This window comes from Magnolia sinica, chromosome 1, assembly GCF_029962835.1.
Source record: "Magnolia sinica isolate HGM2019 chromosome 1, MsV1, whole genome shotgun sequence".
NCBI classification, from domain to species: Eukaryota; Viridiplantae; Streptophyta; class Magnoliopsida; order Magnoliales; family Magnoliaceae; genus Magnolia; species Magnolia sinica.
The window spans coordinates 13,300,589-13,444,767 of NC_080573.1; the positions used below are offsets into that span (position 1 = coordinate 13,300,589).

General features: G+C 40.8%; 2 protein-coding genes across 2 annotated transcripts; one reads left to right on the forward strand and one right to left on the reverse strand.

Moving 5' to 3' along the window:
• Positions 1-15,345: 15,345 nt before the first annotated feature.
• On the forward strand, positions 15,346-17,095 carry LOC131240412 (probable membrane metalloprotease ARASP2, chloroplastic). The gene has a single exon (XM_058238631.1). It carries the CDS (start codon positions 15,468-15,470, stop codon positions 16,812-16,814), a length of 1,347 nt encoding a protein of 448 aa, XP_058094614.1. The 5' UTR covers positions 15,346-15,467; the 3' UTR covers positions 16,815-17,095.
• Positions 17,096-23,395: 6,300 nt separating this feature from the next.
• LOC131240417 (NEDD8-activating enzyme E1 regulatory subunit AXR1-like) lies at positions 23,396-70,587 on the reverse strand. The gene is made up of 15 exons (XM_058238634.1): positions 70,425-70,587; positions 65,689-65,861; positions 65,442-65,605; positions 52,616-52,726; positions 52,398-52,477; positions 51,690-51,840; positions 51,499-51,592; positions 47,903-47,991; positions 32,935-33,008; positions 32,669-32,831; positions 27,930-28,015; positions 26,010-26,093; positions 25,300-25,480; positions 25,080-25,193; positions 23,396-23,857 (listed from the first exon to the last, which is right to left on the reverse strand). Exons 1-14 carry the CDS (start codon positions 70,460-70,462, stop codon positions 25,110-25,112), a joined length of 1,572 nt encoding a protein of 523 aa, XP_058094617.1. The 5' UTR covers positions 70,463-70,587; the 3' UTR covers positions 23,396-23,857; positions 25,080-25,109.
• Positions 70,588-144,179: the final 73,592 nt, after the last annotated feature.

The window sequence follows — 144,179 nt, forward strand, 5'->3', positions numbered from 1 at the left end:
CCGACATAGGGATGGATGTGATGAGGTTGAGCAACATCTTTCTGGGGAGGGTAACTATTCCGAATCTATGGAACTACTCTGGACTCCTCACAGAGATACCTCGAATCCACAAGGAAAATTAAAAAATATTAATAATTCTAGAAATTCGTAATAAATTGATTGATGATTGAAACTAGCTTACAAACTTCTTAAATAATGGCATGAAACCTAGGAAAAAGTTTTGAAATTAAACTATAACTAAAACTCCTAAAAATCATGATTTCTTGTAAATAATAAACTTACTTTTTATAGACGGTCATGATTTCTACTTGACATCACGGTTTTCGGCCAAAAATAGTAAGTGTCCTATTTGGCTCAATCATGCTATTCTCCTAATTATTCTAAGCACTTTTTATGTTTGACGAAACTCTTAAAGCCCAATGGATGAAGAATTATAATCAAACTAAAACTTATTATAAGTAGTTAAAATGAAAATTCGACCGATCTAATGAAATCTTGCAAATTCTGCATGGGCAAGGCAGGTTGGGTGGCTAAAGTAGCTCGTCCTACCTCAAAATCATACATGGCACCGATTACTCTTTCCGGTTCGAGAGATATGTCTGCTTTAAGGTTCTGACGGTCAGGATCACTTCCGCCTCTGATTGGGCCTTTTCTAGTCCATCTTGGCTATAAAATTGTACGCGACCCACTCTACATCAGCATCACAGCATCACAACTAAAACACCATATGTTGGCCCAACCTACTGATCTCATACTAGGGTTGGCTCGCCGCAGTTCTCTCTCTAACACTAACGGTGGATAGGAGCCGAACCAGTCTCCTTGAAATACTGGTGCCGACATAGCACACTTATGCATGAGGCTGGCTTCAGCCTGGATTTTCAACTGTTTGGGCTGGACCGACAGCCGGCCCATTGACAACCCTAATCATGAGGTGGAATTGAACATGTGCATGCGTTGCCTCAGGCCATTCCACTTATCCAGTGACCTCTACTTAAAATTTTAAAAGAAAAAAAAAAAAAAAAAACCAACGGCCTTTATTGAATACACATGATTTGATGAGTGGACCAACCTGGATTACGGTTGTGGGCATGCTACATGGAGGCCCACTTGCTCCCTAGGCCCAGAATTCTTATGCCTATACTGGGATTTATTTTCTTGCATGCTTTAGAACTTCTCCTTTCCAAGATATCTTTTGCAGTGTTATGAGAACGATGGCGGTTCGTCTACAAGTCCTTGTATAGCAGGCTTATTACGGGTTATTTAGATGCTAGAGAATTATTCACCTGCCCATGGAAGTTATTCACTTGCTTATTTGAATGCTCATCACTGTTGCTTATGTGGGGCCCACCGTATTGTGCATGTGCCATGGCCCTTTCAATGGGTACCTGGACACCTGAGCATCCAGCGGATCCAACCCAATTTTAATGGGTCATTGGTCGGATTCGGGTCTCAACTTTTGGATCCACCTGTAAAAATCGGGTCTAGTCAGGTTTACTCCGGTCCCATGTGATGGACCAAGTTAAAGTGGGTCCGATTAGTTTTAAGACTAATACACACACCCACCCACCCACACACACACACACACACACACTAATATAAACATGTATTGGTTATTATAGCATAAAAAATGAGGTTTCCTGAGCAATAGCTTGTATACACAATGTTGGGGACAAAAGATACAGAGTTCGGAGACTCGGACTTAATGCCTCGGGTCGCCAAAGGATGTGTCAGATCCGAGGCATGGTTCACTAAACCGAGACAGAAGTTAAGTCGGTTCGGACGACACATCAGCGATCCGGGCATGCATCGGGCCGATCTTCTTATCAGGTCGGCCAGCGCAAGATAAAGCCTCATCCCGAATATCTTGGGATAAGATCCCCGACCCCGAAGCTCACGGGATCGGATGAAGACTGGAGATGGGCACGATCCTATCTCCGTGATACCAGGAGAAGATCCCGCACACGATATCAGGAGGAGAATCCTCGTACGATTAAAGACTCCAGCAGCTATAAAAGAGGAACCTCCATCGTCTTGTGAGGTGGGTAAAAAATTCTTTCTCAAAACCCCTCAATACATTTAGACCCAGAATCCAGGCCTGACTTTGGCATCGGAGGGTCCCCTGCTCAAGCCAGGGTCTCCTTTGTCCTCTTTCCGTGCAGGTATACGAAGGTCTAAGAGGACGAACCAGATTTTTGCATCAACAGTTTGGCGCCGTCTGTGGGAACCGTACAAAAAAGCCATCTCATATTTCTATATTGAATTCCATGGTGATGACTAGAAGGACGGTCCCAGAAGAAGAGATTGCGATTACAGGGCCAGCGGGTCCAGTCGCGGTCCCCGCAGCCCAGAACCCACCTAACAACCGCCAACGAGGAGCGACCAGAACAAGCAACAATCAGCGGGGTCGCAACGATGGGCGGTTGGACCAGGAGGTTCAAGAAATCCGGTCTGATATGAATATGATGAAGCAGATACTTGAACGAATATATCAGCAACAAATGCAGCCACTCCCGCATCCTCAAGGGGAGACAGCGCACGTACCGACTGCGGCGGTTGATCCTCGACCTTCCGTGCCGCAGTCTTTCCGGCCGAGCCAACCCCAAGGTGAATCAGAACCATCTCCAGCGCAGTCGGCCAACGCTTCCCTGCCCCCGACCGATCTTCGACACAAGATAGAGCGAAGAAGGCGCAACCGCCCTTCCATGGAAGGCACGGCAGAGAGCAGTGAACCTTGGAAAGCCGATATTCAAAATTTTAAAAGAGAAGTGCGGGAAGAAATGGCGAAAGAGATGGCGGATATGAAGCATGGCTGGAATATGTATTCGACCAGATCCGAGGCAAAGGTGTCCCCCTTTGTGGACTCGGTAATGAAGGCTCGGTTGCCCGAGAGGTTTCGATTACCTCAAATCACTCCTTTTACCGGCAAGACCGACCCGACGGAGCATATCGAATGCTTCAGAACCTATATAGAGCTCCACGATGCCTCGGATGTAGTAATGTGTCGGGCATTTTCTCTTACATTGACCGATGTAGCTCGACTGTGGTTCAAACAGTTGAAACCAAAGTCCATCAGCTCATTCGTTGAGCTGAGCGACGCCTTCCTCACCAACTTCATCGGTGGAAAAAAGAAATTGAAGCCCCCTGCACATCTGAACAACGTAGTTCAAAAGCAGGGAGAGCTATTGAAAGATTATATCAAGCGTTTCAATTTCGAATCCCTTCAGGTTCGAAAACATTCAGAAGAAACGGCTCTCAATGCGCTCATGCAAGGAGTTAGAGATAAGCCATTCCTGGCATCTCTAGACAAAACTCCGCCCAATACTCTGGCAGAATTTATGGCACGGTCGGATAAGTATGCAAACGCCGAAGAAACGCGAATTCTGCGTGAAACTAAAACTTTGGTCAAAGAGTCGGCCAAAAAAGAAGCCGACTCGGCCGGAGGAAGGAAACGCAAGGATGATCAAGCGCATGATGAGCGAAGGTCAGGCAAACGACCAAATCGAAGATTTTCCACATATACCCCCCTAAACAAGACTCAGGAACAGGTATTGATGGAAATCAAAAGCGAAGGCTTTGTCAACTGGCCCAGTAAGCTCAGGAGTAATCCTAATCGGCGGGACAAGGATAAATACTGCCATTATCACCGTGATCACGAGCATAACACAAGTGATTGCCGTCACCTAAAGGAAGAGATCGAACGACTCATAAAGGACGGCCAACTCAAAGAACATGTGGTTAAAGCTGGGGTAGCTGAGGGACGTCCGACCGAGAGTCAGCCTATGGAAGAAATCCGGACAATTATCGGCGGTCCGCGAGGTGGGGGCGACTCAAACAATGCTCGAAGGAATCATGCGAGAAAACTTAGTCAGCCTAAGTCCGAGCTTATGATTATAGATCGGCCACCAAAGGAGAAGAAAAGGGAAAGATATTGCATTTCGTTCACAGAGGAAGATGCCCGAGGTATCTATCACCCCCACGATGACGCATTGATTGTCACCCTGACTATCGCTAACTGAAAAGTGTTCCGGATACTCGTTGATACGGGGTCATCTGCAGACGTGTTGTTTACTCAGGCGTTCGACAAAATGGGGATCGAACGATCCATGCTACGCCCAGTTCGGACCCCGTTAATCGGTTTTTCCGGAGGACAAGTACTGCCCGAAGGGATTGTCTCGTTACCAATCACTGCTGGTAGTGCCCCACATCAGATGACGATGATGGTTGAATTCTTGGTCGTCGATCAACCCTCAGTATACAACGCAATACTCGGCCGACCTTCATTGAGTCTCCTCCAGGCCGTGGTATCCACATACCATCTTTCACTGAAATTTCCGACTGAGTCGAGAGTAGGAATTGTCAAAGGAGACCAGCAAGATGCGAGGCGTTGTTACATGATAGCTGTAAAGGGAACCGCCGACAAAAGTCCGATCAACATATCAACGATCGAATCATTGGACCCTCGGGGCGAGAGTCATGAACGAGGGCAGCCGGTCGAAGATCTTATCTCAGTCCCCTTGGTCGAAACAGATGGATCCAAGACGGTACGAATTGGCTCGTCTTTACAGTCCCCCTTGAAAGAAAAGCTGATAGCTCTGCTCCGTAGGTACGCCGACGTATTTGCCTGGTGTCATGAAGATATGCCCGAGATCGACCCCTCTGTGATGACTCACCGACTCAACATCGATCCGTCATATCGACCGATCCGACAGAAGCGACGACCGCTCGGCCCTGAATGATACGCCATCATTGAAGAAGAAGTCAACAAACTCCTCCAGGCTAATTTCATAGAAGAAATACACTATCCAGAATGGGTCGCGAATGTCGTGCTTGTAAAGAAATCCAACGGGAAGTGGCGAGTCTGTATTGACTATACTGACTTAAATAAAGCCTGCCCGAAGGATAGCTTTCCGCTTCCGAGGATAGACCAGCTAGTAGATAGTACCGCCGGACATGAGCTCCTTAGCTTCATGGATGCATATTCAGGGTATAATCAAATTGCAATGCATTAAACAGATAAATTAAAAACTACCTTTGTCACTGACAAAGGCCTTTATTGTTACCGAGTGATGCCATTTGGTCTGAAGAATGCCGGCGCAACTTATCAAAGATTAGTTAACAAAATCTTTGCTCGGCTTATAGGCCGAACCATGGAAGTATACATTGACGACATGCTCGTCAAAAGTATACACGCGGCAGATCATGTGAATGATTTGGAAGAAACGTTTCTCATCCTACGGAAGTTTCGGATGAAGCTGAATCCGAGTAAATATGCTTTTGGGGTGGGCTCTGGAAAGTTCCTCGGTTTCTTGGTTAGTTAGCGAGGAATAGAGGCAAACCCTGAGAAGATAAAGGCTTTGATTGATATGGAATCCCCTAAAACCATTAAGGACATCCAAAGGTTGACTGGACGAGTCGCAGCACTTAATCGTTTCCTATCCAGAGCCACGGATAAATGTCTCCCTTTCTTCAAACAATTGAAAGGAAGACAAACAATGGGTTGGACGGAAGAATGTGAAGCGGCATTCCAACAATTAAAATCATATCTCGGTTCTCCACCTCTCTTATCAAAACCCGAATCAGGGGAGTCCCTGCTCCTTTACCTAGCAGTATCCGAGGCAGCGGTTAGCTCGGCTTTGATACGAGAATCCGAAGGAAAGCAACTGCCGGTTTATTACGTAAGCAAAGCGTTATTGCCAGCAGAAACGAGATACCCAAGCTTGGAAAAAGTGGCATTGGCTTTAATAACTTCCTCTCGCTGACTCAGGCCGTATTTCCATGCCCATACCATCATCGTGATGACCGATCTTCCGCTTCGCCAGACCAAAGAAGCTTCCGGCCGACTCACGAAGTGGGCTATCGAACTGAGTGAGTTTGACATTCAATACAGACCGAAGGTAGCAATCAAAGGGCAAGCCGTAGCTGATTTTATTGCCGAAGGAACACCACCAACCGAACTCCCGGTCAACGATATGCCAAAGGATGTTGCAGTTCCAACAACAACCGCTCCCCCGACCCTACCCTGCCCTATTCCCTGGAAACTGTTTGTCGACGGTTCTTCCAACTCGAAGGCAAGTGGGGCTGGGGTTGTGCTGGAAACCCCCGATCATACCTATATACAGTATGCCTTACGACTTGGATTCCAAGCGTCGAACAATACAGCAGAATATGAAGCATTGTTACTCGGCCTCCGACTCGCCGCTAGCATGGGAGTCACGCACCTAAGTGTTTTCAGCGATTCTCAGTTGGTTGTTAATCAAGTTACCGGTGTATACCAGACACGGAAAGACCAATTGAGAGCATACATGGAGAAAGCGAAAGAACTTATCAATGGATTTCAACTCTGTCGTGTCACTCGGATCCCTCGTACAGAAAACGGCAAAGCCAATTTATTAGCAAAGCTCGCCTCCGCCGATGAAGATGATATACCCAGGTCCGTCCCTGTCGAATACGTCGATAAGCCGAGTATAAATGAACCAATTAGCGAGGCCGTCAATACAATCGACTCGGAACCATCCTGGATCGATCCAATCCGCCAATACCTTGACGAGGGAAAGCTGCCTGAAGATCGTGCCGAGGCTCGACGAGTTAAGATCCGAGCCTCCGTTACACCATACTCAACGGAACCCTCTATAAGAAAGGTTACTACGCTCCGTTGCTGCGGTGCCTCAAACCCAGTGAGGCGAACTACGTGTTACGTGAAATCTATGAAGGAATCTGCGGAAACCACTCTGGAGGGCGATCTCTCGCCCACAAGGTCCTACGACAGGGATATTACTGGCCCACTATCCAACACGACGCTCGCAAGCTCGTCCAAAAATGCGACAAATGTCAACGGTTCGCGGCAATTCCGAGGCAAGCCCCCGAGGCACTGACGCCGATGACTGGTCCCTGGCCCTTCGCACAGTGGGGTGTCGACCTCATAGGTCCACTCCCTATGGAAAAAGGTCAGACCAAGTTTGCTGTGGTAGCAGTGGATTATTTCACGAAGTGGGCCGAGGCAGAGCCATTAGCTAAAATAACCGAGCAAAAGATCACCGAGTTTGTATGAAAAAACATTACCTGCCGATTCGGAGTACCCCGTACCATTATTACAGACAATGGACGACAATTTGATAATAGGAGCTTTCGCGAGATGTGCGACAACCTCGGAATCAGAAACGTCTATTCTTCACCTCATCATCCTCAAACTAACGGACAAGTTGAGGCGGTTAACAAGATTATCAAGCAACATCTTTGGACCAAGCTTGACCGGGCCAAAGGAGCATGGGCCGAAGAGCTCTCGAAAATTCTTTGGGCTTACCGAACTACAGCTCGAACCGCCACAGGAGAAACTCCCTTTTCACTCGCGTATGGCTCGGAAGCCGTCACTCCCGTTGAAATCGGATTACCTTCGGCTCGAATCACTTCGTTCAATGCGGAAGAAAATGAAGAACTCCTTACACTCGGGCTCGACCTTCTGGACGAACAAAGGGAAGTGGCGCGGCTGCGCACGGAGGCACGACAACGACAAGTGGCTCGGTTCTACAATACCCGAGTTAAGATCAGGAGGTTTCGAATGAGAGATATGGTTCTCCGAAAAGTATTTTCCAATACCAAGGAATTTGGATCGGGTACGTTGAGACCCAATTGGGAAGGACCCTATATTGTCTCGGGCACCATCCGACCAGGAACGTATCGGCTGGAAGATCTAAACGGACAATCATTGCCTCATCCTTGGAACGCTGAGCACCTCAAGATTTACTATCCTTAGCTCGGTACTCGATGTTTAAAGACTCTGAACTAAGAAAGATTAAAGCCAAGTCAAATGAATAAAACTAAGCGTTTTCTTTCATTCATCAACCACATGCGAGTACAACATGTGAATACATCGATTTAAAAAAAAAAAAAAACACAAGGGGCTCTGGTTACTGTCCTCCGGTAGGAACGGTACCCGAAGCATTCTCGCATGTACCGGCCTCATCCCCAGCAGTGACTTCAGCAGCGGCGTCCGGATTCTCGGATTCCGAGGCTCCTCCACCCTCAATTTCTGAGAGATCAAGGTCAGGAAAAGATTTCTTTATGTCTTTGACACATTCCAGAAATCCGCTTTGGAACAAGCGATCCCTCTCATCCTCGAACTTCGCTGACTCAAGGAAAGCTTGGACGGCTTGGTCCCTAGCCTTCTTAGCCTCCCGAATCTTCTCGTTGGCCTGCTGAATATGCCTCACCACCTCAAGCTTAGCCCGAGCCAAGTCATCTGCACAAGAAGCATGGACTGCGAGAACTCGTCGGTTCTCTTCTTCAGCTCTGGAAAGGAGAGCCAATACCCGAGTAACCTCGGCTTGCACTTCATCAAGGGCTCTCTTGGAGAAAGCCGCCTCTGCTTTTGCGTCTTCGGCAGCTTTCCGGGCAAGGGCCGCCTCGCCTATCAGAACGCCGACCCGAGTTTCGGCATCCTCGCGTCGCCCTTCCGCTTCCGACAGAAGAGTCTGCAGCCGATGAGTCGAAGATAACTCTTTGCTGGCCTTAACCAAACAGGGAGCGAGTTCAAAAAGCACCCTTGCTGCATGGCTGATGGTTTGCCATGAAGGAGCGTTGTAGAGACTGATGAACTCTTTTTCGCTCCCATGGGCTAAGGCCCAGGGAACCATCCCCGACACCACCTTCTGCAGGACGGACGACCCTTCTTGGTTCGTTTCCTCCCCTCTGGAGGATGCAGTCCTCGTCTCTTCTTCCCCTCTGGAAGACGCAGCCCTAGTCTCTTCCTCCTGTCTCGGAACATCCGTCGCAACGTGTCTCGAGTCGGGCGCCGCCTGAGGTTCCGAGGCTGCGGCCACCGTCACTTCCACCCTTTCTTCCGGGTCAGAAATTACGACGACAGTAGGGGCAGAAGAACTCCCAGGCTCCTTCTCCTTCCGCACCACTCTTTGTCTCTTCGGCGGCCGAGGCTCCGACAGAAGAACTGATCGCGGAGGAGCCTTTAACTTCGAAACCGCCCTAAGAGGAGGACGAGCTCCAGTCATTTCCGAAGGGACCGATTCGGGAACAATCCTGAGATGGGATCAAGCTTCGGGCAAATCTAAAAATAATAATAATAAAAAAAACGAAGTAAGTCAGGAAAAATTCAGAAGATACATGAAGGTACATTTTCAATTACCTGTGACGGCCGAGTCTAGACCTGCGAGATGAAGATGCTCCGGCTGTAAGAGCACCTTCCAGGACCTATCTGCCGGATCCAACGTCCTCAACTCTTTGATCCGAGCTGAAGCACTGGAGCCGAGCTTTTGCCGCTTCTTCGGAATATCTGCCAGACACAAGCCCGTCAGACTCAGAATATTACAAAAATAAAGAAGGGCAAGAGAGAAGACCCAAGTCACCTGCTCTCTGGAACGCCCGAGAAACACGAGCCTCGCAGGACCCGGACTCAGCCGTCTCCCAGCGACCACAGGCCCAAAACCAACGTTCTCTCCAATGTTTATTGGAAGTGGGAGGGTCAGTTATTAGGGAGCCGCCTCCGCCCCGCCAAGCAGCGAAGACATAAAAGCCGGGGTAGTTCGGGTTCACGCGCACTTGGTATAAGTGGAGAAATTCGTCGACTGTTAGCGGTGGCTGTTCCATCTCAGCCCACAACACCGCACACCCGAATAAGTTCCTCCACCCATTCGGAACTATTTACCCCGGGGCAATCTGAATACGAGATAAAACTCCCCGGACAATGGCCTGAAGGGGCAGACGCAAGCCGCATTGCATCGAGACTTGGTAGATCGCGACCGCCCCAGCAGGAGGATGATCCGGCAAGTCATTCGGACGGTGGAGATAAGTGATAACCGATTCGGGGATGTGATACCCGATTCGGATTCTGTCTAAATCCGCCTCAGTTAAAACTGAAGGAACCGGGCCGCTTAGATCATCCCCCGATCCTTCTCCTTCAGACTCGGCGTGTGCCGACTTATCAACAGGAACCGGCCCAGAGGTTCCCTCGGCAATCAATATTTTCTCTTCCTCCTCCTCTTCTTCCTCCACGCCCCTTGGAAAATTAGGCCTTCCCGGGCGGGTTATTAAAGACGACCCACCACGAGAAGGATCAACGGAAGCAGGGCGCTCCGCCGGAGCTTCAGTGACCCTCTCAGAAAGAAAAGCAGCGTTCGCATCAACTGCTATCTCTGTCAGTAAGGAAGGCGATTTCGCAACATTCCAAAAACATTGCGCTTCGCCTTCATCTCCGGAAACTCCCTCCTGGGGACTTCGAGAACCTCTAGCCGCCATTATCACTAAATAAAGAGGAAGGGGAGACTCACCGGAGGGAGGAAGGAAAACGAAAATGGCGAAAGGAGCCGCTGACAGTTAAGAAAGAGGAAAGGAAGAAGACGAAAGATCGAAAAAGCTCCAAAGGAAATGCAAAGCGGGAATGACAGTAGAAGTTCGAAATGCGGGACCCCCACCATTTTATAAGATTGCCATGTGGCGGAAGCAATTAATGGAGAAATGATTCGACGCCTGCATCGACTCCCCCACTCGACACGTGGCGCACGTCGACTGACGACAATAATGCCCTTGCTACGTGTCCAACCCTCATTGGCGGAGTGAGCGATTTGACGGCTGTCGGCGCATGCGATGTCAGAAACTGAACCGTCTCCCGTCAAAGGCGACACAGAATGCATTAAATGACTACTTATTCACTTGTGCAAAATTTTTAGTCATCCAATTTTCTTTAGAAAGAATCAACTTCCTCTTTTCTTTCTTGTTGGGGACAAAAGATACAGAGTTCGGAGACTCGGACTTAATGCCTCGGGTCGCCAAAGGATGTGTCAGATCCGAGGCATGGTTCACTAAACCGAGACAGAAGTTAAGTCGGTTCGGACGACACATCAGCGATCCGGGCATGCATCGGGCCGATCTTCTTATCAAGTCGGCCAGCGCAAGATAAAGCCTCATCCCGAATATCTTGGGATAAGATCCCCGACCCCGAAGCTCACGGGATCGGATGAAGACTGGAGATGGGCACGATCCTATCTCCGTGATACCAGGAGAAGATCCCGCACACGATATCAGGAGGAGAATCCTCGTACGATTAAAGGCTCCAGCAGCTATAAAAGAGGAACCTCCATCGTCTTGTGAGGTGGGCAAAAAATTCTTTCTCAAAACCCCTCAATACATTTAGACCCAGAATCCAGGCCTGACTTTGGCATCGGAGGGTCCCCTGCTCAAGCCAGGGTCTCCTTTGTCCTCTTTCCGTGCAGGTATACGAAGGTCTAAGAGGACGAACCAGATTTTTGCATCAACACACAACATGCACATGTGTAGGATCTACTACTTTCCTCAGATGGGCCCAACCACGTAAATGCTCTTATCTTGAACTAGCTAATGAAGATCTAAAGATCTAGTGGGTACCTTACATGTACCCAAACTTAGTACCTTAAGAACACGTCTTGAACCCAGAAGGACCTAGACCCAACTGTTGTACCCTAATTCTAGTAATTCTGAAAAAGTCAATAGGGGAATGACATGTGGCATTGTATGAATAATATGAAGTGGATAAGAAAAAGATATTCAAAGATTTGGAGTGCTTTTGTAGGTTTATGGCTAATGCAAGTTTACCTTTACACGTTACAGGATGGTCAATGAATTGTTGCGGTTGATACACAAGAAGCGCGATCAAGTTGTTTAAGGACATGATGGGCAATTGAGGACAGCTAAAATAAGAACTTTGGCCAATGAAAAGCATTTGTAAGATAAAAGGTTGTAAAGGAAAAACGTAACAGAAAGAAGGATCTAAAAAGAGGTCTTCTTAATGGTTGTAATCACTGCAATAATGGAAGAATAAGCTATAGCATAACTATATAAATAGCAGAGGAATGTGACAAATAAAAACACAACCAATCAACTAATCAACAAATCAATATTTATCTTATCAATTTTCTTTATCTCAACTTATTTATTTATGTTTTTTGTTAGCTTGTTAATACGCCCACTGTCAGTTCGCACTTGATTGTTAACCACCCCCACCAGGGAATCGATGCCAAGACCTCAATGTTGAAACGAGGTGTCTTTTACTCAGTCTACCACTTGAGCTATGGATCTGGGTGTTATCTCAACTTATCCAACCAGTAGTAATAATACAATATCAATAATTCTTAGCTATAATCTTAGTTGTAATCCAAGTCTCTCTCACACACTGGATTTGTTCTCTATTTAATATTAAGTAGTTCCATTCTTGTAGTCGCTTCTAGTGACCGATTATAAATTTTTATTTTTATTTTCCTTTAGTTTGATTTACACTGGTATTTTGAAAGTCCTTGAGCTGTACACGAGTAGAACAGAGTCGAGCTTGGCACAACTTAGCTTGGCTCACCCAGTAGCTACTCCAGCTCGAACTTGGCTTGGCTCGGTCCTCGAGCTTGATTGGTTAACTCAACTTGGTTTGGTCAGCAGCTCGGGCCAATTCGAGCTGAGTTTGAGCTCATGCAACATTTTTTCAAACACAGAACGCATATTCAATTCCTCACATAATGCAGAACAGTAATAACAATTTACAAGTATTTCATCAAACACTCGGCAGACAATATCAAAATCAAGTTTTGAGGGTAGTTTTATAATGTAAATTTTTATTTTTATTTTTTAGTTATTTGTTTCATATCCATTCCTTCCTCACCACCAACTGATCTGGAGGAGAATGTATGCACCTGAAACAACACTTCATTGAGTCATTTCATCAAATACTTAGCGAGCAGCATCAATATCAAAGTAACTTACTTACCGAGCCGATTCGAGTTGAGGTTTGATCCGAGTCGAGTCAGGCTTGGGCAAGCTTGAACTTGGCTTGAAATTTTTTCAAGCTCCGAAACCCCACTCGACTTAGTCTGAATCCAATTTCGAGCCAAGGCGATTCAAGTTTTTTCGAGTCAAGTCGAGCCAACTAATTGGGCTAACTTGACTTGTGTGCAACTCTACTTGTGGAAGGTACAAAGTAACCCATCTTCAAAAGAAGAACTCTATCTCTGATTATCACCTGATTGTTATCAAATTTTGCAAATGGCTGAGTAAGTAACCAATATACTCAGAATCTGATCATATGCATTCATATTGAATGTATTTACTTATTTTGCCATTTAGAATCGAAGTTGATCGGTTTGGATCAAGCCACTATATCGATTATGACACACCCGCATAATATAAACAAACTGAACAAGCAACATCAACAAGACCAAACGGTTAGCATAGATACGAATATTATAAGACTTTGTGTGCCATCTAACCCATGCAAAGTAAGCCCTCCTACGATTAGAGGTGGGCATCTAGTCAAGTTGGACCGGATTAGTTCCAACTCGACTCGATCCTGTTTTTTAAGTACCTGACCCGAACTCGATTCGATTCGGGATCAAGTCCAACAGGGCTGACTTAATCCGAACCGATTTCTTATTGGCCTAACTCGAAGCAAGTCCGACTCGGTCAGGGAAACTAAGTCGGATTGAGTTGAATTTGTCTGATCTATTTGGACTGGGTTGAGTCAAGTTGAGCTGGAGGCTCTGGTGTTAGGAAAGAAACATGAGAAAAATTGGGAGAGAGATGGGAAGGAGAGGAAGTCAGCTTGAGCTGTAGTGCTGCATCGGTTCATCTGGCGGCTCTGGCTAGGATTGGGTTAGGGTTCTGGTAGAAGATGGGTACAAGTAAAAAAAGAGAGTAAAATTCGATTTTATATTACCCGATTCCAGTCCAGACCGGACCGGATCAGATTCCAAATCGAATTGGATCGAGTTGCTACATGACCCGAACTTGACTCTGTTTGGGGTTGGATCTACTTGATCCGACCCGACCCTGGCTTTCGGTTTGGGTCGGATTGAATCCGACCAACTTGGTCGACTCGGATCCGTTGGGTCAGATCTTGCCCACCTCTACCTATGGTACTGAGGATGCCCAAAAATCTTATGTGGGAGCTCAGGTAACCATAGTGGAACCATTTTATTGGTGGGTGGAATCCCGTTAAAAAAGGGGGTAAGTACATCAACCTGAGAATCTTTTATAAGTTGGTCACTTGCCAATGAAATATCGCCACATCAGATGACACTGAGCTTGCCTAATCCACTCTCTCGTTATCTGAGCACCGTGGTATAAAACATGAACACACCTCAAAAACCTCCAAATCCAAGTCATACCCTAGGTGTTGATGGCAGCCGATTCGGTCAGTCAGTGTGACACTAGTTCGGCCAGCCATGATCACGTGGCTCACCTTGATATATGAGCTGTATATCTATGCGGTCCACCTGTTTTTCCCATCTTATTTTACGTTGTGGGGCCAAAAACAAAGAAGATTTAAGTCTTAGGTCGACTACACCACAAAAAACAATGGTGATCGGCAATTAAAAACTTCTCATGAGCCACATAAGTTTTGAATCAAGCTTATATCTATGTTTTCTCTTCATTCAAGACTGTTGGATCCTATCAATGTATTGGGTGGCAAATAAATATCACGGTGTGCACTAGTAAGTTTTTAATGATGGGCATTCAATCACCACTGTTTCCTGTGGTGTGGTCCACCTGAGACTTGGATGTACATAATATTTGGGCTCATGTCCTACAATGAGCTGTGAAAACGGATGAACGGCATGGATATACAACGCATATATCAAGGTGAGCCCGACCGCCACCGTCTGTCGCAACTCGGTGTTATCCAACCTGATTGAACCTACTCAATATTTTATTGAGGATCCCATTGGACGGACTGGATGTTACACGCACAACCCCTGTAGCTTGTACGTACCTTGCATCCGCCCTGTCCAACTATTTTGATAGCTCATTTTAAGACATGGTCCAAAAAATAAATTTGATTCACTTCTTAGATGGACCACACCACAGGAAACAGTTGTGATTGAATCATCACCATTAAAAGCTTCATGGATTCCACCGGAATGTTTATTTACCATCTAACCGGTTGATAAGGTCTCAAACACCCAGATGAAGAGACCAAACGAATACCATCTTGATCCAAAGCTTTTGTGGTCCACAAGAAGTTTTTAATGGTAAATCACTACTGTTTCCTGTAAACCATGGTCCATCTTGGATTTGGAACCGCTTCGTTTTTTGTATCATGCCCTGAAATGAGCTTTCAATACGGATGGACGGCGTGGATGTAGTCACCTACGTTACAGTGGGCCCCACAATTATGGGTCCCACCCACCTCGGTGTATCGAGGTCTAACCTAATCCGCTCCCCTCATTCATAACGACAACAATCAGATCAACGGTCCAGATCACAAAATCACTTCCCCACTTGTCCAAACACATCACGACGTATCTGGACCCCACAGGGTTCCCTCCTCCACAGACCCAAAATCCATACATGGATTATCCAAACAGTACCATTTTTCTCCGCTCTACCCTTTCAACTCCATCTCTTCTCTTTCGCCACTCATTTCTCCTTCATTCCTTTCTTCTTTACAGAAAATACAAACAGAGAGAAAAAAGTTTTTTAAGAAAAAAAAAAGAAAAAAAATGATAAATCTCTCGTCTTCCTACCAAACACCAACCTTCTCTACCCTTAGATTTCAAATTTCAAAAACACCCACATCTAATTTCCCGCCAAAACCCCATTCCCCACTCTCTAAACCTCTCTACCTCAAACCCCTCCTCTCATCAATCCCTCTCCTCCCTTTTGATCCAAGAATCTCCCTATCAAGATACCCCCATCTAAGGCGGCCCCGCTTCCGCCACCCACCAGCTGCCCTTCCCTCCCCCCAATTCGACAGCTTCCAGTCAGTCCTTGAAGCGTCTGCCGTCCTTGCTGCAATCATCATCGTCCATGAGGGGGGCCACTTCCTTGCCGCATACCTCCAGGGCATCCATGTAAGTAAGTTTGCCGTTGGCTTCGGCCCTGTCTTAGCTAAATTCAATGCAAAAAATGTTGAGTATTCAATCCGAGCGTTCCCGCTCGGCGGGTTTGTGGGTTTTCCTGATAACGATCCTGACAGCGAGATTCCGGTTGATGACGTGAATTTACTCAAGAACAGACCCATATTTGATCGGGTTATTGTTATCTCGGCGGGTGTGATCGCCAATATCATTTTTGCATATGTCATTATCTTTGTTCAAGTTGTGTCGTCTGGATTGCCCGTTCAAGAGGCCTTTCCAGGTGTTCTTGTGCCGGAGGTGCGTGAATTGTCCGCTGCTGCTCGGGGTGGGCTCCGCCCGGGCGATGTAATCCTAGGAGTAAATGGGGTCCTTCTGCCAAATTCTGGGCCATCAACCATTTCCCAACTTGTCGATATCATTAAAACAAATCCAGGTAGGAATGTTTTGCTTAAGGTTGGGAGAGGGAGTGAGGATTTGGATATTGACATCCTGCCCGATGAGAATTCGGATCGAACAGGTAGAATTGGTGTTCAGCTGTCCCCGAATTTGAAGATCACAAAGGTCCGGCCGAAGAATCTCGCTGAGGCAACCAGCTATGCAGGCCGGGAGTTTTGGGGCCTTTCATCGAGTGTCTTGGATAGCTTGCGACAGACGTTCCTCAATTTCTCACAGTCGGCCAGCAAGGTATCTGGGCCTGTTGCCATCATTGCCGTCGGGGCTGAAGTTGCAAGGTCAAGTGTTGATGGGCTTTATCAGTTCGCGGCCGTGCTTAATCTCAATCTTGCAGTAATAAACCTTCTTCCATTGCCCGCTCTCGATGGCGGGTCGTTGGCTTTTCTTCTGATAGAGGCAGCCAGGGGTGGGAAGAAGATCCCTCAAGAAGTAGAGCAGCGGATTATGTCATCTGGGATCATGGTTGTTATCTTGCTTGGGCTGTTCCTTATAGTCCGCGACACGCTCAATCTTGATTTTATCAAGGATTTGTTGTGATGGTGGGCTGCACTTTCAATGCAAGCTAGCGAGAAAAGAACTCGGTTTGGGTGTGTAGTTCGTGATTCAATTCGTTGGGCTTATTATATGATCGCGATGAACGGAGCTCAGATGTTAAAGATGGCAAATTCATGATTTTCTTTTTTTCAGTAAGCATTGCTTCTTCAACAATTCTCTTTGGGTGTTGAGTATGGTTTATAAATTCTCTCTTTTCATTTCATTCCCTTGTAAATTAGTGATAATATTCTTGGAAACTAGATCAAAATGCTATTGTTTGTGTCCTTCGGTGATATTTTTCTTTATTGACTTTGAGAATGCATAAGACGGGGTCCCACTTGTAGGAGGGAGCGGTAACAAATGTGAGGAGTACTAGTGGAGAGATGAGTGAGTTCTCAATTACTGTAGGCTTACACCAGGGGCTGGCATTGATCCCATACCTTTTCGTGTTGGTTATGGATGAGTTAACGAGGCATTTGGAAGAAGAGATCCCATGGTGTATGTTGTTTGCAGATGGCATAGTTTTGATTGACAAGATGAGGTAGGGCGTACACAAAAAGCTAGATTTATGTATGAATGTTTAAAATAAAGGATTAAAAATTAGCCAGATAGAGTATATGGAGTGCAACTTTAGTAACAATAGGAGTGAAAACAAGGAATTAGTTAAGATTGTTGACCAAGAAGTCTCCGAAATGACGACTTTCAATACCTCTGGTCAGTAATTCATGAGAGTGGAGAGATTGAGATGGGTGTTGCCCATAGAATTCAAGCTGGGTGGAAGAAATGGAGATGTGCCTCTGGAGTTTTATGCGTTTGTCGTGTATCACTTGAACAGTCAAACTGGAAGGGAAATTTTATAGGATAGCTATAAGAGCAGCCATGCTTTGTGGGACATAGTGTTGGACAGTTAAAGAACAACATGTTCATAGAATGAGTGTGGTTGAAATGGATGAGATGTATGATGAGGAACGATAGAATTATAAATGAATTCATTTGAGGGAACTTATGAGTAGCAGTGTAGGACCAATAGGTAATAAGATGAGGGAAAGTAGACTTAGATGGTTTGGTCGTGTGCAATGAAGACCAAGAACCGTGCTGGTTTGGAGTGAGTTGGTACAAGTTAGAAGCTCTAAAAGGCAAAGGAAGGCCTAAAATGACATGGATGGAAGTAGTAAGAAAAGACTTGATGATGATGGATAGATAGATAGATTATGCTTGCTGATGCATATGCAATCACTCAATTAGTCAGAATATAAGAATATCCTGTCATGGTACCATTTTGTCACCTCTAGTCCATGCATCTTAAACGGAGCAATGTTCTTCAAGAATCAAACTTTTTAGGACTATATGTTGGGAAATGTAATAGCAAAACTTTTTATATGCACATGTTATTCATTGTATATCAGTTTTGATGGGTCCAATGCTTGGTCCGACCATATGTAGGCCATGGCACAAGATCTGATTGGATCAATGATCTGACTCAAGCTGAGGGGAGAATCGGCGACATCCCTTTTTTTCCAGATCTGTTGCAATTGAGTGGTTATGATAGTCTGACTGCTCAGTTCTCGGTCCTTGTCTCACATTCTGGTGCGGAGTAATGTTTGCAAAATGTCATGCGCAATTAGCATATATCGCATTTCCAGATGTCCTTTTCCCACAATTCTTTGTTACGAAATTTTTGCTCATGAATAGCTCATTTATGTAATTGTTGACAACCAGGAGCCACTTACTTTTTTGAAGTACTTAACTAAGATTAATTTGGGAGATTATGATATTGATGTTGTCTGCTTTTGTTCTATTTCTTGTCTGGAAATTTCTTCATGCAATCTTTTCTTAGCATGCAATTTTTTTATGCTTATATATTGGTGGCTACATGTGTGGTTATCTGCTCATTATTTTGTGTTTTTTTCATGGTTCCGTCCACTACATGGCTTCATTACACTTGTAATGAGACTTACATGCTAGGAAACAGCCATGATGGTCATAGTTTAACTGAAACTTAGCTTGGGAATTCTGTAGAAAAATCATAGATATGTCTCATGGAAAATTAGGAAAATGTCACGACGATGATAGCAAATGAATGATGTGGTCCATATTACTATCTTTTTCATGGCTTTATTAATTTGTAAAGAGGAGATAACCTGAATCCAAATGATGGGCACAAGAATTAAAAGGTGAGCAGTTTAAAGAGGAAAAGAAACAACGAAGCCAAGAGAAAATCAATCGAGGAGAAGAATCCACCTCTGCTACATATAATGAGAGGAGAATACAGACACATAGGGGCAAAAACTTTCACATGCTTCGTTTATGTTACTGAAAAATGACATGACCTTGATTCCAGCCAACACACCGAATCGAGGTTGGGTCATTTTTCAGTTAAATCCCATTATACCATCTGTTCTAGGGGCCGTCGTAGAGGCTCCAAAGCACACACCTTTTATTTATGGCTCTACGGAGCTCCCTCCAAAGTGGTGGCATTCACATGGCTTGTTGGATGGAATAGGATTCTCACCATTGACAATTTAAGAAAAAAGGGGATTAATCATAGTCAATGCTTGTCCTCTTTGTTTGCAAGATGAGGAATCAGTCAACCATCTGTTCCTTCATCGCGCGTTTGCTAGAGAGGTTTTCAACAGTTTCTTCAGCATTTTTAGGGTGTTGTGGGTTATGCCAGAATCAATCAATGTCTTCCTAATGCAGTGGCATGCAGGTGGATTAGGTACTTCTGGGAATCGAGGTTTGGAGGATTCTTGCAGGATTATGGGCCATCTAGAAGAAGTGGAAAATAGGTGCTTTCAGAATGTGGTCGGCAGTCCAGTTAGCGTGTTCCTTAGGGCCAAATCATGTGTTAGAATGGGCAGTGGCTTCCCCTAAATTTAAGGATTCCAGGTGGTTCAGTTTGTAATATTCTGGATTTCGAGTGCACTTGCACTGTGGTTGTCTTTATTGTTTTGCTTTGTAATTCTTTCAGCTTTGTCGCTTGTTAATAAATTGTCATCCTTCAAAAATAAATAAATAAATAACTCTCCTTTTACGATCGCTCCTTGCCCTCTCTGCAACATCTTGCAAACCACTTTCTCTCTCGACGTACCAACTAGTATATATAATTGATTCTTTTGCTTCTCAATAGTTCTCCAAGGTCTTAGCAACTTGGTTTGCTCCTCTAAGCCCAAAGGAAGTCCTAACACCTTGGAAAGGGTGTAGAATATCTACTGATATGGAGCATACAAACTTCTAGGACTTCAACCAAAAGGAGATTGAGCCTAGAAACTTTCAAAGAACTCCACACCTTTTCTTAAGAGCTATAGCTTTCATTAACATGTCATCTAATGAGCTATTAGTGTTGATCAAATGTATAATAATTGTTGAAACATGTTTCTAGATGTGATTATTTGTTAGACATTATTGCCTTAGAAAAGAACTATGATAGAAGCATGGTATTCCATAATGGCCACGGCTGTAATGGCCACCACCGTCACCTTTACAATATGGGATGTAACAGCCATTATGTCCTCTCTGTTTTTTTTTGAAAAAAATTTCAAAAAACCTATATCGGCCTGGTAATGGACCATTATGGGGCTGTTACGACCTTTATAGGGGGCATAACAGGCTGTAATGACTGTTACATGTCATTTTTTTCCGTAATGGCTATTACGACCCCGTAACGTGTAACAGTTGCCACCATTACCTTTATGTAATGGCCATTACAGCCTCATAACAGCCATTACGGCCTTGTAAGAGCTGTTATGGCACACCATGGATAGAAGTCATAACAAACAAGACTTGGTTGCTTCCAACTATTGGCTGGTAAGGTTTCTTCTTTAGGCATTTTGTGGCTGAGGGAGATGTGTAGGTAGCTGAAAGTTGTTTCTGTTGACGGCATCAACATACAGTTCCGGAATGGTTTGGAGTATTGTCAGAAACCGATATGTTTTGGTTTTGTTGCCCAACTATATGAGTCAGTCGCACCAAGAACCTCCGAATTCACCGCTTATAATTTATAAGCGCATATTCAAGGGATATAATGATTTGAAAATGTTTATTGACACGTACCTAATATTACCAATCAACATTATAAACCTATATTTGAGGGAGATAAGTTATTATTTATTTATTTATTTTTATTTTTTTGGGGCAGTCATGGATGATTTGATACCCGATATGCCCATTTTAATCCTTGAGTCCCAGTGTTTCTCATTGCATCTAGAGAGGGAATGATTCATGAGTCGGGACCCTGTTTTCAACTCTTAGTTCTTTCGGCGGCTTTTTGTGTACGCTTCATTCTCGTGGTCCTTACACTCTGCTCCCTGGGAGGTGTCTTTAGTAGTGTAAAAGGGTTCAAGTATTCATTTCTCAAGCTTGCTAAGCTACCTTTTTTCAGAAGTCAGATACATTTTTTTAGGGTGACTATGCATGCTATGATTGCTAGGTTTGTGACAGGGAGTGCCTTCCTATTCCTTTGAAGCTCGGTTGGAGCTCCAGAAACCTTGTTGTTATTATTATTGTTATTTTACTTCGAAAATCTAATTGAAGGGGTAAGATTATGTCGTCATAAAAACTGCCGTGACTTACATGGGCATCCATGCCCATGTCAGATACGTCCAAGGTATTCCATAATGGTAACGGTGGCTGTAATGGCCACCACTGTTACTGTTATGATACGGACCGTAGTAGCCATCACGACCCCCTTTTTTATTTATTTATAGGTATTCCATAATGGTAACGGTGGCCATAATGGCCACCATGTTACTGTTATGATGCGGACCGTAGTAGCCATCACGACCTCCCTTTTTTTCTTTGAAAAAAAAAAGGTTTTTGGTCCATTACAGGGCTGTTCCGGCCCTGTGAGGCATAATGGTTATGACTGTTACTATTATGTAATGGCCATTAGGTTGAATACTTTGGACATGTCACATGGGTATGCACACCAAATATCGCATAACTTCATGATATTTCATGGAATTTGGTGCAACTGGACACAGCTCAAAAGATTAATACTAGGTGTTACATATACAGTTGTGTCGTTGTATCTGGAGTCCAACTGCTCGACTGGATCCTCACCTACATGGTTTGCATCATGGCCTGCCTCTAATGATATGAAATGAATGGACAACCTAGATCCATCATAGACTGTCCCATGTGTCAATTCAAAGCTTTGGGGACATTGCTAATGTTCCCATGAAGGTTGGGCCATGAGAATTTGCCCCCACCACACATGCATACACGAACTCAAGGTCGGTCTATGGGTCAATTTAATGTTCTAGGGGCATTGCTAACGTTGCCATGGAGGGGATGTTAACATTTCCGACATACTCACACACAAACACAGATATCTGCAAACAGATCCAACCTGGCAAGTTTAAGTCGACGATTGGAACCATCACTAAAAATCATGTCGTTGAGCATGCCAGAAATCAGTGATTTCTGATTTTCTTCTCTCTCTCTCTCTCTCTCTCTCTCTCTCTCTCTTTTATTTTCTGTGTGTGTGTGTGGAAGGGTTGGGCCCCCAGTTTTGGTGTTCGAGAGTGTTGAAGGTAAGGTCCCTTTAAGAGTTGCATCTGAATTGAGGATTAACAGAAAAATCCAGCAGAGGTCCTGAGGAAAGTCTTTGTAGTTGATTGATTGATGGCTAATATCTTCAAATCTAAAAGACTTGGGGTCATCCTCCATCTACTTCAGGTCCCAAAACTGATGTGCATTTATCTCCTCAAGAAAAAGGCGTTGAATCAATTTCTGAGGCAAAGAAAGACACACAAGGCGACCACGTGTGGAATCCATATAAAATTCGGATCCAAAACAAACAAAAGGAAAATATGATTTCATCTTTTTTCTTTTCCTAAAGATTGCTTCTGCATCCATGATTTAGTTTTATTTAATTTCCTTTTGGCCATGGAAATTAAGAGTAACAGAGGAAAAAAAAAAAAGGCACGAAAGTGTTATAGGGTGCAGTGGCGCTGATCTCGTGTATTGTATGATAGAGGCATCCCCTATCACATCAATTTCAATGGAATGGTAACAATTGAAGACTTTTGAACTACTTATTTTGGCTATAGTCCCATATTAATTTTGCACGGTGGCCCTACAATCCGGACCATCCAAATTGCTGACCCAACAGCGGATGGAGCATAACTGACAAGACAAGAAACCCATCTCAATTTCCGTTCGAATTGTGCCAACTAACCTCTTAACATTAGGATTTCTTGACCATTATATATATATAATAATGTGAGGAGGATTATATAAACACTCCGACAGCTTGGATTTTGTGGAGAGCCAAACATCAATGCAACATGTGAGGAGGATTATATAAACACTCCATCCACAATGGGACCCACAGCTTGGATTTTGTGTACAGCCAAACATCAATGCAACATGTGAGGAGGATGAGTCACCAACCTTAGCAGAGCAAACATAGCAACTCCCCTTCTTGACTATTTGACAGGAAAAGTACACACAGAACCCAACCCTACCACCAACCAATGGTGGGAATGGTTTCCCATAAATGTCATAGGTGGGCCATGGATGCATGTGAGCCCTGCTCATGATAATAAGTGATTTAATGCGCACACTCGTGGATAATGGAATTCGACTAACTCCCAATGTCAATCGAATAGAAGTCCTTTGTTGCAAAACAAGGACCATAACGGGTACATGATAAGATGGAAGCACAGTCTCCTTATCGAGTTTGTCGAGTCAATGTTTGCTTTCAGTAACAATGCATGAACATTCTGTCAGAGAAATCATTCATTTCACCAATCTGCTGGGCAGTCCCACTATTTTTTTTGTTTTTTTGTTTTTCCCATTTTGTAATACTTACATTGTCATTGTGTTAGTCTCTGTAGAAATCAGTAGTCCCAATTCAACGTCTGCTTACTATTTTTTTGTTAAAAATCTTTCCAGACCACATGGAGGTGTACCCTTCAAAGAAAAAACATCATTCTCTTCAGTACCGACTTCAATCATGATGTACTCTTTAAAACATGTACTGGACCAGTAACCTGTCATGTGCCCCTACGACTCAACCATCAAGACTACCCCTGCCCTGGCTACATTTTTGCCACAAATAAAAAAACATGGGTTAGAACCAGAAAAAGGAAATTCTCCTGATAAAATGCTATATTTATAGGGATGCTGATATGTATGATAAATGAAGCGCCACTTATCTGCTGAGGAACTACGGTGGATGAGCCATGGCCCAATAATCATTGCACCTGATCCTGGCCATCCTATCATTCTGAGTGTTGCTAGATAAATGCGGACATTACACAAAAAGTTTATCTAGTTTCAGGAGACTGTTTAGCTTTAGATAGCAACCAGTCTTTGATCCACTGCCTTTCGGGCTATGGCTGATCCACATAATGGACAATGATATCAAGTACCAACGGTCAAGATATGATACACAAGTGCACATGTATGGGGTGGAGACATCTTTCTACCAGCATCCTTGCTAGTAGAAACAGGATTCTCACCATGGATAACCTGCGCGAAAAAGGAATGATCCCGCCTAATATCTGTAGCCTGTGCCTTAAGGACGAAGAGACAGGGACCATCTTTTTATCCACTGTCCTTTTGTGTCAGACATTTGGTGGGGCGTCTTGTGTTTGACAGGTGTTTCTTGGATAATGCCATCCAAAGTAAATCCCCTTTTCTGCTCCTGGCATGCTGAGGATGGAGGGAAATTCGGTAGGCGGAAATGGCGGGTTTTGCCACGCTGTTTTTTGGGCAGTTTGGGCGGAGAGAAACGATAGTCTTCAGGAATCTCTGTCTCCTGCGGCAATTTTCTCCAAAGTTTTAATTCTGTTCAGGGATTGGGCGCCTTAATTGGATCAGCTGCCTGGGTTGAGGCTGGGGTGTAGCCTTTGTTTTCTTCCCACTCTCCTCAGCTCCTAATGTGTGTTGGCTCCCTCTTTCCTTTTTTCTTTTTCCTTTATTTTCTTTTTCTCTCTCTTCCTGCTTGTTTTCCTTCATGGGTTTTTTGCCCCTTTCTAATAAAGTTGCTCATCTTTCAAAAAAAAGAAGAAAAGAGAGCATTCTTTCACCAAGTTACAAGAATAAACATAAATGGTGATCAATGGCCGATCCATATTATGGACAAAAATACGACCGATGCAGATCACCATACATGAGTCCACACGTGCGGTGGAGGCAATTTTGTGTGAACACCATGCACGCCTTTGTTCACTAAATAACATCAAGAAACATGAGTGATCAAACCCTCAAAACATGGAAACTTAAGTTGACTTTTGTAGCAGGAGATGAGGAACTAACCAGTGAAGTGGCAGGCATAGCTGAAAGTTTTTACAAAGCCAACAACTGAGACTTGTGATCGACACCATTAAAGATGAAAGTCCCGCACATGGGTACGAACTGTTTAGTGATCAGCTGCAGCCACAGGCCCACAACAACAAAAAGAAAACAAAAAAGATGTAACATAAAGATCTCAGTAATACACGTTGCACACAAAAGCTTACTGGTATGAGGCACGGACCTTGATTACTTCCTGTGATGCGATTCCACCTATAAAGGCAGCCACTGCATGAAGCTCTGCACCTCCGAATCGGCACATTTCATTGATTAGGTCCTCAGATAAGGTCGATCCATTGCAACCCAAGTCACTCAACATACCAAAGGCTATTGTCTTCAGTCGAGATATGTCCTCATCCATCTCCCTAAATGATTTAACCACAACATTAGCATATAAATAGATAACCTCTCTCCTTTTATAAAGAGAGGATTTATAAAATATGGGGCCCGAGGATGTGCTGAGCATACCCGAGATTTTCAGTTTGTACAAGTGAGGCCTCTATAACCCATGGACCATTTACCCTAAAAATAACGACCCATAACCATTTACCTGATTGGCCTAACCATGGATGGGTGATTCCCTAAACATCCATCTGACGGAACAACCCTAACAATACAATTAGCAACCTGCAAATAAAAACACCCAGCACTGGAGAACATTCAACAGGAAAAATGGCCTAACATTCAATCAATTAAACCTTCCAAGCTGGGATTATTTTTGGAGAATACCCCATCCACTTTGGGCCTCATCTGATTAGCAGTTTGGATCACTGAACCATGGGGCCCACTGCCACTTGTACGAACTCAAGGCTTGACAGGAGTATGGATGCTAGAGGATCATTTAATGCCTCTTATAAAGAAGAGACGGGCAAGTGGTAACTAAAAAAAGCATACCCATCAAAAAGCCCTGGAAATCTGTTGTAAATAGAGGCAAATCGGTCGACAGCTCGAAGCAGAATGTAAAACCCTACAGCAACACTGCAACAAATAAAAAGCAATGTCTCAGGCTGTGATAGATTTGCAGGGTGGCATACCCCACAAGTAAAGGAAAATGAAGACATGGAAATATACTGAATGGATTATTCAATGCAATTCCTAATGTAGGGCTTTAAGCTTTACAATTGAGGATTCAATCTCTCAACATTACACATAATTCTTGTATTTTTAGAATGGTATTCTACATAATTATTTATAATATCGTCAAGCCTCATATCCATATTGGAACAGCTTTTTTTTAAATATTTTATCAATAGGCTTTTCTATTAAATATGAGGAACTTTAAGCCCACAGGAGTGTGCAATAAAGCTCATGCACACTCATGTGCCAGCATGGCACATAGGTCTAAGATCCAATCCTTTCATCAGAACAGCACCACTATATTGATCCCTAACCCAAGAATAAGGTTGATCCACTTGTCATGTGGGCCACAGTTTTGCGAAACAAATGTGCGACTTTGAAAACCTTGGCTAAGTTTTCTAACCCATCCACTGGTTTCCAATATTGCAGCCTACGTGCTGATTGGACCAAAATTTATTTTGGGAAAGACATGTAAAATGTCAGACCAACCTAATGGATGTATTCGATCTCGCACCTATTTGCCATGCTGGCACATGTGGCATGTACACGAGCTTGGCTGCACACACGTGTATGATTAGCAAAGTTCAAATACTACAGTTTATAAATTTTGAAAACGTCACTCATACTGCATATTCTATCTTGTGTTAGTTCCAATTATTAAGTACTAAAATTTCAAGGAGATCTAAGTTGTATTTAAAGAGGAAAGATGCCCATCACAACAAACATTAAGCACCATGCATGTGCCCACATGACACATCTGACATTCATCAGGCGGGACCCTCTACGAATGTATCAAGCTCGGCTAATAGCACAGGCCAAAAACCTGGTTTGCCAAATTGAGAAAGATGATGACAGCACAAACTATGGGAGCCATGGAATAATCATGTTGGCTTCTGACACAAGTGGGACATGCTACCATAGCTAGGTTACGTAACGCTATGTAGCTCATGAAAATAGCTTAAGTTGCATGTAGCCTACACTACATGATAATTTGTGTATGCTACACGCTACATAGACTACGCAACATGTTACATAGCTTACACTACAAATTATTTTTCACTACAACATTAAAATCAATTAACGTTTTCAATGATTGATTATAAATTTCTATTTCCAATAAAAAATAGTTAATCTTTTCAATGGTTTTGGTAAAATAATGAGTAAAAATATTAAATCAGTTGCATTGCTCTTTCTTTACCTTTATATTTAATCATTCCCCTTTCCTATTACTTTGGGTTGCATTTGGTTGCACCAAATATCACGAAATTTTGTTAAAATTCATTATTAATCAGTCTAATCTGGTGCAGAATATAATGAATTGGTGCAACCAAGCGCAACCTTGATTAAAAATCTAGAAATAGCTTGCAGCTCACGCCTCACACTTCAGAGGGGTAAATGCTACGCTACACAATTCACTATATAAAAGACTGGCGACAACTGAAAGGAATAAAAAACCCAAAGGCGTCAGTGATTTCCTTCAAAAGAGTACTACAGTGAAAGACTAGCATAAAAAGATCCAGTTCTGCAGATTCTGCGACATCACGATTTCAATAAAATCACCATAGTTAAACACTATATTCCAGAATATTCATTTCATTTCATTTTATAAGGTAAATGCTGGACCATTTTAAAGAAACGTTCTTACTATGGCCTAAGGGGTTCTTCAGATTAGTGGTCAACACAGCAAACAAGTTCTTGATATTCTGTATCGATCACCCAGTGATAAATGGGAATCACCTGTAATCCTCATCCGTCAAATACTTCTGAAATTCTGGTAAAATAGGAGAATTGAACTCATCCTCAATCAAACGGTATCTGCATACCTACACAATGCAGCCATTTGCAAGGAAAAGAACATTTCAATAATACAAAACCTTCATCAGGATTATCCTTTCATGATGATTTTATTCCTGCATTCTAACTATAGACGAAAATCATTTTCTGGAGACAGGTTCTAGATTACAGTACGCAGAGCATATCAGAGTGAGTCTGAGAAATATGAAGAAAGACAAACCAGCATCCTACATGGATTAGGATACAGCTGAAGATGTAAATTCATTCAATTGCAAGTGTATGCTTCAACAAAATACTAAGTAAAAAGGTCACTGGATTTGTCATGCTATTGACCTACCTTATTTATGGATCCTGCTATTGATATGCTTCGGTCTAATATGGATACAAATATAATGAAATTTTAATTGCAATAGCAAGTGCAACTCAGATGCAATTCACACCGCTTAGTGGCGTCTACATGCAATTCAAGCAGCAACTTACACCTTTTCTAAATGTAAGGGATTATATTAATACTAAAGTACAATAAAAGAAGTAAAAGATCAGGAGAAGGGAAATGAGGTATCCCTTAACCTACTCTACAACTAAGAGAGAAGAAACTCCAAAGTAACGCAAAATGTCTTTAAGTGTGAAGAAAAAACTTCTTGCCTTTGGAGAAGAGAAAAACCCACCTTTCCGGGGTTTATCAACCCCATAATCCCAAGAGAAACCACTCTTCTGCAACCTTTTATGAATCAATAGTGAAGAAATCATATTTAATTGGTTTCCACTCCTTTTCTTCAACACATCAAAGGGGGTTGATTTAGAGAGATGATTTTCAATTTTCTTCCTGACGAATGACAGAGCTATTTGCATTGAGAACTGGTTAGAGGAAGCAGTGTTCCAAGAATCAATGGCAGAAACATCATTCGATATCTCGGTTTTCCCACATGCATGATACAATCTTCCTGGAGTACACGTCTCAAAAAAAAATCCTGGAGTACACTTTTTCCAAGATATTAACGGCATCATTGATATCAGCAGATTTATTGTTGACATCTATATTATTTCCTGTGATGTCTGAGACATTTCCCATGAGAATGCCACTTACGTCTCATTCTATAGGAGGGTTTTCTTACCTTTGTTTGTAGATGAATAAACTAGAAGACTGTCGGAAATTAATTCCACAGTCCATTATTGCATATTTTCATCTCTATATGTGGGAATTAAGGGTGGGTGGTGAATCTACAATTGGTATGTTTATACTCTTTTAACCTCAGTTAAGTTCAATCCCTCACCTATATAGAAAAAGTTCAATCCCTTCCAATTCCATGGCATGCCAAAACAGTTATGGTAACAGTGGTGACCATTATGCGTTACGGGGCCGAAATGGCCATTACAGAAAAAATTGACCCGTAACGGTCCTGAAACAGATTTTTTTTTTTCAAAAAAAAAAAAAAAAACCCATAAATGTCCCATATTATAACGGTAATGGCTTAGCATTATGGAACACCTTGATCCCTTCTCTTTGCTACATCACAAGGGTGACAGAGCAACTGATTAAGAGAAACAATTATGAGTTTAGTGACCTATAACTTCTTCACAAGAGCTAAATTAAACCGGTGCAGAAAGTTCCCAACACAGATGATCTTCCACTCCCCTCTTCAACAAGGGTGTTGGCTATTGCATTGACCCTCTTGACGTGGGTAAATGAAATGGTTGTCCCTGAAGCTAAATCCCATATTTTGTCAAACACAATAGAATGGGACAAAGTCTGTCAGACTTTGGAGAACAGGGGTGCGGAAATCAAACGCTTGGAAGATGTTAATCAAGCCTTGCTTGGGAAATGGTTGTGGAGGTTTGGGACTTAGGATGGAAGGCTATGGAGGGAGCTTGTTGCTAGCAAGTACGGGGTCCAAATGGTGGGGTGGTGGATAAAGGCTTCCTCATTACACAGGACGTCTGGGTTGTGGAAAGTAGTCCATTGCTTGCTTCCAAAATTTAGGGAGGGGGTGTCTTTTGTCTTGGGCAAGGGGTCGTGCATCCATTTTTGGGAGGATTCTTAGTATGGTTATAGGGCTCTAATGATGGAGTTTCTTAGATTATCTGCCCTCACTCCATCAAAATACATCACAGCCGATTAGTACCACTCAATAAGTGAGGGGTAAGCGGTTTGGGCTCCCCTGTGCAGGAGGGACCTTTGCGAAGAGGAAGTGGAGGATTTGTTGCGGCTTCTTGGCATTCTAAAATATCATTCCCCATTATAGGGAGTCTGGACGAAATGGCCTGGTGTAGTCACAAATCCAGTCAGTTTTTGGTTTCTTCCTTCTATGGTCAGATTCAGAACACGTAGTTAGGGTCGAAGGCCAAATCTCATTGCTCATGGAGATACGATGCACCTCCTAGAATTGCGGCTGTTGTTTGTTTGGTCAAAAGGAAGCGGGTCCTCACCATTGATAATCTGCAGAAGCAGTCTATGGTCATCCCCAATTCTTGTTTGATGTGTGCGAGAGATGCGGAGTCGGTGACATTGAATTCTATAGAAGACTTCATCTTAGTTGGGCATGGTGGAGGGAACAAGGTGGAGAAAGCGTTTTGGTGGTTAGCTTTAATGGCAAGTCATTGGGTGATTTGGGGAAAGTAGAACAATTGTTGCTTTCGCAACAAGTGTGCTCCAATGGAGACTGAGGTTTGGGTTAAATCGATAGTCTTTGAGTGAGCTTCTAGCTTGGAAACCCTTAAGGATTGTAATTTTTAGTTTTCTTCTTTGTATTCTTTCCTTGCCAAAGTTTTTGCTTTCAAAGGTTTTTAATAAATTTTGTTATCCTTCAAAATACAAAAAAAATCTCCATGGCTAGTTAACTCCATGTGGATTTAAGACTAAGGTATATCTTCCGCTTTAGTTTTTTGTTGTATTGTTTGTGATGTAATGCTTGTATTGTATGTATGACATTTGAATGATATGAAATCATTTTGGCACCTTTGAGCATCAGGCAACAACCCATAGTTTTTTTTTTTTTTTTTTGAAAGGCAACGACTATATTGAAAGAACCGCACCAAAACAGGATTGGAAAGAATTCAAAATAAAAACAAAAGAAAATTACAACCCCATTAGGGCTATTAGGACATAGCTGTCCAAATCCTTAATGTCAGAGGCCCACTCAATCACCCAAGACATTGCCTTGCAAATGACCCAACCTTCTGGTTCCAACCTATTTTCGAAGCATCGCCCATTTCCTTCTCCCTAAATGGCTCAAAGACGAACCGCCACACTGCTTTCCCTTCTTTCCCTACTCCTTCGTGCCACGAAGCTAAAAAGGAGGAAATGGAGTCCGGCGGGACCCAAGTAACATTTAGAGTCGATAGAAAGAAGTCCCACACTTTCCTAGCAAAAGAGCAATGGAGAAATAAATGGTCCACCAACTCAGCATCCCACACCATCCCTCCCTTGCGAAAGTTGTCCATGATTAGCACTCTGTTTCTGTCGGTGGCCAACCTTCGGAGGCAACAACCCATAATTGTCCCCTAAAAGATGGAAAACTATTACACACACACATGTATATGTATGTATTCTGAGTTCTAGGTGCGGAATCATGTCTTTTAACATCTTAAGATTCACTAAAAAAATTCCATCATTTTCCTAATGTTTCCCTCATACTGTGATATTTGTATTATTTCCTATTCTCGAATGTGAGATACCATGTGTGGTAATGAAACTTAGAACATTGGGAGGAAGCACACGATGTCTTCCACAAGTTTTCTAAGATTCAAGAGACGAGAAGAGATTGCCAGGAAAACTTTGTGGAACCACTTGTTAAAAGTATATTAAATCTCATTTTCCAAAGTACTTTTCAACTTAATAGAAATCTCTTCCCTCGATGCAATTGTGCCTGGAACAACTCTCTCTAGAATATAGGTCCCAATGTGCTTCTACCAGATCCAACCAACTAGACAGAACAACTTGAAAAATGCTTTTAGCTAATTTTATGGGTGGGATTTGCCACGAAACAATTCTTAAGGGATCACTCCAAAGGTTCTTCTCAAAGAGAAAAATCAGGAATTCTTAGAACAAAATGCAGAGGGGGAAGAAAATAAACAGTACATCTAGAAGAATGATTAGAGATGGACAATTGCAATAATATTTACAGTTGAGGAAGATGAAAAACATCTTCAATAGCAGATTTCAGTGATTTCACAGAACAACATACAGAGAGAGCCAATGTCCTTTGGTAGCTATACTCGGAACATGTACGGACCGGACAAGGAACGGAAAGTTATAAGGTTGCTCAAGAGCTGCTACAGAAAGAAGAAAAAGAAATGGGTACTTGCATGTATACCTGGCCAAGTGTCTGAAATGGGTAGAGACAAAGCTCTGGGCCCGGTTGGTTTTTCCATTGTGTTTTTCCAAGTGTTTTGGGAATATAAATGGAACACATTCAAGCACATTATTACATGAATTTTTTTATTGGAAATTATAACTTCGAGTGGAGATCTGGAGGTCAATAGCAGGAGCCCCTAAGATTCCATGTGGTATTTGCAATTACTATTTCATATAAATTATTCAAATCAAAAGGGTCAAACTTTACAAGTTATTCAGAATTACCATTTTTTACTGAAAGAGTCAAGAGACTCATTTCACATAGTTATCTGTTTACATAATAGCACAAAAACTGACTATAGTTTTTTTAAGAGACTAAAGGACTTACAGTGAGCTTTCTAGCGTTTCTACAGAAGCTCTTTATGGTTGCCTTTGAAATGGAAGGAGGATCTCGGCCAATTTTCTTCAATATGGTTCGAACCCGCTGCTCAATTGAAAGAAAATCAGCCTCAGCTTTAGCCTGATAGATCTTTTGCAAACTTATGTAATATCTGTAACATAGATAACGGTATCAGAATGACAGGAAAGGTAGCAGCAAACTACTCTAAAGATTCCAAATCCTACTAAATACACATCCAGATTGCAGAGACTAACTCAGTCAAAGATGTCATATCCGGTATAGATCCCTCAAGAGGGGCCTCTCCATCACCTTCGTTCTTGATAAATTCCTGCAAAGTACCAAAATGAACTATGGATTTACTGCATGTTTAGATGTAAGTCACAAGAAATTAACATCAATTATGACCTTGAGTTTTACTTCGGAAGAATTGGGCTCCAAACCAAAGAAAAAAAAAAAACAGACATGGAAGCTGTAAATAATATATTTGATCAGAAAGTTTAAAAAAAAAGGAAGATGGAATCTATAAATAATTAAGAACCATGAGAAAAAAAAAATTTGATTCCAGAAATAGTTGACTAACATATACTGTATTAATGGAAGTAGGCAAAATGGAAAGAGATAAGCATATTGGGGATGTGGGAGATTCCTATTATAGAAAGCACATGCATTCATACATTTTCCCAACAATGGTAAACATGATTCCATGAATAGCAAAGTGATCATCTGTCGTTTACCAAAATCAGGGTATTGATGCAGCTTGGTTAACAATGCAAAAGATTGGGAAGGGAATCAAGATGTTGACTTGGGAAACCTGAATGGTGATGCAGGAACTTGCAAAACAAATTGGCAATACTCGAATCAACAAAGAGCAGAGATGGCTTTGGTAACAAGTGGAACATTTATTAGGAATGAAGGGCATGAATTAAAAAAATTAAAAAAAATTAAAAAAATTGAAAAAGAAGAAGAATGAGATTAGACAAATGACTTGGATCAAAGAGGTGAGAAGGTACAAGAAGCCTTTTTCACTTACCAAGGATTGGACCTTAGATAGGAATTATGGTGAAATAGGATCTGTAATGCTGACTCCAAATACCCAATAAAATAGCAATCAAGGTTGGGCATATGTAGCAAGGAGATCCAGTCCACCCCATGATGCATGACAATTAATCACTTGCTCTAAAAGCTCGAACTGATAGAGCATGGCGAATTAATCCTTTTATCTCATAGCCCAAGCCCCACACCCATGGGTTAGGTCCTCAACCGAACCCTCCTCATGAGCCCCAAATCCATGGGTTCCACCCCCTCGTGGGCCCCAAATCACATGAGTTCCGCCTCACACGAGCCACCCACCCCGAGTGTGCTCCCACATCCCATAGGCCACCCCATTCGAGCTCGGTGTGAAAATGCCCCCGCATTACCCCAGCAGACAAAATTTTCACCCTCACAATTTTCATACATGATCCAAACTGTTTAATCATCAAGGACAGAAGTGAGAGGGTCATAGACCAAAATTTGTGATGACTATGGATGTAAATGGAGTATAAATTAATCCAGTGGATGGACTCATTGATACAAATAAGCATCCTACAGAAAATGTTCATGACCAACGACACCTGGGTGTGAGTAAAAGACTTGGGGATAGGTGCAAACTAGGAGTCGGACTTTCTTGACCCCCAAATCTCTGGGAAATGAGATGCAAATATATATTGACAATTTTAGTACTTCTCTTTATTAAGATATTCTAATTCATCATCATCATCTTAACCTTTATCACTGCGATTTGGGGATGGCTTTGAAATGGTACATTGGCAAATGTTCTATGCTCAGCTACGCACCAGATACCAACATTCCCCTTTTATCCGGTGTTCATGTTGATACAATCGAGTATGAAATACGAGAGATATGATGGGGTTGATTCTACTGGCCTAACTGTTGATCCACAAACAAGAGGGCATGTAGCAGTGTGAAACTTCTAAACAGCATCTTAATAACAAGAAAAGAACCGACACTACGGCAAATTTTCTTACAGATGAAGGGACCATCATTTCCTCTGTCCAAGCTAAACCAAGCTTGCTGGCACAAGGAGGAAGTTCTCTCTGACTTTAAAGTGGAAACAGAAAAGTGCTATCACTAGCAGCATGTAGGGTGAACTAACATGCCAACTAAAGACCAAAAATAAAGTAGGTGGAAACAGACTAGCTGAAAGCCTGAAACAGAGATACAAGCCTGATATCTTGTATAGCCATCTCTCCTCTCGCGGGTTTCTAGTGTTTTGAGTCGATGAGAGGTCCTCCTCTAATGGCTGAACGAGGGAAAGCTTGGCAACGGTCCTTGACAAATTACAGTATGCCATGCCAACAAAAAGGTTGACACCTGAAAGAATCAAGAACTGCCACATTGAAGCCTATACTCGAAACAATGAATCGGCTGCCTGGCTAGTTAGGAACTTCGAATTGCAATCTCAAATACCTTTAGATCTCTGCATCACATTTGCAGATTCGAGCATCCAACAGTACATGTGGCAGGATGTGACAAAAAATCTTGCAATGACCAAAGCTAACAGAAGATGAGCATCCATGGTCGAGAGACTTGACTTGATAGCTGAATTTGTTTAGTCCTCGACACCGAACCCTAACAGTGACATCTGTAGGGGAGCTCGAAACGTACTACCTTAAAACATAATTGGCTGACAAAATGAGGTTTGGCGGCGGAAGACCACGGAAGGACGTCCTTCTCTAGCGAATATGCACACTTGAGACTTCAACTTGTGCTGACTGTCCAAACTCCAAAGCCCTAGGCATAGTGCTTCAAGCACCTAGGGTTCTTAGAACCAGCCATGCAAAGGCTCCCATTAACACCACTCATATGCCAACATGGTCCCACCTCACATTGACCCCTAACCAACTATTACATGCACACTCCAAACAATGAGCAAGCAGAGTAGGGTCATGGCAGGGCAGTTGCTAAACAAACTACCAAGCACAAAATCTCCAAACATGAAAGGTCATGATTAAGTAGGCGGTGCATGAAATAGAAAGGAACCCATCCATGCATGACTACAACAAGACTCACATTGACAACATGGTCCACGCCCTACTGCATCTTAGCACAACTATTCAGACCACCCACAAAGTGGAATTTGTGTACAATTGAATTCTAGAGCATGCAATGTTAGTTGAGCCCAGTTACCTCATAGTCTTACCAATGCTTAAATAATATTAACTGGTAGCCGAGTTTTGGTGTGCTGATAACCTATTAATGCAAAGCTAATTCAAGCCTAAGCTAACAGATTGACAGAAAACTAATCAGTTTTTAACAAGGTTATGAATATTCGTATTGGGGGGGTGTAATGACCAAGCCCAAAAAACGACACTACCGGACACATATCAGACGATATGAGCCCATAAGACTTCCATAGCCACTAACTGCCACACCACTTCCCATCTTTACCATCACCACCTTCATGCCACATGGCCAAAAAATCCAAAATCAAGCCTGGCATCACCCAACTAATATTGAGATTCGAGATAAAGAACTCCCATATCTTTCTCGCAAACGAGCAATGAAAGAATAAATGACCCATCAACATGGCATCCCTCATATAAACATGATACATATATTAGGGAGCACCAACGCTCACTTAATTAGATTATCCATAGTTAGCACCATGTTTCTTCCCGCCAACCAAACAAAGGCAGCCGCCACCTTTGAGGGAGCCCCATATATCCAAAACCGAAAGTTATAACATGAAGGAGAAGAAGAGTGATGAAGACATCCGCGAACCCATTCGAGTGTACGCGAAAGAGGAGGAGAGCACCAGTGTCCTTGTGGAAGGACGACCCATACATGCCTAGATCTTCATGAAATCTTTCAAAGGAGCATCGGACTGTTGATTTCCTTCGTCATCTCGTTCTAACAATCGGATCGCAATCGGGACCATCATCAACATCGGATCGGGATCATGGCCACTTGTGTGGCCCTATGGATGATACATAGGCTTAGGATTGTTTTAGGGTTTATTTTTCAGCTTGATTTATGTTTTTTGAACTATTGATGGGTATTATGTGTTTTATTTAGAGTAAGGTTATTTTGATCAAAGTAAAGGAGATAGGGACTTCATTGTAATTTGAAAATTTTTCTGAGACTATTTAAAGAAAGGGGGGCGGGGGAGGGGGGGGGTTGACCTCTCTCATGTGATTTTTTTGCTCCTTGAAAAGCAAATATATATACTCTCTATAATCTTCATGTGATGTGAGGATGTCTTCTATGTGATTTGGAAGGAATATCGGTGCGAGGCCTATCTTCATCAACGGAAGTGCGACCTCCTATCCCCATACTTGCATATATTCGTCAACAATCAAGGATTTTCTTTTCTTCTTCTTTTCCCTTTCCCCAAAATCCCTTTGAACCTTTCCCTTTCTTCTCTTTTACACCTTTCACCACAGCTCTAACATTGGAACCCATCTTAGCCCACATGTGTGAACTCATAGGACTGGTTGTACGGCCCATCTTCCCACCTTACATCCCTTTGATTCTCCATCAAAACCCTATCACCTATCAACCCTCACCCTAACCCTAGATTCTCAAATCTCCCAATTTCCCAAACCCTAGATCTCTATTTACCTAATTGATCCAAATCTCTAATTTCCCCTCATCCAAAACCATAATTCCCCTTTACTAATACATAAATCCATCAATCCCCTTAACTAGTTCGCCCAATTTAGCCCCAATTTCATCTTTTCCCAAAATTTCCCTGACCCCAGCCTTACCTATATCCAAGGTGTCCCGTATCGGTATCGGTTGGCGTAACGGTGACCTCCAAAACCGATACGGATACGGGGTCGTAACGGCAATACGGGGGCGTAATGGCCCGTAACGGCGTAAAAAAAATTTTTTGCCAAAAAATTAAAAATATGTATTAAATCCGGAATATTCTAAGCATTTCAAATATGCATTTATTTATAAATTGGAACATGTTTATGGTGGTGTAACGGTCCACTCTTTGGTGAGAAGCTATATCGGACTATCTGATTAATTTTTGAACCAGGTAACCTGAATTTGACTACAAAATGTATATATTTAATTTTCTAAATATCTAATTTATATACTTAACAATTTAATATCTTTCTCCTAGTAGTTCTTTAAAAAAATGAAATTAAATTCAGGTAGATGGCGTTGCCAATTTCGAGCTGACTTGGAGGACCAATCTATGCCCCAAATTAGCCTCAAATTCATGCAATTTATTGTCATTATCCCACTTATGTATTAGTGGACATTTATTGGATAGTGAATCATGAAAAAAATCAAAAGGCCCTATTTTAAAAAATAAGAGTACACCAAATAACAATTAAAACTATTCAAATAATTTGATTTTGGCATTGTGAGTTAGCAATTGCAGTTTATAATTTAATTGGTAAATTTTAAGTTAATGTCTTTCGTACAATTTTTTAAAGCCCTAGTTGGGACTCGGATTGTGAAGTGTAGCACACATGTCAAAGTTTTTTGGGCCCCACCCATGATGAATTTGCTATATCTAAACCTTCCATTCATTTGATGAGATCGTCTTAAGGCTTGACACGAAAAATAATACAGATCTAATTATCAAATGGACCACACTGCAAAAAGCAGTGGGGGATTGAACGTCTACCATTGAAAACTTTTTTGGGATCACTGAACTTTTAGATCAATATGAAATTTGTTTTTTCTCTTCATTCAGGTCTTTTTGACCTTATGAACAGATTGGATGGAAAATAAATGTTACGGTGGGCCTACGAATTGTTTAACGGTGAAAATCATCATCTTCGCTGCTATTTTTGGTGTGGTCCAGACGATCTTTGGATACGATTCATTTTTTAGGTAATGCTCTAAAATAATATTTAAAAATAGATGAACGGTGTAAATATAATAAATACATCACTGTGGAGCCTATAAAACTTTGATCTCCTTTGAACCGTTCGTACAACTCGGAGCTCGAGGAGTGTCAGCGCTCGTCTCAGCGTGACACGTACCTACAGCAGCTTACGCCTGCAAAAAAAAAAAAAAAAAGGAGAGGGGGAAACCGAAAAGAAAAAAGAGGGAAAGAAGAGAAGAAAAAAGAGGGAAAGAGAGAGAGAGAGAGAGAGAGAGAGAGAGAGAGAGAGAGAGAGGAGGAGGAGGAGGAGGAGGCCGCAGCCGCAGCAGGCCGAGAATAAGAAGAAGAAGAAGAAAAGAAAGGAAAAAGGTAAGGTTTTTTTTTTTTTTTTTTTCCAAGGCCCGTAACAGCCGTTACGGGTCAGTAACAGCCATTACGCCCATAACGGGCCCGTAACGGCCGTTACGTGTACAAAAACGGGACTCGGCCGATACGACCCCGTATCGCGTAACGGGTACCACCGTTGCCATTACGTATCGGCCGTTACGGCCGATACGTAATCGTTTTGGGACACCCTGCCTATATCTAAATCTAGCAAACCATATATAGCATTAGGTTCTCTCTTAAAATAGACTTATCCCTATGCTATTTGGATGTCCCTACATCCATTAGATTATTGTTTCTTGTATTTATTGTTCATGTAGGGTGTTGTTTGCTAATTTAGGCTTGAACTCTTTATAATTTTTTCTTAGGATCATGAGATGTGTGATGGTTTTAGCATGCTTATGACTTTTAATTAATTAACTTAATTTGCTAACTGATCTCTACTTATGGTTTAGCATCATACATCGGTCCTGCATCAGAGAGAAAGTGAGCATACTGTAAAGGACCAGATAAAGAACCTCCCCGAGCTATGGCCCCACCAAATCACTGAATCTTCCATCGACTCCCCAAGCCCGACGAGCTTAAGCCTTTCCAGGAGACTGATGAACACCACCACTTCCTTGTCCGAAAGACCCCTTCAACAGGAGGTACACACCACCTCCTCGCTAGATATGGAAAAGCATTGGGTGGTGCAACCTAGTTATTGAGTCAATGAGATCTTGAAATCAGAATTGCATAGAAAAAACAAGAGAACGCCTATAAGAATTAGAGTAGAAAGGGAGAGAACTTTATCGATATCAAACTTCTCTTCTTAGAAAACTTAAGAAACTCATACTTAAGAAAACTTTGGAATTATTAACTCCTACACCACCCCTCTTACCCTAAATGAATCTTTAATGAAAATTCCCCCAACTAAGAAGTTGATTTCAAATCAATCATAGTTGACTTGAAATCAATCTAATCAACCTAAGATGGTAAAAACCTAAAAATAATAAAAGTAAATATAGAACATCATAATTATATCTCTAAATCAGCCCCATATCTTCAATCAAATGCCCCTCATATCTTCAATCACATCTTTAAATCAACCCCCATATCTTCCAAAAATAGTAAATTGCAATAATTGATTTAAGCTCCCAAATCTATAATAAAGTCCAAAAATCAGCACATGTTGGGCTAGGGCTGTTCACGAGTCAAGCTAGCTCGAAAAACTCGCTCGACTCGGCTCGAGTCAGCTCGGATTGACTCAGCTTGAATGGCCGATTCGAGGCGAGCCAAGCTAATTATTTGAAGCTCGAGTTCAGTTCAAGCCAAGTTCGACCAGGGGGCATTTCAACTCGACTCGACTCGAAGCTCGAACTTGAGCTTGACTCGGCTCGATTAATAAATATATTAAATATTATATATATATATATATATTATATTATATTAATATATATTTTAAGTTTAAACTTAAAAATAAAAAAATAAAAAACCAACCTTAAGAGTCTCTACTCGACCGCACGCACCCCCTTCCCTTTCCCTTTCTTCTCTTTCTCAGCCCACTACCAGCCGCACGCCCGCCCCGACCACCACCACCACTTTTCATTTCAGCTCCACAATAGTATGATTTCAATCTCTTGATTTCTACTTCTTAGGCGAGAAACCCAAGAAATTCGAGATGGGTTCTTCTTAGATTTGTTAGAGCTTCAAGGTAATCCAATGATCTGATTGGCTAGAGCTCTTTACTTAGATTTCTGATATGTGTTTTGCTCTGTTTCTTTTCTAGTACTTGGATTTCTGCTGGTGGAAGAAGATAAAGAACAGATCGGTTCTTACAGGTTTCCTCATCCGATTTGAAGCTTTGTTTGGTTTTTTCATCGGGTTTTGCTTTGATTCTCTTAAGATTTTTGAATTTTTCATTAATGGAGGAGGATCAAGAACAGAATCCATTACTCTCTCACCCAACAAGCTCGAGCTCGACTCGAGGTAAACTCGACTCAACTCGAACCACTAACTCGACTCAAACTTGACTCGACAGCTATGGCAAACAAGCCAAGCTTCAATGTTGAGCTCGAGGCTAAGCTCGAGCTCAAGCTCGAACTCGAGTACATCATGGACAAGCCAAGCCAAGCTTGGCCCACCTCTATGTTGGGCCCTACGGTCGGCTGTCTGATGGGGACATCATGCACACACGTGCACACACACCACCACCTCTACGCACGTACGTACGCAGAAGGATGACCCCACCATCGATCTGGCTCAATGACGACGTCTAGGGAGGGCCTCCTAGCTAGAAGACAAGTTTTGATTTTAAAAAAGTGGGCCCGATAGTCAAGAAAAGGCCACCATGGGATCTCATGATTGTGGCCCACTCGTCGGATTGATTTCATATTTTAGGTTTTGCTTATTATTATTATTTAGAACATCGTGAACGCTTTAGATTTCTTTATTTAGTTTTTATTTTAGTTTACTTCATCGCCAAGTAATAGGTTACGCACATGGTGCGAGTTTTTGGGGTATAGGGTTTTCCCTATAAATAGGCACCGCTTGTAGTTCTTTTCATTCATTGAAGATTAATAAAAATTCTGCGTTGTCCTACTTTTTGAGTTGTGAAGCCTAATTAGGTGCGAAGCCACATCTATCCCAATTTGCCCCCATCTATCGCCATCTCTATTACCCATCTTCTACCATCCCTTCTTCTCATCTCACCCCATCATCTACACTTCGAATCAATCATCTATTGCAGCAATTCTCCTCCCCACAGCAGAATTTTAGAATTTGGCCCTACAGGATGGCTGAAACTTTGGCGGAGCACCATGCACAAACCGTACATTAGATCGAGCTGAGATTTGGGGGTTTTGGAGTCCATCCCTGGCCGACTAGGGCCAAGGTGGCCTTTTTCTGAATAGTGGGCCCCACGCATGTGCGTCTGGGCTAATGTTGTTGTCCACACGTGCGGTACTTCTCTGGTTCATCTCTCTCATCTCTTTCACTCCGCTTTCACTCAAAATCCCTAAACCTAACCCTAAATTACTCAAATCTCCAATTTTATACCCCTTTCTTACCCCAGGGTTCCTTGAATTAGAATTTCTGAATCCCTTGGATTAGGGACTAATTACTATGCATGTGTGGATGATTATTTCTTATCTTTGAGTATCGTTTGGTTCATAATTTTTATTGATCCAGCCCCTATCATGTGTAGGCCTGGACCCGCATAGATTCCCCTTAATTGAATGTTTGGACTTTCATGTGGGATATAGAATTTGTGTAATTGTTTCTAAACTAACGTGATCTTAAGCCTGAAATCTCGCATATCATATTCAATTTTCATGTCCTACATCAAATTTGGTATCAAAGCTTAGGGTTCTTATAGGGGAATACATTACATGTTTAGGATTAGTTTGTTTGAGTCCATCATGCATTCAGTTCATCATATGTAGCTTTTAGGAGTCCATAGTCCTTGATATTAGTTGCTGAAATTTCTGTTAGCAGGAAGTTACCAAGTTACATTGCTATAACTTTCTTTATTCCTCTATTTTGACAACTATATTGTTGGATGTTAGTAGCACTGCGTAGTTTCCCTCATATAGAGTCTCATAGGATCATTTAGTCCCATATAGTCGTCGTAGAAAATCCTTAGGTGGAGTTGCAAGTTGTACGTCCAACACGTACGAGTCATGGTTTTGGCTAGCACCCTACACTAAACATGGAACAACTGCTAGAGTCACTAAACAAGTTGTCCCAGCAGATCGAGTCTTGGGGTAAGCGTTTGGAACAAGACATATATCAGCGCCTTGACCAAATAGAGGCCTCCCTCAGGACAAACCCCACCATTAAGAAAGATGGCCAATCTCAGGCAGGTGGCCAGGAGGATGACCAATGAATGGAGGTGGCCAAGGAATTAGTCATGGGTGTGCACTCGTACCCCCACCCCATGAGGAACATCAAGACCATAATTTTGAGGAGTACAACATGTGTGGCCTCGTGGCTAGAGAGAGTGCACCAGATGCTAGTGTAGAGTTACCTACTGAGGTCATTCCGGTAGTGGATGAGTTTCATGATGTCTTTCCTGATGATCTACCGGATGAGTTTCTCCCTAAGAGGGATATAGAGCACACCAGAACATGGGACACCGTAATACGTACAGCCGAGTTTGAGTTTAATAGTTCTGTTGATAGGTCCACAAGTCTCAGTCCTTATGAAGTCGTTACTGGTTATAAACCTGAGAAACCTATTGATCTTGTCCCTATGTCACTGTCCCATAAGCCGTTAGAGCCTGCAGAGTCTTTTGTGCATCACATTCATTCATGGTATCAAGAAATCAAGCAGAAGATAACTACTAGTAATGAACATTACAAAATTTATGCAGACCAGTATAAATGTTTGAAGGAATTCAATGTAAGGGATTCTGTGATGGTCTGCGCCAGGCCCGAGCGGTATCATCTAGGGTCCATTTGTAAGTTACACGCGCGTAGCGTTGGACCCGTCAAAATTATAAAACGAAACGGTCTCAATGCGTATGTGGCAAACCTTCCACCCTCCATGGGAATTAGTTCCACATTCAATGTGGAGGATCTAGTTGCATTTCAAGGGGTCATTAATGCATTTTTCAGCCTTTCGCCTAATCATCCTGATTCATCAAACATTTTCCTTGATCCATGGCTCTCCTGACCCATTTTCCCAGCCTCTACCTCCCATACCTATCCGTCCTGACCCATCTTCCTAACTACTACGTCCCATACCTACCCCTTCCGACCCATTTTTTCAACCTCTACCTCCCATACCTACCCGTCCCGACCCATTTTCTCAGTCTTTACCTCCCATACCTACCTGTCCTAACCCATCTTTCCAGCTACTATGTCCCATACCTACCCTTCCCGACCCATTTTCTCAGCCTCTACCTCACATACTTACCCTTCCCACACCTAGAGAGGAAATAGAGGATATTCTGGACCATCAGATAATATCCACGTCGGACGGCGGGTTTCAGAAGTAACTGGTTAAATGGAAGTCACGCCCAGCTTCAAACAGCACGTGGCTCACTGAGGAGCTTCAGAGACTTGATCCTAACATCCTGGATAGGTTTATGGGTTTTATTTCGCCAGTGGCGAAATCTTCGCAACCGGAGAGAATTGATGGGGACATCATACGCACATGCGCGCACACACCACCACCCCTACGCATGTACGTACGCAGAAGGATGACCCCAGCATCGATCTGGCTCGATGACAACATCCAGGGATGGCTTCCTAACTAGAAGACAAGTTTTGGTTCAAAAAAGTGGGTCTGATAGTCAAAAAAAGCCCATCATGGGATCTCATGATTATGGCCCACTCGTCGGATTGATTTCATATTTTAAGTTTTGCTTATTTTTATTATTTAGAACATCATGAACGCTTTAGATTTCTTTATTTGGTTTTTATTTTAGTTTACTTCATCACCAAGTAATAGGTTGCGCACATGGTGCGAGTTTTTGGGGTATATGGTTTTCCTTATAAATAGGCACCCCTTGTAGTTCTTTTCATTCATTGAAGATTAATAAAAATTATGCGTTTTCCTACACTTTTGAGTTGTGAAGCCTAATTGGGTGCGAAGCCCTCCCTTCATCGAAGGGTTAACTACCGTGGTGCGAAGCCACATTTATCCCAATTCGCCCCCATCCATCGCCATCTCTACTACCCATCTTCTACCATCCCTTCTTCTCATCTCACCCCATCATCAACACTTCAAATCAATCATCTATTACAGCAATTCTCCTCCCCACAACAGAATTTTAGAATCTGGCCCTACAAGAGAGCTGAAACTTCGGCGAAGCACCATGCACAAACCGTACATCGGATCGAGCTGAGATTTGGGGATTTTGGAGTCCATCCCTGGCCGACCAGAGCCAAGGTGGCCTCTTTCTGAATAGTGGGCCCCACACACGTGCGGCCGAGATCACACGCACGTGCGTCTGGGCTATTGTTGTTGTCCACGCGTGCGGTACTTCTCTGGTTCGTCTCTCTCATCTCTTTCACTCCGCTTTCACCCAAAATCATAAACCTAACCCTAAATTACTCAAATCTCCAATTTTATGCCCCTTCCTTACCCTAGGGTTCCTCGAATTGGAATTTCTTAATCCCTTGGATTAGCGACTGATTACTATGAATGTGTGGATGATTATTTCTTATCTTTGAGTATCGTTTGGTTCATAATTTTTATTGATCCAGCCCTATCATGTGTAGGCCTGGACCCGCATAGATTCCCCTTAATTGAATGTTTGGACTTTCATGTGGGATATGGAATTTGTGTGATTGTTTCTGAACTAATGTGATCTTAAACCTGAAATCTCGCATATCGTATTTAAATTTCATGTCCTGCATCACTGTGGGCCTACATTTTTATTAGGCCCTACCATAGGCCTAAGTGGGTTATGGGCCTGCATCATCGAACAACTGCAATATTTCTCTCTGGCACTAATAGGGCTAAACTAGGGAAGGCCTCCTTAGGCATGCAATTGCCTAACCATAAGTCCTCCCAGAATGTGGATTCATGCCTTCATTTATCAAATCCTAGAAAAACATCGGGCAACTATAATATTTCCCAAAATGGTTCATTATGTCTTTGTTGGTCAAATCTTGTGTTTTATCCCAAAAATAGGCCTCAATCTAGTATAAAAGATGAGTTTTTAAGCCTCCTCCATGGTTGCGATGAAGAAATTAGTCAAAAACTAAAGGAAAGATGGATTTTATTTTTTTAAAATGAGGTCCTTATGGCCATTATCGGCCATATCAACACTGATATGGCCTGCATCAACCTGTATTTACCGATACAACCCTTTTATCTATTTGAGTTTATTTTTGAAATCGACTAGTTAACCCCAATATAACATAATGGGGTGGCCAATACGATATTAATATGACCAACACAACCATATCATAAACAATGTTCAAAAGCATGGCTTTTAATTATGGTTGGCAAAATTTTATTTACTATTTTAATATAAATATTCAGGATGAGCAATATCCAACCTTGATCCCATACCCATGTTATATTATATCTAATGTGGGTACACCAAGTGAAGTAGGACCGATGCATGAACCAAGTAACATGTGAGATCAAATAATCGAATTAAGATATTTAATAAAAAAAACACAAATGTCGCTATATTCATCACAAATATCATGAAAATCGAAAGAAAATCATGTATAATCCTGACCTAAGCTACCAACATCGTAACACAAGATCATTAAATAAAAAAGAAACTAGGATCTAATGGATGTAGGGACATCCAATTAACCTAGGGTGTCTATTTCAAAATAGAAAACTTAATACAACCTAGGGTGAAAATTAGGGTTTGGGTAATTTGGGAAAGTAGGAAAATTGAAAATTTTAGGTTTAGGGTTTCAGAAATGGAAGAAAAGGATTTTGATAATGATGGTGGGAAATCAAAAGGGGCAGGTGGGATTCACATGTGTGGCCGTACGGTCACACGTGTGGCGTGGGAGAATAGGTTTAGGTCAGTTAGGGTTTGGATTGTGAATGGGTATGGGAAAGTTAGATTTGGAAGAAAATGAAGATTTGGGATGGGAGAATTAAGAATCTGAAGAAAATACCTGTATGGGGGAGAAAAGAGAAGATAGTGTAGGGATAAATGGAGACCTCGCACCTTCGTTGATAAAGATTAGCCTCGCACCAATCTTCCTTCCAAATCGCATGAAAATGGGAGAAGAAAGCAAGAGCTTTTCTCCTTTTTTTTAAAAAAAAAAAAATCGCAAAATCCAATGGGAGAGAGGTCACACGCAACCCTCTTTTTATAGATCCAAGGAGTTTCAAAAATTACAAAAATCCTCGTCTTGTGAATTTTAACGAAAATAGCCATAGTCTAAATAAAATCAACTAAAACACTCATAATGTGTCCAAATATAAAATAATCAAAAACTAAATCCTAAAATATGGTAAAGTCTAAAATTGATGTGGATGATCAACGATCAATGGCCCGATCATGCGATCCATATGATCCAATGGCTCGATTGTCGCGTTCCTCCGATCCAACGGTCTAGATTACTCCATAAAGCAGCCCACGTGCATCTTCCCAGTGTGGGTTCTTCCAGATGCTTGCATATGTACATGGGGTCTTCAACACGATCACGGGTACTCGCTTAGCCACAAGGAAATCGGTGTGGCCCGCCTCCTCTAATACGTACGTAAGGGTGTACGTGACATGATGTCCTCATCACCAAGCTTTTTGAAGGATCCGAGTATCACATGGTTTATGACACAGATCATCTTCTAAGTTCTAAAGTATAGTTGCACAGATCTTCTAACTGGGACTTGTTCCAACAATGGAATCCCATAATCCTACATGCTTCTATAACACAAAATGTCTCCTTTTTCTGCCACTCCAGCTCCTACTACCTGACAATTTTGGAAACTAAGCTCCCAAAGTTGCTCCCTAATACTTGAATTTTTTTTAAAGGATTCTGAATTTTTATTCAAAAGAAAAGAACTATACATGAGGATGAAAAGAAACCATCCAAGACACAAAGGGGAAGACACCCACAATCCCCTTAATTACACCTCAGGATTGTCCCCTACAACTCTTGATGCTTGAGCCCATTCAAGAGTTGATCTTTTGGCTTTGACGAATACCATACTTGATGTGCAGGATTTGTGCCGTAAAGCCTGACTACTACGTTCAAACCAAATTGCACACAGCACTGGAAGCAGCAATATTCCAAGTTCATCACATCAAGACAAACGAGTGGCTGAAAGGTAAACACAGCCACATCAAAACCATTCCTTGCAACATTAACACTTCTCAAATGAAGTAAATTAAGTTGAACAAGATGAATAAGAAGATAAAGGATGTTATGAAACCATATTCTAGCATAACACATTTTCAAGCATACGACGACAAGTGACATTAGGTTTGTTAGTTAAAGTTACATTAGGTACCATTAACACTGGAAACACTGACTAATGACTACTGATGTTCTAAAGGATGGAACATGAAATGTATCTACCTTCAAAGCAGCCACTAGCACCCAAAAGTCTGGAGAAGCAGAATCAACTTCGGCCCGACTATCATTAATTATTTGCTGAAGATTTGAGCCTATGATTAAACCAAAAAAAAAAAAAGATGTTTAATCATTGGTTTGTCATACAGCAACAACACGAACAGAAAATTTGTTTTACCAATAATTTCACAAACAATACTTGTACGAAAAGCAGACTAGTACCATCAACTATAGTAGTAACATGACTACTAGAGCTGCACTGAACTTCATGTCATAAGGTGAGCCACAGATCATGACGAAATATATGGACATTGAAAAGGGAAAATACAATGTTTTTTGTTTCATTTCAGGACAAAATCAAGGCAAATGCAATGAAGTCACATTGTAAGTGAATTACATATTACAACAAAATATGGATATTGAAAAGAAACAATACAACAAAAGCAAAGTAGAAGTCAGTAAGCTAGGATGGAGGTAAAAGAGTTCCTGCATACCAGTTAATGTTAAGTATGGATTGAGGTGAAAGAGTCTCCACAGATGGGATGAATTAAGGTGAGGAAATGGGGTAAAATCCGACTACCAAAGATCCATGGTGGAGGAAATGGGTGGCTTTACTTGTCTTCAACCTCTAGTTGAGATTACAAGATTGAAATAGAGCACCAATTCTAGAAGACTGGGGAGCTACGAGAAGTTTAGATCCCAATAGATAGGATCTCAAGGAAGGTAAGGATTTTGCCTTAGTTCTGATAGGGCAGAAAGAAGAAGATGATAAAGTTATTGAAAGGTTAATGGGGTAAAATTTGGATGCAGATTTATTCTAGTACAGAGGGCAAAGTATGGACCAAGATTTATTCAAGTGCTACATAGTTTAATTGCAGTTTGGCACGGACGCGATTATTAAGATAACGAAAGAGTTGGTCATCCTTATCACAGAGGCAGCAACATAAAATGCTTTCGCTGCAGCGGTGCATTATGAAATGGACATGCATAAAGAACAATGCCAGACATCTGCCCTCACTACCGCACATTATGGCTAAGGAACTAATTCATGGGAACAATGATTGTTGTCAACAAAACTTATGTTTGGAGAAGCAAGTTTCTCTTAAATTGTGTAACACTTTAAATGCTAGAGGTTTATTAAATTGCACGAAACATCTTCATGTTGAAAAGCAGGTGGTTATTTTTCTTTTAACACTCAGCCACAAGCAAGAAAATCAAATAATCCATGAGAGATTTCAACATGAGAATCAAGTTTTTCTTATAATTTTTAACATTTTAAAAGCCAAGGTTGACTAAATTCCATGAAACATATTCAAGTTAAAGAGCAAGTGGCTAATTTTCTTTTAACACTTGGCCAAAAGGAAGGAAATCGAAGAATCCATGAGATAATTTTCCAGAGAAACAATTTGTTGGCATTTTAACAATTCAAAATGTGCTAGTATCCTTTGCACCAGACTTCTCCAAATCATCAACTTCAATTACCTCTCCATATCCAGTATACCCATTTTATCCATACTTTCAAGTAGATAACCATAACTAGTTCAAAACAGTAATCAATTTGTTAGGAGTACACTATCACCAATTTGGAGAATGTTATTTGTTGCAGTTTTGGCAGTTGCCTTCGGCTATATTAATAAAAGTTTATCATCATCCTTGAAAAAAAAAAAATTTGACAACACAAGCCCCAGCAGTGGTCCAAGCAATGATCAAAGGCATTTCTGAAATAGACGTAACCAAATCTTGTAGAATGTTGCGGCAGTTGTATTTTTCAATATGCACTTCCATTATGTTATTGCTCAATGGAAGATTCGATTGATGATTCTTGTGTCTTGCATTCAGAAGTAGAAAGAGAGGACAATATGATAGTTTCAGAAGGTATTCTACTTGATTAGCTTGTTTTACATTGACAAGTAAAAGATCCAAAATCAAGAAACAATTAACTTACCATATGTAAACACTACCTGGCAGATGCCAGATACACAAATACAACAAGTTTTGTCGCCCTTTGAAAAGCTTTTTAACCTTTGGCATAGCTTATTATGGAATGTGGTTGAACACTATTTTGGGGTGTATAAAAGCACACTTCATTTTTAAATAAAATGCCCTCATATACTTTAGAGACACAAGTGAAGATAGTTATTGTCATTTTTCTTCCACACAAGTTGATGATTCCTTATTAAACTCTATGCGAGGAACCACCACTAGAATGGACAAAGAATCAATCATGCCGACCATGGGGCAGACATCAAGGCCACATGCTCATGAAAGGGAATGAGTGGAAGGATCACAGTTGCTAAACTGTATTGGGGATGTAATGTCGTCTAACTATCCCAGACGAGGAAGGGCAAGGTACCTTCACATTTCCTGTTCTATGATTTCTAGACCGTTTCAATCAGAATATTCCATTATTTTTTTCATAAAGAGTCATCTTCATTCTCATTATTTTATTTTCTTTGATTGAAAATTTTCTTAATATGCATCTTTATTATATCAGTGTGTACAAAAAGAAATGGCCAACAACAATGAAATAGTTTGAACACAACCTATGTACCTTCATATGCTCAACCTTTGAGCCGAACAAGGGGCGAAGGTAAACAACTTATGAAATACATATCATCAACATGGGTGTGTAGACATGAGGGGGTTAATGAATGTAAAATTTCATACACAATTTTATGTAGGTGACTCAAAGCATTGACTGAAGCATCTATGAAGGCAGTGGTTGGGAATGAAGGGCCTCCTCTCCGAACCTGGATTTTTTTGGGATCTAGTTATGCAAACGATATTTGTTGATGAACATGTTTCGGTTGCCTATCTTTAGGTTATGCTCTTCCTAATAGTTATGTTCAGAAATATATATATATATATATATATATATATATATATATATATATATATATATATATATATATATGATAAGTATTTAACATACGTGATATGTGCAAGCACAGCCAAAAGCTCATAGTTAGAAAACATGAGTCCCAAATTAGAATGCTCTTTCTGCCATTTTTTCCTATCACAATTGATGGAAAAAAAAAAAAAAAAAAAATGCTACTTCCTGAATAATGTACTTTCATGTGGAATCTACTTTTTGAAAGTTCAGTTGCACATTATTTGGAATGTACTTTTTAAAGTTTAGATCAGAGACATTCTCTTCTTATAGTTATTATCAGCTTTTACACATGCTCTTCATATTATCTTCTTCTAGTTACTTACACGCCTCTAGTCCTGTTATCTCCTCATTCCAAGGTGCTTGACAAAAAATAGACAGGCTTGTTCTTGGCAGATCCAGACAAGCTTCAACAAGCAGTAGACAGTCGTGACCAACATAGCATTGACCCTGTCAGACAAGACCAGGACAAGCCTGACCTCGCTAGGTTGTATAGGACTAAACTTTTGTTGCTAGCAAACGGGCCCTATGTAATGAATGCATCAGTTTGTAGGGCACGTCTGAATTTCCTATCATTGAATGCATCATGTCACAACATAGATACATGCAAATATACAAAACGTAAGGCTATTTTAGCTATCGTGTATGATGGGCAATGGAAATCTATCCTAAGAAAACAACCATCCCATGCATGTACTAAAAATGGACTTACTAATTCCTCGAGGAGTAGAAACTTTAAATGAGGCTTCAATAGCTTCTTTATAGTTATCTTCATCTAAAGAAAGCATCTTAGATTTCAAAAGTTCCTGCAAAGAAAAGAAACAACAGTTTCAAGATGATTTATTTACCAGCAGCATGTAAAGTGAAAAGAAAGGACAGATCAACCACAGAAACTCTGTAAACCTTGAACTCTCTTTTCTCTTCCCTAGTCAACGGAAGGCAGCCATTATGCGTGTTGGCCCATTCCTCGGCAATCTTCACAAGAATGACAACATATGGTGTGTGCTTATGGACAACAGGATCTGTCACATTTAAGTCAATGGTTTCTGCAAACCTAGAGGAACATAGCGGAGAATAATAACTGTCATGTCTCAATCGAACAACAACAACAACAAGTGCAATGGAATAAAATAAAATAAAAATAATAACAATAAAATGTTAGAGCACAAGATGCCTTTGGTAGGGCTGGCAATGGGCTTGACTTGAGTTTTTGGCTCTGGGTCCAACATGCCACAGGCCAGGCTTGACCTGATCTTTAGGCACATGGATCTTGGCTCAGACTGATTTTCAGTCCCTATAATTGAAAAGGCTGGGAGGTTTGACAACATTTTTATTGATGCATGGCTCAAGAAAGCATCCATTCTGTGCCCATTTATAACTCTGATAAATATTGGGCATAGGCCTGAATTTCAGGCCTAATTAATAAGGTTTCATTTGATAAACAGGCTAAGTGCATTCTTCCAAAAACAACTAACAGAAATAAACAGGCCAGGTTCTGAAAAACCAATAGAAATAAACGGGCCAGTTGCATCTGGCCCAACACCTGGCCCATTGCCACCCTCATCAGCTTAGGCACATATAAGCAACGAATATAAGGGATCACGATCATACTGCTTGAGCTCAGGCCACGGATTGTGCAGCCGAAGATCATCGAGAAAATGGTCAGGCTTAGACTCAATCACATCATGTTCCTGGCATACAAGACAATCAACGAAACCAACACGTCACTCAAGAAAGTAGACAATTTTATTGCAGAAAAAATAATATAAAGTTCTCAAGCTATATACTGCTTTTAATGGCACTCAAGCTATATACTTACATTACATTACCTTCAAACTGATACGCACAAACCCAGTGAGGCCATATGAGCGTGCAACTATCAACATGATATTTGCTTGCCTACAGATCCTATCCAGCTTTAGCATTGAATTTTCCTGCAGCTGCAAATGACACGAGAAACTCCATTAAGGATAAAGCAGACAAAGAAGTTTGAATATAACAAATGGCCAGCCTTCAGACATACTCATAAAAATAGAAGAATGAAGCTGGAAGAAAAAACACACACACAAAAGAAAAAAAGGGAAATGTGCAGATGAATTCAAACAAACACCAAGGAAACAAAGATTTTAAAAAAGGAGTATAGAAAGTTGAAGTGTGATGCATATATAAGGGAGGCAAACGTACTCAAAAATAGAATTGCAATGTTGAACTCAAAGACAGCAATACCAAATCGTGAACTCCAACAAACTACAAGCTTGAATAAATTAGTTTATGCCTGCCTGTGCTTACAAATGTTGTTGTGACCACAAACTTGGATTGGGATTTATAATGGTTTTCCAGCTACTCCTAGAACCCTACTTTCATTTTATGGAAGTATTAAGAGGATGCTTCTGAGCAATTAGGAAAATACTTCTCTGGACAGTCGGAGCATAGAGGCTAATAATAAGGGTGTTTTTATCATATGAGTGAGACACTTTGGAAAACACAAGGAGCACACTCCATTTGTCCATGCCATTGGATGAACGAATGACTAAGAGTATGTTTGACAACGGTAAATACCATATCTTCAAGGATCATCATCATCATCATCTAAGCCTTCTCTCAATTAATTGGGGTTGGCTACATGAATCTTGTTCTACCATTCAACTATCAAGGGTATGTTTGGCAACAGTAAATACCATATCTTCAAGGATCATCATCATCTAAGCCTTCTCTCAATTAATTGGGGTCAGCTACATGAATCTTGTTCTACCATTCCACTATCAAGGGCCCAAACCTTCAATTAGACCATAGGTCATCAAGTTTTTTCTTACTACCTCTCCATCCAGTGTTTGAGTTGTCAGTATCGCTACAAGTTTCACTAACCAGAGGTAAAGAAACAATATCGTTGTCACGGAAAACCGGAAATGTGGGAAAAGGGGGGAAACATGGGGGAAACGGTGGAATTTTTCAATGAAACTGCAGGACATGCCTAAATACACATATTTGCATATTTAGGAATTAAAAAAATTAAAAAAATTTAAAAATTTATAATAAAAAAAAAAATTGCAAAAAGAATGCATTACATAATAAGTTTTCTTTTAATAGGGCCCAAAAAACATGAGTTGTCGTCAAGGTGTTCTATAACAATTACGGCCACCACTGTTACCTTTATGATACGGGTCGTAACGGCCGTTACAGCCCCCATAACGACCGTTACAGTCTCTTTTTTTATTGAATTTTTTTTTTCCTGAAAAACCTATATTTGCTCCGTAATGTTAATTAAAAAGTATGGAAAACCTGTATATGCCCCATAACAGACAATTACGGGGTTGTTATGGCCTTTATAGGGGACGTAATGTGCCGTTAACGACAATTACAAGTTATTTTTTTCATAACGGCTGTTACGGCCGTAACGACCCCGTAACGTGTAACGGTTGCTACCATTACCTTTACGTAACAGCCTTTACGGCACACCATGGTTGTCGTAAGAAATCACTCCAATAGTAACCAAAATGAATTTATATAATACAAATGCAGCTAGCATACAATAATTAAGACATGTAAAAGTAAACGAACTAAAAAAACATAGTTTTTCTGGTCATACCTCATCCACACATGGAGTGACGAGGTGGCGTAGTCATCATCTGGATCCCATTGCAGTCTAGCATATTACTATTGCCCAACATGTTGGTAGTATTGTTCCCAGGTCATCCTCCGCTCATACCAATGGAGGAATTCTCCTATATTTCTTTGATACCCGTCCTCCCCAAACTATATGAGTACGGCCAGTCGTGGGTACTGCGTGGCATACATCGACGACGTTCAATCCCCACTGTTTCTTGTGGTGTGGTCTGCTTTAACCAAAATGATCTGTCGAAATGGATGGACAGCATTGATAAACCACATACATCACAGTGGGCCCCACAAAGCCCCTAACAAGACCGTCCATCTCTAGCTAGGTCTTGGTGGGGTAGTACCTAATCCACGTCCTTCAAAATCGGGTCGTGGCTTCAATGATCCCTGACTGTGGGGCCTGGCATGATGTATGTGCCTTAACTATATTACGTCCATCTATTTCAAAAGTTCCTTCTATCGCATTATGCCAAACATGAAGAAGATTCAAAAACTTAGGTGGAAAACACCATAGGAAATAGTGGTCATTGACCATTAAAGACTTCTTGCATGCCACAAAAGTTTTGGATCAAGCCACTATTTGTATGCTCCCTTCATCCAGGTCTTTGTGACTTCATAAACAGGTTTGATGGCAAATAAACATTCTAATGGCCCCCAAGAATTTTTTTAAATTGTGGATGTTTAATCACCACTGTTTCCTGTGGTGTGGACCATCTACGGTTTGGATTTGCTTCATTTTTTAGATGATCTCCTAAAATAAGCTTTCATAATCGATGGACGAAGTGGATGTAAGGCATGTACATCACGATGGGCCCCAAAGTTAGAGATCCACCAACCGGGGTAGATTCGGGTATCCACGGAAACCGTACCGTCAAAATCAGGGGAGCGGATTAGGTGCAGCCCCGACCTCACCAAGAACAGTGCGGCCCATATCGTGGGCCCACCTTATTGTATGAATTGTACATCCACGCCATCCATCCGTTTTGACAGTTCATTTTAGGCGATGAGACCAAAAATGAAGCAGATCCAAATATCAGGTGGACCATACTGTAGGAAACAATGTTGATTTATCATTAAAATCTTTTTTATGGGACAAGTTTTGGATCAAGCTGATATTTGTTTTTCCCTTCATCCAGGTTTTTTTTACCTTATCAACAGATTGGATGGTAAATAAACATTATGGTTAATGGTGAAACATTCAACCGCCAGTCCGCCACTGTTTCTTCTAATATGATCCACCTGTGATTTTGATATGCATCAATTTTGGGCTCATGCCGTAAACCAATCTTCAAAACGGATGGACGGCATGGATGTATAATTCCTACATCAAGGTGGGGCCAGGGCTGCACCTAATCCACTCCCCAAAAACGGACGTGGATTGCCTGCCAAAGCCTTCGCAACAACTTCCTATGACATGAAGCTAGGTGGGGCCCACGGTGATGTTCGTGAGAAATCTACTACATCCATCCTTCTTTTTTTTTTTCCAAATCATGTTAGGAAATGGGCCCAAAAATGAGGCAAATCCAAAACTCAAGTGGGCCACACAATAGGAAACAATGAGAATTGAACCTCCACCGTTGAAGCATTCATGGGGCGACATGAGTTTTGGATCAGGTTCATATTTTTGTTTTCAATTTATCCCACTAGGAGTGACCTTATGAACAGTATGGATGGCATATAAACATCACGGTGGACCCCAGGGAGGTTTCAACGGTAAGCATTTCCCTACCCACTATTTCCTGCCGTGTGGCCCACTTAATTTTTGGTTTTGCCTCATTTTTGGGCCCATGTCCAAACATGATATGGCAAAAACGGATGGACGGGATGGATTTCTCACAAACATCACGGTGGGCCACACGGCCCCACCTGGCATCCGGTGGCAGGAAGTTCCTCCGAAAGGCAATCATAGGCAAATTCCGTGTCCATCTGATTCAACGAGGTGGGTGGGGCCCTGTGGTCAGGGGCCCACCTCGATGAATTGTGTTGTATATCTACACCGTTCATTGATTTTGGCAAATCATTTTAGGGCATGGGCCAAAAAATGAGGCAAATCCAAATCTAAGGTGGACCACACCACATGAAACAATGGTCGTTGAATGGCCACCATTAAAAACTTCTTAGGGCCACAAAAGTTTCAATCAAGCTTATATTTGTTTTAAATTTTTTTTTTTTTTTTAAAGTGATATAAATAAAGAGAAGGAGAAAAAACAGTACAATACAGGAAAAAGAAAAGTAAAAAAAAACCACCGAGGAGGCGGAAACAAAGCTAGACTCCTAAAAACAGAAAATCGAAATCTTTTAAAACATTCACTTGAGCGGCCCACTCTATCAACAAACGTTTGGCTTTGGAGGCAACCACATCTGCGTGGTTAGATTCGTTCCTAAAACATCTACCCTCTCTTCCCAGACACACCACCAGATTGCAAAGATCGCCATACGCCAGATTTGGGTCTTTGATTTTCCTATCCTAATACCATGCCAAGCTTTTAGAAGGAGATCGGTTGATTCCGGAAGACACCAAAATATGCTGAAATGAGAAGTAAAATCTGCCCAAATGCTTGCAATAAACGGACAATGGACCAGAAGGTGATCGACCGACTCTTCATTCCTCATACAACATAAACAGATGTTAGTTAAGACCAAACCTCTTTTCCTCAGGTTGTCGATTATCAGGATTTTCTTTTTGCCTACCAGCCGCCCAAAAGCCACTATCTTAGGAGGGGCCAAGCATTTCCAGAAATGATGGAAGGGGGAAACTTCTGAAGGCCTGTGGATAGAATGGATCACGTTATAGCATGATTTAACTGTAAAGACGGATGATTTGTCTAGTCTCCAAAATATGTCGTCTGCCGTCAGCTGATTAGGAACATATTTGTATATAACTTCCAGCAAAGAGACGAATTCGGTGATTTCCCAGTCCTTCAGGTTCCTTCTACACTGTAGATTCCAAATTTTCTTCCAGTAACTAAATAGCAATCGGCAACGCAACTGTCTTGCTTCAGGGTGAGGCGGAATATGTTTGGAAATCTGACTTTTAGGGGTGTATCTCCCAGCCAAGGATCATTCCAAAACTGAATTCTATCTCCCTTGCCAAGCTTGAAGCCAATCCCTTTGATAACCTTCTTTTTCATATGGAGGATTCCCCTCCATACAGCTGAGGCCATGTAGGCAAAAGAGTCTTTTGTCCACCAGCCACCTGCTAAAGAACCGTACTTGCTTTTGATGATGTTGTTCCATAGGTTTTCATCTTCCGTACCTAGTCTCCAAGTCCACTTTCCTAACAGCGCTCGATTCATCATCTTTAAATCTTTGATCAAGCTTATATTTGTGTTTTCCCTTCATCCAGATATGTGTGACCTAATCAAGTGGTTGGATCCGGTGTTTTAAATATCGACGATATTGGCTGATATATCCCACGATATATCTTGTATCCCACCTGTGCGAGACGAAATGCATAGGTAGTGCCGATATATCCCACCTATTTGATCCGGTGAGCATTTTCGATTTTGGATCCTCTTTTTTTTTTTTCCTTTTTTTGTAAATCACGTTCAATCAAATGTCAAATGATTAAAAATCTATGATTCTTCATGTTTTCCATGAAAAATCATGGATTTGAAGCTTTGATTTCAAGATTTGGGGGAGATGGGGCAAGTTGTGGAAATTTAGGAAAAATCGAAATTTCTCAATTTCTCACAAATCAGTTTCCAAATACAAAATCAAACATGTAACCTAATCTAGTGATTCTTCTTTTGCTTTTAAATGCATTGCTTGTGTTTCCATACATGTCTTCTTACGTTTATAAATTATATGAATAGACTTTAAATATACTTGCATCAGTTCAGTTGGACAGTGCATGTCTTAGGACCCCATACATATGAAACCCCTATTATGTGCACTTTTTTTTTGTAATGTTTTTATTTCTAAGTGTGTATTGATGTCTTTTTCAACAATCCTTGAAGTTTCCTTGAAATATTCGGCCAATTTCCCAATGTTCCCATGTTTCCCAACAACAACGATACATTACGCGATACAACCGATATATCCCACGCGATAACCGATATGTATCCGTATCCCAAAGGTGCGATATATCATGCGATAACGATATTTAAAACATTGGTTGGATCACAAATAAACATTACAGTGGGCCCTACGAAGTTTTTAATGGTAGCATTCAATCACCATTGTTTCCTTTGTGTGGTCCACCTAAAATATGGATTTGACTCATTTTTTGGCTCATGCCCTAAAATGATCTTCCAAAATAGATGGATGACGCAGATATAAAAAAATTACATCACAGTGGGGCCCTCGAAGCATAAGGTGTAGTCGTGAGTCACAACTCGCACATTACATCATGCCCTCATCCCTATAAAAAGAGGGCTTAAAAAGCCATTTGAGGAAACCACGAGACGGTTTCAGAAGCCTCAATCCCTCAAATCCCACCCAAAATCTACCAAAAATCCAACAATCTTCGCATATTATTCGTTGAAATCCCCGTTGCAGTTGAAATCTATCATCCATTTGAAGGAGAGTGAGAGAGAGAGTGAGAGAGAGAGAGAGAGAGAGAAAGAAATTGGACGATTTTTTGTATCTACTACAATAGCCCAGTGCACATTTGTCGATCAATCGATTGGCACACCAAATGCTACTTCTGGTCAGGCAATCATCTTCTACAACTACCAAGAACTACTCTCTTACATAGATCTCATGGGTTTTTGCTTCCTTTTTTTTTTTTTTTTTTTTTCGTATTTATGCTTTCCCCAAAATTCCCGACAACATCTTCCATTTTATTGTCGAAATGGGTTGCTGGCTATGGTATAGTCTGTGACAGGGGTAGGTAGCTACAATGAATTTATCGTCGACAACTGTATTTATTGCAAAAAAGAAAAAAAGAAAAAAAATATCATTGAAAAAGCGTCGACATTTGGAAGAGATACAACATTTGGAAGAGATACAATACTATCGGCGATATTATCAACTTCTCACCAACAACTGGAACACTACCTCCATCCATGTCGTTTTAAACCTTTCCCCAGCCCTTTTAGAGCCTTTAACTTGTACCAACTCACTCCTAACCAATGCCGTTCTTGGTCTCCGTTGCACATGACCAAACCATCCAAGTCTACTTTCCTTCATCTTATTACCTATTGGTGCTACTTTTAAGTTCCCTAGAATGCATTCACTTATATATCTATCCTTCCTCATCTTGCCACCCAACATCCTCATTTCAACTACACTCATCCTATGAGCATGTTATTCCTTAACTGCTTAACATTCTATACCATAAAACATGGTTGGTCTTATAGTTATCCAAGGTGTTCCATAACGGTAACGGTGGTTGTAACAGGCAGATACTCTGATTGCCAGACGATTAAAGCTATATTGAGCTCAATGTGTTATCCAAGGTGTTCCACACACCATCTGATTCCCAGACGATTCAAGCTATATTAAGCTCAATGTTGATAAATATATTTGGTTTCCAGGCAGAAGCAAGAGGGTCTAGCATTATCATGGAAGAAAGCAGGGCCAAACTGGTGAAGAAAATTCACAGGAAGAAATGGATTCGAGATGCTATAGGTCATGTGGGCAGACTGCTTGGGCTGACCTTTGGGGATAGCCCAGAAGATTTCATCGCGTTGTTCCAATGCGTCGAACATCGTGGGAGACCTCTCACAGTGTCTAGATCACCCAAAAATCGGATTCCAAAACAGCGCAATTCTAGAGAACTACAACACCTAGAGTCGACCTTGGCCAATTCAGTCGATATCTCGGTTAATGCAGGGCAACAGTCAGATCAGGGCAGTTCAGTCCGACCATGAAGATTGTATCTTGGAATGTCAGGGGAGTGGGCTCAAAACAAAAAAAGACAGCTGACCAAGGATTTGTGCGGAAGAAACAACCCGCAGATTCTTTGCCTTCGAGAAACAAAAGTGCAGACTTTCAATGATCGTCTGTTGGGCACTCTTTGGAAAGAAAAGGATGCCAAATGGGTCTCTAAAGAAGCTGTTGGAGCTTCAGGAGGTATCTTGGTGGCTTGGAGATCTTCTATCTGGGATCTTCAGCAGAGCTGGACAGGCAGAAACTCTCTTTTGGTATTATTGAAGGAAATAGCGTCGAACTCTTCTATCCTCATCTGCGCTGTGTACGGCCCATTGACTGACGGTGATCGGAAGTTCCTCTGGGAAGAACTATCTGCTACCAGAAAGAATTTTACTGGCCTCACATGTTTCGTGGGCGATTTTAATATCATTAGATTTGCTGAAGAAAAGTCGGAAGGTTCTAAGATTTCGACTGTTATGAAAGGTTTTTCGTCATGGATCGAAGACAATGATTTGGTGGACCTCCCTCTACTCGGATCTAGATTCAGATGGACAAACGGCAGATTAAAGACAATTCTTTCCAGGCTTGATCGCTTTCTTTTGTCAGCCGAGTGGATGGATCACTTCCCCTCTGCTCGCCAGTCTGTCCTTCCTCACATCACCTCCGACCACTGGCCGATCTCCCTGTCTATGGACGAACTCAATTGGGGTCCAAAGCCTTTTCGTTTTGACATCTCTTGGCTCGAGATTCCGGGATTCTACAAGCTCGTTTCTGAGTGGTGGAATAGCTTCCAGGTCCAAGTTTTTGCAGGTTTCAGACTCAGTAGCAAGCTAAGACTCCTAAAATCAAAGCTAAAACACTGGAAGCCAAATGAGTGGAAAACCAGAGAAGACCAGTCAGACGCGATGCTCGCTGAGATCCAGGCGATCGATCTTCAAGCGGAATCCTTCCCAATGTCGAGGGATACCCTGGCCAGGAGAATTCATCTCATCCAAACTCTATCTGCCAGAGTTCGGGAAAGAGAAATATCGTGGAAGCAAAAAGCCTGTACTAAGTGGATCAAAGAAGGCGATCGGAACACGAAATTCTTCCACAGTCTCGCCACCATGCATTCCTGCACTAACAAGATCACCAGAATTCTGATCAATGGATCTCGCGTGGAAGATTAAAACTTGATTGAACTCGAGGCTGTCTCCCGTTTCAGCAGGCTCCTTAAAGAAGACCAGTGGATCAAACCCCGCCTGGACAATCTTCAGGTCAGCTGCCTCTCCTCTGCCGAAGCCCAATTCCTGGAATCCCCTTTCTCTCTGGAAGAGGTTATTGCGGCTATCTGGGCTCTCCAAGGTGACAAGGCTCCCAGCCCCGATGGATTCCCGATCCGTTTCTTCAGTTTCTTTTGGGAGATGGTTCAACAGGATGTCATGGCTTTCATGGATGAATTTTATGATAGAAGCAAACTCTCTAATGCTCTGGGCGCGTCCTTCATCGCTCTCATTCCCAAGATTCTGGGAGCTGCTTCCTTCAATGATTTCAGACCGATCAGCCTAATCAGCAGCCCTTACAAAATTCTAGCCAGGGTGCTGGCTACGAGATTGAAGAAAGTCATCGGATCAGTTATTTCTCCTAACCAATGCGCTTTCATTCCTGGCAGACAGATAGTCGACTGCACTCTCATCGCAAATGAATGCCTGCATTCCGCCTCCATATCTGAATCTAAAAGCATTTTTTGCAACCTTGACGTCGAGAAGGCTTACGACCACGTCGATTGGGACTTCCTCCTGTATATGATGCAGCGGATGGGGTTCGGGGCAAGATGGAACAGTTGGATCGCTGAATGCATTCGGTCGCCTTCTTTTTCTGTGCTATTAAACGGCTCGTCAAAGGGTTACTTTAAAGGCAGTAGGGGTCTCAGACAAGGGGACCCTTTATCTCCATTCTTATTCCTCTTGGGTGAAGCTCTCCTGTATGCTCCTCAAAGGTCAGGCTGAAGGCATTTTAAGCGGCATCAATATTGAAGGTTTAAGCAGTCTGGTTTCCCACGTTCAGTTCGCAGATGACATCATGATTTTTTCAGAGGCCTCCACCGAGAAGATGGACAACCTGCGCACAGCTATCCAGTGTTTCAAGGCGGTCTCTGGTCTTCGGGTCAATATCGGCAAATCTAAGCTTTATGAGATTAATCTCGAAGAAGGTGAAGCTCTCTCATTTGCTAATCCTTTTGGCTGTCGGGTAGACTCTTTCCCGACGTCCTACGACTGCTTACCGCTGTGTTTAGGGTCTCCTCCCAAATCTGCTTGGAGCAAAGTGGTCAACAAGTTCGACAAATTTCTAGCCAAATGGCAATGCCGTTTTCTATCCCTCGGGGGTCGTCTAATGCTTATCAAATCAGCCCTCTCCAACCTCCCTGTCTACTGTATGTCCTTATTCAAATGCCCTGCTTCTGTGTTAGCTTCTGTTAACAAGTTGCGCTGCAATTTCTTGTGGCACGATAAAGAGGACAAGAAGAGAATGCACCTGATGGCCTAGAAACATGCTTGCAACCCTTCCAGTAGTGGTGGAGCAGGAATCAGAGACCTCAAGAGAATGAACAAGGCTCTCCTTGCCAAGTGGATATGGAGGCTGGGGTCGGAGGATGGCAGTTTATGGAATTCTTTGATTAAGGGTAAGTATGGCAGTTCGCTTGGGGGGTGGTGGACCTGTCCTTCTTCGGCTAATGGAGCCTCAAACTTATGGAAAGGCATTCTTCACACCCAAAACGAGATCCTTAATAATGTTGGATTTGAGCTCGGGAGGGGTGACGGAATCAATTTCTGGAAAGACATGGGTCGGCGACAGGCTGCTTAAAGATGTTTTTTCCCCTATTTATCGGATAGCCTCCGATAAGGATGCCAGCGTCGCCGACAGCTATTCTTGTATAGACGGAAAGATGAAGTGGTCAGTCTGATGTCAAAGGAATTTGGAAGACTGGGAAATTCCAATTCTGGCTAATCTGTTGGAGTGCATCTACAAATCCTTCCCCAGCCCCGAGGCCGATGACAAAAGTATTTGGAAATTGGAAAAGTCCTCTGTTTTTTCTGTTCATTCTTTCTACAGAAGGATCCTTTGCCCTATATCGCCCGATGCCTCCCATCCCTCGGCCCTCGTTTGGCCTATCACAGTGCCCCCCCAAAATAACCGCCTTTGCTTGGCTGGTTGTCAACAAGAAGATCCTTACCATAGACAATCTGGAAAAAAGAGAAATGATTCTTCCCAACATTTGTCTATGCTGTATGAAGAATGCGGAGTCAATAGACCACTTATTAATTCACTGCCCTTTCGTCTCCCACATCTGGGCGGATTTTGCCAGAAGATTTCAGCTCAGCTGGTGCATTTCTAGCTCTATGGTTCATCTTCTTCAAGCTTGGCTCGACATCAGATTCCGAGAGAAGAAGACTCAGATCTGGAGGATGATTCTCCCAGCGATTTGGTGGTCGATCTGGGTTGAGAGAAACAATAGATGTTTTAGAAATGCCTCTTCCTCAGCCGAGGCCGTTTCTCTCAAAGTTTGGTCGATGGTGGTTGAGTGGGCCACTTATGTTGAATCCCTTAGGGAAGAAGATTTTTCCTTTCTTAATTCTTGCTGGCTGATGCTATCTCAGCGTAGCCTCTTGCTGTTTAGTTGTTCTTTTTTGTTTTTCTCTTTCTTTTTCTTCTTCCTTTTGTTGTTTCTTGTTTTTGGTTTAATGAATATCGTAACCTTTCAAAAAAAAAAAAAAAACAAACATTGGCTGTAACAGCCACCACTGTTACTGTTATGATACGGGCTGTAATAGCCGTTACAACCCCCGTAATGGTCGTTACAACCTTTTTTTTAAAAGAAAAATGTTTCTGAACCGTTACGGGGCCATTATAGCTCTCTTTTTTTGTAACAGCTGTAACATTCGTTATGGCCATTTCAACCCCATAACACGTAACATTTACGACCGTTACCTTGTAGCTATCATAAAAAATGTCCATTTCAAGTTGAGTGGTACGTCAACCACATAAAACTCCGAAGGCATATCTACATTTCTTCTACCCAACTTGAATTTTATGGGCAACATCCTTCTCAATATCTCCACTCTCATGACCTATTGACCCAAGTTATTGAAAGTGCTCATTTTGGGAAACTTATTAGTCAGCAATCTTAACTAATTCCTAGTTTTCACTCCTATTGTTACTAAACTTGCACTCCATAAACTTTGTTTTGGTGTGGCAAATTTTAAGTCCTTCATATTCTAAACCATATTTTCAACGATCTCACCTTTTTAAATATTTTAATACAGTTAATAACATACCAATAGTATTTTTTTTTATTTCTAACCATTGTTCGGAGTATCCCCAATATTATCCTTTTCTCCAGCTCGGCAACACTGATAACATAGGTAATGATATCGATAACACCAGTAGTTTTAGAAATTCCAGGCGTTGGCAATGTATCGCTAAGCATCACCAATGTATGGATACCGCCAATGTATTGCCAATATTTTTGACTATGTAAATTCCAAGTGTCACTTGTATCACCAATCTATTGATATTGCCAAGATTTTTTTATTGTGTAAATTCAAAGTGTTGCTTGTATCGCCAACGTATCAATGATATTTCAATAATATTGCTAATGTATCGATATCGCCAAAAATATGTTTATTAAAAAACTTTCCGTTTCAATTTTTTTTTTTAATGGCCGTATAGCTATATGCAATGTTCAAATTGTCAACTATAATATCGATTATATCACAATATTATCGTTATTGCAACATTGGCAATATCAAGACCCTAGTCTTTCATTTCCTTTCCATTTATTAATGATTTCTCGACAAAATATCATGTGTTGTCGATATTCTTAAATATCGATAGATATTTGGATGGATGGGAATCATGGGATGTATGAGATGGTTGAACTGGTTTCTTACGACAACGCGTGCTTTTAGGCCCCTATCAAATGGAAATTTGTTGTGCATGCTTTCCTTTTGCAAATTTTTTATTCCTAAAAATGCAAATATGTGTATTTTAGCATCTCCTGAAGTTTTACTAAAAAAATCCATCGTTTCTCAATGCTTCCCTCTCTCTCTCTCTCTCTCTCTCTCTCTCTCTCTCTCTCTCTCTCTCTCTTCTCCTTTTATTTTTTTTTGAGAAACAACTATAAATCATAATAACAACCAGAATGTACCCCACTCAATCTCATGTAGCGGTACTGTTTCATACCTGTGTTGCTATTATTAATGTAAACTGATTGAAAAAAGAAGGATTTGTCTCGATTAGTGCCTCTGGATATTCCTCCACAAACTTCGCTTTCACTGCATCATTTAGCTCTTGCAGAAATGCACAAACACATTTTGCCTTCGACTGTCCAATGCTTCGCCCATCCACTGCTCAAATCAAACTAAAATCAGTACAGAATAAAATTGTGAGCATTATGAAATGACAGAATGCAAAGGGCAGAAGAGCATACCCATAAAATTGTTACCGAGGTCGCCCTCTTCAACTTTAGATCCATCAACAACTGTGATACTTCCAATCCCACCAAGGACAAGATTCTTCAGTGTTTCAGAACCAGTAGGACCGCAGTTCAGCAAGCAAATGCTAGCTTTCTCGAGTGCTGACTGTCCTTGTTCTCCCCATATCCTACAATTTCAGTTAAAGTACGTCCTTTATTGAGCAGAAAACGTACGTATGTGTCAACATAATTTCAATTTTCAGTACCTTGAAATACTCGATCAGTGTGGTTTAGATTTTGAATGTGAAAAAAAAAAGGTGAATAAACTATAAAGAGCACTAGATATGGCAAATCATGAGCCAAATCGATGTCATAACAGAGTGGCATTGTCCAAAGAAACCAATCCATAGAAATACATCCTAGATACCATAGGAAACAAATTTGTCCATAAATATACAAAAACATCACTGACGAGCATGCAATTTCTTGAGGAAGCAAAAAACAGACATATCTAAAATATAATAAAGCCAGTGGCGGTTCAGACAGGACCTCCTATGTGGCAGACCTCTCCCTTGCTCTTTCTATTTTTCTCCCTTTTCTTATTTTAGTTTCAGCGAAGAGACGGAGACGTGTTAGTATATAACCACCTGGAATGCATACAATATTGTACCGATGCTTGAGTGGAATACTCAAGGAATTGTGTTCTCTGGGCACTCATGCCAACATAACACACGTCTGAGATCCGCTAGATGAGTGGGCTCATTGATTTTTGGGCTAGGCCATCTTAGAAGTGGGTTCCCCTGTAATCGACCCCAGATCCTATATAAAAATTAATGAATACCATTAATGTTCTCTACAACATCAATCATCATGATTTTGGGTCATGACAACAATGTCTGATATCAGTAACGATTAGATGAGTGGGCTTCCTTGGTTTTTGGGATAGGCCATCTTACGAGTGGGTCCACCTGTAATCGGCCCCAGATCCTATATAAAAATTAACGACTAGCATTAATTAGTGTTCCTCTCACATGCAAGTATCTCCAACATCGATCATCATGATTTTGGGTCATGATAAATGAACAGTGGCCGATTGTTTTTCTAGGGTTCGTGAGGATGGTGTTTGGGTTCCTCCTTTAAGGACGAATATTTCTGATGACGAATTCCAGGACCTGACGTCCCTCCTTTCTCAATGGCACTCTCTCTCTCTCTCTCTCTCTCTCTCTCTCTCTGCTGATTTGGATTCCTTCTAATTCAGGAGCTTTCTCTGTGTGTTCCTTTTATTTTCTCCTTGCGGCATCTACTTCTTCCTCAGCTGCTTGTTGCCACACTAGTGTTGTTTGGACTTTGGATGTATGGGGTGGGGCCCCCTCAAAGTCGCAGCTTTTGCCTAGCTGGTTGGTACAAACCAAGTCCACAGTGGCTAATCTCAGGAAATGGGGGATGATCTCACCCAATTTGTACCTTCTATGTCTCCAAGATGCCAAGAGTGTTGGCCACCTTTTCCTTCATTGTTCATTTTCTGCAGAGATTTGGCATAGGGTTTTCAACATGGATAGGGTTTCTCGGGTAATGCCAACCTCTTTTGGAGATCTTTATTACTTATGGGAGGGGGAAGATGGGGGTTCCTGGGTAGGAGAAAGTGGTGAATCATCCTCCCAGCCATCCTTTGGACCATCTGGTCCGAAAGGAACAATCGCTGCTTCCGCAACTCAAGAGCTTCCTTTTTTGAAAGGCAACTTGATAGCTTCCTCAGCCGGGGTATCTAATCGTGTCTTGTATTTGTTTAGGGATTGGGCTCCTTGATTTTGCTCAGGTTGTCCAGTCGTGGGACTGGTGTGTTGTATCTTTGTTTCAGGTTTTGCTTTCTTTCTGTGCTGTTTTGTGTTTTGTTTTCTCCTATTGCTTTTGGCCTAATAAAATTCTCATCTTTCAAAAAAAAAAAAAAGACAAATGAACAGTGACACCTACTTGTTCAATGAATTGGACTTTGGACAAATTTTCCACACTGACATGTGCTGAATATTTGCAGGCATGTGCACCCGCACATCGAGTTCTTCCCTATTGGTATTATTGAAAGTTATCGGTAAATAATTTGAAATAACAATAGAAACACACCCCTGCAACTATTAGAAATCCGTCTAAGCTAAAGTGGGAACCTGTACAACAAGAGAACTGTTGGATATCTGGGCACAGGCCCCCATGCATTATCCTAGCTTACATGTGAGGCCAAAATGGGAAGGTTTGCAGCCTTTAGCACAACCAGATTGATTAGTGGAATTTTACCTATTTATCATTATAACATATATTTGGGGCTACTCGATGGCCTAACACATTGTTGCATATACTTGGAAAGCATAGGTACCCAAATATGAAATCAGGTAGCTCACAGTCAGCCCGATGTGTGCACATTGCTCATCAAGAGCATGAACAAACACCACATTGTAAAAACATTGATAAAAAATCATCATCATACATTGTCCAGCCATTTGGTATCAACCATTCAACTTCTATTTCACCAATCATTCCTAAGATCATGCGCTCCTTTCAAGAGAAAAAAGGCCCTATCCTTGGTTCAGGGAAGAGAGAGAGAGAGAGAAAGAGAGTATTAACGTCCCTCTCACCACCTCAATCCAAGTTATTTTAGGTCTTCTACCAATCCTCTCTTCAGGACCTTCGACCCTAATTAAAGTTCCCATTATTACTAGAGCCTTCTCCGGTCTTTCTTGCAAATGAACAAAGAATCTCAGTCTGCTCTCCATCATTTTATCTCCTATTGAGACTACTCCTGGCACTACTTTTGATGACCTCATTCTTGAGTCTATTTTTCTAGTTTTTCCATACATCCATCTCAATATCCCCATCTCTTCAACATTGATGCACTGGTCATGTTGCATCCTAACCACCCCACACTCCGCCATGTGTAGTATAGTCAGTATAATAGTTGCCTTCTAAAATTTTCACTTTCAAGTTTCATTGGCAATTGTGGTGATCACCCAACACTCCAGAGGCACATGCCATCCCTAATTCTATTGGAAACATCTTCATAGATCTCTACATCCTTTTCAATAATGCAGCAAACATGACAACACAAATGCAACTCATTTTACACTGAGTCATTTGGATGCCTGTAACTTTTTAAGTTGTAAAAGGTATCGGATGTAAGACGTTTACAAATATGTGAAATCATTTCTTTTTTTCTCAGGATTTCAAATGCATTGAAAATCTGTAACACGTAGTTTGGCAGCCCTGTTTTGGATATATTTGGGGGTAAATGGATTCCTCGTGGTTGCTTTTTTCGTTCAACGCTATGATTTTGGAGGCAAATGGAATCGAAGGTATTTGAAATGCACGATTTTTATGTGCGTTAAAATCTTACCTTTTTACTGTGATTTGGGTTTAATTGGAGTTAAATGCCTTCTTTGGCTCTCTTTTTAAAGGCAGGAGAGTTGCACATTTAACAAAGGTATTGCTAAGATACTAATCCGTATTACACGTGGCATGCTGATGATAACTAAAACAATCCAATTATCAGCCGCAACACTAAAATCACATCAGTAGAATGATCCAAATTGTCCAAACATTGGCCATCCAAATGAATGGTTAAAACATGCCGTTGAGTCACTCATTTGTGATCCTTACGTTTGTGGCCCACCCGAGGCTCAAAATTTCGTCATTTTTTGCCAAGGTATATATTTCAATGGGCTTATTACAATTGTTCCGTCAAATATCATAAACATATACTGATTTAGTTAATCAAATTTAGGTTCCTATGAATATACTAAAGAATTCCAATGTATTCAACTTAGAGGCATCCAAATACAATTTTTTATTCCAGTGCATTCCAATTACAAGCTGCCAAACACAACTGAGGATTCAGAATTGCCTTGATTTCAATGTAATTGTAATTTGGATTCTAATGCATTCCAAATACAAGGTCCCAAATGAGCCCTACACAAATTACAACTTGTAACTCACTCACAGTGAAACACTTCAACTGAAGAAACCTTCTATATCCATCCTATTTAGAAACTAATTCTAGAATCAATGTTATTCTTATTAGAAACCAACCCTTCTTAACCAAGGAACCAACTAAATGAAGAACTCTAAGCTCACTTGCTAACTTGATATGTCCACCATATCAAATGGTCCGGATCGTTGAATCATGGGTCCCAGCTGTACAAACTGAAAACCCCAACAGTACAAACTCCCAAAGTACACCTCTAATTGCTCTTTTTACGAATGAATTTTAAAAATTCATTTAAAAATGGATATCATCATACGAGCAGAAGTGTATCATCCGTAGAAAAAAGAAACTGAACGGTCCAATGAGACGAACGGTCTAGATCACTCATGATGTGGGCTTCACGAATATGGTTTCTCAGCCCATCTATACCAAAATCGCACGGAACTGAAGCCTGCAGACAGACAACCGCAGAAGTGTAGCCACCATCCCAACACTCAACAGGAACTGAAGGGTCCCACAAAACGAACGGTCTAGATAACCCATAATGTGGGCCCCACAAATATGGTTTCTCACAGTCCGTCTATACAAGAATCGCCAAGCGGATATTTATCAGCGGTTTCCGACGAAAAAAATAAAAAAAGAAGAGATTTTTATTCGAGAAATGAAAACTCAGTGGTGTGAATGAGAAAATATAAAAGAATTGCAAGGAAAGGAAGAGAAGAATATCTTAAAAGGTTGGGGGCATTTCGGTCAATTGGTAAGAGGGTGATATGGGAAAAATTACCTGAGCTGACGGTCGTATTTGTTCTTGTTCTCAGCCATTCTTAGGGTTTCAAGAGAGAAGGAGAAGTCCTGTGCTTGGGTTGCTTCCTTGGAACGCAGAGAGAGAGAGAGAGAGAGAGAGAGAGTAGAGTAGAAAAGGAAAGGGTATTTAGGTATTTTGAGGAGAGCACGACGGTACCTTTCGAGAAAGAATCTTTCCATACTCGCGGACAGAGGAACGCGAACTACGACCACGGATCCAGCGATGTGGGTGGGACCCGACCGTGGGGCCCACCTTGATGTATGCGTTGTATATCTACACCGTCTGTCCGTTTTTCCAGATAATTTTAGAGCATACACCCAAAAATGAAGCAGATCCAAATCTCAGGTAGACCCCAGACCACTGGAAACAGTGATGATTGACAATTGAATTCTTTTTGCGGGCCACAAAGTTTTGAATCAAGCTGATATTTATAGCTTCCCTTCATCCAGATCTGTGTGACGTTATCAACGGGTTGGATGGTAAATTAATATTACAGCGGACCCTGGCAAGTTTTTTATGGTGGGCGTCCAAAGGTCACCGTTTCCCATGGTGTGGTCCACCTGAGATTTGTACGTGCTTCATTTTCGAGACCACGTGCTGATATAAGCTTCATTTTTTTGTTTTAATGGATAAACAGTGTAGATAGATATACAACGTATGCATCGTGGTAGGCCCATAGTCAGGTCCCACCCACATCACTGTATCAAAATTAAACTTCAAATTATTGGTCTCAATTTATATTACAATGAACTAAAATTAAACTTATTTAACTATCTAACTATTGAATTGGTGAACATTTAATGGACAGTTAAAAGCATACATAATCTAATGGCCCACTTGAGTTTTGGGTCTACCTAATTTTGGGACTGAATGTATAGCGTGGATTTCTCACAAACATTATGGTGGCCCTTCTTTGCTTCTTGTCATTAGCCATCCGTGTTCATTGCAAATAGGGTGGCCGAGATGCCGTGACAGTGGGGTCCACTGTCAACTGTTGTATAATTGATCCACACCATCCATCAATTCTGCCACTGACTGATTTTACAACTTGAGCCGAAAAATTAGGACGGTCTGCTTATCAAATGGCCCATGATGTCCAAAACATATTATTAGACCTTTTTTATTTTTTTTGCCAATTTTTTAGTTTTGCTTGAGTTCTGGTTGTCATATTTGTTTTTTTTTTCTTTTTTTTTTTGTTGTCTTTAACAAATGAATGGATTAATTCGTGAATAGTTTTGACTATCCAAGAAGTAAGGGTGCAAATAGACTAGTTGGAGCTACTATGAGCAATCAGTTCTGTACAGCAAGTAAGATGGGCTTGAGCCCATTTTATTCTAATTATTTTAAATTCAAGTAAAAAGATTTGTTTATTTAGATGAGAACGTATATCATTAGAGAACATAATTTCTAAATCGGTGCTTATTTACAATATTGTAAACATATTTTAAAAAGAATATGAGAATTTTTAGTTTCTGCTTAGCTTAAGTTGTTGGTCCATATTATAGGTATTTTGAATATATGGGCCCATAAAATGGTCCACTGGATGATTAGTTTAGTTTATAAATTGAATTAATTATACGTCGATATGAATTTAATAAAATAATATACTTCGTGGCAAGATTTATTATGCGTTAATCTATTTTGGAATTATTCCCTACTCTAAGCTTTGGTTTGTGTGAATATACAAATTCTTACATATAATTTAACTTATTAATTATCCAAACACATAAACTAAGTTGCCCGTAAGGGGACGTTTGGTGCGGAGTATTAGATGGGATTAGGTGGGATAGAATTGTATTCGGTCCCGTGCAATTCCATCCAGCATTTAGTGAGGATGGGAAAGGTTGGGATTAGGTGGGATGGAATTGCATTTAGTCCTGTGGAGTTGCATTTGGTCTCATGCTGGATTTTCGTTGATTTTGAAATCCACTACAAATGTGGGCTTTACATTGATGCATACATTTATCTATGTCACACATCCATATACACCATTTACATGTGACATTCTAGTTATATATGTGTACAATTAAATGACACCCATTGTGAATCTGGTCCACTGATTACAATTCCATGGCCCACTAAACATGATTTTGCTTAATCCGATGCCTTCCTATAGCAAAAGTTTTATCCCAAACATGGGATTGGATGGCTACAATACCACAGTATTTACATACATGCAATCATTAATGTGCAATAATGATATTAATCTCATCCAATACAATTCAATACCATTTAATTTCACGGACCAAACACGCCCTAAGTAACTTATAAATTACATCGAAACAGAAGTATTTGTAAGTGGCTTTTGCTTGTAAGTTATTTATAACTTATAGTTTAAAAAACTTACAAGCATTCAAAGTTCAAATACTCCTAGCCTATATAAGTAATGTTGTCTTAGGGCGTGTTTGGATTCACGTTTTGGTTGTATTGTATTGTATTCGGTACTGTTCACGCATATGTTGGGTGATATTCAGAATACATCCAGCGGAGACGTGCCACTAACCAATGTTTGGATAGGACGTATTACTCTAGCATGTATACAAATTTATGTTAGATCAATGTTTGGAAACGATCGGATAAGGGCCACATGATGTATATACGTGCGTGTAGTGGGGCCCACTCACTGTTTCATTGAATGATCTGAGCCGTTCATTCACTTCAGAGGGTGGGCATTACCCTTGCCTAGGTGTCCTTTCATTTCTATGCAAACTATTGCAGAATCTCAACCGTTAAACATGAAATGGACGGCGGAGTAAATACCATCATGGACCACGCTGATTTCACTCCAAAAGCACTCCCTTCCAGATGGTTTTTCGTCCTAAATCCAATGGACGGAGTGGATTTTCCAAGAAACTTCAATAAGTGGGCCACCAAACTTCACAGAGTCGACGTACGTCGACTCTGTTGCGAAACAGAGGTTCCGTCTTTTCGTTGTGGGCCACCATCATGCAGTGAAAGGTGGATCTGAACCGTTCATCAGGTAGAGGGAGAAAAATCCATAAAAAACATGTTGACTTTTCATGACCATGTACTTCCTCATGATCGCTACAATGATCAAAAGAAGATCGTTCAGCTGTTGTTTCAGCTTGATTGTCTCAGTGGGCCACATCATCGGATGATCAAAGCTCACCATTCATGGTTTAAATCTTGAGAAGAAGATGATGGACGGTGTGGATTTGTTAAAAGACAGCCATTCTGGGCATTACCAGCAACATGGTGAAAGAAGAAAATGATTTCTTCCTGTTTACGTCTGACTGAATGTTCGGCCGATTGCGCGGTACAATCCCATCGATGATGCAAAGTGGTTCTCGGGCGTATTCGCGCACGTTGAATGCATCGCCTGCCGTTCGTTTCCAAACGAGGGACATGTCCCATCAACCCCACTAATGCGATATTATTCACTCGAAACCGTGAATCCAAACACGCCCTTAGATCAATTGCATTGTATCTTATTTATCCAAATACTTTGAATATAGAAGCTAAAACATATAAAGAGCTTAAGATGATTGGTGTCACGTGCAACATTCTTGTTAATTTTTTGCACACTATCACATGTAGCATGTGTGAGGTGCCTAAAGATTAATGGTGGCATATGTAGTATTAGTGAGTGCTCAAGCATAAATGGTTGTACTTGTGAAACATTAGGATGTCATGCATGAACATGGAATATTATATTCATGCATTCACTGTATTAGAGATAAGCTACCAACCTCATAGTAAGAACGGGCTATCCTTGCTAGGAGTGTCAATGGGTCGGGTTTGCCGGTCAGGCTTATAAGACTAGCCTGCTGCAAATTGGACTTAGGCTGGGCTCAAGCTTAAATTTAAGCCTATTTTTAAATGGTTTGGGCTTAGACTAGATATCCAAAAACTTATCAGCCCAGCCCAACCCATTAAGGTTTATAAAGGCGGATCATTGAAATATAATCAAGATTTTCTATCCTGCATATAAACCCTACCTTCATTTCTTTTTTCTGTCGGTGAAATCATGACATTCCAATCAACGAAGATTAGAGAGAGAAACATAGGAGGTGAAGATGAAAAAGAAAATATTAAACCCAGAGATAGGAATGACAAAGCTTTGGTTCAAGAGAACAGACAATGTCATCTCATCGAGCCATGCTCCCATTGCATCAAAAAGAAATTGGAATGCCTCAAATCCCACTATGGCTCAAGAAAGTGAGTGATAGTGAATTTCAATTTTGGCAAGTGCACCGAGGTTTTGAGTTGTGATCTCAGCCTATGGATACTTGCTACACCCGACCCAATTCGGTGGCGACTCGACTTGACTCGGTACTTGTGACTGGGTTGAACTCGATCTGGATTAGTCGATCGGGTCAGGCATGCTAGACTCGCTATGGAGTCGGGCCAAGTTTGGGTCAGGTCTATTTTAAAACCAAATCAAGCCGGGTCAACCCTAACTTGGTCAGACTCGACTTGATGCCTGACTCTAGTGTGGTCTAACTAAAACACGAAAGGGAGTGATTTTTGGGCCTTGGGCCTAACATATGGTGACACACTTATTGATCTGAGTGGATTTCACATAAAACTATGGTAGGGCCCACCCAAGCCGGCAACCCAAACAAGTTGAGTTTCTCATTTAAAGAAATAGTCATTAAAATAATCTCTGCCTCCCAAGAGCCTTCTTCTTTCTCACCTCTCACCATTCCTTCAATCTCTTTCTCTCTCACCTTGGACGACTCCAATCTCTCTCTACGTTCAACCGACCAAAGCCCTTGTTACTATTGCAACAGCAAGGCCTTCGACCATTACAACAATGGCATCAAGGTCAGCATCACATCTCTCTCTCTCTCTCTCTCTCTCTCTCTCTCTCTCTACCTCAAGGCCCACAAAATGCTCAGATCAAATATCATAACATAAACGTATCATGTGCCCCATCAAAACTACCCTTTGTTTTACCAATTTTTATTCGGACTCAGGCTCGAGCTGGGCCTAATATAAACACTTCGTGCTAGGCTCGGACTAAACTACTTGGCCTATCATGGGCTCGGGCTAGGTTAGGGCTTGACTTTAACAATGTGGGTTAGGCTTGGACAATGCTTGGACTGGCCCTAACCCGGCCCGTTGACACCCCTACCCTGCAGAAGCATGTCGATATAACTAGGGCTATTAGTGGGTCGAGCCTAGGTATGTCTCAACCCAAATTTTGAACTGTTTCAGGCCTGGTTGTCAGGTCGGGTCTATTCAAAATTCTGATTTTTAAGATTGAACCCAACCCATTGACACCCCTAGATATAACTAGGGGTGCACACAGTTTCAGTTTGATCTGGTTTTGGGGTGAAACCGAAACCGAATCGTTCCCAACAGTTCTAGGAAAATCAGAATCGGAATTAGATTGTTGGCACCTTAGAACCGAATCGAAATCGGGCCGTAAAAAATCAGTTCGGTCCTACGGTTATGGGATTTTTATAATCCAATCCAATTGCATGTTTTGTTTTTATAATACAACCTAATTGCATGTGTGTGTATATATATATATATATATATATATATATATATATATATATATATATATATAAAATCTCGTTCAATCGCACACTAACACATGAGATATTTTGAAAGATTATGCTTCTTTTTTTTTTTAATGTAAAAAAAAAATATTGATTGAGGGGGCCCGATTCTAGGTTCAAATCCAAGGTTCAATTTTACATTACGGGTCAATGGAACCCCAAACTAAGAACTAAACCGAACTAACCGATTCTTTGATTTTCAAAAGTAGAACCGGAATAGTTGCGCTTCAGAACTGGACCAAACCGTGGATCTAGTCAATTTTGGTGTGGTCTACCAATTCCGCCGGTTCCACGTGCAGCCCTAGATCTAACAACTCATTATACAATCAAACAATACCAAAGGAAGCCGGCACCTGAGATTTGGATTGGATCGATTTTTTACTTAGGAACGAGAATCTCGGTGGACATTCGTGATGAACGGATTGGATGTCATGCACAACCCAAGATGGGCCCCACACAATGCATTAATTGTAGGTTAAGGTTAACCTACAAATATTTGTAGCGGATCCGGCCTCCTGGTAGTGTGATATTGATCTATGTACATGCACATATGCACTGAGAAAAGTATTCTACATATGACAACCAAATCATGCCATCCAAGCCGTTAATCTCACTTTAAATGCATCACAACACAACTCAAGCGAAATCGATTTCATACCTAGCTGGTTGTTGGACAACTATCGAAAGATCAAAAATGAAAAGAAAAAACAAAGGCCCGAACTCAAACAAACAAATTTCCACTAAGCGACTGTCAAGATTGTCCAATTAATCTTATTTTCTGGTTATGAACATAGATTGTCGGTTCGTCTGAGTCAACTCAGACTCGGTTAAGTCCAATCCGGTTTGGTGCTACCACTCACCATCTGAAAATATATATGCCTGACTCTGAAGTTGAGTCGAGCTGGTCTGAGTCTCCGAGTTAAATAATCATGCGTATGAACAATTAGGACGGTCTTTGATCGACGTAAAAAAAAAAAGGGTCTTTGATCGACGTAAAAAAAAAAGGTCTTTGATCTAGAGCTTGACCGTTGGATGTGAGGAATCCGCCTGTGATGAAATTCTTGTGGTTTCTCAGAGGTCTAAATTTTAGTGGGTTCCATTTAGTTGCATTGATGGGTCCACTTGTTTCAGTTGGTGATTCATCCACGAGTTCGTTGTGGAAGTGGATGGGACCCATTTGCATGGACTCGTGAATGGGAATGCCTATGCTTACTGCCAATGGGAAGTTCCTGTAGGCGGAAGCTATGTAGGGCCACCATCATATCATTGGGAAATCTGATCTGTCCATCAATTTCGCAAGCTCACAATAGACAAGATTCCAAAAAATGAGGCAGATCTAAAACTCATGTGGGCCATGTCGCAGGGAACAGTGAGAATGGAAATGCTCACCATAGAAACCTTCCCAAAGATCACCATGATGCTTACATGCCATCCAAACTATTCATAAGGTTATTACCATTGGGATAAACTGAAATACAATTATCATCGTGAATAAAAAATTCTCTACCACTCATGAAGTTTCATGTGGTTGGCGTTCAATCTCCATTGTTTCATGTGGTGTGGCCCACCTAAGTTTTGAATCTATCTCAATTTTGGACTCCGTAGCTTGGGAAAATTGGTGGATGAAAAGTCCACGTCAAAGGTCAGCTAGTAATGATGAATGACCACATCCAAGGTGAGCCTTGCATGATGGACAACCCACATTGAAGGTGGGGCCCGCATGATGTATAGTCCACATCAAAGGTGGGCTCTACATGATGGGCAATTAATAATGGTGGGTTCCACACGGTGGACAATCCTCATCAAGGTGGGCCCCACATGATGGATGGTCCACATCAAAGGTCAACCCTAATTATGAGTTGCCCATATTCAAGGTGGGCCTGCATATCAACGACCCACATCAAGGTGGGCCCCATATGATGAGTGGCCCATATCCAAGGTGGGCCTTGCATGGTGGACGTTCCACATCAGTGATGGATTCCACATGGACTATTCACATTAAAAGTGGGCTCCACATGATGGGCATTGGATATTGAAGGTGGGCCCCATATTATGGACAATAACAATGATGGCAGCCCCACTTTTAAATGACCAACATAAAAAGGTGGGCCTTACATAATGAATGGTGCACATTAAAGGTTGGCCCATAACAAAAAATGGCTCACATCCAAGGTGGACCCCCTATGATGGACAACCCACTTCAAGAATGAGGGCTATACAATGAATGGTTTACATCAAAGATTGGCCCCATTATGGTGGATGTGAGCAGGACCAAACAAACTTGAGGAATAATTGCTTGTAATGTTGAAACCCAAACATACTTTTTTACCTTTTGATTGATAAGCATTTTCATTATTAAACATATTCATCAACCGAATAAGTAGAAAGCAACATAAGTTACTTGTACAGTAAGTAACTTATCCAAAGTAAATGTAGGGCATTTGGATGCCACCTAATAAGTTACTTTTTCTACTTACAGCAGCAGGTAAGTGATTTATTTTAGATGAGTAAGTTTGGTTTATGATTAGTTCTAAGTAACTTTTTTATTTAAAAGTATTTAATAACTTTAGTTAATTTTTTAAGCTTAATTTTTTACTTTTTGCTAGTTAGTAATGAGAGGCATTAGGAATGGTAAGAGAGAAGAGAAGCATATATAAGTATATTTGGTAAACAACACACTTATCTTCTTAATAATAGGTAGAAGAGAAATTAAGACAGCTACTTGTGGCATAAGTAGCTTATCCTAAGCAACTAACAAACAAAACGCCGCTAAATGACCCCAATCTAATGGAAATAATAAAAAAAAAAGCATTAAATATTTTTATTTTTTATTTTTAATTTGGACACTTGAATTTGAGATGCTTGCCTGCCATGTTTTTATCTAACTTGTTAAATTATCAAAATCTCTCTCTCTCTCTCTCTCTCTCTCTCTCCATTTCTACCATTACCAACTTCCAAACTGTTCATGTAATCATATCCGGTGACAAAGTATCCACTCCACACGTGCAAATTCAGGCCAAATCAAGACCATCCAAATTGTGGGTCCTATAATATCGCATTAAACATATTATCAAGCTCAAATTGACTGACCGGTCCTACCTATCTGATCTCAACCAGTAAACTTGGTCTCCACATTTTCGTTTTAACATCCACTGGTTGGAAAGCAAATGGATAGCCAGGATTGGTCGATCATTATGAGCTTAAGGCTATGATCCATCCGTAGGGTGGACCATGATTTAGATAACGTGGACTGGGGTGCATCGTCTATGGTGGTGGATCACAGCCATTTTGCAAATGGTGGAAAACGCACGCCAGTGTTTGAACTGTGTTTATAACGCACTAAGTTACTGTATAGCCATCAATACATTTACGAGGCTTGCTGGACCCAGAACTGTAAGTCTGGCTAGTCCTTTGGACATCCGAACGATACATAAGGTATCTCTCACCGTGAATATGATCTCAGAGAAAAATTAAGCTAGCCCACTTATCAAGTGGGACACTCTCATGAGAAAGGAGCGTGCGGCTTAAAGAAACTTACTACCAGCCCACATCAAACGTACACGTGCGCCATGCCTGATGAGTGGAGCACCCTGATTCTCTCACAGATTCATCTTAATAGTGGGGACCAACGTATCAAACGTCAGCACATGTGATGCACGCATGTAAAGGCCCAATGATACACGGCACATGCGGTATGGCTGGTAACTCCACACCAACACCAGCCAGCCAGCCATATAGCTAGCTGACATTATGATGTATGGAAGCGGATTGCGTACTGAGCTAAGCCTACTGAGTAAACTCTGTAGGGTCCACCTTGATTTACATATTTCATCTACTCTGTCCGGCCATTTTAATAGATAATTTTATGGATGGAGCCGAAAAATGAAATATATCCAAATCTCATGTGGACCTCACCACGGAAACAGTGTGATTTGAAATTTTACCGCTATAAATTTATTGGGGCCCACAGAAGTTTTGGATCAAGCTGATATTTGTGTTTTCCGTTCATCCATGTCTTTGTGATCTTATAAAGATATTGGATGACAAATAAACAACGATGGAAGTCATTATTTCCACTGTTTCTTGTGGGTTCCACTTTAGCTTTGGACATACTTATGTTTTGGACTCAACTAATAAAATGATATGTAATAACGGATGAACGGTGTGGTACATTCACAATAGGCCCAACTTAATTAGTTTACTCAGTACGATAAAGGTGTACTGAGTAACTCAGTACGCAATCCCATTTCATGATGTATGTGTTTTATCCGGAAGCGGATTGCGTACTGAGTAACTCAGTACGGTAAGTGTACTGAGTAAGCTCCGTGAGCCCATTGTCATTCATGCATTATATCCACTCCGTCCATCTCTTTTAACACATAATTTTAGTGCTTTATTCCAAAAATGGAGTATATAAAAACCTCAAATGGACCACACCACCGGAAACAGTGTGAATTGAACATTTGTCGTTGAAATATTCTTGGGAACAACAGAAGTTTTAGATCAAGCTGATATTTGTGTTTTCCCTTCATCCATGTATTTCTGATATTATGAACAGGTTGGATGACAAATAAACATTACTGGAGGCCTTAGAAAGTTTTCAACGGTTGAAATCAATACTTCCACGTTTTTCCAGTGGTATGGTCCGCTTGTGGTTTGTATATGCATCAATTTTTGTTTGAACCCATAAAATGATCTGGAAATACAAATGGACGGCGTGGATAAACCACATGCATTTGCGGTGGGCCCAATTGAGTTTACTCAGTACGATAAGAGCGTACTGAATAACTCAGTACGCAATCCAATTCGGTTTTATCCAGGCCATCTAGACATTTTTGTAGATACTTTTATGAAATGGGCTTAAAAATGAGGTATATCCAAGCCTCAAGTGGTCCACACCACAAGTAATAATGGGGAAAATTTTTGGGGCTCACTGTAATGTTTATTTGCCATCCAACCTATTCATAAAGTCACCTAACCCTGGACGAAGGGAACACATAAATATCAGCTTGATCCAAAACTTTTGTGGCCACCAAGGTGTTTTCAACGGCTGGTATTCAATCCCCACTGTTACATGTGGTGTGGTCCACTTGAGCTCTAGATCTGCCTCATTTTAGAGATCCTGGCCTAAAATAAGCTGGAAAAATGGATAGACGGTGTGGATAAAATAAATACATCATGGTCTATCGCAAAGCTTTGACACTAGCTAGCTGGATGGGTGTAGGTCACGAGCGAAACCGCGTCCTTATTTTCAAGTAGGTCACCGATAGATTCAAGATAGATTTCCCGGAGGTTCTCTGAGAGCTATACAGGTCTACACGCAGGCACACGTGCCAAATTACGACACGTGTGATATCTGGGCTTTTCGTTCAGGTGGGCTACACTGTTTTATATCTTCATTTCATATCAGCTCATTTCAAAAACTCAGGTGGGCCAGAGCGTAGCTAAAAAAGGTTAACCGTCAGTTTACCTTCCATGTTGTGCGCCACTTAAGCAGTAAAACTGTCTGAATTCCAAGACAAAAGATATAAATATTATTTCCAACCAAATGGAAAGCTCAGATCTTTCACACGTGCTCCATATTAGCACATCTGCTTCCGTGTGGATGGGCAGGCTCTACGGCGCGTGGATTCAGCAAACCTACTACTTTCTTTCTGTTCTGCTCCATGAACTTTCACACGTGCCCACACCTCGCATCGTGTGTGGGACATAGGTGAGCCCCACCTCAAACATTCTGGTCCAATAATAAAGTGGGCCACAGGCGAATGTTGAATGTGAGTCATTGGGAATTTTCTTTAACCGCCGTTGAATTGCCTTGATGATCAGGTGGTGGCCCATCTAATGCACGCTTCAGATGTTGCACACACATGCAACAAACGTACATATCAAGGACGAAAAGGAAATGAAAATGGCCTAAAGCATGGAGACTGGAGAGTACCTCAACTTAAGTGCGAAACCGCCTGATGATGGAAGATGTAAGATGGCCCACCGGCAGTGACACGTGATATTGGCACGGCTCAATCAAATAACAGAGTCCAACATATATGGACACGGCTTTCTAATTGAACCGGACCAATATCCCGTTAAACTCATCGGACGGCCAGTCTCCGGACCCATCGGGCCCACAAAAGAAGCTCCACTAACGGTTTTATACCTGCAAAAGGATAGATTTCAATTTAAACTTGCCTGTCCTTATAACGGACCTTATGACATTTTTTTTTTTGTCAAATGGAAAATTAGATGAAAAGAAAGGTAATGCCCGGTGAGGGAGACTTTTTTGGAAAGCCTTGTGGGAAGTTTCTGCGCTTGAAAACTAGGTGGGGCCCACCATGGTGTTTGTGAGAAATCCACCCCGTTCAATCATTTTGTGAGCTCATTTTAATACTTACGAGCAAAGGTGAGCAGGATCCAAGATTCAAGTGGGGGTGAAAACGTGAGGATTGAACATCAATAGTTGAAATATTCGTGGGGCCACAAAAATTTTGATTCAGGGTAATATTTATGTTTCCAGTTAATACATAAATGAATGATATTATGAATGATATGAATGGCATGTAAACATCATTGTCGGCCCAAAAAGGTTTCATCGGTGGGGATTTTCTTACCCACCTTTTTTCTTCAGTGATGCCCACTTTAGTCTCTGATCTGCTTACACTTAGTCAAGTGTTAAAATGAGCTAACAAAATAATCATGGTGGTCCCACCTAAGTTGACAGTGCTAGGACTGCCCGAGAAAGGGTTTCCCCAATAAATCCGCATCCCCTTCCTAGATAGAAGAACGGCAGATAAAGCTGCCGTTAGTTATAACGGCTGTTAGGACTTTGTAAACGATTTCATAGTAATCAAACTCCTAACAGCCACTCGCCATGGTGCCACAACATGACCTGGGCTCAACATCTAGGGTTAGCTCAGTCATGCTTTAGACCAGCATGGTTTTAAGACGGGAACTCGAACAGACTTGTTGGGCACTGATTCGAGTCAAGACTGGGCTGAGTTGAGGGTGACACGGTTGGGTTAGGCCGATTCACCTTTCTATTTAGTATTTTGACTCATTGGGTCGAACCAGATCAAGTTCGACCAAGTCCAAGTTAACTTAAATGAGTCACATAACTCTTTCTAGCCTTAAAACCTCTGGTACCACACTGGAAGAAACCTTAATAAAGATAAAAATAATATTAAGTTTGAAGGGCCTGAAAAGAGGACGAGACAACATTCTAAAAAGAGTTTTAATCAAAGCAATAAAAAGGAAACGAGAAGGCCAGTATAAACCAAAAATAGGAAATTATATAAGAAACAGTGATCAAAACATACCCGTGAAGCCGTACCAATTAAGTGAGACAAAAAGCTTAGATCGTATAGGTGATCGAACATCTTCACCCCGTGCTCCAACAAGCACACACATGCATTCGTGCCACGTTCCCCCCTTAACATATCTTATAACGAGAGTTTATTTGTTTTCCTTCATCACAGCTCTCATCAAGAGAAACTTTGAATTAATGAAACTGGCTATCACTATCTATAGATGAATGTATAATAATTCGGTAAACATAAATAAATAATAAAAAATTCAAAAGCTTGATTATTGAATAATTTATAGTAACGAGAATATGGCCGTAAATATCATAGCTTGTGGGGCCCAGTAGGCAGCGACATAATGTCTCGATGGATCTTGAGTCGCTACATTCGCTCAATCGATCTTGAGTCGCGACAAAGGCAAAAATAAATAAGAATGTTCTCTTTATTAAATCAAAATCTTGGATTGGAAATCCCAATAACAAAAGCAAAATATGATATTTAAACTAATGTAACAACTTGTGTGACAACCAAACATGGCTAAAAAATAAAAAGATACAAAGATAGCTTCAATCATGTAAAAGAAAAAAAGCAAAAAAAGGAAAAAACTAACCCAAGAAAACTGAGGAATTTGAGAAGAAGTGGGAGTCTTCCATGTGAGGAGAGGAGTGTGAAGGATAGATGATACGTCCATCTCTTATGTATAGAGTCCTGGAAAGAGAGAGAAAGAAGGGTTGCATTGAATTTTCCAACGACCCCACAGGGAAGAAACGGAGAGGTAGTCAGAATATTAATTGAATGTTGAGACAAAAGAGCCCCCACCGAGAGAATCAAATCTCGAGCCTTTAATTGCATTCATGTATTGTGAGTGTGGGGATGTTGGCAGAGATCAACCCGCATTTAAAATCCTTGCAGTGGTCGTTGTTGCTGTGAAAACTCAGAAAATTAACTTTTATACTCTGGCTGACTGTGGTGGATGATACTCATGAAGTTGTATATGTGGTACTATTTTAGATATATCGTGAACAAAAAACTATGTTTATTTGATTATATGGTTACTGGATTGGTGGATATTTATTGGACGGTTAAAAATGAAGAATAGCTGATTGTTTTATTTCAATAAATAAGTGTATATAATTAGTGGTTGGGATTGTTCGAATAATCTGTTTTGGGGTTGTGACTTATAAACAGTGTCATATGATGACACGTGTATAATTTATGAGTGTTGGTGTATGAAGTGTCATATGCTGCCAGAGTATCATTCCCCTGTGTGAAAACGAGCGATTCAAATTAACAAAAAAAGTATCCAACTCCCTCGTATGGGAGCATTTGGATACGGTCATTTCTTTCCTGCCAATGGTTTCCACGTATGGAATATCAGATCCGTGAAAATGGTGTACCACACCATGATGATCAGATTTTATGAAAATCAGGTCCATCCGTTGTTTGATCAAGGCACAAGTGCAACATCAGTGTACATCTGATGATATGGTTTGTACTAGTGTGTCCTACATCATGAGTGGATGAAAATTATTTTTATATAAGATGATTAATATGGTGGGATCCATATTTTTCAAGGATCAGATTTTCTATGAATATGGTATATTGCTTGGAATGAAATGGTTGCATGTGACGCTGTATGTGATCATTTCTACAAAGGAGTAAAAGGATACGGAGAATATGCATTGGTAGTTTATCAAGTTTTAAATGGTGGTGATTCTGTCCAGGACCTCTACGTACAAGGCAATCCAGACCGTCCAAATCATAGGAGCGATTGTGGACATCGCATAAAGTCGAAATCCCATGGAATGATTATAACCAATCAGTTGTGGCTATCAATTGGGCGGTTAGAACATGCTGGGTAAAATTCAATGGACAGAATAAGATGGATCATCGTTCATTCTGATTTTAGTGCAATGGCCGTCCACAATGGTACCCATAAGATGGAAGGTCTGGATTTGTGGACAACCATGATGCGTGTTTGACAGATGAATCACCACTGTTTTGAGAATGGTGGTTAACTATCAACATCAGTCTACGCCATCCTTCTACCATGCATGTGGTGTATGGGACGTAGCCCAATTGGACCGGAAATAACCCAAGATTGTGGGGCCCACCATATTGTATATGTAAAATCCACTGCGTCCATCAGGTTCGATCCTTGATTCTAGATCCTAGGGAAAAATATTAATGGGATCCAAAGCTTAGGTATGCCACACCACAGGGAACAATGGAGATGGGATGCCAACCATAGGTTTGTGTGTGGGGCCACCGTGGTATTTATATATCATCAAACCCGTTAATCAAGTATAAATCATCAGGATAAGGTGAAATTACAAAATTCAGCATGATCCAAATATCAGGTGGGCCACACCATGTGGCCCATTGGAATTTTTGTTATTTGGCTGATGTTTTGTATCTACGGTTCAAATAATCGTTGTCACCTGATGAACTGACTGGATTTGCATGAAAATATGCTGGACCCCACAGCTCCGGTGCTTACATAGCTTCCCAAAACAGGCGTTGTAGAGTACTATCCCAGGTCATGGCCGTTCCTGTCGGTTGGCATCGCCATGAAAGCACCCAAACCCTTTGTCTGTGAGAAAAACTTTGATACTCTGGCGGAGTGTGATGGATGATACGCTGGCACTTCAAAATTACATAGAAATTGCATGCGTGGCATATAGGTAACTTAAATTAATTAAACTTTCCAAATTATGGATCCCAGTTTAGATGTATGTGAAACAAAAATTACACTTATTTAATTATCTGACTGTCTAATTGGTGGACATTTATTAGACGGCTGAAAATGAAAAATATCTAACGGTCTTATTTCAACAAACAAGTGTCCGTCAATCAGAGGTTAGAATGTCTGACCAATCTGATTTTGAAACTGACTTAGCGACAGCGGTTAAAACAATTAAAACGGTTTAATTTAAGTTAATATATGCCACTTGTATAATTTCACAGTGCATGTGTATCAAGCATCATACTCTGATAGAGTATAAACAACTCCCCTCCCTCTCTCTTTTTTTTTCCCTTGAACTTGGGAGTGATGAGCATTTTATTTTGAAGTGTCCATTTTAGTGGGCCCTATGGATATGGCCCATCCAGAGTGTGTTCCACAACATGAACGGTATGGATTAAGAAAATAAATCCCACGTGTGTAAGGGATGTGAGCATGTGTGATTATGGTGAAATTCCTCTTTTTACCCTCTAACTTTTACCATGTGAAGTTCCTCATTTATTATTTGGTTTTAAGTCACGTGAAATACCGTTAAGTGGTGGGGGCCAGCTTTTGTATTGTTGTAACATGTAAGAGACGTATGTAAACAAAAGCTGTAACAAGAGAATCATACATCTGGGTCAATATGCCCCTGGACTCAATTTTTTTCTTCATAAATTGTTATCTGGACTGTCCATTTTTCCATCCGTTGATCGGATGGTTTGGATCATCCAAAGAGTAAGATTTTGGCTCGGTAGCCCATGCATAGTGGCTCAACCTAAATGGACGGTCCTGATGATAATTTGACCATCCAAGTGCATGATACAACTCATCTACACCACAGTACGATATGAACTAGTTGTATCTGGTAGGTTCCTTCCAAGGACGGGACCTGGTGGGCAGCCCAACCTCGAGCAGTCAACCCAAGGCCTAACCTACCTTAGATGTATTCAATACTCAATCCTAAAAAATCCTTGAGTTGGGTTGGGTTGGATGGGTTAGGTTGGAATTAGTTGAGCTGGGTAATATATAAAATTAATAAATTAATTTAACATATGAAATAAAACATATTTAACCATTAAATCATGCCTTCCAATTAAGACATGTAATTGTGAAAATAATGTTATGAAAATAAATTCTGTAATCTTAATTTTTGAGTTTTATATTGAATAAGACCCATTGAAAAATTTCTCATCATGTTTTAAAATCATTTGCTGAAAATTTCTCTATCGGCATGAAAGAGGCTATCGATGCACATTTCATGACCAGAATGATATCCGTCCGGAATCTTCGAAGCACCTCTCATGGAAAGGTCTAATCAATGGCTTAAAAAAAAAAAAAAACCTTCAAATTAACATTAATGAGTAATAAGATTGTTATTGTAGGAAAAAGAAGCTAAATAATGGAAGAAATGAAGAATAGGAATGAATAAAATTAGATTTGTGGGTTCGAATCTTGATTAAAATATTCGATAAAGATAGATTTGCAGTCATTTTCTAGAGATTTCAGCCCATGATCAAATTCTAATACAAAATTTCATACTTTTAAGTGTTAAATAGATATCTAATTTTGACATTGATATGTTTCTTACATATGGCTTGAAATGAGAAATGGAATATATTAATATGAACTATGATTTACATGATATATAGAAAATGAAGGGAGACATCTACACCCATTCAAAGCAATATATACTCTTCTATGAAAGGACATAACTCTTTATTTAATTATAGTTATTTCTTTCACTTTTAAATAGATGCAATTATTCAATAATATAAAACTATTGACACATGTGACCTAGGTCAGCACAGCTGACACCACATGTACAACACACAACATCAATACCATGTGTACAATAATGTCTCGTTCATTCTTTTAATCAAACCTTAGACTGAGTCCTGGTTTACTCCCAAGCGCATTTGCAAAAGATGCCTAATAGCAAAAACTCATCCTCTTACCACTAATTTAATTAGTATTTAAAAAGAAATCATATATAATAAATATATTTACTTTCTAAAAATAAACTTTTTATTTTAAAATTTATTTTTTTCATAAAAAAATACAACAATTGTGTTGCATATGACTCTCAAGAATAAACGTTGTTTAGAGTGGGGATCCAATTTAAAGATCAATTACAATTTATTAACAAGGATTTTGAAGTTAACTTTGCCTCCTACCACACAAAGGCTTATCCTAACATAAGTACTTCAACATGACTTAAATCATAGTCATCTAGCATGCCCTCATATATGGGGCCCATTTGTGACGCCCCACCAGGAATGGGAAACAATCTTAAAACTCGGCCAAAAAAATGCTTATGCGAATAGTTGGAAGTGTATGGTTGAAAATGTAATTTGTCAATGTCAACGTTCAAGTCTACAAGATGTTGGCATCATTGGTCAAAGGTTGTGTCAAGCACATAGATGATTATGATTGTTTGGCCATAAAACAACCTTCTCATCCTTGCTTATTGGCATGATTTTCAACATCCATTGGCCCCCACAAAAATTGAGGGGGAACCATAGGATATGGGCATTTGCACCACACCTATGGTGCGGCTCCTCTTGCCTTAAAAATGTATATATGCAATGTTAGAGGTGCTACTCTTAATTCAACTAGTTAAGGCAACTTGTGTGACCAAGATTCGGGATCGGAAGTGTGTGTGCGTGTATGGTTGTGCCGGTATGCCAGAGTCTGCTCGATTCAAGGATATTGACCGAATTGGTCAGTACGGTACCCCTGCGTTGAGATAAACAAATTAGAGACTGGATCTAGATCCATAATCCTCTCGACTATCAACTGATTAATTTAATGCGCGTCGCAGTCAAACAATGAGTAAGGGAATGGATTAACCCTTACAAATGAGTTCTTTTTGCCCTGTACTAGTGATTATGAAATTGGCTGATTTAAGGACTTTCTATTTCACCAGTTGTTGAGGGTCAAATATTGCATATTAGACCCCAGTTATTACCTGATTTTATGAGTATGATACCGTTTAACACCCTATTTTAATCGTGTTTGTGATGCAAGGTGTATTTACGAGCGTGGACTGCAAAAGGGTACTAAAAGCATGAATTTAATGCTCTGAAGTCACCAAGGTAAGGGACGGATCTCATGAGACCAATATCGAGGAATTTACACGCCTGATATCCGAGAAAATCAAGCCATTCACGTTAAAGAGGCATAAAAAGCATCCAGAATGCAAGATCATAGGGTTTTCACCATTTGTTTGGCTCGAAACTTCATACATGACCTAAGGACCATAAATTAACCGTACATGTCAAAATTCAGCCATTGGATCTTTGTGAAAATGTCCCAATAGTCAAATCATACCACAAATTATCAAATTGGGGCCTACATGCTATGTAGATATGCTTCAAATTTGGTCTTAACCCATTATATGAGGAGAGAAGACAAATGTATGGAACTGATTTTTCAGAACCATCATCATGGACCTCACTTGAGCTGGGTGTGCATAGTGCACAAGTGCACTAGCCGTGCACGACAACGCAGAGACGGTCAAACCGTCTCTTGACCAACTCAAATAAAAAAATGGCACTTGTCATTCTCTGTTGCTGCGAACAGGGCACGCGGTTGGATCTTGTGGGCCACCACCGTGCATCAAATATCTGATCCAGACCGTCCATGAGGCTCACATCGCCCCTCTCACTCAAGCCTAGGTGGCAATATTTCAAAAGATAGTAGATAACGAATCTCAATCGTCCAAACGTAAGATGAACGGTAGAGAAACAGATCCAGTGGACCTCATCAAAAGAAGGCCAAAAATACACATTTCATACTGAAATTCCAAGAGGAATCCGATGGACGGTGTGGATTTCTCAAAGGTAATCTGAAGTGGGCCCCACCATTAGAACAACGTAAGGCTTACACAGGCCCTATTTACGGCGCAACCGAGACCCGGTTGATCCGGGCCATTCAGCAATCATGGCCAGGATCGGTCCAATGATCCTTGCCGTTCAAAATCATCCCAAGGTGGGACCGACCAGATCCATGAAGGCTGAATGGCTCAGATCTACCGTTCGGGTTCTTCCACAACGCCATAACGTGGGTTGAGTGCGGGCGTAAGCTGTTTGCTGCAAAAGGAGTGCAGCTGGCTGTCTTTTGCGCACGTAGTTCCTTCACCGACTTCACCTCTCCACGCTCCCAGCCGACCAACCTTGGTGGTCTTATAAAAGAAAGACATGAGAGAGAGAGGAGGCATCAATTGCTGGGACGTCAGTGAGAGAGAGAGAGAAAGAAAGAGTTTGTTTTAGAGTTATTTATTTATTTATTTACTATTTTAAAAAAATTATTTTAGAGAGATCCAGCCCAATCATGTTGGGCTAAACCTCTTAGTTACAGCTAAGAGGTGAAGCTTGTAGCGTGATGGGGTAATTTTACAGGTTGGATTCATGTTTATGAACTGTTGTTAATTATAGTTTGATTAATAGGAATGCTTTCAGTTTTTAATGGTCTGTTGTGACTGAAATTACAATAGATCTGCGATGGCTTTATGTATTCCTATTCCATTATTTTAATTGTGAAGTTAGGAAGCCTTGTTGTTCACCATTGGCCCTTAGACATGGTTGAATGATGGAATCCCTCCTAACATTCATACATCTTCCTGATTGGTTAAGGATTAGTTTAATTTTGTTGTTTACTTTGTCTCATGGGCATGATTTTGTGATGGAATCATCTCTAATTCTTATACCTTTCATTTATTTGAAAACTAGATCAAAGGAAGTTCAGATTGAGCTTTAGTGATATATCTTCCAACTGAATGAAGATGGAACTCGAAGTCCAGTTGAGTTTATGAATCAAGCGTAGATCTCCCTGATCTCTACAAGTAGATCCTCTGAATCCCTAGTTTCTCATCTTTGAATTCTACAAGTTTTAGATTACATCTTATCCTAGTTTTAGTTCGAGTTACTTTCAGATAACGTACAAGGTTCAGTCCCTATGGATTCGACCTCCCGAGATTATTACTACATCATAACCCTATACTTAGGTTGTGAACACCAGTTGTAACGCCCTAAATTTCAGGGGCTGAGTAGGAACTCGGCTCTCGAGTTCTCGGGTGCCATGTGTGCCCCAATGGGCTTCAGACTTTAATTATATTTGGATGATCTCATAAGCAATGAAGAGTTTAGTAAGGCATGAAGCATAAGTAAGTCATAAAGTAGTATCAAGTGCCATTAAATATAAAAATATCCAAACCTCAAATCCAAAAATATCCAAATAGGGAACTAGTCCTACCCATATATATGACCCAAAATGACTAGGGCCCTGGCCCAATCTTGCGATCGTCGACCGAACTAGAAAGATCCGCCAAAGGTCTGGAAGTACGCCCGCTCTTTCTTGTCATCCAGGCCTGCATTGTCCAGCACATCCAGCTCTGTCGACCCTGCATCTATGCTAGATTCTGGTTGGTGTTTTAGAACACCGTCCTAGAGTGAGAGTGAGTAACTAACTCAGTGGTACCATTAATAATAAGTTATACAAATTATCATACACAAGAGTAAATTTAGTGAATAACATGCATTATAAAATCCTAGGTACTCTGGTTAATGTAATGCATGATTTAATGACGTGATGCATGCCCTTTCGACCAACACTCCCTAGAGCGACAACATCTAACGATCATGAATGACCAACACTCCCTCAATGCGACCTCGACTGCCAAATTACCAAAGTAAATAATGCAATGTCGTATAAATGTTAACTAAGTTGATTAATTAGGTTCATTTATCTAGCAAGTTGGGGAAACCGAGATACCCTTATTGGAAAACATTGCCCTAATTAGATCGCGCGACTTTAATGGTCGTGACCGTATGGCTCTCGCGATCTTTAGCCCTCGTGTGTTCGTCAATCCTATAGCTCTTAAGCTCATACGAAAATAATTGGGACTTCAAAGTCCTGCTCGCGGTCACTATGGGGAGATCGTTACCCCAGCATAGGCCGACAGCATGGGCACAATGTCTCATATCACCATCCCCGGCTCCCGAGTCTTAGTGCTCACTGGTTACTATGGGGAGACTCGTCACCCCAGCATAGGCCGACAGCATGAGCATAGTGTCCCATACCACCATCCCCGGCTCATGAATCTCATGGGCCACAAATTATGATTAACAGTGGGCGTAAGGGTCACAGGGTACCTCAGGTTCAATCAGGCGTATACAATCATGTTTAACATACAATGATGGCCAATCTGTGGGCTAATATGCCCCCACAAGACGAACCACAGACTGTACGGCCTGAGAACAACATCTCGTGTGGTTCAACTACAGCCGACAATTTATAGTTTGACTAGTTGGGCCAAACTCGCCCATGGGCTGACCCACTGAAAGGTTACCCAAAGGGATTCTGGTTGATCGATCGATCCATAAGGGGACATGTTCTCAGGTAGATAACATATGTTCAACAATTTTAGGGTTAATCTCACAAATGATAAGCATGTATCAGCATTACGGTCATATAGACAACAACACACTAGACTCCACCAAAACACCCGCATGTGAAAGAGTTAGCATTTCAATTTTAGCAGTAAGTGGAGCTCAAGGTTAACACATTACAACAATTTAGTAAAGATGGACGGCCATACACCCCTTTCTCAATAATTTAATTTGCATGTGCCAACATAAATCACATAATTCAACAATGTAGTGGGAATCAAGTACAATAAATTCAGTAGTTCAATAATTAGACGACAATTCACCCATTCTACGTCTAGCAACTTGCATGCGACAAGGTTCAAGATACTAAATCAACAATATTTGGAGAATTGGATGCTTAATTCCCTAAATCGATAAACAAATCGACATTCCATATATCCGGGAGTGCTCGGGACTTAAATCCCTCTCCCAATTTTAGGGCAATCCTATGTCTACGTTCCAAATCAAGAAGTTTCAAAAATTCGGCAACATGTAAGAACAATACACCACACAAATTCACTAAGATCTACGCTAGACATTGTAACGCCCTGGAAATCGGGGGTTGTACATGCACTTGACACCTGAGTTCCTGGGTATCTCTTATAACCTATTTTCTTATTAAAGTGCGTTTAATAAGGTTTAGATACGCAACCTGGAATTACTTGAAACATGAATCACAATTCACAACTAGACAACTGTAATGGGAAAGGTTAAATGTTTACAAGTCCAAAAGAAAATTTATAACTATGAGTCGCACAAGGCGTTGCCCAACAAGAGTACAAACAAAATATGTCCAAAAGAATGATTTACCAAGTCCCCTACTTAGCAATCTAAGCCCGCCCACAAAACTAGGGCGAGCCACCCATCAACTGGAAATAGGACAACTTGTCCTCCACATCCAGTTTGCACCGTCATGCTCCTCGTACCCTGCATCACCTGCATCTACTGAAGAGTCTGGTATTTTCAGTTAATGGGTGGCTCGCCTTAGTTTTGCGGGCGGGCTTGGATTGCTAACTAGGGGACTTAGTGAATCATTCTTTTGGATATATTTTGTTTATACTCTTGTTGGGCAACGCCTTGTGCGACCCATAGTTATAAATTTTCTTTTGGACTTGTAAATATTTAACCTTTTCCATTACAGTTGTCTAATTGTGAATTGTGATTCATGTTTTAAGTAATTTCAGGCTGCGTATCTAAACCTTATTAAATGCACTTTAATAAGAAAAGAGGTTATAAGAGATACCCGGGAACTCGGGTGTCGAGTGCATGTATGACCTCCGATTTTCAGGGCGTTACAGACATGATAGTCGACCACTTAAAGTTAATGGTCTGCACCTATTGTAGATTGGAGGTCCTTGGAGTCGCTCTAGTGGCGCCGGGTTTGCAAATTCGATGTGTCTAGGCCCTGCGACAAGGAATTACATGTCAAGACGCATGCATGCGACCCTAGCTTAAGAGAAATAGAGGAGAAGTCGAGATCGTTACCTTAAATCAGCCACACCTCGACTCTATGGTGATAGGGCCGGGGTTTCCGGCGTGCAGTGGTGGTAGTGGGTGTGGGAATTTCAATTCCCTAGCTCCCTTACACATGCACCCTCCTCCTCCTCCTCCTCCGCCTCTCTCTCTCTCTATCTCTCTCTCTCTCTCTCTCCCTCTCTCAGCTGCTGGAAATGGTTCTAGAAATGAGGGAGAGAGGGCTGAAATTGGTTATAACCCTGATTTTTATTTCAGTTGGCCCTGAGTTGTATAAATTTCTTCAAATGACCCTATGAGACCCATTTCTGACTGTTAGGCCTGCCTTGATGCCCCGCTGGCCCATTTATGGGATAGGTGTCCATGACCCGATGAAGATCTGTGCAAAGTTTGACGGCAAACGGATGCGGAGTTTTATCGTAAGGGTCCGATTTGCGATCAACGGTCACCGTTTTTCGATCAGGGGTCAGATTTGGCGAACGAGTGAAGGAAAATATCTTCAACCTATGGTGCAAATTTAGGTGGAATCCGACGGTTGAAATGTCCTAATTTATTATCCTAAGTGATGGGGCCATTTGTTTTAAAATTTAGATTTTTAGCCAATATTTGGGACAATTGCATTTTACAAGTGCCAACTGGACGACACAAATTGTCTGTTTTCAGGCGTTATTTGAGTCAATTTCCCGCGATAGACCAAAAGCCCGGTGAGATGGACATTACTCTATAAGTTCAGAACTAGCGGTCTAGAGTTTGTTTGGGTAATCAGGGCACTTCTGAAATAAATTGGGTAGGGAGATTTCTTGGGCGCAGTAGTTGAGTTATGGATTAACTAAGTTCACTGTATGGCCTATTCGAAATTAGCGAAAATGGTGATTCGGTCATGATCACTCTAAACCGTCGGTTTTAGGCTAAAAGAGTAACTGAGTTTATTTGGTTTATTAATTGAGATCCGGGCCATAGCTGACTCGGCTTTAGGTAGATCTTTAATTTAGTTACGGTTATTTGATTAGTTAGTTGCAGGTCGGTTAGATTTGGGCCCTATGTGAACAAACAGTGGGCTTAAACTTGATGTTTAAGTGATCGGTTGGATTCATTGGTTTTCTACGGCCGATCAATCCTATTTGTACGATTCTTTATCAGTACGAGCCACGTATAAGGTTATCTCAAGCGTCAAGCGTCAGTGAGTGATGACATGACTAGTTATATAAAAAAAAAAATTTAAGGATTTTTAGTAATTCAAAATAGCTAAAATTCGGGGTGTTACACCAGTGTTTTAATGTGATATTTCTCAATCAGAGTAAAATATTTGCACGTAATAAAATAAAGTCTAGCATAAACATGATCAATTTTTATTAATATATATTAGTCCTATTACAACCGTCGTGCTTTACACTCTTATTAAAGCGAGAAGTAAGATAAATACCTGATGTGCCTAACGGAACAAATGATCGAGGTAGATGGTAGTAGGATATGATGGACATGTAGATTCGACAACTTAAGGTTGTAGATATTCAAACACCGATTCTCTTCGAGTGTGAGTACGATTCTAATTTTGCCAAACATGTAATATCTCCACATGACGTCTTCTTATTGGTCCACGTCAGGGCACCAAAAATAGGTGTAAACAATGCCCCACGTCCCTTCTTATCGAGAGATATGATGGGATGTTCGATATACAGGTTTTTGGCGGTCGTTCGTGTCACGCCCCAAACTCGAAAAACAGGCTCACAAAATTCCCGATCGCCGAATCTGGCGCCGATAGCCTCCGTAGTGCCCCGTTCTCAGATCCCAGCACTCACGTGCCTGATTACGATCCTGGGATCTTACAAGGAGGATTTTTAGTATGATTTTTTTTTATAATGCAGCATGACCACAAATATAACTAAGTCATAAAGGCAACATCATCATCACATATCCACTACTATAATCATTTGAATACAATGCTGAAAGGAAAATACATATGTCAAATCCAAGCTCTATAAGTTAGCTACATGCTCCAAGCTCAACGCTGCTGCAACCTAACGCCACCTGAACGCATCTATCATGCATAAGCTTACAAAAGCTTAGAGGGTGGTGAAAGTGTGTGCACAAGGTAAGTGCCAAGTATACCATAAAGCCCATAAATCATACATAATCGGAATAAGCGAAAATACTGACAAGATCATACGATATCAGAGTAAGCGAAAATATACTGGTAAGTCCATGAGTGCTATCAGCCGTACCAAGGCTATGCGATGCAAAACATAATAAGACAATAAAAGATACTGAGGATGCAATGCAACATGCAAATCCTGGCGAGTCATGAAAACCATCAACCTCATCTAGGCCATATAAGCATAAAAACATAGTAACACAAAATGCTAAGTACTGCAGATGCAATGTAATATGCGGTGCGAATGAAATGACCATGCTGGAATGTGAAGTCGGGATGATAGTACGTAGTATCGCAGGCTACGGGGTCCACCACAAGGGACTTCTATCCAAACCAGTCCCATACCTAAATTTGGATAGTTCGACTCAATGTGGTAAACTCCTGATCTCAGGTTAGTCGCGCGCCCAACCGAAATCCTGGTCATGTGAAGGTACACGTAACAAATAGTTACGCACCACCAGCCCGAGTGGATAGTGAATGAATGAATGAATGGATATGCAATTCCTGCTCGATAAGTCCACATATCAGTACGGTTGCTCTCTGGGGAAATCACCGGGGTCTATTACACTCCACTCCGACTGCCTCCTCCCTAGCTGCACAGCCCAGTGAGTGGAAGAGACCTCACTATCCACCTGCCAATATCGGGCCCGGCTCGTCGATAGCGGACCCATTTATGAGCTGGTCATACTCAGCCTAGCTTATAGCCCCCTCACTCAGGCGGATAAGGCCACACCCCCTTCCAACCGACCACGACACAGTGGGAGACACGACCTCATGGTATAGGCACCAACACTCATATTCCACTCGGTTTAGACGTTGGAGCATCTCCCGGTATCAAGGAGGTTCTAGGATTTTCACCCACGGACATCCTACGTGCCCACAGTGCTAGAAGCAAGCATTTTCGGTGTCCCATCTGGCCATCCACGATGTGTCTGTGGAGGCCACGGCCCTGAAGTCGCTATGGCATATAATGATCAAGTCACATATATGTGAGATGCATGAGTCACACTATCCAGTCATGCAGCAATCCTGCGCATACGGCGCGATAACGTGGGCACTCCATCTCATAAGGAGTCCCGTAAATAGTCTGCCCAATGGCGTATGCTATGATCAAACATTCCTCATATCAGGCATACATATGATGCGTATGGGCATGAATCATGGAGTTATACTAAGCATTTTATATGGTGATGAACTATCCTCACAACGAAGATGGGCCTTGATGGCCTACACACAACAAGTATGGGCCTATCAATGGGCCCTAGGGAGAGTTATAATGCGGACATTTAACCAACATTTTCTTACAATGTGGACATCAAACCAACATTGCTCCCAAGGCATGGCCCGCCATAAATATCATTACATAAACCATGGTGGAATCACACAATGCAATAGACCTTGTATACATCCCATTGGGCCTCAACCCATGGGCCTTAAATACATCAAATGGGCCTCAACCCACGGGCCCTAATACATCACAATGGGCCATAAACATATCAAAGGTGGGCCTCACAGATGGGCCATAAATATATCAAAGGTGGGCCCCAATGGATGGGCCATAACTACATCAAGATGGGCCTTAGAATACGTCAAAATGGGCCTAATCACATGGGCCATATGCATATCATATGGGCCTCAATGGACGGCCACAAATAAATCAAGATGGGCCTCATACACATACCAAGGTGGGCCTCAATGGACGGCCATAAATAAATCAAAATGGGCCCCATACATATACCAAGGTGGGCCTTAATGGGCCATAAATATGACAAGATGGGCTTAATCACTTGGGCCTTATATATATACCAAGGTAGGGTCCACTTGAACTATAGATCTGTCTTTTTTTTTAATAGCCTCAAGCTCTAAAACAAACTTTCAAAATGATTGGACAGATTGGATGTAACACATGCATCACGGTTGGGGGTCCACATGAAGGCCCACCATCATGTATATATTATACATATAAAATATATAATATATACAATATAATATAATACACACACACACACTGCAGTCCCACGCGTGGGGTGGGTCCCACCGTCCAGGGGCAAATGGACAGTGTGCATATATATTACATACATCAAGGTGGGTCCATCCCATAAGTGCAGCATGTGTGGGGTGGGCCCCCACACGTCTGCCAGTAGGGTGGGCAGTAGGGATAAAATACATATGTCATGGTGTTCGACGAGGCTAGGCAACATGAATATACAACACATACACCATCTTGGACCTCGCAATACAATCCATGGTGGGACGCCCCAAGTGAATAATCTAATCCATTCACCGTCTTGGCCACCTCGAATGAGGTCAAATAGACTTTGACTAGCAATGGTTTGGGTGACAAGGGACTCCAAAGAGGGCCCTAGAGTGTTTCAACAGATGGGCATTAATACCCTTAGTATGGCCCACTCGAGACTCGTATTTGCCTCAAAATTTGGCAAATAGCCTAAAATTATAAGGAGAAGATGGTGAATGGTGTGGATTAAACAATTTCATCATGGTGGGGTCCACGGGTGGTGGCAGCCCAGTAATGCTACTACCTTCACCGTCACTGGACAAAAACGTCCAGGGACCTACTCTTTTTTTTTTCTTCTCTTTCTTCCTTTATTTTTATTTTGTTCTACTATATGGGGTCCACTAGTGGATAATCCATTCCGTCTATTATATCGACCAGCTCTGTATGGACTAAAGGAGTCCACTAATGGATAGGTCCACCACTTATTCACACAATAGTAGGTATTATAAGGTTCCAACAGTGGAACTTTGTTTCCCTCGGTGCGGTCCAGTAAGAACTAAGATTTGTCTCATTTTTCAACACATAGCCTAAGACTATATGGGGAAGGTGGTGGACGGCATGGATTAAACAAATACATCAAGCTAGGTCCATGGTTGGGAACCCCCCACCCCACATCTACATGGTTGACGTGAGAGGTGCTCCCACTACCACCATTAGTTGTGGTGTGGTCCACTTGATGGTTGGATCGGGTACATTTTTGGGCTCCATGGCTAAAATATGCCAGCAGATGAATGGATGGTATGGATATAAGAAATACATCAATATGGGTCCCACGAGTGAAAACTCACTCCAAACCTCCCATGCAAAAAGTAAGAAATGATGTGGGTAGCCCAACCCTTAGCATTTGTGGTATGGCCCACCTAGGAATCGGATTGGCTTCACATTTCGGCTCAACGCCTAAAATGGGCTGGGGAATGAAATGGATGGCGTGGATTGGGTGCATACATCAAGGTGGGGCCTACATGGATAGCCTTTCCCAATAGCTTTGAACCAAAGCTAATATTCAAATTTTTTTTCCAGTTAACATCCAGCGTCCATGGACGCTGGACGGTTTGGGCTCACACGTATATAAGGTGGGCCCTGCTCATGTGGGCCACCAAATGATGGATGGTGTGGATACAACACATATAAAGTGGGCCCCACCAATAGATAACTTGGATAAGATACATGCCTCATGGTGGGGTCCATCCAAGTGGGCCACACGGCCACATCATAACACATAAAAAAATGAAAAAGAGAGGGAAAGAGAGATAGAAAGAGAGATGGACACGTGTGATGGAGGGCTCCGCCACTATGAGCCCTCCATATGGGCCCATCGATCAAAGATCAACAGTGGAGATTCCTTCTCCACCAAAATGGAAGGTCTAGATGACCTCTTTCAAACTTAGAAAGTAAACATCATGATGGGGTCCATGGAGAATGACCCCATCATGGAATGATCATGATAATCAAGGTGGGCCATCGGCCACATCTTAGGGTCCAAAGTGAGATCCATACCATCGATCGGTAGGCCTCACTTGGCCCATCATAAAAATATGAAAACTAGCCTATAGAAGCACCCACCGTTTGATCTTCTTGGTCCGTTGGAAAGCCGATCTCCTTGTACTTTACTTTGATGGAAGGTGATGAAAGGTGAATGGCTAAGATGAATGAGTTTGGGGTGGAAAGTGGGCCACACACATGCACTTGCTCTCTTGGAAAACCATGGACGTCCACTCCTCTCTCTTTGCTTGGTTACTTGAAAAATGTGAAGAGAAAGAGAGTGAGAGAGAGGGTTGTAAGGAGTGATGGATGTGAGGTGAGTGATGGGTGAGGTGAGAGATTGGTTGACTTTTGGGGTTGCTTGACTTGTGGAGAAAGAAAGTATGGGTTACTCTTGTACTTGACATGAGGTGATTGATTGATTGATTGATGAGACATGTTGTAGAGATTCCCTTGGGATTGGAAACGCGTGGCATTTTTTTTGAAATAAACGCCAGCCCACATCTTCCGACTTGGGTATCGCATCGGTGCGCGAGTCGTGGTATTGGAACCGCGGCGATGGTGTGGTCGCAATGGTACAAGTTTCAGATTAAGCTGACTCAAATCTACAGGATACGATTTAGGGTCACGTGCAAATATCGATTATAAGTCGTAGATTGCCGGACTTCGTCGGGAATGATCGTGAGAGTTGACGGAACAGTACGGATTAAGATACGAGTCTTACAGTTCGGTTTCTCAACAAGTGTCAATGTGGTGTTTGCGCTTAGATATCATGCGAGATATTGCGAGCAACAAACCTGTAATGGTCTTAAGGAAAAATAAGTGCTCCATAAAAGGCAGTGGCCTGAGCGGAGTACTCGGCCATTATTTTTAAAATGATACGAGTTGGCCGTGGGTAATTTCTTATTTACCATGACCGTTTATTATTGTGTCTTCACTCTTGATGCGGGCCGCCTTAATTAGCAGCCGTTTCTTCTTTAGTTTGAATGGTCTCCCACAACGTTGGTACCATTTCTTCAGGAATTGGCTGTTGATGGGATTTATACTTTCCCGACCATCCATATCTTATAAAAGAAACGCTCTTCCATGCAGAACCTTCTTTATCTTTAGTGGTCATTTCCCATGTTGCTGACCACTTCTCATATTCATCGTCCTTAGCGCCGATCAGAATATTAGTCTTTCACACGATTTCTCATTATGTAAAGCTTTTCTTTTTAACACTCTTGTTATAAGCTTTAGCTACTTTAATCTTATGAGATTTTAAATTATTAAGGGCCTGAAGGCGCATATTGTCCAGCTCTTCTAGCTCAACAAACATGGATTCGTTGAACTCTCCTAGAGTTAACTGATGTTGATACGCTACTCTCAGGGATGAAACATTAACCTCCATTACCAAGAGTGCATCGTGCCCATAGGTTAATGTAAAAGGAGTCATCCTTGTACTTGTCCTTTGTGACATTCGGTAAGCCCAAAGTACTTCAGACAACGTTGTGTGCCACTGTCGTGGGTTGTTTTCTACCATTCGTTTGAGGATATTCTTTAATATTTTGTTGGTTGACCCAGCATATCCATTGGCCTGAGCATAATATATCCTGAAGTATATGAATTTAAATTTATACGCGATCACAAATTCTTGGATTTCTTGACTTGAGAAGGCCACTCCTCTGTTGACTGTGATTATCTTAGGGATACTAAATTGATGAATGATGTGATCCTTGATGAAGTCCATAATTTTGAATTGCTTAGTCCCCTTTATTGACCGCGCCACCCATTTAGTGAAGTAACCGGTTGCTACAAAAATGAAGTTGTATAGCTTTGAGGACAATGAGTATATATGGCCTATGATGTCGATTGCCCATCTTCGAAAAGGCCATGACTTCATGATTAGGTAAAGTTCTGATGTTGGGACGTGCTGTAATGGGCCATGCCTTTGACGTGCTTGATATTCCTTCGCATATTTTATACAATCATTCAATATGGTTGGCCAATAGTAATCATGTTTTTGGACCAACCATCACATCTTCTGCCCTGCTTGGTGAGCTCCACGAATACCTTCGTGAACCTGTCCTATTACCACCATCACTTTTCTTCATCCTAAACATCTGAGGAGGAGGCTGTTAGCCCCCTCCTATGTAGGTCATCATCCAAGATGAGGTAATGAATGGACAATTATTGCACCGATCTTTCTGTCTTGGGTTAGGCCATGACAAATATTGAATGATGGGGCGTCGCCAATCATTGACTGCCACATCTAAAGTCGCTACTTTGACAACTGTATCCTCTGATTATGTTGTTTTGTTGGTAAGAAGTCATTGTTGTATAGACGGTAATGAATGCTTTTGAACAGTTAAGAATATCTTGGATAATCCCTTTGGAAGTCTAACCTGACCATAATTTGTGCTATTTTGTTAGCATCTTCATTAAGTTCCCAAGGAACATACCTTAGATCAACATCATCGAACTGGTCTACTAACAGAATGACTGCTTAGTAATAAGGTAGGAGGGTCCAACTAATGCATTTGTAATTTTCGATGAGCTGATTTAGAACTAACTGAGAGTCGCTAATGATTTCAATATACTTAGCTCCCACTCCTTTATAATCTACATGCTAATTATTAATGCTTCATACTCATCTTGATTATTGGTATAATCGAATGCCAATTGGAAAGCGTAATTCTCTCTTCTTTTTACGGGCGATATTATGATGATTCCTGCCCCAGAGGCGTTCTTAGTGTGAGACCAATCAAATATCAGTTTCCATGGAACAAGATGAATGGTGTGAATAACCACTGCCTCTGCCATGATTCGACTTGTCTAGGATGGTTGAATAAGAAGTTTGCCAATGCTTGCCATTTGACTACATTTTGGGACACATACTTGAAGGTGAATTTTGATATTGCCAAAATCCATTTTCTAATTCTTCCTCTCAAGACTAGTCGCATAAGCATATACTTGATTAAGTCGGTCGATGAGATGACGTGAACCGTTTCGGTCACCAAATAATGATGAAGCTTGGTCGTAGCAAAATACAATGCCAAATAGAGCTTCTCAGTAACTAGATATCTTCGTTCAATATCATGCACGGTTTTATAAAGGTAATAAATGGCCTACTCCTTTCTATTATCATTTTCCTATGTAAGCAATACTCTAATAAATTTGTCTGTAACTAAAATGTATAAATGAAACGGCTTGGAGGAATCAACGCCGGAGGTTTCGTCAAATACTCTTTTAACCCGTCATAGGTGGCATAATGCTCTGGTTCCCAGATGAAATCTTGGCTAGCCTTTAATTTGATCAGTGGTGAGAAATGGCCAATCTTTCCTGTAGAGTTTGAAATGAATCGACATAAGAAGGTTACCTGGCCAATAAATTTCTACAGTTCTTTCTTAATTTTGGTGGGGTCACTTTTAAGATTGATCGAACTTTGTTTTGATCAACTTCAATTCTCCATTGATGAACAAGAAATCCCAGGAAGTTCCCAGCTGATACCCCAAATGCACATTTTAGAGGATTCATTTTTAATTTATGCCTTCTCATGCATTCAAAAGATCTTCTTAAATTGGCGAAGTGCTCACCCAAATTAATTGACTTTAACACGACGTCGTCAATATATACTTCCATAAACCTATCGATCATGTCGTGGAAGATAATATTCATCGCTCTTTAATAAGTTGGCATCGTATTCTTGAGCCCGAAAGGCATTATAACCCAACTATACGTTCCAATTACACTTGGACATCAAAAAGTTGTTTTGGCAACATTATTTTAAAATCTGGTTGTAACCAGAGCAACCGTACATAAAGGACATAATCTTATGTCTTGTAACTCTATCGATTAACTTATTTTCCATGAGCATAAGGTATTCATCTTTTGGGATTGTAAGATTTAAGTTCCTAAAGTCAATGTAACCCTTAGATTTCTATATTTCTTGATGACATGGACTATGTTAGAGATCCAATTAACATATCGAATTGACTTGATGAACCTTACTTTCAATAACCTCTCCACTTCTTTAATTTTTAGGGTAACCTCAGGGGTCATCCTTCTTGGTGGTTACTTGAATGACTTGAAATTGTCCTTGATTGGGAGGTGGTGATTAAATAAGGCTCAATCTAACTTGGGCATCTTGTGATAATCCCAGGTGAAGCAATTTGCATAATTTTGGAGAATATAGATCATCTTCATCTGCGCTTATGGAGCTAACCCTGGGTTAATGAATGTAGGGCATGTGTTATCCTTTGTCCAAAGATTTACCTGAATCAAGGTATATTGAATGTCGGCCTTGGCGTCTTCTATCTTGGGAGGTGCTAGCTCGAGTTCATGGAAGGCTATTCCGTCATCTGCTATAGTGTCGTCCTTTATAAGGCATTTGACAATGTGGATGTAGGAGTCCTTTTGGTCTTCATGGGCGTAGAGATGTTCCTTAAGCCTGCTAATTATGGATGTAATTTTGTTCTCTTTACGTTTGTCATCGAAATCCATCAAAAGATCTCATTAACAAAGTATTATTGCCGATATGGAATAACCATTATCGGCTCTTCTGCTGCGTCCAAAGCTTCTTCAAAATCTGTGATAGTCGGCTTTGTAGACTAGTCCTTTAATATGGTGATTACTGGTCGGCAAGGCCAACTCTGTTGAGGCACAAGGAATTGACCCTAGTGTAATTTTTACAATATATTGATTACAATGCCAATCTGAACATCCAATTTGGTTTCCATTTTGACAAAATTTTGTCCTTTAGCAAAAGAGTCCCATTGTTTGGTTGGGCTAGTCGAGACGAGTGCATTGAGATCCTATGAAGATTTAATCGCAATTATAACTTTAGCCGGATGACAGTTCTTATCTCAACCTATCAGGCACAATGGACCAAACCGTCCATTGTAGAACTTGGCTTTAGACATATTTGTTTTTATGGTGAATGACCACTTTTCAGCCTGGATAATCTCTACTTGGGGTCCACCCCATAATATGACGCAGGGGAGGATGTGAGGTCGAGCACCGTCTTCCTCAAGAGGATAACTATTCTGAATTCCCGGAACTTCTCTAGACTCCTCATAGAGACTTCTCGAATCCACGAGGAAAGAAAGCAGGAAATAGAAATAAATTCTAATAAATTCGAAATTGATTAATGAATCAATAAAAACAAGTTCATAACCCTTTAAATAGGGGTATCAAGCAATGAGAAAGAAATCAGAATCAAACTACAACTAAAACTCCTAGAATTCGCAACCTACTATAAATAATAAACTTACTATTTATAGACAGTCTACTAGTGCGCAAGGTTTTTGGCCAAAAATAGTAAGTGTCCTATTTGGCTTCACCAAACCGTTCTCCTAATTTTTCTAAGCTCTTTTCACATTGGACGCAACTCTTAAAGCCCAACGGATGAAGAGTTATAATCAAACTAAAACTTACTATTTATAGTAAAAACGAAATTAAAATAGGAAAACGACCGTCGATCTGGCGGTATTTCGCAAATCCAGCTTGGGCAACCCGGCATAGCAGGGTTCGTTGGCTAAAGTAGCTCGTTTTACCCCAAAATCATATATTTTACGTCAGAAAACTCATTCCGGATTGCGAGATACGCTCGATTTAAGGTCCGATGGTTTGGATCACTTCTGTCGTCAACCGGGCCTTTTCTAATCCATCTTAGCCATGTAACTGTCCGCGACCTGCTCTACATCATAATATTACAAATTGGTGCATTGACGAGGGGACACACTTGTTGGAGTGGTCCAGTCTCACCCTAAGAGTGCAGTGAAGTTGGTATTTGAATCGATGGCGAAAAATGCTGCCATGACTTTTGTAACATCCGGTAAATTTCTATACTAGATCCTAGGACATCCAAGAACGCTATTGTTAAATGGCCATACTGGCAAACTAAGTACCCTAATTATCCTAGAATTGGCAGGTTTAGGGCAATTAGAACTTAATACCCATTTCTACTAATCGTAAATAGGTAACATTGTGAACTTAGCTAACCCAAGTCCTAATTATCAAGAACAAGAAATCTCATGGCTTAACTTATTACATAAATGCCTAATTAACCAAATCGACTCAAGATCGTTCATTCATGGTCCAATAAATTCGAAATTATAGCAAAATGTCCGTCTTGTTAGGCTTGATGTCCATCACAAACATTGAGCCAAGGTCACATCTAGAATCGTTCAACATTGGGCTTGTAAGCTGAGCACATAGAATGTAATATATTAGCAATTTCGAAGAATATTTTTTTCCTTTCTAATTATTTAATCATAATCGATCATCAAGTGTATCATTTTAACCATTTAAACTAAGATCTGTGACAATCTGTCCCATGAATCATCAATCTAAAGCATAAATCATCAATTCAAAATTTAAATTGAATAGTAACTGATTAATTTTCAAATCTATCGTTAAAATTATTTTCTTACAGATGTATCATCAAGATATTGAGAATTGCCCATTGGACCACTTGATTTTTCTATAGACATCCATTTAATATGTTCCTAGACACTATATCCAACAACGCCATATAAAAATCTTGACTTAAACAAGGATAAAAAGTTTAAATCTAAGGCAAAAAATTATTGAACCGTCATTTTTAGCATATTTTATGGACCCTAGTAGAGTATACTAGATTCTTATTTCATGAATTTAGTAGATCTTCAATATCATGATTTTAAATTATTTTAACATATATAAAATCATAAAAATTATCCATATGTATTATAGCCATACATTTGAGCATGACTCATAGTATTATATACTTATTATTATTATTATATATTTTTTTTATATTGAAATTAATTTTCACATGATCTTTGTAATAAAAATTTCATTTTGATATAATGATTGGATATAAAAAAATTTGGTATGGCCCACACGATCGTGACATGTACACACTCGATTAATACACCGTACTTCACATGAACGCATGTGTATAGTCTTTGGTATACTGCCGCCTTTACGAACACTTGTAATTTCCTTACAATTAACCATTGTCATTTTGATTAAGAAATTATTTTAACAAGAGGGCATAAGGTATAAATAATCTAATCATGTGTTTAGATCAAAGAGACTGTACTTGTGGGACCCACGTCTCCATGGCACGTATGCACATATCATTTGCACTCTTATCCACCTTAAAGCCTCTCACCCTTAAGATGAGAGTTACATATATTTAACATGTGTTTTTCATGTGTTACATGTGCATGTACATTAATGTAAGAGGGCTTTGGCTCCTCTATATAAGGCTTGCCGAGCCACTCGTAAGCACTCACACTTTAAACATAGAGAGAGTGTGACGTACGAGATCCAGGCCACACAAGTTAAAGCAAGCCACAAAAGTTAAAGAATTATTTATCTCCACCGTACATCAAGTAATATCTATATTGTATTTTTTAATACCCACATGTTTTGATTTTGAATGGGCTGTTTGGACGTTCCAATCGGTCAAATCTAGATCATTGGTTTGAGGTAAAACCTATGCACATGTGTACCATTATGGGGACGTTCAAATCTGCCCATTTATTGGACATTCTATTGAGTTCAAATTTGATCAGTTTTTGAATATGCAATGACCACCAAATTTGATGGAATTAAAGACTTTATATGGCCATGGAACTTGACTAAACTTGGACCATTAGAATGGACTATAAAGCTGCCCAAATTGGGACCATTTGATGGTCTAACAACTAGCAAAATTTAGGCCATCAAATAACCCAAAAAGTGGGCCAGGTTTAGACTATCGAAGCACCTATGAAATCCGTTCACTTTTAGACTTTCGGATGACCAAGAATTGGGTCAAATCTAGACGGTTAATTCAACCTCTCAAACCTATGTATTTTTGGAATATGATAAGGCCCTGGAAGCTGTCTATTGTTGGGACGTTTGGAAGGCTACAATTTGTTTATCATGGACAACTATCGGATCCTACAAATATGGACATCAAGTGAGAATTTTTTATTTATTATTAATAATTTGCATCTAATCATTTTTTTTTTTTTTTACCATTGTATGACTCACCTTAAGCTAACAATTTGGCCTTTGAACTGCCTTAGAAGCTGTCCATTTTTTAAACCTTAATAAGGCATTGCATTTAGCTCAAATTTAGACCAATGGACAGTCCGGAATTTAGCCCTAAACTTAGACATTTAATGGCCCCAAAATCTTGGTAGATTTAACTCATTAATCAAATACTTGAGAAAAACTAATCTTAAAATTTGACCATTGATAACACTTAAATTGGGGCCAAACGATATTTTAGAACTTGATTTAAATTTGAACTCGTGGATGATCCATGGAGTGCTCAATCTGGACCTTATGATCTTAGATTAAGATTGTAGAAATTAAATAAGAGATCAAAATGATGATCAAGTTTGTGAAATCAATGATTAGGTCCAAACCAACCATTAATCAAGGGTTTAATCACCAAATTAAGGAATGAGACTTAAGGAAAATAAAATCCACCCAACCCAGATTTAGATCAGATTATCCGATCAAGGAACAATAAAGGTCGTTGGACCAAAATTGTGAAATATCAAGAAAATTAATGGTCAAAACAGATGGATCTTAACGTCCAATCACTTTAAAAGATCAATCTCGACCCAAAGATAAATTATACTTTTGATGTATCGTTAGGATTGTGGAAAATAAAAATATTGATATAAGTGGGCCATCTATGGCTTAAATATAAAGATTAAGGACTAAATTAGCCAATCAATGGATAAATCTTGGACTATTTATCATTTTTATAAGTATTCTAAGATAAAATGAACACCAAGTAGGGAAGAAATTAACTTGTCGCTCCTTAATTGCCCGCATTCAATGCGACAGCCAAAACGGCTCCTCGACACTCACACTTGGCTATGCAGAGGTCTCCCACTCGCTAAACGACTTAACTCTCCATAAGATGCCACGTGTCGGCGCCCCATAAGCCAGAAGCCGAACAGACATCCTACCAGCGCACGTGACCTCGAGCCGGTGCACGCTACCTAGAGTGTGCTGTATCATGATTGCAGATACGCTTCGATTCCCACACACACCGCCTTATTCTGCATTAATGACGAGCAGGTTCAACACCCCATGCACATGATAGTCCGACCTCACTAAAATCGACTTACTTTTCGAGCCCATTGCGCAAGCTCGAAAGTAGGGAGCTTACTATTATGGGTAAAACTAGATTGACTAAGGAGAAGGGGTCAGCTTCGACATCTATGCTCGTCGTATGATCAACCAGTGCCAGTCATGACCAATGAGCTCCTTAATGGTCGGAAAGAGTATTCTGTTGTACTTCATTGTACAACCCCGAGCTCCTCCATGGTCCCATCCATTTCCGAGTCGCCACTCGGAACATCTCTTGGCAAGGGCCCCTGAGGTACGACCTTGCACGAGGCAAAACTCCGAGCTTCCATACTCAGGAAAGCCCTGCACCATACGATAAAATGAAAAAAAGATGGTCGTCTTCGATATCTCGTCCATATTTTACTAAGGAAAGGAGCTCGGTCTCAGTTCTCTGGCATGACTTCCGTGGGCAGGTTGGTGGGTCGATGATATGCACGGTGCTAAGGGAAAACTCAACCACGACTCATTGAAGAATCCAGGTCGGAAGATTATTCCTCGGGATGGCTATGTGAGTCACCTTGGACTCTCGAGCTCGGCCTCCTACCATATATTTCCTCTGATTCCGACTATTCAGGTTTTATCGAAGAGATTTGTTCGGGACCTCAGCTGAAGATCCCAAAAGATAATTGCGACACGGATCTGCCCGAGATCTCAGCTGAATATTTCGGGAGATACACGCGACACATTCGGGATACGAATCCCTCTACAATACGCCCCTACTAAATATGAAAATTGTCTTCTACGCCACCTCCCCTCTTCAACTATAAATAGAAGCATCTCTAATGATGAAAGACACACACAACTCTATGCACAAAAGCCTATGCTTTGCCAGACCCAGGTTCCCTATCTGACTTAGGCATCGGAGGGTCCCTTGACTTAGCTAGGGTCTCATTTGTTTTCTTCGTGTGTAGGTGCTCGAAGGTCTCAGAAGGGTTAACCAGATTTCTGCATCAACAACATGAATGTAAAATAGACATGTAGATAGAAATGTTTGGCGTGGGGCCTCGAGCTCTTCTTCTCGTCCTTATTTTATAGCATTCTCGAGACAGTGAAAACTCCTCGCTGGACTTCTAGGTCCTTTCAGATTCTTTGTGTGGGCTTTCCGAATACACAACCTTTTCTTCAGCAAACTGGGGTTTGCTTTTGGAAAGAAAGAGCTTTGGACTTGTTAGCTTCTCGAATCTTCTTTCTGTAGATGATCATTAGCGGGGATGTTCATGACCCACTAAAGATTTGACCTAGTGTCCCTAGAGTTCTTTTGATGAAGATAGTCAGACAAAGGTTCGGGAAACTCAAGGGCTGATCTCTATTGAACATGACCATTCAACGTCTCTTAATGACCCACCTTATTAACTTCAAGGTGCTGGCCAATTCGGATCAAACCACCTCCTTCATTTAATCACCTTAAATGGTGATGACTACAGTGCTGGAGGGATTTGACCCTCGATATCGATTTATCATTTGAATAGACTAGATCTTTCATTTTCTTTATTCCGATAATTGTGTAGAATGGGACCGGACGTAGGTTTAGCCGTTCCTATGTAATCCAGGTCTGGGATCATCTTCAGGTTGGTTCGACATAGGTTTGACTGTCCCTCTGTAATCTGGGTGTGGGAGCATATCCAGCTTGGTTTGTATGCTGGTTCTATCTTTTGGTCTTGAAAGATCTTCTGCATTGATGCTGCTTCTTTGAACATCTATGTAGAAATCTCCCATTTTGGAAGGACGGTAAGAGATGATCTTGTCAATGAGATCATATCTACTTGTGAGATAAGATATGCTTGCCTCCTCATTTAATGTGCACATTAATCATGGTCACATGACATGTGATAATTTATCGCCTTAAAAAGCCTGATAAGAGTGTACTGTCTCAATAATTACAAAATACCTAACATTGAAAGAAGATTAAACGCAAATCCTCTCCGGATGCAAGTATGCTGGTGACTGTGCAAAACATGCAATATCTCCACGAGACGTCTTCCTATTAGTCTACGTCAGGACGCCAAAAGTGGGTGTAAACAAGAGTATAAAATACATGTGTATAATTGTAAAATATAACTGTGCATATATAAATAGCTATATGGATGGTGGGAGTCAATGGGCTGGCACGGGCCTACAATTCGAAATTTTGAATAGGGCCAGGCTGACGGCCCAGCTCAAAACAGTTCAAAATCTGGGCCGATACCCACCCGAAGCCGAGCCCATTGACAGCCTTAATGGATGGATTCATACATATTTGTTAAGGTCTACTGTAGGTCTCTCTGCATCTCCAACCTCTTCTATATATTTACATAAATTTTATTTAAATAATACAATCCAAATTCTCCTGCATTTAATATAGTATCAAAGCCAAATCCTGATGGTACATTTTTCTTCTCTCTCCTCGGCACAATCTCGCAAGATTCTTGCTGTTTTTCAAACAAATCCAGACGCTCCACCATATTGCATAAGTTCTCTCTCCTTAATATGAGAGATTTCTCTCTCTTACTTTTTCATAGCCGTTGGCCCAGCAAATCCTCTCGCCATTGCAGCAACTACCCAACTACCCAACTCACATAGTGTAATATTTTATAAGCACCTTCACATGCCACTATAGGCATCGTCATCTTTCAACACCATATATTGTAGAAATCACTTTTTATTATAAATATGTATATTTGAGAGAATTTTGTATGTGAATAATCATTCGGTGGCTCAATAACCGTCAAGTTCGGATGACTTATTTTTTAAGGACATGTTTGGATGGCCGGATTCCACCATAACGGTAGTAAATAGGTAATAATTATCACTATCAACGTAGTCCTAAATAAAGCCGTATGTAATACAATTCTACCATTGCAACTTCAATGTACTATATATATATATATATATATAAAACTTACCTAATATGTATTATATCTAAGCAATTCATTCATTTTGTAATATCATTTTAGGACATGAATTGAAATAATTAACTTCATTTAACACTTTTATGCCGGGACCACATGAAGTTTTTAATAGCAGGCATTAATCAAACTACTTTAGTGTAGTTAATTTCGGTTTTGGAAGTGTCTCATTTTTATTTTTTGCCTCATTTCATAAAATGGTCTCGTAGGATGAGTGAACGATGTAGATATAATACATGCATCACGGTGGCCCCACAAAACCATGCCACTTCAATGTACTTTTGTCTGTCCCGAGCCATGGTAAGTCGGACAAATTACTATGATTTGACAGCTTAGTTTATCCAATTGAATACAAAGAATAATGACGTGAACTCTAAGGGCACATTAGGCCATGAAAACATGCCCCAAAAAGAACAAATAAAAAATGTTAAATGCTTAAACTATGAACAAACAACAATTGAAGATCTCATATTCCTAATGTTGTATACTTGCTCCAGATTTAGGAGAACATTAAATCATAAGATATATGTGTTATATATAATTACTTGTAAGTATTCATTTATATTAAAGATCTCTCACCTCTTCTAAATATTTTCTACAATATATTATTTATATTTAATATACAACCTATCAAAAATCAAAACCATTCAAATAGATTGGTCATATACCCATTAGATTGAACACACAATCTCACCATTAGCTGTAACCATGAAAGAAAGAAAAACATAAGAAGCTTCCAGTATAGTCATTCCTCCATGACCTAACTACAGTGGGTCCCACTCTTTGGGTGGTTGGATTGGAAGTAAATACTACATGTACTACGGTAGATGTCCCATCACCGTAGCAGTGGTATAATTCCAAACACATTATCAATCCCCTCCGAGGAGTGGAGTAATGGCTAGAGGAGATAAACAGTACAAGAGAAATTATCTCACAGCGGCTGTATGAGGCGATGTAATGGTATGGTCCACTCAAAGAGTCGACCGGCTTGAATTTCCACGACAGAGGATCATCGTGGTGTGGCCCACCTATTGTACGGATCAGATAATCTATTGATGTGACATTTTGGCTGGATCTGTATGTGACCCTTTTCTTTTACTGTCCCATTACCATCAGAGCATGGTATAATGCTTGCAGCTGCATCGTGACGAGCTTGCACCCGCAACCACCAACAAACCTCCAGGCTAATTAATTCCGGAGAAATTGACCACTGTAGACTCAACTTTTTATCCTGGTTCTTTTCCTGTAGAGTCCAAGACTTACCTCCCCAAGTTAGACGTTAGACGTACGGACGAGCATTTGAGGACCAAAATACCCCTGCCTTCTTTTTGGAAGCGGATTGGCTGGTGTGAGAAGACGACCGCTGACGCTCGTGGGCCCCACCATGATGTATGTTTTGTATCCACACCTTTCATCCATTTGGAGATATTATTTTAGGGCAATATCCAAAAAACGAATTAAATCCAAATCTCCGTTGGACCCCAGCACAGAAAATAGTGGGACAGTGATGCCCGCCATTAAAAACTTCTAAAGGCCACGGAGTTTTAGATCAAGCTGATATTTGTGTTTTCACTTATTTCTTGTCTTTTTTAACTTTTGAACAGGTTGGATTTCGAATAAACATTATGATGGGCCTTAGGATAGTTTCAACGGTGGGAATCACTCTCCCCACTGTTTTCTTTGGTGGGGTCCACTACAGATTTTTATTTGCCTCATTCTTTGGTTCATATCGTAAAATGATATCTAAAAATGGATGGACGGTGTGGATATAACACATACATCATAGTGGGGCCCACGGAACTAGGTGACGTCACTCGGTAGCCGACTCGCTACTCAACCTGTAAGTATCTAATCCGCGTCGGAAACGGATTGGCTACTCCCCTGCCACCAGCTCCGTGGCTGGTGGTTGGTGTTCTGTGGGCCCCACCATGATGTATGAGTTTATCCACTCTGTTTATCCATTTTTAAAGATCATTTTATTTCTTGATACCAAATATGAGAGGTATATAAATCTAAGGTGGATCACACCACATGAAAACAGTAGTGATTGGATATCCACCATTAAAATCCTCCTATGGCTCAATATACTGTTTATTTGACACCCAATCTGTTCATTAGTTCATACAGGCCCAGATGAAGAGAAAAAACAAAGATCAGCTCAATCCAAAGCTTTTATAGCCTCCAAAATGTTTTTAATGGTCGACCCTCATTCAACATGGTTTCGTGTAATGTGGTCCACTTGAGATATGGATATATCTCATTTTTGGACTTATGGGTAAAATGATCTGTAAAAATATATGGACGGCATGGATGAAGCACATACATCGTGGTGGGACGCACATAGCACCGACTACCAGCCATTGGCGTAAGGAGAGTAGCCAATCCGTTTCCTCCGCGTCCGAACGTCAGCGCTCGTCTTCGCACACCGGCCAATCCACTTTTGAAAGATAGGCAGGGGTATTTTGGTCCTTAAATGCTCGTCCGTACTTGTAACGTATAAGTTGGGAAGGTAAGTTTTGCACTCTTCGTAAAAGGAACTGAGTAAAAGGTTACATCCACAGTTGTCAATTTCCCTTTATTACGGAAGCGGAGGATTGCCTGTGACAACTGGCACAGAGATATTCATGTGCCCGGGGCTGTGTGGGGTCCAGAGAGATGTCTGTGACAAATCCTCTCCGTCCATATGTTTTTAAAGACCACAATAGGACAGACAGCTTAAAAATAAGAAGATCCAAAACTCATGTGGACTACACCACACGAAACAGTAGGGATTGAACACCTGAGGGTGATAGAAGTTTTTATCAGGATTGTATTTATGCGTACAGTTCATCTGAGGGTTAATAACCCTATGAACGGTATGGATGGCACATAAACATCATGGTCAGCTCCAAGAAGGTTTCAACGGTGGGCCATTGTTTTGTTGGTGTGGCCCTGAGTTTTGGATACATCTTATTTTTAGCATCCTGTACTATTGTGGTCTTTAAAAACAGTTGGACGGGTTGGATTTATCACATACATATCTGTGGACCCCACATCCCGGGGCACAGATATATCTCTGTGCCTGGGGTCACAGACTGAGACAATCCGCTCCCATTAATTCCCGTGATAACTGGGTTGTCAATGGGCCAGGTCGGGCCTAGAATATCTGTATTTGAATAAGCCCGGCCCGACAACTTGGCCCAAAACAGTTTAAAATCAACGTTAAGACTAACTCCAGGCCCGGCCCGTTGACAGCCCTAGCCATACCTCTTCCATAGCCTCATTTGATACACTGGTAGAGAATAACCATCCACAGGCACCAGTACAGACACTGTACACGTGGCACACATGTGCCTCATTCCAAACCGTCTGAATCTTAGTCCTTTTTTTCAGATGTGTAATAATACAAGAGTTAAAACTGAAAAGGTGATCTTAACTGCTGGTTGGTTGACATCAAATGGATGGTTAAGATGAAAATGGTGAATGGTATATGCTTCACTTGTCCAAAGGTGAGCCCAGGATTTGGACTGTTTAATTTTACGTATTTGAATGCGAATTTTAAAGTGGTGTGTCCATTATACGGATCACCACGGTCCATCGAATATCGTGTTTTATCCAGTTCGGTGCATCGAAAGCAGACCAACCAATATCGTGTTTTATCCAGTTCGGTGCAACGAAAGCAGACCAACCATCATTGTAGATATGATGATGGTTAAGCTACGGCCAGCTGGATCCTTACTCTTGCTCGAGCGGTAGGTTCTCAGGAGTTTCAACGCCTGGTCAGAGATTTTGCTATCTATAGGTGGTGAAAGCTCACTACTGCGTGAGCGTGCGGGGGTGTGTGTGTAAAATAATAATAAGAACAAGAGCTAGGGCCGCAGTTGGTCCCTTGAGTCCTGGCTCTAATAGGCTCCGGTAAGGCCCTGGCCGTGGGCATATAAAGAAATGAGCTATTTGATTAAAGGTTTAAAATAATTTAATTTAATATCTTTTACCCACTATTTATAATTTCCCTTTATGTAAACGGTTCCTATCATCCAATGGGATCAGCACATGAGACACGGATTACCTGCCGTGGGATTCACTGCGATGTATGCATTATTTCTATTTTTTCCATCAGTTTTGCCGGCTCATCTTGAGCCCAAACATTAATATTTGAGCCAGAATGAAAGCTGGGGTGAACCACACAATAGGAAACAGTTGGGATTGAATACATGCCGTTAAAATTTTCTTGGCCGGGTCACAAAAAGTTTTTGATCAAGCTGATATTTGTGTTTTCCCTTCATCTAAGTCGGAGTCACCTTATGAAGGGTTTGGATGGCATATAAACATCACAGTGGGACCTAGTGAGGTTTCAATGGTGAGTGTCTTATCCCGAATGTTTCCTGTAATATGGTCTACTTGAACTTTGGATCTATCTCATGTTTGGGCTCATGTCTTAAAATGATTCGGTGGAACCTAATTGGATGTATAGATAGAGTAGATATAACATGTAAATCACAGTGGACCCCATGGAGTTTAGGGCTTCAGGCAATTGGCATCCCTAGAGGTCATGTAAATAGGAAATGCTCACAACTGTCCTTCTTTTGTAGAATGGTGGCTAACTTGAAGATTGGACCATGCTATTCATCACTGGCCCAGGCCTAGCCCTCAAGCAAAGTTTAAACTTGGATGTTGGGTGTATGGGTTTCAACAGCCGGGCCAATCCACTAAATCTTCGATTAACCTCCGTTTTAAAAGATGATGGGAACTTTATATCTGATTATCTGATCTCGATGGAGTGGAAGAGGGTAGCAAGATCTCAGTGGTTAACCTTTAAGTCAGTGATCTCATCCATTTCGGACCTAACTTTCGCACCACCACACACTCACGCCGTAGTGGGATTTCACCACCTATGGGTGCTCGAACCCTTGATCAGGTGTGGAAACTCCTAAGAGGCTACCACAGGAGCAAGAGCAAGGACCCGCAATTCTTAAATTCTCTCTTTCAGCTTATATATATATATATATATATATATATATATATATATATATATATATATATATATATATGGGAAAAGGTACCATGCGCTCGACCTTACAATAAGCTCCTGTGAGGTCGAGTTGTGTGGGCCCCACCGTTATGCGTGTCGACCATCAACACCGTGCATTTGATTGGTCCCCTCTAAATTATGGGATATTCCAAAAATCAGCTATATACGGAACTCAGGTGGGCCATACCATCTAAAATCATGTGAAGACATACCAAAAACATATAAAAGCACTTGGTGGGGCCCACCTGAGTTTTGAATGCTGCTGAAACCCTCATCCAAGTGGGACACACATAATGGATGGGCTGGATTGGCAAACCACATCTCGGTGGGCCCAAAAAATGATTATGAATGTTTTAATGGTGCATGGCCCCTCCCCACTTCTGTATGTGGTGTGGCCCACACAAGTCACGGATTGACTTGATTTTTGAGACCTAGGCCCACGATGGAATGGTGCATCTGACTGATGGGGTAGATGTTCGAAACGCATCACGGTGGGCCCACACAGCTTGACCTCATGGGACGGTCCCATCCGCTGGAGCGCATAGTACCTCTTCCCTATATATATATATATATATATATATATATATATATATATATATATATGTGTGTGTGTGTGTGTGTCTTTTATAGGAGTACTATGATGTTGAGTTGTGTGGGACCCACCGTGATGTGTGTCAGACATCCACACCATGCATTTAGTGAATCCCCTCTTGGTTATAGGATATCCCAAAAACCGGGGGCCGCACAGCTGGAACTCATGGAAAGCTTCCATCAGGTCAACCTCACAGTACCATGACCTCCTCATATATGCCTTCATCAATGTGACTAATTAATACTTACTGTGTATTAGAGAAAAATCATGAGAAAAAATAAAAAATATATATTTTGTTATTTGCAAATATTCTTTTAATGTTTTTTAACCTTTTAAAAAATCATACCATCGTGCTGTATCGTGCAATACAATACATATCCTATCATGTACAAGAGGTCACTAACATGAATATGATACATGATATATTTTGAACCGTAGATTTGAACCACTCAAAAATGGACTTGGTAAGGACATCCCCAAGCCACCACACACACACACACACCATGCACGTGCACATTTACATGCAGCATTTGAACAATATAGCAAGTGTATGGGACATCTGATCTCTGTATATAAGGTGGCTTCCATGTGTGAAAATCGGGCTGGTTTTGTGAGGTGGGGCACACTGATCATCCTAGAAGAATGCTCATTAGATCATGGAACATTTAGCAGCGAGAAGATGGATGGTCCAAGATCACCAGAGCATATCTCTTGTGGATCTGATTAGGCAACACAAGATGGCAATCCTGAATTGTGGCATACGAAAAACAAACTCTTTAAACGTTCTTCAGTTTTCATATATGGATTGATGTATCCAACCCCCATCGAGTCAAAATAGAGTTGGTAATGCTGTAGATGCAAACCAGCTTGAGGAATTTACTCTTCATCTGTTTCAATATTTGAAGTATGAAGGTTCAAAAAATGCTCAATGTAAAGAGAACCATTGGGAAATGGTCTCTTTATAATGGTGAAATCCCACTAGGGCATGAGTGTGTGGGGGTGTGTGCGCGTGTGGAAAAAAGAAGAAGAAGTAGAGGTACATTTCAGATGAGTTGGGGTGGGTTGATACTCAACCTAAGCTCAAACCAACTTCCAAAGGAACCAGCCTAAAGCCCAACCTAACCTCAGAGCCCTAACCTAGGTTTAGGCCGGCTATTCGGAAATACACAAGGAGTGACCCACATGACCACACCTTTTGACTTTTTAATGTTGGAATATGTATAAGGAGTGTGTGGACTCAGCAGAGTATACACGGGTGTTGAAATCCTACTAAGGTGTGAATATGTGGGTGTGTGGAAAGAAAAGGAGTGGTCTCATGACCACACATTTCGACTTTCACAGGTGTTTTTACATTCAGACATTTCACGTTTTGAACATGTCCTTTCATGTCTCCAGAAATATCTTTTTGTATTTTGAGACTTTTTATATTTTGAGAACGACTTATTACATTTTAAAGAATGTCTTTTTATGACTTTATTCATTTTAAGAGTTTTTTTTTTTTGAAAATTTATAAGTATATGGAATTTCATAATTAACTGGATTAGACAAAGTTATATAATTAATTAATTCTTTTGATAGATTGAAAATATATATATATATATATATATATCCGAATGCTCACCTTCTACTAAACTCGTGCAAACTTTTTTAAAACTCATCATACGTGCTGTGACTCTAAAATCTGAATGGTCCATGTGAAGTAGCACCTCATGAAACACTCTGGTTCCAATTTTTACTTTGATCCAAAACTTTGGTGGGCCATGAAAATGAAAACAGTTTCCTCCCTTGATTTGCATTTCTCTTTGCTATGACCTGCCATAATTTTAGATCAGGGTGAAATTTTTTCCCTTTGAGTTTCATGGGATTCCGTATCACATGGGCCGTTTAGATTAGACATCCATGACATGTGTGCAAAGGTGCACATGTGCATAGGTGTGCAGTTGAGTATGACTCTCTCTCTCAACATTATAGTAGAATATATCCATTTCCATTCCGTATCATAATAAGTTAAGAAGAGAAAAGATCAAACCCAATTAATATTACTTATTTGATCAGAGTAGAAAATTTAAATAATTAAAATTATTCAAGTAATGGCTCATCATTGTCAAACTATATCATTTAATTCAATGGTACATGGTTCGCTCTCCTATAACATTGCTTTTTACCAAATGAATTAAGATCTTACCAGTTTATATTGTTTGCAAAACTGTATAATTGCAAACATGCTCAACCTTAATGTAATTCAAATTGAGTGAGGTTAAATGCAACTAATAAACCAATACAAAAAGAAAATCAAACATCTAGCCATTAAAATTTCCTAACCCAATTAATGTTATACAGTCAATTAAAACACTTGTGTTTCTAGTATATTACTATATACTTACTACAATAAACACATAGAGTCAGGTTCAAGTTAGCTCTACCCAAGGCTTCAATCCTAGCCCTACTGGGGTTTGGTTGAAGATTATTTCTAACCCAAGCCTAACCCATTGGGACATCACATACGGTTGAAATTGGGCTAGTCAGGTTCAAGTTGAGCCTGACCCAAGTTGCATCCCAAGCATGTGGGCTAGCACACATAAAAGATATAGCTTAAGCCATATAGCATGCCTGCCAGAGTTTAAATGAGTCATTCCTAGTCAAGTATCTATATTTTCCTTCAAGTTTCCGAACAAGGAAAGAGAAAATTACCACTGTAGACCCCACCTTTTATCCAGCGTCTTTTACAAATGATCCAAAACTTACCTTCAACTTACCTTCCCAACTTAGACATTACACGTACGGACATAGCAATTGAGGACGAAAATACCCCTACTTTTCAAAGTAATAATCTTTTCTGCAGGCCTATAGCTAGGGGGATTATAACCGTAGCCAGAGGTAGAGTAAGCAGGGGTATTTTGGTCCACAAATTCTCTCCGTCCGTGCCAGGTCTAAATTGGGAAGGTAGTTTTGGATTCTTCGTAAAAGACGCTGGATAAAAAGTGGGGTCTACAGTGGTAATTTTCTCACAAAGAAATGGATGCTTTTAAATAGACACACAAATGTTGCATTTACTAGTGCGGATTAAATGTGGTCCGATACATATCAACCGCTCATGTTGAAATGCTACTTTGTTATAGCATACATGCCGGTTCCACCACTCGGGGCGCGGTTCGGATGGATCCCTAATTGTGGGGCCCACTGTGATGTATGTGACTTACATCCACACCGTTCATCCATTTTTTACAGCTCATTTTAGTGTATGATTCAATAAATAAAACAGATTCTAGTCTTAGGTGGATCATACTGCACGAAACAGTAGTGATTAAATCCCCACCATTAAAAATTTTATGGGCCCACCAGAATGTTTATTTGCCACCCAAACTGCTGATAACGTCACAAAGACCTGAACGAAGAGAAACTTTTGTAGCTCACAAGAATTTTTTTTTTTTTTTTTTTTACCTATGTTTCCTGTATCATGGTCCGCTTGAGATTTGATCTGCTGCATTTTTTCAATCATGCCTTAAAATGAGTTTTAAAAACGCATGGATAGCATGGTCATAATGCACATACATCAAGGTGGGCCCAGGGGCAGGGATCCACCCAAGCCAAGCCCTTGTTAATCTGTACACCTAGTGGGCCCCAATTTAGATGTAGGTACCTATCTCATCTATCTTGAACTTCACTTCTGGTAAGGCTAAAATGGATGCTAAATGACAAAATTAGCAGTTGTCCACATTCAAGAGTCACAAAAAAGAAAAAGAAGAAAAGAATCTTGATACTCTAGTCAGAACGACTTTTGGGGGTCAGAACCGACACAAGGCAGGTCCAGCAAGTGAATGGTCCAGATGGACCACTCACAGTCTAAAACGTACAGTTTGACAGGCACCACGTTATGATGTGATGCAACAAGAGGTGTACCAGTTCCACAAGTTTCCAACTTACACGGTCATGGCAAGTCCATCGCCACACTATTTTCACAAACGCCACAATCTTCTTCGGGTGGAGTTGACTAATGTAAAAATAGTTTTCGGTACCTATATTGCGCCTCTGGATCATTAATGTAAGTTGTGTGAGTCAAGGATTCATACCATGCTTTTAGGACATATGCGCTAGGACATATGTGCCATGTGCATGTATCAGGTTGAGTCGAGGCTAGTGAGATTTTATATGGAAACTGCTTATTTACTCTGATTATGTTTATGGGTTGATCTTATAGTTTGGATTGTCCATCAAATGTTTTCTTAAGAGGCCTGTGCATTTAATGTTATGTAATGATTAATTGAAGTTTTTCAATAGTGGAATTCATTTTTAATTATTGATTTGTTTTAAATTAATTTTGACGGACAACTAATTAATATCGGTTAATCTATCCCTTTGACTTGCATGGAATGTTAGACTAGAGATGGTGATCACGAGATTAGAGAGGTTAGAGAGGTTAGATCAATATCGATATATGGATGAGAGTATCGCAAACTTTAAATTAAGCATACCAAAATTTATAGGATTGCCAAATACTATATTTGATGTCTTTTCTTTAAACTCTTAACTCTTCTTATATTGATCATATCTCAATGGAGGGGAGACAGAGCTTGAAACATCACTATCTCCGCAGCCTCACTGCCTTTGGAAGGACACTGAGAAGACGAGAGGAGGACCTTTCCATTCAGATATCCATACATGTGTAGTCCATCTAGTGGATGACTCTCACCGCCCGTCCCTAGCTTTATTGTAGGGGTGTGCATAAGAATCTTTACTCTTGCTCCGATGATTGACTCTCAGGAGTTTCAACACCCGGTTGAGGGTTCGAGTATCCATAGGTGGTGAAATCCGACTATGGTGTGAGTGTGTGTGGGGGTGTGTTTAAAAAAAAAAAAAACAAAGGGATGTGCATAAGGTTTTTTAAACTTCTCACTTTAGCGGATAGATTGGAGAGAGATTTCTCGGTTGGAAGACTGACATTGTTGAACATCATCATCTAATTTTGTCACGTCCCGCAACCAGTACCATTTAGTCTCTCCATGGTATGCTTATTTGTTTGGTTTAGATTTCTTCCCTTAGTACCTCAATGACTATTGAAGCCCTTCAAGCTATATTTGTGTTAAACTACACCATGCGAATTATTCGCATTGGGCATATCTTATGAAGAATTTTCTAATTGGAAGACAACTTTAAGCAATCTGTAAATGTGTTATTCAATTGACCCAATTGATGAATGCACTTTGAAAAAATTGAATATGCTTAGGAAGCTTAGGACGTATTTGGGAGGATAATATGTTCAATTAGAAATTTCCATGACATCAATTAAAAATTGAAGTATCATTTATTTGATAAAATTGAGAATATATTAGGGAGGCGCGTATTCGCTGCTTTAGGGATTCAAATACAAAAGCTTATACTCTGATATTATGTTAAACAACCACTTTCTCTAAAACCTTAGGCTATTAAATAATGGAGTATTAATAATGTAAATTAAGGGACTTCAACATGGACATGTTTCACGATGTGGACATTTATAGCACCGAAGGCTCTGGCAGCCACTCATGAGTTGATTTAGTCCATGATCACATGAAAATTCCGATAATTACTTGGGTCATTACCTAAAATGCAGTCTGCCTCTACGAGTCGAGTTCATGTACAATACGTGCTCAAGCAGTAATTATCAGTTTACAATACTCGTGCATTGGATGCCAAGTCCACACGGGTGGAAAAGAGAGAGTTCAAGAGTCAGAAGGAATCCACCTGTGTGAACTTGGGAGTCCAACCTTATCACATATGCATATACCTTATATAAATTCAAACCATTTTCTAGCTTTGCTTACCTGTTTTCTCATCCATCCTTGAACCGGATGTGATTTGGCCAGTGGTTGGTGCTTTGTGGGCCTAACTATGATGTATGTGTTTTATATCCACGCCGTCCATCCATGTTTCAGATCATTTTAGGCTTGCTCCCACTAATGTCGCAGAACTAAATCTCAGGTGAACCACACTACAGGAAAACAATAGGTGATTAAATGTCCACCATTATAAACCTGCTGTAATGTTTATTTGACATCTAGCCTGTTCCTTACGTCATAGAGACATGGATGAAGGGAAAACAAATATCAGCTTGATCCAAAACTTATGCGGCCTTGAAATTTTTTAAATAGTAGGTGTTCCATCAACACTATTTCCTATGATGTGGTTCACTTGAGATTTGGATCTACCTCATTTTTGGACTCATATCGAAAAAATAGATGGACGACATGTATAAAACATATACATCATGGTAGGGCCCACAGAGAACCGACCACAAGCCATTGGCTAGTGGCAGGGTCACTAGCCAATCCGTGTCCCATCGAACCATCCTTGCATGTGGGCCCAGTGACACATGGTAGCAATCCTACGTGGTTATGTAGGCAAATCTATCTCATGAAAAAGTGAGAAGGAAAGAAAACAAGAGAAATGATGCATGAGAGTTAGATTGGATGTGTCTTCCATTATTCCTACTCTAGCATTCAAACATATGTATGATACAAGTGGGGTTGTGTAACACTACATCCAAAAAACCCCACACTCCCCCTAAAGAGAGAAGAAAAATCCCATCTTCATCCAAAATAATTGCAAAGCTAGCAAAAGACATCCAAACATGACATGGTTTTGTGAAAGAGAGAATTAAATGATACGTGGCCGTGTCTTTGCATGGTATGCATGGTTTGCAGTTAAGAAAAACGTGGCCCATGTTTCTGTCATCCAGACAATTGGCCTGTTGCGTCCCACCATAGATGGCTATCCCAAAATTTTTCACTCAATAGCCTCAGATGGAGGGTTAGGAAGATAAATACAACAAGGGCCCACATTCTGTTGAAGGACCTGATGTTGTCAGACAGATGCCTTAAATCTGATTTTTTGGGTTGCTCAACCGGTCGAGGGTCAGGCTCGACCGGTTGAGGGAGCTGTACGACCGGTTGTGGCCCGCTCGACTCAAAGTCCAGCGAGCTCAGTTTTTTGGTGTCCAGGATGCTCGACCGGTTGAGGGGATTGCACGACTGGTCGAGTGAGTTGCTCGACCAATCGTGGCCATCCTTCGACCAGTCGAGGTTACGCAGATTAGAGTCCGGATCTTATGCGGACTGCTGAAATCTGAGACGGTTTCGTAATGGTGTGAAAGGGAAGTTTTTTAAACTATAATAGGGGTCCTTAGGGGTCATTCTAAAGTATTCTAAAGCTTTCTAAAAGTTTTCCAAGGGTTCCTAAAGGGTTCTAGGGTTATCAAAGGGTATATAGCAAGGGTGAGATTCGAGGTTGTTCGAATCGGGTAAGTCCTCTCTCTTGTAATTTCTATTTCATAGTGGATTTCTGTCGCTTTGTGCCGTGGTTTTTTCCTGCAAGGGTTTTCCACGTTAAAACTTTGTATTCTTCTGTGATTGCTTGTTACTATTGAATTGCTATCATAGATCTAAATCTGTGTGATTCCACAGCACAAATCCCCAACAAGTGGTATCAGAGCAATCGTTGGGGTACAGATCTGAATCTGCAGGATTAGTAATAATGGGAAACGACAAGTTTGATATTGAGAAGTACTAGGGCAAAAATAATTTTGAGTTATGGAAGGTTAAAATGATTAGTCTGTTAACCAAGCAAGGCGAGATTAAGGCTCTTGAGGAGCAAAAATCTACCATGAAAGATGATGAATGAGAAAACCTTGATAGTAATGCTTTAACCTCTATCCGTTTATGTCTTACGGATGAGGTTTTCTATAATGTTTTGAGAGAGAAAACTACGGTTAGTTTGTGGGCGAAGTTAGAGAATATCTATGTAAAGAAGTCCTCTGAAAATTACCTACACTTGAAGCTACAATGTTATACCTTCAAGATAACAGAGGGTGGAGATTTAGAAGCCCATATCAACAACTTTAATAAATTGATGTGCAAATTGCTAGATATGGAGGAAGTGGTCAAAGATGTGGAACAAGCATGTATATTGTTGAATTCTCTTCCTGTATCATATGAGTCTTTCAGGCACACGATGTGCACCGTAAATAAAACCCTGAGTGTTGACACCGTTATCTCAGCCCTTCAAGGGAAGGCTATGAGAAAGCTAAACGACGACATGGGGGTATCTTCCGATGCACTGATTACGAGGGGCAAAGATTCTGAGCAAGGTACATGATCCTCAGAACCTAGATCCAAATCCAAGGGCAAGGGCAAAGAAAAATTAAAGTGTTAGAATTGTGGGTTGTCTACACACATGAAGAAGGATTGTAGAAATCCTAAAGCGAAGAGACAAGTGGTGGTGAAGTTCTATCTGTGTCCATGATTGGACATGTTCACAACAATCATGCAGATGAGTGGATCCTAGACATAGGAGCGTCATATCACATGACTCCTCATCGGAGTTGGTTCGCCAGTTATAAGGAATGCGATGGTGGATAAGTTTTTATAGGCAATGACATAATGCCTGTGAGCGTACCTTGACTGACGTCAGGCACGTTCCTAATATGAAGAAAAGTCTGATTTTTCTCGGTACTTGAGGCTATAGGGTGTAAGTTCACCGGTATTGATGATGTCTTTAAAGTTTCAAAAGGGGTACTCGTAGTTATGAGAGCGCACAAGCACGAAAACCTTTACAGATTGATTGGGAGCACTTCAGCAGGTGGAGCGGCAATAACTATTGTAGATTTCACGTCTCTATGTATGTGGCATGCTCGTCTGGGCCGCATGAGCGAGCGAGGCATGGAGGTACTTTCTGATCGATGTTTAATTCCAGCTTTTAAAAATTTTGATTTAGATATATGGGAACATTGTATATATGACAAATAATCTATACTGTCTTTTAAATCTGGAAAACATGTTTGTAAGGGAGTGCTTGATTATGTGCACTCTGATGTATGGGGGCCATCACCAGAAGCTTCCATTGGGGGGTCGTTATGGTTTGTTTCATTCATTGACGACTACTCCAGGAAAGTTTAGATTTACTTTATGAAACATAAATCCGAAGTTTTCACCATATTCAAGCAATGGAAGACAATTGTGAAAAAACAGTCAGGGTGAAAAATAAAAATTTTAAGGATCGACAATGGTGGAGAATTTACTTTCACTGAGTTTAGTGATTATTGCAAAGATAAAGGGATGATCAGGCACAACACAGTGCGCCATACCCCCGAGCAAAATGATATGGTTGAGCGAATGAATCGAACTCTCTTGGAGAGGGCCAGATGCATGTTAAGTAATGCTGCGTTGGGCAAGGACTTATGGACTGAGGCCGTTAACACGGCTTGTTATTTGGTGAACCAGTCTCCTTCAACGACAATTGAATGTAAAATCCTAGAGGAAGTATGGAGTGATAAAAAAATTGACTACTCAGATCTATGCATATTTGGTTGTGAGGCTTACTCTCATGTACCGTCAGTTGAGAAAGATAAGCTAGACCATAGAGCCAAAATGTATATCTTTGTTGGCTATGGCATTGGTGTGAAAGGTTGCAAGTTATTCAACAAAGTCACACACAAGATCATCACTAGGTGTGATATTAGATTCGATGAAAACTCCCTATTTCATAAGAATGATCAAGAGGATCAAGAGGAACCAGAAAAGGGTGATCATAGACGTACAAATTGACACAGATGGTACTCAGACAGAGACAAATGGGAAGACAGAGGTACAGGATTAGGTGGAGCAGCCACCTGTGAAAGGAACCCACCGCGTGATCGCAAGTTACCAGTAAGATATAGGGACAACTCTAATATTGCATATGCCCTCATTACAGATGAGGGGGGCCCGTCTACTATTCAGGAGGCTCTTGATAAGCCTGATGTAGAAAAATGGAAGGCAGCTATGGACGATGAGATGGACTCATTGTACAAAAATCACACATGGGAGCTGGTGGAGCTTCCTGTGGGCCGAAAAGCGATCAGATGCAAGTGGTTATTTAAAAAGATATAGGATATATATAAAGCAAGGTTGGTAGCGAAGGGTTATGATAAGAGAGAAGGAATCGACTTCATAGAGATATTCGTGCCGGTGGTAAAGCAGGTATTTATCAAATTCGTGTTGGCACTGGTTCCCCAATACGATCTCGAGCTGAAATAGATGGATGTGAAGACTGCATTTCTGCACAAAAAATTGAAAAAACAGATCTATATGAAGCAACCAGAGGGCTACGAAGTTAAAGGGGCAGAGAAAAAGGTTTGCAGGTTAATGAAGCCGTTGTATGGCCTAAAACAGTCGCGTGATATAAAAAATTTGATTCTTTCATGGTGAGTAAGAAATTTACTCGGAGTGAATATGATCACTATGTCTATTACAAGACACTGAGTGATGAAAAATTCATCATCCTAGTACTGTATGTTGATTGCCTGTCATGATATGTCTGAAATTAACGTACCGAAGACTCAGTTATCAGGGACATTCGAGATGAAAGATCTGGGGGCTGCAAAAAAGGTTCTCGACATAGATATTTGTAGAGACAGGAAGAGGAGCAGGCTTTGGTTATGACAAGCAGAATACTTTGAAAAGATTTGATCAAGTATGGGATGGATCAGGCAAAGCCGGTGAGCGTTCCCCACGCGGCTCACTTCAAGCTTTCTTCAGAACAATGTCCTAATTCCAATGAGAAAAAACATGCTATGTCTCATGTGCCCTATTCGAATGCGGTTGACAGTTTAATGTATGCCATGGTCTGTATCAGACCAGATATTTCACAGGCAGTCGGTGTTGTGAGCAGATACATGTCAAACCCCGGCAAGCAACATTGGGACGCGGTGAAATAGCTACTTCGATACATTCGACATACGAAAGACTACGTCTTAACTTTTGAGAAAATATGGACAAAGTTGGTAAGGTATGTGGATTCCGACTACGCAGGCAGTATAGATTCCAAGAAGTTTACTTCAGGATACTCGTTTATACTAGCGGGTGGAGCAATCAATTGGATGTTAAAGCTTCAGTCCGTGGTGGCTCTTTTTACGACGGAAGCAGAATATATGTCAGTGACGAAAGCTTTTAAAGAAGGTGTTTGGCTCATGGGCATGATAAATCAGTTGAGACTTTAGAAGGAGGCTGTGTCGGTTAACTGTGATAGCGAGAGCGCTATCAATTTGGCTAAAAATTCTATTTATCACTCACGTACTAAATACATTGATGTTCATCACCACTTTATCCAACATGTGCTTGAGGAAGGAGGTGTAACACTGGAGAAAATTCATACCCACGTGAATCTAGCAGACATGCTCATCAAGGTCGTTCTTAAAGGGAAGTTCAAGTTCTGTGCAACTTTTTTGGGCTTGGTGATGGCGTAAAAGAAGGACGGAGTGTGCACGAAAAATGTTGATTGAAGCTATGATGCAATGAAGAGATAAGAAAAGAGGTCAATGAGCTACACGGTTGAATATTGAAGGCATGGTGGAGATTGTTGTCAGACAGATGCCTTAAATCTGATTTTTTGAGTTGCTCGACTGGTCAAGGGTCAAGCTCGACCGGTCGAGGGAGCTGCACGACCGGTCGTGGCCCGCTCGACTCAAAGTCCAGCGAGCTCAGTTTTTTGGTGTCCAGGATGCTCGATCGGTCGAGCGAGTTGCTTGACCAGTCGTGGCCATCCTTCGACCAGTCAAGGTTACGCAAATTAAAGTCCGAATCTTGTGCGAACTGTGAAAATCTGAGGCGGTTTCATAAGGGTGCAAAAGGAAAGTTTCCTAAACTATAAATAGAGGTCCCTAGGGCCATTTTAAAGTATTCTAAAGCTTTCTAAAAGTTTTTCTAAAGGGTTCTAAGGTTATTAAAGGGTGTAACTAGGGTGAGATGCGAGGTTGTTCGAATCGGGTAAGTTATCTCTCTTGTAATTTCTATTTCATAGTGGATTTATGTCGCTTTGTGCCGTGGTTTTTTTTCTGCAAGGGTTTTCTACGTTAAAACTTTGTATTTTTTTGTGATTGCTTGTTACTATTGAATTGTTATCCTACATCTATATATGTGTGATTCTGCAGTATAAATCTCCAACACCTGATAGTGGTAGATGGGATCTTTCAAATTCGGATATTTTTGGGCCATCCTCCTATCACCATAGGAATGAATAAATCAACGGCTTGGATTAAAGAACCATGAGTCACATAGTTCTTAGTGTATGTTGTACAAAGATGCTGGCCGAGCTTACAATTCCTGTTGTGTCGTGTCTGCCCATTTGTCTTTTCTGCCCATGTGGACATTCATTGAACTGTACGATGGGTAGCCACATGGATCTTCTTGGAACCGTCCAATGCCAGACTGACATGACAATGGGTAACGAAATGCCTTGTCTGAAAAAAATAAGGGCTAGTTTCATCATGAAGTGAGCACGTGTACTTCTTGCACACGTTTCACATCCAAGGCATACATCAGGGTGGGCCCCACCTTAAACAATCCGCGCCAAAAAATAAGGTCTGTGTGCCCATCCTGGTTTGCTGGTTGTAAAATAACTCAAAATTAAATTACACATGGAAAATGATAGTAAGCACCTGATTTCGTCGTCTGTATTTGGATCACTCACTATTTTTAATTTTGCACCGTTCATTTAATATGCATGAAATATTAGATGGTTAGAGTTACTTTATCCGTGTGATTTTAGAGAGATGGTCCATGAAAGATATGCCACACGATTTGGATGTGGGTCAGGATGAGTCATCACTATTTTAAAAGTAGTGATGAGCACATACAGCTTCAATTATTTTCCAAGTATTTTTCACCCGAAGATGATACTTTCCAGTACAATAAATGCTTCCAAAATAGCTTTAAGGCATTGTGAAATCACAGCCAAAGCACATGTTGTCACATGTACCTATTATGGCACACGGGTATAAGATTCAATCCATTCATCAGATGAGGCCCACTGTAAATATACATTAGCCCATAAATAATGTTGGTCCACTAATCAGGCAAGTTAAACTTGCACGAAAAAAAAAAAGAGGAAGAAAAAAAAAATGATGGAGGCTCAATGTTCATGTTTGGCCTAGTATCTTGGTTTTTGGTGTGTGTGTGTGTATATATATATATATATATATATATATATATATATATATGTTCACAAGCTGCCCTACTTGATGAATGGCCCGGATCTTTAATGCATGTGTTCATTGCATAAAGATTTGTACGGCCCATGTGGAACGCAGGATTAAATGATACAGAATTGCATTAGATGGAATTAACACTATTACTGCACAATGATTACCTGTTTAGAAATATTATACTATTTTCACCATCCAATTTCATGTTTGGGATTAAATTCTTCCTTAGAAAAAAATAGTAAGTTGAGCGAAACTTATGTTTGGTGGACCATGAAATTGTAATCAATGGACTAGATTTTACAATTGATGCCTGTCACCCATATACATATACAACTCAAATATCATGTCTAAATAGTGCCTATGGATGGACGGATAGATAAAACACATACATCAATGTAGGGCCCATAGATGTATGATGTGGATAAAACACATACATCGATGTGTGACCCACAGATGTAGTGGATTTCGAAATCCACTGGAAATTCTGTAGATCGTTGGGACTGGATGATATAATACTTGGATTAATTCAATCCTCCCAGTCATTTCCAAATCTTGTATGGCCCAAATGCAATTCCACGCCACCTAATTCCATATTCCAAACATAGGATTCTTCTTAGCATGAAAATCCCTCTTAGAAATTCTCCTTTTTGAATTTTCCTCTTTTGCAATTACTTTTTAACAACTAACAGGTACGATCCTAACCAAACCAAATGTATTTTAACCCTTCACTAAATACTTCTGGGATTTATAACTGGTCAAAAGCATTTAATTGGGAGCCGGTTAGCTAGGATACGCAACTATCTATAATTAAGGATCCACAACTGTATATTTAGATTTGGCAGACAGATGTTTATGCATCGAAATACTCTATCATTATAGATAAATCTCACCAATCTACCAAATCTATGTATATATAGCCATGCAAACATCTACACTGATATATTACTAGACATGGTCATGCAAGGATGTGCCATGTTGACATATGCAACCTAAATTTCCTCTTAAAACTCTTCACATACAACAGTTGTATTCCCTCTGAGGCCATTTCCCATACAACAGTCGTTCTGTGAAGCAAGGGAGGTTGTAGAACAAGTAGAAAACCATTGCCATTGCCACCTATCTAAAAGAAAGAAACATAAACCGAAAAAAAAAAAAAAAAAAAAAAAAAACAAAAACAAACCACTATATTGGTCCACCATGGTTTTTGGGGAACTTACTCCGAACAAGAAAATCATATGCTCGAAAATCTGTTTCTCCGACGGCGTGAGATGGGTTAAAATGGGCTACACTATAGAAATAAATTGAACAACCACTAAAAAACTTCTATATTCGTATGGGTCTCATTTAATGGTTAGATTGACCTGACTTTTGGGACATCCCGTTTTCATTACAGATGTTCCATGCATACAAATATCACCATTGGGTCCCACACATCAACTGGTTAGCCGAAAAACTAATTGTATATATGAGCATTTCTCTATAAAATTAGGTGGAATTTATGTAATTTGTAAACATATGTTATGACAATCATTGCAATTATTTATAAAAAAAAAAACATGACATGTTTACACTTACATTATCCTCCAACTAGTTGCATGGAGTCTCCTTTCCTATCCAACATAAAAATAAGCATTTTCTCTATCCCATCGCCGAGCACCAGTAGCAAGAGAAAGTGTATACGGAATCTATCCCATCAGTGATGAAGGCCTATAGACGACATTTTTAGTGCTCGGAGTTCAGATCGATTGAGGCATTTGCTCGAAGGTACTTGAATTATTGTCCAACTAGTTGCATGTGAGCGTAATACCATTTATGCGTATTTATGCCAACACATCAACATAACTACGCATTTCCAGAGTATATAAAACCTAGACCTTTGCTCCTTAGCCATGGCGACACATCTCCTTCTGAAGCTCGGTCGCGTCTCCCAACGGCTCTGATGTGTTGGAGGAGTTGGACAACGGTGGCCCATGATATTGTGATCTTTGGCTCAATATCTAGCGAAGTCATGCACCATGTGTGAGGGACATTTTAAGATAATTTGTTAGAAAGAGGGAGGAAAAAGAGAATCATGGAAATGAGAATGGGAGGAATGAGTGCTTCTACGGTTTGCATGTGAAGATGCCCTTTTAATGAACCTTGGTGCAAGTTAGTAGGCTTTGAAGGTGGGGGCCACTGGGTCGTTTGTCTACGGTGGCCCCCACGGGAGTGATGGTTGGATGGGTGACGACACTTAGACTCACCGACCACGTTGCAAGAGATGACTGGTTTTGGTGTGAGAGAACGTTTGCGAGTGGTCTGGAAATGTGTCGAACATTCGTGGGTTGGTCACAACAACAATGTGAATGGCATCACTCATCATGCTACCCTATGTGTAGTTTCTTGTCTAAATCTGGACCGTTGGTTTGTGTCGTTTTTTGGACGATGATGAGATGTGGGGCTATTCTGTTAGCCCCGTGGTTGTTTTCTAGAGCCATGTGCGCGGACGCGGATTACGTACTTGGTAACTTAGTACGCCGTACCGTTTTGAGTAAACTCTGTGGGACCCACCTGTGATGTATGTGTCATATCCACGCTGTCCATCTGTTTTACAAGCTCATTTTAGGGCAGAATCCAAAAATTGAAGCATATCCAAAGCTCAAGTGGACCACACAGCAGGAAACATTGGAGATAGTGCCATCCACCGTTGAAACTTTCCCAGGCCCCAAAATGATGTTTATTTGTCATCCAACCTATTCATAAGGTCACATAGACATGGTTATAGGGAGAACACAAATTTCAGCTTGATTCAAAACTTGTGTGGCTCTCAAGAAGTTTTCAACTATAGGCGTTTATTTTCCACTGTTTTTCTGTAGTGTGGTCCACTTAAGCTTTGGATATGTTTCAATTTTGGGGTCCGGCTCTAAAATGAGATGATAAAACGGATGAACCACGTGGATAAGACACATCACAGTGGGTCCCACAGAGTTTACTTAGTACGCAATCCCAATCCCATCTGCGCACCCAAGCCGTCCATCAGGTGGGTTCCACAATGTGGATGACCCTGGCCAAAAATAAACTGGTAGTCTGTGATCGGTCAGAAAATTGCAGTCAATGCTTCTTAGCCATTGATTTATTTCATGAACTGTAGGTTACGTGATCAGTCCACCTGCTTCTTTTTTTTTTTTTTTTATTTTATTTTATTTTATTTTATTTTAAAGGGGTCAATCGGCTCCGTCTAAACTATGTGCCCCATCTAATGGGTGGATGGATTGGATCTTTCACACTTGTACCACATAGGAACATGTTTGGCCTGTAGATGGTCCATTCATGAATTGGGGAACCATGCACCTCCCAAAATCATCCAATTCTGCATTCCATCCTACAATGGATGGGCCATTACCGAAAATAACAGCCATCAGGAAATCATAGCCATCGATTGGAGGATAGATATTCTTTTTTTTTTTCTTTTTTTTGGGGGTAATAATCGATTGGAGGATATTCGATGAGTAGAAGTCCATGCTTTAAATAAAATTCCAACTGTTTACATCATTATGGAAGTTCGACATTAATGTCTAGGATCATCTATTTGTGGAGATAACAGATGGACGGTCCAAATCTTCTTAGGCAATTAGCACTGGTCCTTGAAAGAACTACTCTACACGCACCTCTATACAGCTATGAACACGACACAAGAGCTATGTATAGAGCTGGGACTGATCGTGTAGACCATCTGACCAAAAAGGCTGGCCGGTCAAGTACAATGTGGGCTCCACATGAAGCAGAAAAAGTATACGGTCTATAAAAACAGGACTTGCTAGGTCTTTTCTGGACCGTTCATTATTTTTATTCATAAGTGAGCGTTTTTTTTTTTTTAATCCCTTCCTTTCCCTATTCCTATTAATCTACGCGGTGGTACATAGGTCAGATGTCACACGTACGGTATGTAAGGATGGCAACTATAGCCGTGTGTAAAGGTACGCGTGGGATCAGCTAACTTACAGTTTTCTGAAATTCCTTGGATGACTCAGGACCTGCAGCCCTTGGTCCAGGTCACGTTTCAATGATTCAAACCGTTGATCTGATCATGTAGTGGTGGCTTTCAAAGGATTAAGTGATCCTAAACTCGGCCCACAAAAGATTGGGGGTCGTTTGGATATGAGTAAATGAAGATAAATGAAAAGGAATTGCGAGTAAATAGAGATAACTGACATTAAAGATGTATGTGGATGGGAGTAAATGCATGAAAATAAAATGAGTTAATAGTAAATAAGCTCTTAATGATTTGAAAGTAAACGGAGTGAAATGCCATTTTGGGCGTCCTTAGAGAGTCACACAATTAAACAAAGATGGCGCTATGGATATGTTTGTTGTATATGGGGCATGATGTTGCTGATACTTTGAAATAATTTAATTATGGCTATATCACTAAAATCTGTTAACAGATTACGTATTTGTGATGCTTACGTTGGTGGCCCCACCTAAGGCTTGAAATTTTCTCAATTTTGGCGAAAGTATATCTTTGAATAAGCTTATTATAACTATTTTGTCTAATATTAATTGAGATATTAAAGCTAATTTGGGATATATCACATGTGTTCCCGCGAATATATTGAAAAAATCCAATTCATTCCAAATCTTTCCATTTACTGTTATCCAAATATAATATTTAAATTTTAAGTGCATTTCATTTACTCGCATCAAAAAACAACTGAGTAATCCATTTACTCCCAAACAAGCACATAAAGAATCAATCCATTGTTATCATCATCTAAGCCTTCTCCCACTTAATTGGGGTCAACTATATGAATTGTGTTCCACCGTTCCACTTTATTAAGGCCTAAGCTTCAAAGTAAATTATAGGTCACCAAGTCTTTTCTTACTACCTTTAATGATGCCTTCTCAAGCTTTTCATTTGCCCATTTAGAGCCTTTTATTTGATCAAATTTAGTCTTGCACACATACTGAGTGTGTTATAGCCGGATGCGGCTCAATTCGATCCGAATTCCTTTTGAACTCATGCACCAAGATAGAGTGATTAGGACTAGATTTGTGAAAATTTGTTGTCTATCTAGTCATCAATCGTAGGATATCAGGTAATTTACAAATGGGAAGGCGTCTTTCAAATGGTTTTATTTATTTATTATCTATTTTATTATTATTATTTTTTACATTTCTGTTGAAAGGACTTCGATATTCATATGATTACAACCATAATTCAATGACAAAGTAATAGAGAAAAATGGTATAACTAGATAAAAACTGAAAGTGTTTTATTAATGATATTATAATATGAACACTCATAATCAGCTTGAGAAATGATGATCTACTTGTCACCTAGCATGGATTGAGCCCCATAGCAAGATGGTCGTGAAGTGTGAAATGGTCGTTTGTTCGTTGTTCGGTTAAAAAATGAATTTTATGGCAAGATGACCAATGAAGGATGGACCTTTGACAATTTCTTCATCACTCGATCGAAACCGAGCTGCTTTGTAACTAGATAGCTAGTGGCGTAGCAGTTTGTTTGAGGACTTAGTGGGAACTAGGTACATACCCAGATGGTCGTGGTTTGACTATCTGATCGTTGTTTGGTGTGAACTAAACTTCATGACAAAACAACCGATGAAATGACTTAGCACTTAGTAGAAAAGCCCCACGACTTTCTGTTTGAAACTGAACGATTTTCCTTGCAATCCAGTGAGATGCCATGAATAAAGGGTGAAAAGATAAACAAAGAATAAAAACTACGACCCATGATATGTGCAATGTTCCGCTAGCGAGCGATGGAGAGCTAAATTATAATAAAATAAAAGGATAAGTGTTAATACGGGATGAATAGATTAGTAGTATTGTGTTGGGTTTGATTGTGTTGGTGTGTGGCTTATAGGTCTTTGTTTTGTACTTTATTTATATACTTGAGATGTGGTTATTAGAGAGTTATCATGGGCATTATGAGCGATTAAGCTAGCTGGTTGTGTGATCTCATGCAAATTTTTTATGTAATTATAACTAGGGGTGTACACAAACCGGGCTAGCCCAATTAGCTCGCTCGACTTGGCCCGAAAAAGCTCGACTCGGCCTGACCCGGAACTGAGTTCGGGTCAGGACGGGCCAATTTTCTCAGCCCGAAACTGAGTTCAGGCTGAGTTTGGATATGACCCAATTCGACCCGACTCGGTCCGAAACCTGACTTGACCCAGCCCAACTCGTTCCGACTTGACCCGGCCCTCCTTTAGGTATATATGTGTTAAAAAAAACCCCACCTATCACTTTTCACTTTCCCTTTTGCTGAAAACGGCCAACCCCACCATCCCCACCAAACCCTCTCCTCCCTTGCTCGCTCCCTCCCTGCCCGACCCTACCAAATCTCTCTCTCTCCTCCCTCTCGACTCTCCACCTCTCTAATCTCTCTCTCTCTCTCTCTCTCTCTCTCTCTCTCTCTCTCTCGTCCGACCAGTGGCCCTCTCTCTCTTGTCCGACCAGCCGAGGCTGTCCACCTTTCTCTGCTCGTCCGTCTGTGCAACGAGGCCGTCTGCCTCTCTCTGCTTGTCCGTCCGTGCAACCACCAGAGTTCGTCCACCTCTCTCTGGTCGTCCATCCGTGCAACCACCAGAGGCCGTCCACTTCTCTCTGCTCATCCGTCCGTCCAACCACCAGAGGACCTCTGCCTCTCTGCTCGTCTCGCCTTCCGACCAGCAGAGCTCGCTCGTCCCTCCGTCCAACTGCAACCAGTATGATTTCTCTCTCTCTCTCTCTCTCTCTCTCTCTCTCTCTCTTTTAGTGTTTGATTCCTCTTTCAGTAGATCTGTGTAGATTAGAGATTTTTTTTTAGGTTGCTTGATCTAGTAGATCTGTGTAGATTAAAGATTTTTTTTTTTTTTTTATTGATCTTCAGTTTGGATTTGCTCTTAGTGCTAGCTATGGATCAATTTTTCCTCTCTTGCTCATATATATATATATATATATATATATATATATATATATGGATGGATGGAATGGATACACAATACATATATCAAGGTGGGCTCCATGGTAACCCTATGGTAGGGTATCACCATCTTGGGCAATGCTCTATGGGCCACACCATGGTGTATATGTTTGATCCATACTGTCCATCCATATTCCAGATCATTTTATGGCATGAAACAATAAAATAGGTAGATTCAAATCTCAGGTGGACCACACCACAGGAAAATAAAAGGAAAACACAGTATTCATCCAAAACTTTGTTCTCAAGAAGTTCTTAAGGGTGAGTGTTCAAGTACTACTTTTTTTAATGGTGTGAATTTAATTACCATTTTTTTCCCGTGGTGTGGTTTAATTGAGATTTGAATCTACTTTATTTTTTGTCTAATGCCATAAAAATGATCCGTAAATGTGGTTGAACGGTGTGGATAAAACATATATTACATATATCATAGTAGTTCCCACGTAGCACCGATAAGTAGGGCTTTTAGGGGGCCCCACTTCCAAAACTCAGGTGGGCCATGGAAGTGACGACAACTGAGAGGGGCGTCCACAGTCGATTTCCACTTAGTTCACCTAATTTCATAATGGCCTGATTTTTACACTAATTAGTAGATTATACATGCACGGTGGCCCCACGCAAATCAATGGTTGATGTCCCCTCTCTAGATTTTTCGTGCCTTGTGGGCCACCTGAATGCTAGTTGGACTAGATTTTTGGACTTAAAAACCCAAAGGTGGAAATGCCTGCAAGTTGCGTTGCCAGTAGATATGGTATTCTTTAGGCTCCACCATGATGAACATGTTCTTTATCCATTGTTTTTTTAGATCATTTTATGACATGAGCTTAAAATAAGGTAGATCCAAATATAAAGTAGACAACAACACTAAAAATAATGTAGATTGAATTCGAAGGTTCAAAACTGGCCCGAAGTAAGGTTCGAAACTGGCCTGAACTCGAAGGTTCGAAACTGGCCCGAACTCGCCCGATTCCTGCCGGGCCGGGTTCGGGCTGGAGATGTTGGCCCGGTGACCGGGCCGGCCGGGGTTCGGGCCTGGTGTGGCTGTTGAACGGGCTTGGCTGGGTTGAGCCTAGTTTGACTCGACCCGACCCGTGTACACCCCTAATTATAACATCTCACCTTTGACCACGTGTACAAGAAAACATTGACTACAACAAGTAACGTACTTGTGCATGTTATTTCAAGCCATAGAGGTTGTCTTCTTTAGTAAGTTATGTGATTGCGCACACTCTCCTATGCTATTACTTTATCTCTAACTATTCACAACTTGCTATCTGTGGATTGTTGGGTGAAAATACCTCTTAATGGCTGTAAAAGCCATCTTAGATATAAATCAAACAAGTAATAGAGAAGGAAACATCTAAGCAAACACACGAATTTTATGTGGAAAACCCTTGTGGAAAAAAATCATGACACAAACCGACAAACAATCCACTATAATTAGAAAGATGCAAGAGATGGAACAACTTATAGATAAAAATCTTAGTTTTCTCTATGAAGTCTTAGAGAATTTGTTATAGACTCCAAAGCTCGTTTTGCTCTTACCCTAATCGAAATTAGAAGAGTATTTATATACTTCCACACGCGATTAGAAACAAACACACTTACGCATTTGGTTCGATCGAACCGTGAGACCTTCAGTTGAACCGACTCACAAACCTTTGGTTGAATTGAAAAAGTGCAAAACATCATAGCGAGCAACATGGTTGAATTCGGAATTTTCTGTTGAACCGCAAGAGGCTTTGGTCAAACTGAAATTTACCTTCTCTGCTCTAGGATTAAAAGGCATTCGATCAACAATCTCCACCATGGCCTTAATCTCCATTGCTACAAGCTGCTACCACCATCTCTGCTCATCTTCAATGTAACACCATCATCGTTGCTTCTTTGAGCACACTATGTCTTCATTTCTTTTTTGCCAAGCCGATAGAAGTCGGACAAAACTTAAACTTATCTGCAGGAACAACCTTCGTAAGCATGTCTACTGGATTCTTACTAGTGTGAATCTTCTCGAGAATGATATCTCATTCTTCTAACATATGTCGGATAAAGATATGATAAACAGTAATGTGTTTAGTTCGAGAGTGATACACCGAGTTCTTTACTAAATTGGTAGTGCTCTCGTTATCACAATGCACAAACACAACCATATATTCAGCTTCAGTGTTGGAAAGTGAAACCACAAACTGAAGCTTCAACATTCAATTAATAGCTCTACCCGCTAACACAAATGAGTAATCAGAAGTCGACATTTTATTGTCCACATTCCCTGCATAATTTACATCCACATAGACTATAAGTTTCTCTTCAGAATTTTTATAAACTAAGATGTAGTTCTTCGTACCTCGTATGTAACAAAGTAACCAATCCACTGCTTCCCAATATTGCTTGCTGGGGTTTGACATATATTTGCTCACAACACCCACCGTATGTGAAATATCCAGTCTAGTACAGACCATAAAATATATAAGACTACCAACCATGCTCGAGTAGGGGACACGAAACATATATCGCTTTTCTTCATCTAACATAAAATATAAACCCAAAGAAAGCCAAAAGTGAGAAGCATGAGGTGTGTTAATTGGTTTAGCCTTTTTCAGTCTAAACTTGACTAAGACCTTCTCAAGATACTCATCATGAGATAAACATAGTCTATTCATTTTCCCGTCTCTATGTATACTGTCATCGAAAATCTTCTTTGCAACCCCCAAATCTTTCATCTCAAATGTCTTGGATAACCGAGCTTTCAATATATTGATTTTAGATATGCTATGGCTAACGATAAACATATCATCAATATACACCAGAATAATAAATTCTCCATCACTCAGTGCTCTAAAGTAAACACAATAGTTAAATTTTTTTATATGATAAACTGCTGATTCGACATGAAAGAATTAAATTTCTTATACTATGAGTAAATTCTCTTTTTCTTGCACATCGAATTCTTTAAGTTGCTTAATATAAATTTGCTCTTCTAATTTTACATATAGAAACACAATATTCAAATTTAACTATTTCGGTTTCATTTTGTATTGGGCAACCAAAACCAATACAAATCTAATATATACTAGCTTTACTAGTGACGCGAATATTTCACTGAAGTCAACACAATTCTTTTGAACATAACTCTTTGTTACCAATCTAACCTAGTACCTATCTAATTTTTTTTTAAAAATTATTCATAACCAATTACTTTCCCATACACTCACACTCCACATAGACTCTTGCACTCACACCACTGTTGGCCACAATGAATACTCGTACCCACGACCTTGTGTTAAAACTCTTCCGTGTCTATTAACTAGGCATAATAACCCAATGATATATTATTCTTTAATTTTCATTTTCATTTCTAATTATATCCTTCCTCCATTCATGTATCTCAAACAATATTTTATAAAGCTGACCAGTCTAATAATCATTGCACCCGTTGCCATGCTCAGTGGTAGACTCCATGGAGTTTCGAAATTGGTTTGGGTACTGAGTTACTCCGTAGCTCTGAAGGTACTGAGTAAACTCAGTTGGGCCCACCTTGAATGTATGTAGTTAATCCACACCGTCCATATGTTTTTCCATCTAATTTAAGGGGTTGAGCCCAAAATTTAAGCATATAAAAAGATCAATTGGATCATACCAACGAAACACTGAGGATAATGATTTCCACCATTGAAACCTTTCTCGGCCCTACAGTGATGTTTATTCATCATCCAACCTGTTAATAAGATCATACAGATATGGATGAAGGGAAAACAAAAATATAGGCTTAATCCAAAACTTATGTGGCTCCCAAAAATTTTTCAACGGTAGACATTCAATTCACACTGTTTCCTATGGTGTGGTATATTTAAACATTGGATATGCTTCAATTTTAGGTAAAAGCCATAAAATTATCTGGTAAAATGGATGGACGGAGCAGATAAAATATATAAATTATGGTGGACCTCACAGAGTTTACTCAGCACCCTAAGCGTAGTGAGTCACTCAGTACGCAATCCGCTTCATGGTGTTTTAACACGAGGTACGTGATTGTGCGGGAGAGGGATGAGTGTGTGTAATTTTTTTTAAATTTTACTCTCTCTCTCTCTCTCTCTCTCTCTCTTATTAAAAGAAAAAGTCTAATAGTTATTTTATAAAATTTTCTAAGTAATTTAAGTGGTACAACTTGAGTTAAAGAGACGGTCTACATTAAAAGTAAAAGAGTAATATTCAAAGGATTAAAATCTTGTGAAATGAGAGATTTTTTGGGCATCGCCCGTCATCCATGGTGAGAACCATCATATAAACGTTTTGGATCATTTGAAAATGACCCCACATCCACCGGCTGTTGTCCCGGCATACAAACCTCTCCTGGAAACATGCAAAATGTATGGTTAGTTTAAGGTGTGAATTCTCCACTATTTAATAAGCGTGGCAGTTAATCTGCCGTACACATCCGGTACGTTATTCTAGACTCATGGGCCCTGATCAAGCAACTCAGAAAGTCACAGCAATCAAATGATCCTAACCATCAAAATTTGCCTTTCAATTTGGATCACCAACTGTCTTAACCATCCATTTGATGGCCACCATTTAGATGTTAGGATCATCTGATCATTTTGATTTCCTCATATAGGTGCAATGTCCATGATATGGATGGTTCAGATGTATAGACTGTTGTAGAAGCATGTTATAGTGGGTTAGTGCGAGTATGGTGTTCTATACTCCTGCTGAGTATGGTACATTTCCCCTTAACTACGACCACTCAAGAAGCACATTTAATTTGAGCCGTCGCTTTCAGCTCTTGTCATTTGGCGAAGAGACCGACTTCGTCAATGGCCCGTTCGTTCTTCAGGAGAGCTACTTGCAACCGTCCATTTTGAAACGTTGCAATCCACTGTGTGCGGAGGATAATACACGCGTGGGATTCAAGTCACACAAAGGTGGGCCCATAATGAGATCAGCCCATTGATCCTTCCCTAACCGTCCATTTTCTGATGCACATTGACCCTTTTGAACGGTGGAATGACTGACATAGTGTACGGCTCAGATATTTCCGGACTCGGATTCGGCAGTGACCGCCACCGAGCTTGGTGTTTGTTGGTACTGGTCAAAGGACCATGGACACAGTCCTGATGTATGCGTTTCATCCAGGTCGTCCATCCATTTTGGGATCATTTCAAGGAATGAACACAAAAATAGGCTGATCTAAAGCTCGAGTGGACTACTCCAATGATTTATTAGCCGTTGAATGGCCCATGTTGAAAACTTTTGGAGACCACGGTGTAGACACCCTATCTCATGCTGATAAGCTAACAGAGTTTGAACGACGGCTGAACCCCTAACCCTAAAAGCATAAACTCTAATAGCCCAAATCTAAAACCCTGACCCTAGAAGTCTGAACCCCATGAATCTTAGTCCTAAAATCCTAAACTCAGCCCATTCAACCCGATCAATCCAGCCAGCCTAACTCTAAATCCTCGGAACCTAAAATCCTAGAGCCTTAAGTTGGCTGAGCGAGTCACTCACTCAGTTAGTCCATCCAACTCTACAATCTAGTCAACTTACCTAATTTAGCCCAAAACTAAATCCAAACCTAAGCTCAAAAGCAAGCCTAATAGAAAAAATGGTCGAAACGTCAAAGCAACAACCTTTACAGTAAAGCCTCCATAAGCTTGGATGATGTTGCTTGTCAAAGCAAGGTGTCCAAGTGGGGACCGCTGATAGCCAGGCTACTGCTAGCCACGTGTCATTCCTCCTCTTTGGGGCAACGTCTCTCAAGCATGTGGAACTCTCCTTTTTCGAATCTTAAGTGTGCGGTTGAAGTGCATTTACTCTCATGCCCATCTCCTTACCCAAAATTACCATTTTACTACTTCATTCAACCCACGAGATGATGCCATGTAGTAATTTTCAATTCAAGCCTTTCAACCACCTTTTGCCTCTATGATTACTAGGAATTACTAGAAAATCAGGTTTTGATGCTATAAATAGCCCCATCCTCTTCTCATTTCAAGCATCCAGTGAAAGCAGCTAATCCACTCTTATTTCAATCCACTCCCATTTCCAGAAATCCCTTAACCTTAGCCTTAGTCATCCCTCCACCAAGGAGAGTGAGAGTGAGAGTGTGTGAGAGCCCAACCATGATCTACCTTAGTCCAGTCAGACTCTAACCCTCTTGAGTCATCCAAGTTCAATCTAGCCTTGCGACACTACCGTTCATCCAATCGTTCAAGTTTATATTAATATCATTATATCAATGCATTATCATAAAGCAAATTTTATTCCATTCTCAACCCCCTGCTCCTTATATACATCACTATCATAGGACATTTTCATTATTTTCATGCATCTGACTGCCAGGTGTATGCTCTATGGCTTGTCAATATAATCGGATCTTGCCTATCAAAAACTTTAGCCAGTTAACCATCGTTTACCACATACATTACATTCCATTGTTTTCTCGTATCTGAGTGGCGGGAGTATGCTCTAACACTTGCCGATACAATTATAATAGGTCCACCAGAAACCTTAGTCGGTTGGCTGTTGTTTTATCATAAGCATTAATACAACATCAAGCATTCTATACTTTGTACACTGCACTTGATTGTTTCAAATATATGCTATGCGGCTTGTCGATATAGTTGGATCATGCCCATCAGAAATTTAGATCGATCAATTATTATTATCATTGCGTTGCATTATATTTTTTGCATGCGAGAACTAACCTTGTTATTCAGAAATTAATCAAATCTTGTGAAGTAAAGAGCATATATCCGTATGGGCAGAGTGGGTGCCTAACACCTTCTCTCTCTGTAA

Bases quoted from the DNA above. Each gene is read 5' to 3' on its own strand.
- LOC131240412 (XM_058238631.1), top strand. From the start codon at position 15,468: ATGATAAATCTCTCGTCTTCCTACCAAACACCAACCTTCTCTACCCTT.
- LOC131240417 (XM_058238634.1), bottom strand. From the start codon at position 70,462: ATGGCTGAGAACAAGAACAAATACGACCGTCAGCTCAG. The intron at 65,606-65,688 runs GTATGCTCTTCT...TGATTTGAGCAG, and splicing joins CCTCGGTAACAATTTTATGG to TGGATGGGCGAAGCATTGGA. The intron at 52,727-65,441 runs GTATGAAACAGT...TGTCATTTGCAG, and splicing joins CATTAATAATAGCAACACAG to CTGCAGGAAAATTCAATGCT.